At 52.3% G+C, this 137,222-nt stretch overlaps 8 protein-coding genes and 2 long non-coding RNA genes across 20 annotated transcripts in view; 4 read left to right on the plus strand and 6 right to left on the minus strand.

Annotated features, from left to right (window-relative positions):
* Positions 1–7,707: 7,707 nt before the first annotated feature.
* MAVS (mitochondrial antiviral signaling protein) lies at positions 7,708–20,416 on the minus strand. The gene is made up of 8 exons (XM_037051716.1): positions 20,329–20,416; positions 17,879–17,938; positions 17,262–17,492; positions 15,671–15,845; positions 14,279–14,448; positions 13,391–13,547; positions 10,999–11,507; positions 7,708–10,108 (listed from the first exon to the last, which is right to left on the minus strand). The coding sequence occupies exons 3-8, from the start codon at positions 17,376–17,378 to the stop codon at positions 9,650–9,652; spliced, it is 1,587 nt and encodes a 528-aa protein (XP_036907611.1). The 5' UTR covers positions 17,379–17,492; positions 17,879–17,938; positions 20,329–20,416; the 3' UTR covers positions 7,708–9,649.
* A 15,705-nt stretch (positions 20,417–36,121) lies between these two features.
* AP5S1 (adaptor related protein complex 5 subunit sigma 1) lies at positions 36,122–40,081 on the minus strand. Of its 2 annotated transcripts, XM_037051718.1 has the most exons (4): positions 39,852–40,081; positions 39,480–39,516; positions 38,563–38,754; positions 36,122–37,264 (listed from the first exon to the last, which is right to left on the minus strand). In XM_037051718.1, exons 3-4 carry the CDS (start codon positions 38,736–38,738, stop codon positions 36,838–36,840), a joined length of 603 nt encoding a protein of 200 aa, XP_036907613.1. In that variant the 5' UTR covers positions 38,739–38,754; positions 39,480–39,516; positions 39,852–40,081; the 3' UTR covers positions 36,122–36,837. The 2 variants fall into 2 exon arrangements, with proteins under 2 accessions (XP_036907613.1, XP_036907612.1); XM_037051717.1 differs by lacking the exon at positions 39,480–39,516 and having other exon boundaries at positions 39,852–40,075.
* A 7,771-nt stretch (positions 40,082–47,852) lies between these two features.
* On the minus strand, positions 47,853–57,402 carry CDC25B (cell division cycle 25B). 3 transcript variants are annotated; one of them, XM_037051720.1, is made up of 16 exons: positions 56,925–57,402; positions 55,949–56,058; positions 55,291–55,342; positions 53,417–53,458; positions 53,168–53,204; positions 52,799–52,921; positions 52,561–52,683; positions 52,241–52,372; positions 51,780–51,860; positions 51,488–51,664; positions 51,288–51,383; positions 50,698–50,760; positions 50,472–50,570; positions 50,148–50,281; positions 49,374–49,485; positions 47,853–49,219 (listed from the first exon to the last, which is right to left on the minus strand). In XM_037051720.1, the coding sequence occupies exons 1-16, from the start codon at positions 57,125–57,127 to the stop codon at positions 49,079–49,081; spliced, it is 1,725 nt and encodes a 574-aa protein (XP_036907615.1). In that variant the 5' UTR covers positions 57,128–57,402; the 3' UTR covers positions 47,853–49,078. The 3 variants fall into 3 exon arrangements, with proteins under 3 accessions (XP_036907615.1, XP_036907614.1, XP_036907616.1); XM_037051719.1 differs by having other exon boundaries at positions 52,784–52,921; positions 56,925–57,400; XM_037051721.1 differs by lacking the exon at positions 55,949–56,058 and having other exon boundaries at positions 52,784–52,921; positions 56,925–57,115.
* An 8,319-nt stretch (positions 57,403–65,721) lies between these two features.
* Positions 65,722–66,392, minus strand: LOC118990906 (uncharacterized). Its single transcript, XR_005067310.1, has 2 exons — positions 66,150–66,392; positions 65,722–65,810 (listed from the first exon to the last, which is right to left on the minus strand). It is a non-coding gene; the product is annotated as an uncharacterized LOC118990906 (long non-coding RNA).
* Positions 66,393–66,508: 116 nt separating this feature from the next.
* CENPB (centromere protein B) lies at positions 66,509–69,457 on the plus strand. 2 transcript variants are annotated; one of them, XM_037051723.1, is made up of 2 exons: positions 66,509–66,759; positions 66,836–69,457. In XM_037051723.1, exon 2 carries the CDS (start codon positions 67,158–67,160, stop codon positions 68,637–68,639), a length of 1,482 nt encoding a protein of 493 aa, XP_036907618.1. In that variant the 5' UTR covers positions 66,509–66,759; positions 66,836–67,157; the 3' UTR covers positions 68,640–69,457. The 2 variants fall into 2 exon arrangements, with proteins under 2 accessions (XP_036907618.1, XP_036907617.1); XM_037051722.1 differs by lacking the exon at positions 66,509–66,759 and having other exon boundaries at positions 66,773–69,457.
* A 1,388-nt stretch (positions 69,458–70,845) lies between these two features.
* On the plus strand, positions 70,846–79,552 carry SPEF1 (sperm flagellar and cilia associated 1). 3 transcript variants are annotated; one of them, XM_037051724.1, is made up of 8 exons: positions 70,846–72,571; positions 73,843–73,954; positions 74,516–74,672; positions 74,867–74,906; positions 75,042–75,102; positions 75,285–75,408; positions 75,498–75,604; positions 76,052–78,393. In XM_037051724.1, exons 1-8 carry the CDS (start codon positions 72,463–72,465, stop codon positions 76,140–76,142), a joined length of 801 nt encoding a protein of 266 aa, XP_036907619.1. In that variant the 5' UTR covers positions 70,846–72,462; the 3' UTR covers positions 76,143–78,393. The 3 variants fall into 3 exon arrangements, with proteins under 3 accessions (XP_036907619.1, XP_036907620.1, XP_036907621.1); XM_037051725.1 differs by lacking the exon at positions 76,052–78,393 and adding an exon at positions 79,297–79,552 and having other exon boundaries at positions 70,849–72,571; XM_037051726.1 differs by lacking the exon at positions 76,052–78,393 and adding an exon at positions 79,218–79,552 and having other exon boundaries at positions 71,745–72,571.
* Positions 79,553–84,842: 5,290 nt separating this feature from the next.
* LOC118990909 (uncharacterized) lies at positions 84,843–86,043 on the minus strand. Its single transcript, XR_005067311.1, has 2 exons — positions 85,919–86,043; positions 84,843–85,758 (listed from the first exon to the last, which is right to left on the minus strand). It is a non-coding gene; the product is annotated as an uncharacterized LOC118990909 (long non-coding RNA).
* On the plus strand, positions 85,524–98,690 carry ADISSP (adipose secreted signaling protein). Of its 3 annotated transcripts, none has more exons than XM_037051730.1 (6): positions 85,524–85,593; positions 92,936–93,052; positions 94,311–94,453; positions 96,663–96,801; positions 97,676–97,798; positions 98,036–98,690. In XM_037051730.1, exons 2-6 carry the CDS (start codon positions 93,034–93,036, stop codon positions 98,134–98,136), a joined length of 525 nt encoding a protein of 174 aa, XP_036907625.1. In that variant the 5' UTR covers positions 85,524–85,593; positions 92,936–93,033; the 3' UTR covers positions 98,137–98,690. The 3 variants fall into 3 exon arrangements, with proteins under 3 accessions (XP_036907625.1, XP_036907624.1, XP_036907626.1); XM_037051729.1 differs by lacking the exon at positions 85,524–85,593 and adding an exon at positions 86,199–86,347; XM_037051731.1 differs by lacking the exon at positions 85,524–85,593 and adding an exon at positions 86,410–86,430.
* A 307-nt stretch (positions 98,691–98,997) lies between these two features.
* Positions 98,998–116,860, minus strand: HSPA12B (heat shock protein family A (Hsp70) member 12B). Of its 2 annotated transcripts, none has more exons than XM_037051728.1 (13): positions 116,742–116,860; positions 111,794–111,853; positions 109,952–110,049; positions 108,822–108,946; positions 106,409–106,595; positions 105,959–106,063; positions 105,543–105,659; positions 103,468–103,642; positions 102,616–102,702; positions 102,065–102,169; positions 101,709–101,967; positions 101,073–101,176; positions 98,998–100,512 (listed from the first exon to the last, which is right to left on the minus strand). In XM_037051728.1, the coding sequence occupies exons 2-13, from the start codon at positions 111,834–111,836 to the stop codon at positions 99,857–99,859; spliced, it is 2,061 nt and encodes a 686-aa protein (XP_036907623.1). In that variant the 5' UTR covers positions 111,837–111,853; positions 116,742–116,860; the 3' UTR covers positions 98,998–99,856. The 2 variants fall into 2 exon arrangements, with proteins under 2 accessions (XP_036907623.1, XP_036907622.1); XM_037051727.1 differs by having other exon boundaries at positions 108,822–108,961.
* A 17,649-nt stretch (positions 116,861–134,509) lies between these two features.
* SIGLEC1 (sialic acid binding Ig like lectin 1) overlaps positions 134,510–137,222 on the plus strand; it is a 20,844-nt gene continuing 18,131 nt past the window's right edge. For both annotated transcript variants that reach the window (XM_037051732.1, XM_037051733.1), the window contains exon 1: positions 134,510–134,659. The gene's annotated coding sequence lies outside the window, so the exon portion shown is untranslated. The remainder of the gene's footprint in view (positions 134,660–137,222) is intronic.

Raw genomic sequence — 137,222 nt, forward strand, 5'->3', positions numbered from 1 at the left:
TGAAGTTGGCATCTCTGGGGTTGGGACCAAGGATCAGTAGCGTTTAAAGGTGATTCCAATGTGCAGTTAAGGTTGAGATCCAGTGTTCCAGGCTGGTCTGTCTTTAGCATAATTAGTAGTTTGTAAGCAAGGCAGAATTTCGGGCCCCACCCCACATCTACCTTTTCTGCATTTTTAGAAAGAGTGTTGGGTGACTCATATGTGTTACATTTTGGAAGCACTAGTGTCGAAGACAGGCTTTGGAGTCAGCTGAATCTTGGTTCTAATCCTGGCTGCACCAGCTAACTGATATGGCTAAGATACTTAAACTAGCTGAACTTCAATTGAATAAACTATGACAGGTTCACATAATGGAACACTATACAGCCATTAAAAGGAATTTGTAATGTCTTTAGACGCTATGGAGTGATTCCCACAGTATTTTAACTGAAAAAAAAAAGCAAAAGCATAGACATATGTTGTTTTAACAGAAAAAAATGTAATGGGCATTGGGGAAAAATTAAATAATATGTAGAAAGCAATTAGCATTGTTTCTATAAACAGTGAAGTGCTTAACAAATAGCAGCTATCGTGATGCCTCAGTTACTAGCGGGAAGCTCAGAGAAATGGTATGGATGCTGTGGCTGTTACGCCGTGGTTTCAGCAAGGCACCTAGAGAAATCTCATGCTACCAGGATACAAAAGAAAAATGTGGGCTTCTTAACCTTTTGTTATGAGAAGCTTCAAAAATGTACAAACATTGCCCTGGCTGGTGTCGCTCAGTGGATTGAGCACGGGCCTGTGAACCAGAAGATCACAGCCCTGATTCCCCATCAGGGCACATGCCTGGGTTGTGGGCCAGTTCCCAGCAGGGGCCAGTTCCCAGCAGGGGATGCACCAAAAGCAACCATACATTGATACTTCTCTCCTTCTTTCCTTCCCTTCCCTTCTAAAGATAAATAAATAAATTTTTTAAAAAATGTACAAACATTCAATGAACCCTCACATTCCGATAACCTTATTTCATAGTCTTCCTTGTTCCATCTCTACCCTCACCCCTTCCCATGCCTCACTGGGTTATTTTGAAGTAAGTTATTTTGAAGTAAGTTGCAGATAAATCACTCTTCATCAGAAATACGTAAATCCCAGACATCTCACTCTTCATCAGAAATACTTTAATACTGGGACGTAAATGGTAATGGGAAAAAATACAATAAAAAATGAACTATTGGAAAAAAGGAGGAAAAATAAATACTTTAATATGTACCTATAAAAGATGAGGATTCTTTTTGTAACTTCCCCAATCATTTTAACACCTAAAAATTAATAATTTCCTAATATCATTAAATATTAGCGTTTAAATTTCCCTGATGGTCAACCTTTTTTTACAATTGTTTTGTTCAAGCTAGTATCCAAACAACATCAACATTATTTTGATTGCTTCATCTCTTTTTTTAATTTTTAAAGATTTTATTTATTTATTTAAGAGAGATGAGGAAGGGAGGGAGAAAGAGAGGGAGAGAAACATCAGTGTGTGGTTGCCTCTAGAACACCCCATACTCGGGACCTGGCCCTCAACCCAGGCATGTGCCCTGACTGGGAATCAAACCAGCGATGCTTTGGTTCGCAGGCCTGTGCTCAATCCACTGAGCTACACCAGCCAGGGCAATTGCTTCATCTCTTAAATCTTCTTTAACTTATAGGCTTCCCCTTTACTTATTTTCCTTTGCAATATATTTATTGGATAAACCAGATTGTTTGCCCAGAAGAATTTTCCACATTCAGGATCTTGATGACTTTGTTCTTGTAGTTTAATGTGTTCTTCTGTCCTTTATATTTCTGTATACTGATAGATGTAGGTGCTTGATTAGATTTAGGTTTGCTTTCTTTAAAAGAATTTTTTATAGGTGATACTATTATTTCCATTCATCTCACCAGGAAAACAGGAAAATCCTACTTCATAACATTAACAACATATTTGCATTGTTATCTGTTTTTGAGATGTTAAGATTGGTCAGTTGGTCCAGGGATCCTGAAACTGATTCATCCTTAATAAAGTTCTCCATCAGCTTTTCACCTACCGGTTATAGCAGCTATTCATGATACTGACTAATGATTACATAATCAAAAATTGTGATATTCTAATTTTATTGTTTCTTCTGCACCCAATAAGTATAATTATCTAATTATGAAGAACCTTCCCTCATTGACTATTTATTTATCCTGAAGTACAGAAAGGCAGAATTGATTCTTTTTATTGACCAGTGTCAGAATGAAGTGGTTTCCTAGCAGCCTCTAGAAGCATCTAATGAATTACTTTCTTTTTAGTATTATTATGAACTTACACATTGTAGAAACATTTTTAAATGTTTTATTGATTATGCCATTACAGTTGTCCCATTCCCCCCCTTCACTCCCCTCCACCCTGCACACCCCCTCATACCCACCATTCCCCCCTTTAGTTCATGACCATGTGTCACAAGTTCTTTAGATTCTACATTTCCCATACTATTCTTGCCCTCCCCCTATCTATTTTCTACCTACTGTCTATGCTACTTATTCTCTCTACCTTCTCCCCCCTTTTCCTCCTCCCACTCCCCTGTTGCTAACCCTCCATGTGATCTCCATTTCTATGGTTCTGCTCCTGATCTAGCTGTCCACTTAGTTTGCTTTTGTTTTAGGTATGGTTGTTAATAACTGTGATTTTGCTGTCTTTTCACTGTTCCTATTTTTTATCTTCTTTTTCTTAGATAAACCCCTTTAACATTTCATATAATAAGGGCTTGGTGATGATGAACTCCTTGAACTTGATCTTATCTGAGAAGCACTTTATCTGTCCTTCCATTCTAAATGAAAGCTTTGCTGGATAGAGCAATCTTGGCTCTAGGTCTTTGGATTTCATGACTTGGAATACTTCTTTCCAGCCCCTTTTTGCCTGTAAGGTCTCTTTTTTGATGAATTTCAATCCACTTTTAAGTTCAAATTGTCCCACGTTTGGCCAATGGAAGCTCTCCAGATTGATCCCTTATTCATTTAAACATGACTCTAGTAGTCTTGAGTAGCCTGATTTTTTCCTTTGGTTTGACAAGTTTCCAACCTCAACACTGTAAATTTCCTGCCCAGATCTTGAATTAGCAATTTCTCCAAGGAGTTAATTGCTCCTTCTCAATGAGCAATGGTATTTCAAGGCCACTAGAAGTGCTCGCTGCTATTGTGTTGTTCATTGTTTCCAGGCTCTTGAGGTGAGTAGGACTACAAAATGCATTTTCAAAGAGGAAACTGGATCATGAATTTATTTTCTGTTTTTTTAAAACATTTTGTTAATTTTTAGAGAATGCAGAAGGGAAGAGAGAGAAACATCAATGTGTGGTCGCCTCTTGCGCGCGCGCCCCCTACTGGGGGACGACTAGGCTCGCAACCCAGGCATGTGCCTTGACTGGGAACCCAACCAGCAACCCTTTGGTTCACAGGCTGGTGCTCAATTCACTGAGCCACATCAGCCATCTGCTTGTAAGGTGACAGAGTTTTTACTTAATTTCTTGGTGTAACATTTCTCTTTTACCTGAAAATCCAAGTTCTTAACAACATTCACTACTTTTTTGCTTTATCATTAAATATATAGATAAATAATAGTTTCAGAATAAAAACTCCAATATTATTTTCAACAACATGATTACTAAATACTGTTTCAGATTCTTCGAGTGCCTCCCTGCCAAATGCACTTGATGGTAGCCGACTCCTGCAAGCTCTGAATGAATAGTCTATTTGTTCTCATTTGAATGATCTTGGTTTACTTCCATATCTCCAACAGGGAGTCTGGAAATAAACTGAGTATATGCATGAAACCAAAACCCAAATTGGGAGGTAGAGCCACCCCCCGACCCATGTCCCTTCCAGTTCTAGTGTCACTGGGTTGTGCCCCCACATCACTGGTTAATCTTTAAACTTCTACTTTCTTGTACTCTCTCCAACACATCCTGACAAAAGCAGGCTGAACTTGTGAAGAAGAGGTGGAAATTCCAGGGCTAGCTAAGCGTGCCACCAGGAAATCGGATAAAGAACCCAGGGACCACCACCAAGAAACCAGTTCGTGCCAGCAGAAAAATCCAAGAGAGCAGCTGAAACCCCTTTCCAAGTGACCTTTGATGAACTCTTTATTTTTTAAAAATATTTTATTTATTTATTTTTAGAGAGAGGGGAAGAAAGGGAGAAGGAGTGGGAGAGAAACATCAATGTGTGGTTGCCTCTCATGTGTTTTCTACTGGGGACCTGGCCTGCAACCCAGGCATGTGCCCTGACTGGGAATCGAACCAGCAACTCTTTGCTTCACAGGCCCGTGCTCAATCCACTGAGCTACACCAGCCAGGGCTGATGAACTCTTCAAATTAGCATACTGTAGATGCCCCTCAGGGGTGCAGATTTAACATTAAAATGATACAGGTGATGGCCAGGCATGGTCCAAGCTTGTTTGAGGACTGGCCAGGCTCCCTGGGAAGTTGAGGACCCTCCACCCTTCCTCAAAAATCCACTCTTGAACCTGCCTACTTCCCCCAAGACCCTTTATACTTTCCTAATTCCCCAGAATCGGGAAGGAGGAACCATTACAGCATTCAACTATCCTTCTCCATTTCTTGGCCAAGGAATAAAGTACCGAACACCGTCTCGTCCATTGATGTGAGCAACACTGGACAGAACCACCACAATTTGGGGTCCCTGACCTGCAAGGGTTGGAGATACTCTCTCTCCCAAACGTAACCATTCTGACTTTCAATGCCATGGACCCGTTTTGCTGCTTTCTGTACTTTTTTTTTTTTTTTGCTTTCTGTACTTTTAACATGAATGGAATCATACAGTGAGCGTATTTTTGTGTATGCTGACTTCTCTTGCTCAACATCCCGTGAGATGTGTCCCTATGGTTATGTGCAGCAGTGTTCATTCATGCTCATGGCTGTACCCCAGCATTCCATGGCGTGACTTTACCACCACTTACACATCCGTGCTACTGGGAATAGATATCTGAGTTGACGGCCGTTTGAACGGATCACGAACAGTGCCGTTAGAAACATCCTTGCACTATCTTGGTAGACGGGAACTCTTGTCGCTGCTGGGTACATACCCAAGGGCAGAACTGCTGAGTCATAGGTTATGCGTGTATTTAGCTTTAGTAGGACTGCCAGTTTTGCAAAAGGGTATATACCAACTCACATGCCCCCAAAAGTTCATGAGCATTCCAGTGGCTGCATATTTTCACCAACAGTTGATTCTGTCAGACACTTTTTTAAAAAATTTATTTATTGAGGGAGAGAGAAATATTGATTTGTTGTTCCACCCATCCATGCATGCATTCCCTGGTTGATTCCTGTATGTGCCCTGACCAAGGATCAAATCGGCTACCTCGGCGCATCAGGACGACCCTCCAACCAACTACCCAGCCAGGGCCTGTCAGACACTTTCATTTTAGCCTTTCTGGTAGGTGTCTTTGTAAATTTATATTTAATGTTTTTCCTATTCCCTATCAGCTCTAAGAGTTACTGTTTTCCAGGATTTCGGTATTACAACGATTAATGGTATCTAACTGATCAAAACAATACTTGTCTCCCCATCCCTCCTTACCCATGCTTCAGAACGCTCCCTTAGACCGCTCCTTATTGTACTGGAAATAACAGGTGGTGGAAGGGGACTCTTTGGGTGGGTCTTTGCTGTATTATTCTCTGTCTCCAAAGCCTTCCCCAGTACTCTGCACACAGTAGGTACAAAATAAATACTGTATAAATACATGAGCTGATGACATGAAAGCTTGTCTCCATACTTGGCCAGCCATCCCCAACCAGGGCAGGGTATGCAAGTGGGTGTCTTCCTCATTTCAGCTCTTAGACCCAGAGGAGGGAGATCCTGTAATAAGCAATGTCTACTACACCACATTGGCTCCTAGAGAACCAGCACGTCAGGCCTGTGCCCCCGCCCTGCCTCACATAGCCTCGGGCCATGGAGCCTGGACACACTCGATGATTATAGTCATCCCTAAGACTATATTATTTATTGCATGCCATTACACTATTATAGCAGGCAGTAGGTCTTGGCACACTGGGCAGAGATGTGTCAATGTGAAATCTCACTTTTTTAAAATAATATTTTATTTATTTTTAGGGAGAGGAAGGGAGAACGAGAGGTACAGAAACACCAATGTGAGAGAAAAGCATCATTTGATTGCCTCCTGCGTGTGCCCCAACTGGGACTGAACCCACAACCAAAGCATGTTCAGGGGACCTGGCCAGGAACCGGTGACCCTTTGCTTTGTGCGTTGATACTGACACTGGTAAGAGCTGAAATCTCACTTCAAATGGGGCCCTGAGCTGCAGACACCCAATCTGCAATGGGTCATGGGCATAGAGAACACACAGCTTTGGGGCTCAGAGTCCAGAGTTTTCGCTAGCGTTGTCCCCTCTGATCCTTCCTCCCTCCCAGTCTTGCAGACTAGCTGTAAATTGGGTCATAACGGTGCCCCCCTCATAGGTCATGGTGAGGGTTAAAGGAGCTAATGCATGTAAAGTGCTTAGCCCAGTGCCTGGCACACAGCAAAGTGTAGAGTCAGTGGTAGCTTATGTTCTATTTTTGTGCTTTGAAAGTTTTCCATAACAAAAAATGTTTCTTAAAAGAAGCTATGAATAACCCAAGGCCTGTAGGGTAAAAGGTAATTTCCTGATCTTTGACTGGGAATTCCCCCTAAATGCAGTTAAACCTGAGCACATCCAGAAGGGAAGCAGGGTGAGGGTGTGGCACTGGTCTGGATTTAGTAAGTGAACAAGCAGGACGCACAGGTGTTTTCCAGGGAGAGCAGCAGTGACAGCTCTTGAGCTTTGAGATAAAGGTCGTTTCAGCGGAAGGTGGACAGGCACTTACATGAAGGCACTTTGGCTGCTGGTGAGTCTGCCCCAAGCATGTAGCTTCGCATGGGGTCTCTGGCCCCAGCCCCACCTTTAGCGCAAGGTAAAGTGTGCTTTCCCAAGTCTCTGAGTACAGGGGCCCCGACTCCCCACTGGGGGTGGAGGATCTCCCTCCTTTCCTTGGGTCCTGGCCTCCATCATCCAAGACACAGCTGTGACTTCTGACGCCTCTTATCAACTGCCCCAAGCCCTCTTCTGACCACAGGCCTTGATACAGGGGCCAATTCCCAACCCGGCATTTCAGAGGCCCTTGGGTTAACAACAGCCAATACAGGGATGCTGTTCAGTGCAGGCCAAGGCAGGGCTTCTGGGCAGTGTAATCTGAAAAGTGCCTGAATGCTTCCCACACTGTCAGGGAGACACACGTCACCTTGGGCTGAAGGCTGGGCTGGGGCCAGTGGCCCAGTGCCATCTAACACACCGGTCATTGTGCTTGAAATGCCACCATTTAAACAGCATTCTTTGGGGTTACGCATTACTTTCTTGAGAAACTTTTTTTCCAAAGATGCCCTGGGAGGGGAGCGCATTCAAACGGGTACCTGGGCGCCGTGGCCAGGGGCACAGTTAGTTGGCGCATCATCCTGTGCTCCAAAAGGTTGCAGGTTAGGTTCCCAGTCCAGACACATAGCTGGGTTGTGGGTTCACTTCCCAGTCGGGGTGTGTGCAGGAGGCAGCTGATGAATATTGCCCTCGTATAGATGTTTCTCTCTCCCTCTTTCACTCTAACAGCAATGGGGAAAAAATGTCCTCAGGTGGAGATTAATTAAAAAAACAAAAAAGCCAGTACCTGTGCACGGATTGTTTACTGACTGACCTGGGTACCTGGGAGGGTGGGGGAAGCACAGAGGATAGGTTAAAAGTAAGGGTGACGGGGAGTTGTACAGGCAGCTTGGGTAGGGACCCCTCCTAGTTTCAGTGTGCAGATTAGTGGGTTCGGAGTGAGGGCTGAAAAGTTCAGAGGTAGAGGTAGAGGTCATTAAGGGTGGAGGTTGCTGGAGTCCCCTGGGGCAGTGCAAAGAAAGACCGCAGGCTGACAGCTTGAGGTGGGCCACAGTGACACCCCCTCCCCCACGTCTCCAGGGTGCTAGCCCCTGTCCCTTACAGAGCCCCAAAATGGAATCAGCTCCCGAGGTCCCTTGCCTGCCCCGTGTCCTGTGATGGCCACCTGAAAAGAACCCGCAAGGACACCTAATCCATCTGGCTGCTGGAGGGCATCTCAGCCCTCACCCTGCACGGCTGCCTCCGTGGACGTGCCTTTCTCCCCAGTCCCTAACAACCCTCCGGTACGGGGCAAATATAAAGGTTTGAGGGGCAGCAATGGGGTCTGAGTCTGCCTCTAAAGGTGCAGCCAAGAGCTCCAGCCCCTCCATCGTGAATAGTGATAGTAGCATGTTTCCCACCCTTAGTGAGTGCCAGGAGCCATCCTAAGATTTCTATACACTCATTTAGTCCTCACAACAACACTAAGAGAAATATATATATATATATATATATATAGGCCCAGTGTATATGTGTGTGTGTATATATATATATATATATATATATATACATATTTACTTATTTTTTACTATTCATCCCCCCTTCGCAGCTAAGAAAACAGACACACAGAGGTTAACACCTTGCCCAAGAGCACAGTGATGAGAGGCAGAGCGGGAGTCAGGCCTAGGCTACCCTATGCTGCAGCTGCACCCTTACCAACGGGCACTCTGCCTCTCCTGCCATCGTCTCTACTAGGGTGGGCAGGGGAGAGGTGGGAGAAGTATTTAGTGGCCACCTGCTCTGGGCCAGGCAGGCACCTGACACACACGTGTATGCTTACGTCTCATTAGAAACCAGTGAAGGATGAGTCACGATACAGTCCATGTGGGGAGACAAGACCAGAGAAGTCAGATCATCTGCCCAGGCCACACAGCCCAGAAAGGGGTGAAGCTGAAGTCCAAACTTTTGACCTGAGCTCTTTCCAGAAGGTCCCCTCCCGTCCCCAAAGGGCCCCTCCCCACTCTGCATGGGGATGGGGACCAAGAGGAAGGGAAAGAGAAGGGGAGGTGAGGAAGCTGGAAAGGGGCTTCAGAGGGTACCCTCAGGCCTAGCAGCTGTGTCAGGCTTCCCAGGGATCCACAGGGACCTCCAGACCTTTCCCCACCCTTGCCCAGCACGAGTGGAGGACCAGAAGCAGCTCTGGTGTTCTCTAGGATGCTCTCAAGGGCAACGGCCTCCGGCTGTGCTGCTGGGGGCCGGGAGTGAGGTCTTGTGGATCCCTTTTCCCAGACAGCTGCTGTCAGCAGCCAGGAACCAGGGCAGGACTGGGCTGGGGCTGGGGCTTGGGCTGGGTATTGCCAATCCCCTGCACTCTTCAGCGGCACCTCCCGATCGGTGGGCTTGGGCAAAGAGAAATGAGGCCTGGATGGAGGCACCTCCTCCAAAGGACAAGGGCGACAACCCAGATTGCCAGGTGGCAGGTCTGGAGAAATGGGGCAGCCCTGGGCCCAGGAAGCCAAGGACGGTAAGGGAGTTACAGGGCACACCAGCTGCGACAGAAATGTGGCCTCCCAGGACTCGGTTGGCAATGGCTCAGCCTCCACACAAGGCTGCAGCCCCGAGTCCCCTCTGACCCAGCCTCTGCCAGTCCCAAGAAAGGGACAAGGTGGATGGGACCAGCTCCGTGACTCAGGCCGAATGTACTGAGGGGAAGGGAGCAGACACACGGCAGGGAGAGCAGAGGGGCCTCACTGGAGCAGGCGCCGCCGGGACAGCACAGCCAGCAGTGCGGCCAGGAGTGCCCCAGCAGCAGCCGCCCCAAGCCACGGAGCCCATGGAGCCCATGGCACTGGTGTCCCCACAAGCTGGGACTCCTCCTCCTTCTCTGCCCTGTGCAGGGGGACAGCATGCAGCCCAGGGTTTCCCGCCATGAGGTCAACACTGGGACCCTCAGCCACGTGGATGCTCAGGCCATTCACGGAACTGTACTCGTTCTCCTCTGGGGCATTGTTAGGTTTTGGGCCCGAGGAGTCGGAGCTAATGGCTAGGTCCTCGGAGAAGCCGGAGAACGGCTGGTTGTCCTGGGAAGACAGCCTGCCTGGCTTGCTCAGCTCTGGCCCTGAGCCCCAGCTGTCAGAGCTTCTGTCTGCACATGATGAGTTGCCTCCAGGAGAAGCACCTGTGGGCACTGGAGACACTGGTGTCTCCTGGTTAAAAAAAAAAGAAAAAGGATAGAAGGGACTGGGGCTGACACGGGGACAAGCCAGGTTGTGCGGCCCCATTCCTAGGCCAAGGCATGAACTAGCATCCCAGCCTCACAATTCCCAGCCCACAGTGCCTAAGAAGCCACCTTTTCTTGGGGAGCCAACCCACTGACAGTGCAGGAAGGCAGGCAATACGAGGGGAACCCAGGCACTGCAACAGCATTGGTGGTGACCCCCAGGGCAGCTCAGTCCCTACTCACTGGCCTGCCTGTGAATTCAGCCCCACCCCTGGGGGCCACTGGTGGTGTGAGGCCTCATCCCGCATCAGCATTCTGCCCGGGCTTGAGGGCCATGGGGTAACCAGCCACAGTGTCAGAGGCCTGGCCATGCACCCAAGAGACTCCATGGGATTGGCTCCTCCAGGCAGACAGCAGAAATAGGCTGGTATGTGAAAGCTTGGAGAGGGGGGACAACTGTGGGAGGGCTGCTGGGTCAGAGCAGCTGCCCAGGTCGGATGGGCTGGGACTGCTGTCAGTGAAACCCAGGTCCTGGAGCTGTTGCGGCCAACAGGCCATCCCATCCTATCCGTCACTGCTTCCTCTTCTGCAGAATGGAATTACCAAGCTCACCAGAAGCTGTGAAATCTAAATGGACTAACGCACGTGACCAGTGGGGGTGGCCCACCATGCCTGACTCTCCGGAGGCACCCACACTAAGCGCCAATGATTATTACGACTCCAAAGGAGTAGTGTGGGGTCTGGATGAGGCTACTTCTCAGCAACCCCTATACCCTTAAAGGAGGCCCTGGATCGGCCTAGAATGGAGACAGGGCAGGGGCCAAGGACAGGGCTAGGGCAGGGGCCCAATCACTGCTAGGAGGGGCAAGGACTCACCTCTGCGGGTCTGTTGCTGCTCCTGATGGGGGGTGCTTTGTTGGCAGGCACCTTGCTGGGCACCAAACTCGTGGGCATCCTGTGGTCAGGCACCAAGCCAGCAGGCACCTTGGGTGGCACTGTGCCAGCACGTGTTGTGTTGATAGGCAATTTGGATGGTGGTAGACTGGTGGGCACGTTAGTCGGAGGCTTTGAGCAGGTGGGCAAGTTAGAAGGCACTGTGCTGGTAAATGCTGAGTGGGTGGGCACCTTGGAGGGTGCTATGCTGGTGGTCGTAGAGTTGGTGGGCACCCCTACCCCACTGGAGCAGATGGTAGTAGCCTCAGCCTGGCCACTGGTACCCCCTACAGAGGAGGAGGAGGTGGCAGTAGACAGAGCTGACACTGCAGGTCCAGGCAAGTGGCTTGCCCTGGGGGTGGAACGGGCCAGGGGCTGGAAGGACACAGTCGGAGATACAGGCCCATGAGGTGACGATGTGAGGCTGGAGACTGTGCCTGCAGGTGGCAAAACTAAAGGAGAAACATAAATCCACAGGAAGGCTGGAATCAGAGGTTTGGAGAAGGGCCCCTCTGCCCCAGCTCACACCATCTCTATGGCATCAAGGCCTCCCAGCCTCCTGCCCATGGAGGAGTCTCCACAGTCCCTTTGGTCACTGCTCCCAGGCCTAAAGGCCCAACAGCTGCAGGCACATTTTTGGTGTTGTCTGTCTACACACCTTGTCCTGTCCTCCTGAGTCTGTTGTCTCACAAGAGCGAACTGGTCTGTCTCTCCAACAGCCCCTAGGAGCTTGAATATCACTCATTATCTGCTCTGCTTTTTCTTCTCTTGCCCAGGAGACCCTCCCTCTTCTCCTGTGCCTGCCTTTTCCACCTTTTCCCTTAGCCCGGTGGAATCCTGGATACCCCTTCCACTGCCATCTCTCCTCCCCGCTCCACCCCCAGCAGGAGCAATCCTGGACCAGGGCAAAGGCCAGCAGGACGGCTCAAGTGGAAGAGCTCACACCAGTCATGCGGTCCCAGTGGCCCAACCAACCAACCCCTAGCGTGTACAACTCTCCTAGGGGAATACGGCACAAAGCCACCCCTGGGAGAAGGGCCTGCTCGGGGGGAAGCAGAAGGGAGCAGGAAGTGATGGTCCAGAAGGTCGTTAAATCAAGATTCCCGGTGGAACTCTGAGAATGCACATGCCAGGCCCCATGGCTGACAAAGGCCAGGCATCCTTCTGATGTTCCCGCCGCACCAAATATAACACCATGGAACCTTGTGGGACCTGTGTGCACATGACTGAAATTGAAGCACCCTTCACCTCTCAGGTACACAGCCCCTCTTCCTGCAAGGTATCCCATGGCGAGCTGACACTGCAAGATGTAAATGGGTGCTTGGGGCAGACTTTTCAGGTGACAGAGGTCTAGGCACTAAGATGGCTTTTCTGAGCCTTTAACCACTCATGTGTCTCATGGCTGCCCCAGTGCCACTGAGGGCTGGCCGGGCACCAGTGTCACATGGAACACAGTTTGGAAATAGAGGTGCAGAGAGATGCCAGCCTGGGGGTGGAAGGGGGAGGTCAGAGTGGACAGCTCTATATTCCTGAGGGGGAACACTGAGGTCTGGTGTGAGGATCCAGGCCCCTGGCTGATGAAGACCATACTTCCTCTGGGGACTGAGAAGTTATAATGACTTGCTGGGAGCTAGAGACCATCTTAGGGCAGGGCTGTGCCTGAGGGCTCACCTGCCAACAGCAGACCCAGCCCTATACTCTCCCCTCCATACTACCTTCCAGGTGCTGGCAGATCCCTACAGAGCCCCTTTGATAGAGAGCGGAAGTGCCCCTAATTCTCTTCTCCTACCTGTACCCACCACACCCTCTTCAATGTGACTTTGTCGGTCCTCTCATGGAAGGACGGAGTATTTCCCTGCTCCTTGACTTTGGGCTGGCCTGTGACTTGCTTTGGCCCACAGAAGGAGCCCAAAGGAACACTGTGCCAGTTTTGAGCCTGTGCCCCAGATGCCACCAAACGAGCTTGTTGCTGGAGGATGAGGGACTCATGGAAGAGAACCAAGGTGCCCCGGACAACAGCCAGAAGCAGAACTTATGTGTACACTAGTGTGTACACAAGAGAGAATTCAGCCAAGAACTGAACCAGCCCAAACTGCTGACCCACAGAGGCATGAACTAAATAAACAGGCATATTTTAAGCTATTACATTTGGGGGACTGTTTGTTATACAGCAAATGCTAACCAATACACCCTCTAAGGAACTGGGTTGCTCCCTGGGGTATACTCCCTTTATTCCCACCCTTGTCTCTGGTCCAAGGAAGCCAGAGGGACAACTCTAACCCTCACCCTCACTTAGAGGTCAGAAAGGCCCTCGAGTTACAGGTCCCACACATACCTTCTGTGTGGGTACTGCCCAGTTCTGAGTCCTGCTCCTGTGGCCCACTGGAGGGCTGAGGGCTGAGGGCTGCCATGTCAGAGGAAGGCTTCTGGGGGCCACTGGACCTCCCCAGGACAGCCCCAGGGCTGGGTGTCTGTGGGCCCTTCTTGGAACTCTGCAAGAGGGAAAATATGAATGAGGCAGTTGCTTTTCTAAGGAGCTGGTAAAGGACGGTTGATGCTCACAGGGCAGCTTCTGCAGACCTCAGCCCACGTCACGGGGCACAGGAAACACGGAAGCTGCTGTCTTGGCTTTGGTCCCTGCCAGGCCCTCGGTCTACAAGTGACTTTCAACCCACCCCATAACACACATGCACCATCCCCCAGGGAGTCCTTATCTGGCCCTGTAGAAAGGTCCCCCTCAGTAAGGCCCTCCTTGCATAGATCCCTTTCTTGGGCTTCACGTCCATGGTTTTGTGTCTCTTGGGCACCCATTGCCCATTCCTCATATCCCGATAGAATCAGTCATCTTTTTTCGAAAGTTCACTTTACTGGCAATAATTATAGCACCACCATCCACCCACTACCCCCATCACCTTCTGGCCCCTCACTCCCCCTCATCTGGTCAGCCGCTGGCCCCTCAACACCTCACAGGTACCACTGCAAAGACCTCAGCTTGGGACCTCACAGCTGGTTGATGAGAAGATTGGGGCCACAGAGTGAAGCCCTGGTCAGCAGTCTGGGAGCTGGTCTGGGGCATATCCCGACTAGGGGGGCCCTGGGTTCTGAACAGAGACTAGGCACCATCTGTGGGGTGCAGGAGAGGGCTCCTAGAAGGCGGGATGAGCGGAAGTAGGCAGATGGCAACACAAAAGCACAGGGCAGAAGGTAGATGGTGAGGACGCACCTCTCCCAGGGATGCTGGCGACTGGGTGTCCTGGACAGGCGTGGGGTAGCTTGACTCCTCGTCTCTGTAGCTGTCGTGGGAGGTGGAGGCCACAGCAGGCGTGGAGGGCCCTGGAGCCTCAGCAGAAGCTGACAGTGGCCCTGACAAGGCCGAGGGGCATCTCTGGTTTACTGGAGGACAAAGATATAGTGATGTCAGGGAGGAGTCAGGGGTGTTCCCAGGGACGGGAGAGGCCTGGTGCTCTTAGACTGACCCTCAGGGCCATGGCTGTTGGGACTCCCACAGCGCCAGGAGCTGCCCTGGCACAGAACCTACTCCTCGGAGGAGACAAGCTTCACTTAGCGGGAGGCGGACGAGGAGGGAGGCAGGGGCTGGGGAGGACAAGGAGAGAAAGGTGGAGCGAGACGGAAGGAGAGAATGCAGGGTGCCTCGCTGGTCTCTCACCGCCCAGACTGGCTCAGCAGTTACCGCTTCTCTGCCCCCAGGCATTCTGGGACCCAGTGCCTTTCTCCCCCCATCGTGGGTGTCTGTCACCACCCATGGACCCCTGACCTGATGCTGTCTCCTCCTCAGCAGTTTCCTCCTTAACTCCCACCACTCAGCCCTGGCCCCACCACAGCCGTTTGTATTTAGAGAATCACCATGAATCCATAAACGAACACACACGTTTGAAAGGAGAGGAGGGAGGGGAGGCCGGAAGGTACAGAAAAGCAACGGAAGACAAACAGGGATATTCTAAGGCTACAAATCCAGGCAGGGCTTCAGGAGTGGTCTCTAGTCTGAAACACAAACAGCGCGGGCTTGCCTTTTCTTCCTGTCTTGGTTCCTCAGACCCTGACCTCACAAAACCCCCCAGGGGCATTTGTGGCTGGGAGTGCCCAGCTGAGCTAAGGGGTAACTGGGGTGGGGAACCTTAGGAGGCTAAGGGAAGCCAACAGAAACCCACGAGGGAGAGAAAGGAGACTGCAAGGGGAAAGGAAGAGAGAGGAGGGCAGAGAAAGAAAGAAAACTGAGGGAGAGGAGACAGGAGGAAGTGAGAACAGGACTGAGAGGCAAATGTCACAGCCACAAAAAAACGAGAGGAGGCCCAATGTGCTGAGCACTGGGAGGGGCTTGGCCCCACCAAAGCACCAGGAAAGCCGACCTCCCCTGGCACCCACTGCAGCCCCATGAGGCAGACGATCCCATTAGCCCTGTTTTACTGAGGAGAAGACCACGGCTCAGGGAAATCAAGGGACTTGGCCAAAGGGACACAGCTAATAAGTAGCTAAGCTGGGATCTAAACCCAGGTGACGGAGGAAGGAAAGAGGTACAGGAGAGAGGGGACAGGGAGAGTGGAGGCTAGGGGAACAGACAGGAATTCCAAGAGAAAGCCCAGGGCAGGAGGCTTACAGGGCAGGTGACTCTGATAGACATGGGCCACTTCATCGGCGAGACTAGTCAGCTCACAGGCCCTCAGTGCCCGGATGAGGGACTCCACCCAGCCACTGCGCCGCTGCAGGCTGTTGAAGAGTTCCCAGATGGTGTTCCGGTTCCCCTTGAGATTGTAGTGGGCCCGCAGTAGATCCTGGAAGACATAGCCCACGGCCTTGCTCAAGCCAGGTGGCCCTGGCCCATTCCCCACCCCAGAGGGGACAGCGGCAGAGAGGGGGGCAGCCCTGTAAAACTGGGTCAGAACTCAGGACAAGGCTAGGGTTTGAGTTCCGGTTTAAAAGCAGCTACCAAGAAAGAGGCTCTTCCTGTGTCCTGGGCTCTCTAGCTCGGGGCTTTTCATGAATTATCTTATTTCATGAAAATGCAATTATTCCTACTCTGCTGATGAGGAAACAGAGACTTTGCACAGTAAGGCAGCAAAGTCCCTACAGCAATGGGGCAGGAATCTGCACCTGGCTGGTCTGATGGTCTGGTGCCGAAGCCTGGGGTTTGTTTATACAGCCTCCAAGGCACAAAGGTTTAGATTAGCCAAGGAGGAAAAGGTGTGTAGGAAACAACAGATGAAGAAGGACATAATGAAGAAGAGAGGAGGCCAAGGGTAAGAACTAGGGGAGATGAGGGACTGGGGAGACTCTGGGACAATGAAGCAGCTGCAGTTTTAAAATCCACCTGAATTCCCACATACAAACAAGCAACCAGACAGAAGGCACAAAAAACCCACAGAAAACAGTTACTGTTCAACAAGGCAACGAGTCCTGGCTGGTGTGGCTCAGTGCAGCGAGTGCCGGCCTGCAAACCGAAAGGTCACCGGTTCTACTCCCAATCAGGGCGCATGCTTGGGATGTGGGCCAGGTCCCCAGAAGGGGGTGTGAGAGAGGCGACCTATCAATGTATCTCTAGCACATCGAGGTTCCCCCCCTTTCTTTCTCCCTCCCTTCCCCTCTCTCTAAAAATAAATAAATAAAATCTTTAAACAACAAAGTAACAAAGTATCCCCACTAACCCCAATCAGCCACAAACTGGTGCTACCAGCACATGTGGGGCATCTGTGGGGGAAGAAGCAGAGAACAGGGGGGTTCAATCTAAGAACAGCGAAAGCTGGGACAGGTCCGGCCCACTTCACTAGGGGCCTCTAGATGGCTCTGAGGGGGGCTAGGGTGGTCTGGTACTTATAAACTCTCAAAGCCGAGACCTGGGCTTTGTACCAGAACAGGATCCCACGGGGAGAATGGACTCTAAACTGAGCCAGAACAAAGACGAGATAAAGAAAAAGCCGGTTTTGATAAAGTTGTTGAGGGGCCCGGAGCTCGAACATTTCAGGCAGCCAAGGGCCACGTTGGTGAGCACTACACCAAAACAACACCAGAGGGAGCTCAGGAGAGTGGGAAAAGCCAGCCTGAACCGCATTTCATTCTGAAAGTTAGAAAAGAGATAAGGACAAGAAGCGGGATGACAACAAGGAAGGAAGGAGTGGGCTCTGGCTTGGGTGAAATTCTGAAATCCATGGCCCTGGCCCCCTAGTCTGGCTGGCTGTCACACCCTGGCTCACCTGGTCACTTGCTGTGAGGCAAGACAAGTAAGGCAGAATCTCCAGAACATGAATGTGGTAAAAATTGTGGAAATGGTGGCGGATATACTCGTAAGTCTTGTCCTCGGCAACCGTCATCACTGTTCAGGTTCTGAAGCAACGGAGGGCTCTGACAGGTGGACAGTCTGCGTGGGCCCCTAGCCACTGACAGCCAGAGGGCTCCACCTAGAGGCGCTGTTCCTTTGCAGTACACTGGGAAAACAAGAAGGGGCAGCCAACAGGATGATCACGGGATCCATTCTGCTTGGAAGGTAAAGAAAATAAAGTACTAAGAAAATAAGGGGGTTGCTAGTTAGTGGAAGAGCAGAGAACTGCAGTCTTTGGAATCAGGCTCTTTCCAGGGCATTACTGCAGGTTCACCACTTAAAGCTTGCTACATACATGTGCTCAGGGTAGGAGGCTGAGCCCCTCTGCCCTGCACTCACTGTTGACCTGGGGCAAGTTACCAGTTTTATCCTCACCCCTGAAACTGCTCGGGGAGCTTGTTCCGAGAATACTGTTCTGACTTGTAAGCTTGAAATTTACCAGTGCCTCAAATACCAGCAATTCCTGTCAGTTGCTTATGTAGTAGCACTTACCACAATTTGTGATTACAGATGCGTCTGTTCGTTTCTTATTCGCTTCACCCCTGGGGAGAGCTGCAGGGAATGAGACAAGATCTCTGTCTTCATCCAATTTATATTCTATTTTGTGGGGTACATAGCAAATTAGTAAACACATACTTGAAGAAGAATCCTGGATAGTAATAAAGGTTACAAAGAAAATGAAGCAAGATAATGGGAAAGAGCCCGTGTAGAAGGGCACACCGCTTGAACTGGGGTAGTCAGAGAAGCCTTTCAGAATTGGCCCCATTTGAGCAGAGCCATTCTTGCCTGTGAGATTGGTGTTTTGGGCAGGGGGCACAGCAAGTAAGAAGCCCTAGGGTGGAAACAAGGTTGACATCTTTAATGAATAGAAAGCTGGTCCAGGTGGGCCAGGGTTAGAAAGCTAGGGGGAAAGGCAGAGATCAAGGTCAAGGAGGTTGGAAAGGACTCACATATTGGATTTTATTTGGAGGGAAACAGGGAGCTCTTGGAGGATTCTGAGCAGGAAAGGGAGAGGACTTATGTCAAAGACCTTTTTGGCCGTTGTTAGGACCTTGGATTGTGGAGGGGCCAGGATGGACGCAGGGAGACAAGTCAGGAGGCCACCACAGGTGACAAACACTTGACGGGTATGGCTGGAATGATAACCATGGAAGTGCAAGAGATGGTTGGATTCCTGGTGTTTTGTGGACTTGGGAGGTGAGGACAAGAGAAGAATCAAGGATGACTCCTTGGGTGCAGGGTGGATGGATGGTGCCATTTAGCCAGCCATGGAATTCAGGGGAAGGAGTAATGCCGGGAGACTCCGGAGCTCCATTCTGAACAAGTGAAGCTTGAGATGCTATTGGATGTCCAAATGGGCTTTCAGGGAGGGAAGGGGCAGAGAAGGCCTGGCTGGAGTGGAAACGTGGGTGGCAGGCCTGAGTGAGACCTCCAGGAGACAGCGCTTCAGAGCAGAGAGTGCCCCAAAGCTGCTGCACCCCCCAGTTCCTCATCACCTGGGAAACAGGGTGGCACAGTTGTGAGACTCACTTTGCCAACCAACCAAGTGCTACCTTCCTGGGGAGGCAAGTGCTCATGACAAAGGTCAAGAGGATCAGGGAGGTGCGGCAAGGGTCCTCAGAGGCTTCAGGAGATGAGCAAAGAACAACTCTGGCACCGAAGAGACCCCTTCCTCCTTCCCTCCCAGGACATCCAGGAAGATACCAGGTGAAAGGTAAAACATTCTTCTGCATCCCAGACTCAGCCCTTAAGACTCAGAGTTTGGGGGACAGGGCTTCATGATATGTATGATCCCACCAAAAAGAAAGGAAGCCCATCTATTTCACCTTTATTGAGGATCCACTATAGGCAGGCACACCGTAATTTCTTCCGTTTAATCGTTGCCACAATCCCATGAGAGCAGAAGTGATGCCCAAGTTGCACAGCCGACCGGTGGCCCTGACTGGGTTTCACCCTAGGACTGACTTCCTGCTGCGCTGCAGCTCACCATGGACTTTGTAGGGCACTGAGGCCCTGCAGCCAGCGAGACTCACACAGCCCAGTGCCTTCAAGCTCAGGGAGGGGCCAAGGTCACTGCTTGAGCTGGGGCTGCGGGGGAGGGGGGCGTTGTTGCTGCGTGTTGCTGAGTGAGGCTGTGCCTTGGAAGAGGCAACGTTTAGTTCCTTCTCTGGTGAGAAACGGCCGGCCGCCTTTCAGAAAGGGCCGAGAACTTCTCTAACCGTGCCCTCGATGGCATCAGGTCGCTGACTCCCCTCCCTGACGTTTTCGAGGCTGCACAACATCTGTACGGGGAACGTCGTTCTGGGTTGGTTTGTTTTCCTCCCAAAGTTCCCCTGGCCCCTCTTTACGATCTCGGAGGACCTGGGCGGCGGAGTGGGCTGGTTGCCCTGGTTGCTCCGAGCGCGTTGTGCTGAAGAGAGAAATATCCAACCGCACGGGAGAGGCCAGGCCAGGCCTTGCCGCCTCGGCTTGGATTCCCGGGTTTCTAGGCCGGGCCCAGGACTGCGGAGGGAGGGAGGCCGCTCCTCCGAGTGGCAGTCACCACCTAAAACTGTCAAGGCCTAGAGAAGGGCGGTACCCGCCGACTGCCAGGAGCTGCCGCTGCCGCTGCCGCCTGAGGTTGGTGCCCCTGAGTAGGCCGCGCCCCGGGGTCACGCAGGTCTCTGCCGCCGGAGCCGTCAACTCCGCCACGGCCCGAGCGGACGCCCCGGAACCCACCTCCGCACCCCCCCCCACCCCCCATGCTGGATGCGGTGCGTGGAGCCCTCGCTGCCCCGAGCCCCACGCGCCCTGTGTCCTCCCCCGCCCCTCGCGCGCCTCACGTCCCGTGCGCCCCGGCGACTCTGAGTCCCACTTGGCTCCTGCCTCCATAGGCCGCCTCCCCGAAAGGCGTCCATGCACCCTGGGTCCAAAGGACTGAGTGCGCGGGATTGTGATCTTACCTCGGGTAGCCACGACCCGGCGACCTGCGGACAGCCACCGCAGTCACCTACAACCCGGAACCCTCCCTGCGCGGAGGGAGGGGCAGGGGCCGGGCCGGGGCTACGGGGCCACTAGCCGGGTGGCAGGGGCGGGACTTCGCGGCTGGCGGGGCAGCAGGACCGCCGGGGTGGACGCTTGACCTGGGACTGAGGAACTGAGGAACTGGATCCGCTGAACCCTCGCTCCGGACAGACCTAAGTTCTTGCTGGGACCCGAAGGAGATTTTTTTTTTTCCTTGTTCCTTTCGAGCAACGTTCAGTGGAAGTCCTGGGTCTGGCTGGAAACCAAATGGGCGGCAGACCTCCAGGTCTGGTTCCCATGCTCCCTTCGCGAAGTGACCCCTCCTCTCGCACAGTAATTTAAGGGCGGGGCGGGAAATAGGCTTTCTGTCGTTCTTTCTCGGGAGCCCAGAACCTGGCACACAGTGTTCAATAAACCTCGGTGACTCTCAAAGTTTACATGGCGCAAGCGCCCAGCCAGCCAAGGGCGCAGGCTGGGCCAGAGGAAGCAGGATCTGGAAGCAGGGCATGAGCGCCGGGGTTGGCTCTCCTGCACCCTAAGTGCGGGCCTTGAGTGCTGTATGGGAAAGGTTTCCCCTCCCCCGCGGGTGCCTCCCCTCGGTGCTCGCCAGCCGCCTCGTCCTTCCTCTGACGGGGCAGAGGACATGTGCTGGGGCCGGAGCCAGCACTACTGAGTCCCTCTTGTGTTCCAGATACAGACTTAAAAGTCCCTATCTTTAGGGCCATTAAATCTCTCACAAGAACGAGATACAGGTTTATTTTTTTCTGACTTAAAGGTAGAGTTAAGGTTTTGGGAAAATGTCTGGCAGTTCTTCCCAAGGTTTGAACATACACCAACTCAGCAACCACTCCCAGGGATGCATGTAACGGGGTGCAGCCAAGAGGAGGGTCCCAAATAGGCATTTGCAATGGGGTCCAGAACTCAAGGTGTCCAGGAAATATTAGAAAAATATATATGAGCTGGGGGATGGGACAGATGGAGCAGGGCCATTGAGAGCTGTTTCCTACAGCAACAGCTTTGCAGCTAACCTCTGGCATGGCCACTTAACATATCTATAAGTGGTTTCATGGGTATGTTAAATAGCTGTGGCCTTGCTTTGAGCCAGGGGCATGGAAGTGACTTCCATCCAGAGTGTAACTGGGAGGCAGCTCGCCCTGGTTATAGCACCTACATGAGAGCTTAGAGAAGATTGGCTCCATGCCATGGGGCCACACCTGCCCAAACTCATTATGGCAGCCCAGAAAAGCTGGAAGGGTACAGGAATGCCGGCAGGTGTAACTGATTGTAGGAGGAGTCGGACATGGGGCTGCAGAGGAAGGTTGGCTCGGGGATTTAAACCCAGATGCGGCAGCCATGCGAGGGGAGAATCACGCAGCTTTGGCAGAGTCGGGACAGCAGCTTTGGCCAGAGTGAGGACCACGTGGCTGAGGAAGCAGGAGAAACTTTGCCTGGAAGAAAAGGGGTGAAAGGACTCTTGCTAGTGGGCCATGAGAAGGTGCCACATGGCTTTGGGTTAACTAGAGATCCTGGTGGTGACACAGCTGATGGTCCCGGGAGCCTGAAGAGCAGACTTCTACTTCTTTTCCTGAGATACAGCAGCCCGGATTAGGGCGAAGGGAGAAGGAAGGACTGTGTGTGTCTGTGGGTATCCTAAAGGACTGTAGTCTGTATAACTTTTAAATAAATCTGTCCTTTCCTTTTCACAAATCTCTGGCATTGAGAGACATCTTTCCTCTGGTGGCGGACATAGGGAACCTAGTGGGGGGGTCGTTTCGGTAATAGTATATTGTACATTTGCCTTGGGTCTCTTCTGTAACATGCATCCACCTAGAACGGCGATTGTCAGCCTTTTCATCTAATGGGACACATAAACTAATTATTAAAGTTCTGTAGCACACCAAAAGATACATATTTTTGGCTCATCTGACAAAAATAGGTGTAATTTTTTTTAATGATATTTATTTATTTACTTATTTTTAGAGAGCGGGAAAGGGGAGGAGAAAGACAGGGAGAGAAACTTCCAGGGGTTGCCTCTCCTGTGCAACCCAAGTCGGGACTGAGCCCTTCACCCGGGCATGTGCCCTGACGGGAATGAAACCCACAACCCTTTGCTTTGCTGAACAACGCCCAACCAACTGAGCCATACAGGCCAGGGCGATAATTTTGATTCAAAAGTAGGTATAATTTTGATTTATTCACACCACACAGCTATTGTTGTGTTGGCTGTTACCTTTTTTTTTTATTTGACAGTCTAAGAGAAAAGAGGTCAGTGCTGCTAACTAAAAAGTCAGGTATTGCATATTTGAAAAATCAGTGCAGCAGCCCTGGCTAGCGTAGCTCAGTGGATTGAGTGCCAGCCTGCAAACCAAAGTGTCGCTGGTTCAATTCCCAGTCAGGGCACATGCCTGGATTGTGGGCCAGGTCCCCAGTGGGAGGTGCACAAGGGGCAACCACACACTGATGTTTTTCTCGCTCCCTTCTCCTCTCTAAAATAAATAAAAATGTTTTTTAAAAAATCCTTCTTAAAATTCTTTTAAAAAAATTCTTGCAGCATACTGCTTGAAAATCACTGACCTAGCAACACGCATAATAGATAATGTTCATAGCAGCTTTATTCACAATAGGCAAATTCTAGAAACAACACAAAGGTCTATGAGATGGAGAATGGAGAGACAAACTGTGGTGTGCTCGTGTCATGGAATAGTTGACAACAGTGAAAAATAAACTCGATCCATACAACACGACTAACTCTCACAGGATGAATGGGCACCATGGCTAACCAAGTCAAGCACAGAGAGTAGACACATGCTGTCTGTTCCCAGCCACAAGGTAAGGCTCAAAAACAGACAAAACTCATCTACATAAATATAAATTAAATCACTTGTTACCTCTGGAGATGTTGAGGGATGGGTACAAGGGAGCCATCTGTGGGGATGGACATAATGTGTATATATTTTTTAAATCATTTTTTACTTTTTTTAAGAGACACCTTTTTTTTAAAGATTTTATTTATTTATCTTTAGAGAGGAAGGGAAGGAGAGAAGGAGAGAAATATCAATGTATAGTAGCCTCTCGTGAGTCCCCTGCTGGGAAGTGGCCTGCAACCCAGGCATGTGCCCTGACTGGGAATCGAACCGCGATTGTGTGGTTCTCAGGCCCGTGCTCAATCCACTGAGCTACACCAGCCAGGGCATAATGTGTATATTGATGTGAGTTTTGGGAACATTGGCTTGTGCCTATGTAAAAATGCATCAGCTGTACACTTCAGCTTGTTACACTTTATACTGCAACTTAAAAAACACAGCCCTGACTGATGTAACTCAGTGAACTGGGCATCCTCCTGTGAACCAAAAGCTGGCTGGTTCGATTCTGGGTCAGGGCACATGCCTGGGTTGTGGGCCAGGACCCAGTTGGGGTCGTGCAAGAGGCAACCAATCCGTGTTTCTCTCACACATCGATGTTTCTCTCCCTCTCTTTCTCCCTCCTTTCCCCTCTCTCTAAAAATAAATAAATACAATCTTTAAATAAAAAAAAGACACCTGAGGATTAAAAGGTTTGGCCAAGATCATGTGCAAATGCCTGAATACATACCCGTCTCCCAAGCCAGCACTGCCTCAACACTTTTCAGATGACTCTCTTTACTTGGTAACATTGTTGCTATTTCCCAACATTCAGCATCTACAAAATGTTAATATCACACCCACGTTCAACTCACTGTGATAAAGTCAGCTATGCCTTCTGTAGTTTAGCCAAGACAGGGTGAACGTGGAACAGTTAGAAAATTACTCCTGCCTGCTACCCACCCCAGGTCCAGTGACTTCATCTCTAATTCTTGCAGGAAGAGCATTGAGAATGTGGTGACTTGCTTTCAAATGCAGTTGTCACTCGTTTTGCCTGGCCCTCGCAGGGCATTAAATGTGTGTATTTAATATGTAATACTATACATAGTATAGTGAGATAGGATCTCAGTTCACTTGGGATACTGTAAAATACCACAGGCTGGGTGGCTTAAACAACAAGTTTATTTCTCAATTCTGGAGGCTGGGCAGTCTAAGATCAAGGGGCGGGCAGATTCGGGAGCTCTCTGGGGTCTTCTTTAAGACAGCACTGATTCCATTCCTGAAGCCTTCACCCTTAAGACCTAATTAAGCACCCCCCAAGAACCCCACCTGCAAATGTCATCACACTGGGGATCAGGTTTCCACGTATGAATGGGAGGCGCAGGCATAAGCATTCAGTCTCTGGCAGATCTCAACCACAAAGATGGCTATTGCTGAAACTGAAGAATAGAAAATGGCAAGTGTTTGGGCCAAACACAACCGGCTACTTGTGTTATCCTTTACTGCTGATTGCCTCCCACCCTATTTCCTAAGTAGAATTCACTGATTATTGTCCACTTATTAGTGGAAGGGTGAGTCCAGAGAGTGATCCGTACACCAGGCTGCTCCCCCAGTGATGGCCTCAGAGGGCCCCCCCCCCCCAGGCAAGCTCACCCCCAGACAGGTGGCCCGTGTCTGCCCGCCAGCACTGCAAGGCAGGCTGTGGCTGACAAGGCTCCCGTGTGATGACTCAGCAACCGCCAGCTCACATTTCCCCCACAGGGCAAAGTCAGGCCCAAAGATAGTGCCACAGAGCCCCAAAAGGGGACGTGTTCTCATGTCTGAGTCCCTTCAGGGAACTCTTCAAAAGTGGAAAACAAAATGTAATCCCTGCTTTTACCACCTTGTTTCAAGTATAAGTCTCTTAACTCTTTAAACTACTTTATATTTTCATACTGTCAGTTTATTACAAAAAAAATAACATATGCTCGATGACGCTGGGAGAAAATTAGTCTATGTCCATGTGTTCATATAAGGGGAAAGCAGATGTGTTTCATGAAAAAAATCAAAATCCAGACTCAATGTCACCACCCAGGAGAAAGTGCTCGTGATACCCTGGTGTTTTCTCTGCTAGTATTTTCTTTTTCTCTGGCTTCCTGCAGTCCCCCTTGCTTTGACCAGCCACACGAGATGGCTCAAGTCACAATCTAGGATCCGCTGGGGTCTTTGGAAGACCCTTTACCTCTCCAGGGTCTCAGGAGAACGAGGGGGCTTGGGCCACGTCGGCTCTAGGATCCGTCGCTGCTGCATCCAGCTTCTCCAGAGCTGTCCCACTCCTGTGGCCAGTGTGGCCTCCTAATCAGCCTCAGGACATTGTGTTGCTGGTCACCTGCCACTCAGGGGCTGCCATCCTGCTACTCATCCCTGAGAACACTGGTATAAGTTGCTTGCTGACAGACACGTACATGGGGCTTGGTGGGAAACAAAAGTGAGTGCATGCGCAGGACATGCCCTTGAACTTAAGACATCAGAGTTCCTAAAATTCACAGACCCCCTCCAGTGCAGACTTTTCCCAGCCACACCCTCCCAGGGCCCCAGCTTCCTACCACACTGCTGGTGCCTGGCTTGCTTTCAGCCCTTCCTGCTGTCTGTTGTCCTGGGCCCCTCCCCCAGGATCTGGAGGTCAGAGCACAACACCAAGACCACTGGAGGTAGTTTGTACATGAAAGGGTTTTGTTTTATTTTTATTTTTTCAAATTATAAAAGGAAGTCTATTTGGAAAGTTTTAGAGGTAGTAGAAGCAAGCCGGCTGGGCTGTGTAGGCTCAGGAAACCAGTTACAGAGGCAGAAGAAGCACCCTTGGAGCTTCGGAGACAGAAAGTCAAAGGCAACATGCCTGCCCTGGCCCGGTGGTTCAGCTGGTTGGAGCATCGTCCTGCATATCAAAAGGTTTAGGGTTTGATCCGTTGGAGTGCACACAGGAGGCGACCAGTGGATGTTTCTCTCACATCAATGTCTCTCTCTGTTCCTCCCTCCCATCAATTAAAAAATTCTCAGGTGAGGATTAAAAAAAAAAAAGGTGACCCGTCTGATGAGGAAGAAAAGGTGGAAGGGAAAAGGGAGAGGCATGAGAGGGAGAGCGAGAGGGATAGCATGACAGGGAAATAGATCAGTCTTCACTGTGCAATTGGACACTTATCCAAAGAAATACCTGTGTGACCAGCACCTACATCAAGATCTGGAATATTTCCATCTCCCCAGAAAGTTGCCCTGTAATCCTTGTTCATTGATCCCCGCCCCCAGTCATTACTCTGATTTCATCACCGTGGTTTGGTTTTGCCTGTTCTTGAATTTAATACGAATTAAATCAGATGATGCATACTGTTTTGTGTCTGGCATCTTTCCCTCACCATGCTTTTGACATCCATGTATGTCGTTGCAGGTACCAGGGATTCGTTCTTTCAATGTTGAGTAGTAGTCCATTATATGACTGTCCCACAATTTGCTTATTCGTTCTGTATTTTAATGAAAATATTTGGGCTTTTTCCAGGTTTGGGCTATTAGGAACGAGTGCTGCCGACATTCACATCTATGTCTTTGGTGGAGTTATGTTAAAAGAGCTGCACCATAGGGTGGGGCACGTTTGGCTTTGTTGGAAGCTTCCGAACGTTCCTGCTGAGCAGCGGCACCACTGCCCACCCCCACCAGCGGCGAATGGTCGGGTCCGGGCACCACGGTCCAGTTTTCTTCACCAACGCTTGACAGGGTCTGCATTTCCACAGGAAGAAGTTTTTTTACTGCTTACCAGAGGATGTTTGTTGATATGTTAGAGACAGAGGAAGCGGGTGAGAGAAGAGAGAGAGACATGTCCATAGATCGCCTCCCCTACATGTCCCAACCCGACACCTAGGTGCCCTGATGAGGATCCTACCCACAACCTGTTGGTGTACGGAATGATGCTCCAACCAACTGAGCATTCCTTCCTCCAACCAACCTGGCCTTCCTTCTCAGGAAGTTAATACAGAAAATTAGTTGGTTGTAAAACTGTGAGCGGGACTGGAGGAGCCGGAGTCAGCTGACTGCCAGCACAGTAGCTGAATTCAAGAGCATGTCACTATAACCATGGGCAGAAGTGAGGGGGCCACTGCTGCCCCCAGCTCCACTTGGCTCTGCCTCAGCGTCCGGCTGATAAGGAAATGCTGAGTCTGGCTGGGGATAATGGCTCCGGACCCTCACATCTTTTGTGTCCTTGCTCTCAGCAGAAGTGGCAGCAGGAAGACAGCCTCTACCTCCAAATCCCTGGTAGGACACTTAATTGTCAGACTTTATCTTATAGTCATAACTTGAGCTGCAAAGGAGTCTGGGAAACTTAGGGATTTTTTCTTTCCAGCCTGGACAAAATACAGGAAAGCGCCCCGTAGAGAGGTAGAGAGAGCCAGTTGTATCAGTTAGCTTTTGTTGAATAAGAAAACTACCCCCAAATGTAACAGCAGCAGCCATGTATTCAGCCCACAGTTCTGTGGGTTGGTGATTTGGGGCTGGGCTTAGCTAGAAGAGTGGAAATAGACCCCACCTCCTCCAGGAGGTGATGCAGAGCCATTTGGCAAGGCTGTGAACAACGGGCGATTGAAAAATCAGAGCGATCTGCACACTAGCCCACAGCACCCACGATACCTGCCCCTCCCCAAACCAGCCAGCAACTCCTAAGTGCCCTGATTCTTTTTTGTGCAAAGCAACAAGATTCCTCGTATCTTACCTTTTCTATCCCTTCGGTTTATCTTGTTTCCTGGGTTACTTTATTTTCCAAATGTGATTAATTTTTAATGTAAGTAAAAACACTTTTCTGAGAATGTGTTCTTGTTCTCGTCTTTGCTTTATGGATGTGATATCTGCCTGAATCTAATTACTAAGAATAGTAATTAGAGAGCCCTTTTACATTTGTTTCTATAATTCTCTTTGCCCCCTGCATGCTTTTCCTCGGAAACCATTTTTTGCTGTTTGCTTATTGAGTTTTTCTTTAGTGTGACAGGCTGTCCCCAGCTGTCTGGGGACCACTGTTCACATTAAAACTGAGACGATCAAAACACCAAGGACGTTGTGTGTACATCTACCAGCAAGCTTCCTTTTGGGGGGTCCAGGTGGGGACCCACTGTAGAAGACCCCCTACAGGCCAGAACACGAGGGTCTCTCACATGGGACTATTCTATTTCTTTAGAGCAAGGCACCTGCTGGGTTCAGACCGGTGACTCTTTAGGTCGTCCACCTGTCCACCTGTCCACCTGTCCACCTGTCCACCTGACAGGTCAAGTCCATGGGCCAGAACAATGTTTTTATAGGCATTTAGAGACACACAGGGTTACTAAGGTCACCCAAAAAATTAGTAAAGTAGTAAATAAATGTTTGTTTCAGTAAATGAAATACTTAAGTGCTGTCAGGCATAAATGACAATCTAAGGTCTCTACATCAACTCTATGGTGATGTGAAAATATCCAGCCCCGGCCAGGTCGCCCAGTTGGTTAGAATGTTGCCCCGATACACCAAGGCTGTGGGTTCAGTAGCCTGGCAGGGCACATACAAGAATCAACCAACAAATGTATAAATAGTGGAACGACAAATTGATCTCTCTCTCTTCCCCTCCTCTCTAAAATCAATAAATAAAACATTAGAAAGAAAATATCCGTAATTCCTTCTGATGACCAAGTCTCATATTCTGCTAATACCACTGTCATTTGTGGCTAACATTTAAAATAAAAGCAAATTTTAAAAGGCCCACTTTGGGGGAGTAGTGGATATGTATTAATTACGTTGTTCATGGTGATGCTTTCGTGGGTACGTACGTATATCCAATCTCATCAAACTGTACACTTGAACTATGCACGATTTCAGGGAAATAGAGTCTGACAATAGAACGACCCCCGCGCACCAAGCTACAGAGAGAAAACACTAGTATTAAAATTTCGACCAGATTACAAACATGTGGCCACCTCATTAGACACCCGGCATCTGGGCAGCATCTTCCCCTCCACGTCCAGTGAAGGAGAAGGTAGAACAGTGAAAACTTCTCTCAGCTTCGTGGGAGACAAATGAATTGTTTCCTGCCCACCTGACCAGAGGCTGGTGGGCCAGGGTCCAAGGCAAGAAGGCTGCACTGTGGAATTCGGAGACAGGGCTCACCTGATGTCTCACCACCCAGCTGGGCCAAGATGAGACTAAGGAGTCATCCTAACGTGACTGGAGAAGCAGCTACTTCATTAAAACAACAACAAAATCATTTTGTTTATCCCAACAGCAGCTCACTGCATGCCAACCGCACCTCATAAAACTGTAAACATTTTCCAAAAAAAATGGAATTGTTCATTTAAATAAATTATGATGAGAAAATACGCATTTTCTTTCCCATCTTTGTTGGCAGAATCCCTGAGTTTTCTCTACGGATCCCTTGTGGTCTGTGGCTCCAAGCTCCCATCACTGTCCCATCAATGCCCTAACAATAACAGTTTTTTCCTCATTCAGGAAAAGCATTTTTTTTCTTGGTGTAGGACATGTATTTATTTATTCCATGAAACACTCAGAGTGTAGGTCAGTGGGAAATGATTTTAATCAAAGAACTGTACATCTTCTTCCCACACATTTGGCTTTGTATTATTACACTGCAACCCACGTTGCTATAATATTACAAAATGTTTACAAGAAAATATTAAAAATAACTGAAACACAAAGTGCAAGACGGGGTGAAATAAACTGCCCCCCCCCAAATCTGTGCGATCACACATTGCCTTGAGTCATCCTACGTCTTCTGTCTCGTTGAGTCTGAAACGGTTGCTCAGCCCTTCATTGTCGCAAGTTTGCAGACAGGCCAGAGTTCCCCTCCGCTCGGGTCTGCCCGCGCTTTCTTCCTCTGGAAGTCATGCTAAGCAATGTCAATGGCCAGAAGTGACTGCGTGTCCTTCTGCACATCAGGACGCAGATGTGCAGATGAACAGAATGTTCACCTGTCTCATTACTGAGGATGCTCACTTTGATTACTTGGTAAAGGGAGAGCCCTCCAGGTTTCTCTGCAGATTTACTATTTCCCCATTTTTTCATTCAAAAGTAGTAATTCATGGAAAGGCACTTTGAGGCCATGTAAAAATCCTATTCTTTTTTTTTTTAAGATTTTATGTATCTTTAGAGGGGAAGGGAAGGAGAGAAATATCAATGTATGGTTGCTTTTCATGTGTCTCCTGCTGGGAACTGGCCTGCAACTCAGCTATGTGCCCTGACTGGGAATCGAACCGAGATCCTTTGCTTCACAGGCCCATGCTCAATCCATTGAGCTACACCAGCCAGGGCTAAAAATCCTATTCTTCATCAACCTTTCACCCACTGGTTTTAGCCCAATTATATCTGATCCTAGGTATTTATATTTTAGTCTTTACGCTGAATAGGATCTTGTCTTTCACTCTGTTTATTTTTGTTGACATAGGAAAGTACTGATTTTTGCTCATTACTTTTTTTTTAAGAGAGAGGGGAAAGGTGGGAGAAAAGAGAGACAAGAACCAATGATGTACAAGAAAACGTCATGTTGATGGGTTGCCTCTCACACATCTCCAGCTGGGGGCTGGTCCGTAAGCATGTGCCCTGACCAGGAATCAAATCAACAACCCATTGGTCTGCAGGCCAGCACTCAGTCCACTGAGCCACACCAGCCAGAGCGGCTCATCACTTTTATCAGCCACCTACCAGAGGGTGTCCCCAAGCCCAGGAAGGCTCCTCTCTTGGCCAGAACTTCCTGTTTTCATCGCATGGCTATTCCAGTATCAGATGAGCCAGAGATCTGCCACAGAGTTTGTTGCTTTTTTAAAAAGATTTTATGTATTTTTAGAGAGGGGGGAAGGGAGGAAAAAGGGGAGAGAAACATCGATGTGTAAGAGAAATGTCAATTGGTTCCCTCTCACGCATGCAGGCCCTCAACCCAGGCACGTGACCAGGAATCAAACCCGCGACTTTTTGCTCTGTGGGACAATACTCACCAACAGAGAGCCACGCCAGTCAGGGCTGTCACAGGGCTTTAATGTCATTTTGCTCCTGATCAAGTCTCACTCCCAAGCAACACCCAGACAGTAAAGGTTCTGCTCCCAGCTCTAGCTTAAGGTGGAATCTTGATTGGTTCCAAGACTTCTGGACCCTCAAGGCTGGTATAATGGAGGTGGATCTGGAAGGTGTCTGTCGTTCTGACCACTGCTAGGCTTTGTAAACTTAAGAGACTGTGTCAGAGAGGGGAAGAGTTCGGGTCACTTCACTTTGCTTTTCTAGGGGCAGAAATCACAGGCCTGCAGCAATACCCAATCTTAACTCCACCCTCTTTCAGAACACTGAGAGGAAGGATCACGTCTACGCATTGGTAGTGGTGTAAGAGGCAAGCCAGAGTAACTTATGAAGATGGGGGCTGTGGAACAGGAAACGTGCACGTGCGACATGACTGCTTCCACTGCTGTCGCGAGCAGTTTATCATTTGGGAAATGGACATGGGATCCTGGGCTACTGTCCTTAAGAGATAACAGACACAGTATATTGTTTCTGTTTGCTTCCTCAGAGAAAGAAAAAGTTGTTACATGGTGATGCTACAGAGTCCCTGGCCCCAACAGTCTCCTATAAACCAGCTAACACTCATGCATTCATTCATTCACTTATTCGATTTATACTGGGTACCTCCTATGCGCCCGGTGCTATGCCAGGCATTAACACCGAAGAGACACAATATAAACCCTCCTGGGGGTTATAACCTGATGGGAAAAGAAACATTAAATAACATACGTTATTTACATATTAACATATACGTTATTTGTATATTAACATATACATATGTTTAAATAAATATATGTAATGGAGAATGGGGTAGGTGGAGAAAGCTGTTAAAAAATTAGTACAGGCCCTGGCTGGTGTAGCTCAGTGGATTGAGTGCGGGCATGCAAACCAAAGGATTGCGGTTCGATTCCCAGTCAGGGCACATGCCTGGGCTGCAGGCCAGTTCCCAGCAGGGGATGCACAAAAAGCAACCATACATTGATATTTCTCTCCCTCTCTCCTTCCCTTCCCCTCTAAAGATAAATAAATAAAATTTTTAAAAAAATAGCCCTGGCTGGCGTAGCTCAGTGGATTGAGCGCAGGCCTACGAACCAGACAATCGCGGTTCGATTCCCAGTCAGGGCACATGCCTGGGTTGCAGGCTGGTTCCCTGCAGGCCAACTCCCAGCAGGGGATGCACAAAAGGCAACCATACATTGATGTTTCTCTCCCTCTCTCCTTCCCCTCTAAAAATAAATAAATAAATAAATAAAATCTTTATAAATAAATAAAATAAAAAAGTAAAAAATTAGCACAGGCCCTGGCAGGATAGCTCAGTTGGTGAGATCATCATCCTGATACCCCAAGGTTGCAGGTTTGACCTCCAGTCAGGGCACATGCAAAACGCAACCAACAAATGCATAAATAAGTAGAACAACAAATCAATGTTTCTTTCTCTCTCCCTTTCTCTCTAAAATCACTAAATAAAAAAAGCAAACAAAATTAGTAGAGCTATACCAGTCTCTTAAGGGGAATGTTATGATTCATCTCTGGAAGGAAATATCTTTTTATGGTCCAGCTTGCAAACATTAGTGGGGAAGGAAGTCTTGCCTGAGAATTTAATCATGTCCCGTAAGGGTTTGTGATTTCAAAACAGAGTGGAAAATGTGCTTTGAGTTGATGAAGATGGAGCCCCGGAACAGTCTTTTCTCTTTTTTTACACGGGCACAGCTAAGCTAATCAAAAGGTAGGCCTGATACCAAGTTCGGTGAAAGAGGAGCCCTAAACCTCTCGGTGTGAACAGGAAAGGAGGAACGGACAGGAACGATGAGGGCACTAAAGACCAGAGCGCAGGAGGGAACGGGAAAGTTACTGCTTGGGGGGCACAGAGTTTTTGTTTCGGATGATGAAAACAGATAAAATACCGTGAATGTACCTGGCGCTACAGAACTGTGCCCTTAATAACAGTCACAATGGTCAGTTTTATGCTGCATATATTTTATAATAGAAACCATTTTTCATAAAAATAAAGAAATGAGAAGGAAGGGAGCAGCAGCCTCAGGCGCAAGGCAGGCTCGATGAGGTGATCAAGCACGAGTGCTGGAGCGCTGGCCAGGCGGCTCGGGTGGTTGGCGCGTCACCCCGGACACCTGAAGTCTGCGGGTCTGATCCCCAGTCAGAACACACACCTAGGCTGCAGATTCGGTCCCCGGTTGGGGTGCACACGGGAAGCAACGGATTGATGTTTCCCCCGCTTTCCCCCCCGCTTTAAAATCAATAAATATATCCTTGGGTGGGGATTAAAATAAAAAGTTGTGGGGGAAACCTGGCCCAGAGGGGCTGGGGCGACCCTGGAAATGCACGGAAAGGGTGCTAGGCAAGCCGTGAGGGTCTCCGGAACAATGGAGCCAGGGGCCCTGTGGCCCCAGGGCAGGGTTTCAGTCTGCGCCATTCCCTGCACAGCAGTTCCCTTCATGGGAACCAAGGCCACCAGCCTGCTTAGCCCCAACTTCCCACAGCTTCCAGGGGAGCTGGTCTCACCCTCTTCCTCCAGGTCAATTTGAAAAATAGGCAGGAAGGTTTCAGACCAGCCAAGCGTGGGCCCTTCAACAGAGGCCACGAGGGCCTGTTCCTGTAACAGCACGGCCACTCCCCCAGGACCACCAGCATGGAATGAGGGGAGGGGCCCAGGAGAGCAGACTGTACAGGGTAGGGGTGTCCCTCTGGGAACCTGTGGGACATTCCAGTGGTGCGGTTTGCCACATACACATCCTTCAAGGTCAGAGAGTGATTTGTGGAGAAGGTGGACCATCCCAGTGGTGACAGTGGTGACGGGCACAGCATGCTTGGTGGCCTTGGCTGCGGACTTGAAAGGGCAAAACCCCAATCACAAGTGCTGCCTCCTCAGCGGGTGTGGGTGGGTCCTTCCCAGATGCCAAAGAGCAACTGATGCTCAGGGTGACGGAGCTGATGTGTGCACCCTGACAACCCAGGAAGAGGCTGAGAAAGTCACACTTCACAGGTACCAGGAAGATCGTGAACATAGATGTAAGCTAAGGTTTTCTTCCAATGGAATCATTTTAAGCCACCACTTAGGAGCTGCTGATTAAAGACTCTGTACCAGCAGTTTCATGCCCCGCCCACATCCCTTTGGGGCTGTCGACTGTTAGGGCAGGCGAAGCTCCACGCAGCCTGAGAGCTTTTCCTAGGGGCGCAAAGGCCCATGGAATTTCCCCTGGGACCGGCTCCATGGCCACTAACTGAAGGGAGTGGCAGACAAACACCAAGAGCCCCTTTCCCCTCAGGTGAGGTCTTTCCGAGGTAACTGTTGCACACAGGTCCCCAGAGGCACTAGCCTCCTTACCTGCCCCGGATACTGCACCTGTATGGGCTGCCTCCCCCTCCAGTGCTTCCTGGGATCACCTCCCACACGCACCTAACCCTTATCTCAGGCTGTTTCTCAGGGATCCACCAAACTATCACATTCTGGTAAAGGAATCAAGTGCTACCATTCAAAGGCAGCACATAAGGAGGCAGAGGTGATGTGGCAGACCTGTGCTAGAGACCTTGCAAGAAGCCTCTTGGGGGCATCCTTGACCATGATGGCTCAGACACCCACCCAGCTCAGGGCCACACGTAGAGGACTTACTCACAGTAGCTGATACGTATTAATCGAATTCACAGAAATGGAGGGTGAAATTGTCACCGAGTTGTGCCCCATTATTAATTTTTAAACTTCCATTAACTTTCTTGTATTCTCCCCAAGATCTCCTCTCACACAGCAGGTTGAACCCATCATGAGAAAAGAGACATTCCAAGGAGGCTAGCTCTGAGCCTAGAGCCAGGACCCAGACAAGGAACCCAAGGACCACAATTAAGGAACTGGTTTGCACCAGAAAGATCCAAGATGGTGTCTGAAACCCTTCCCCGAGTGACCTTTGACAAACTCTCCTTGAATAGCACACTAAAAACCATGCCCAAGGATGGAGACTTAACATTAAAAGGAGACATGTGGCCCCAGGCTGGTGTGGCTCAGAGGACTGAGCACCCGCCTGTGAACTAAAAGGTCGCAGGTTTGATTCCTGGTCAAGGCACATGCCTGAATTGCAGGCCAGGTCACCAGCTGGAAGCATGCAAGAGGCAACTGGTTGATGTTGCTCTCCCTCTTTCTCCCTCCCTTCCTCTCTCTAAAAAATAAATAGATCTAAAATGAGATATGCACCCCGACTGGTGTGGCTCAGTGATTGGGCATTGTTCTGCAAAGCAAAAAGTCACTGCACTGGTTCAATTCAAGGTTGGGGCACATGCCTGAATTGTGGCTTTGGTCCCTTCTAGGTGCACATGGGAAGCACCTGATCAATGTTTCTCTTCCCTTCTTTCTCTCTCCCTTCCCTTCTCTCTAGATATAAATAAATATTTAGCCCTGGCTGCAATGGGTCCGTGGTTGAGTGCTGGCCTGTGAATCAAAGGGTCTCCAGATGGATTCCCAGTCAGGGCACATGCCTGGGTTGTGGGGCAGGTCCCCAGTAGGGGGTGCTGGAGAGGCAACCACACATTGATGTTTCACTCCCTCTTTCTCCCTCCCCTCCCCTCTCCAAAAAAATAAGTAAATAAAATCTTTTAAAAAAAATGCTTAAAAAATAAAATGAGACATGCAATGTATGGCGAGGCATGTTTCAAGCATGTTTGGGGACTGTGCATGCTCCCTGGGGAATTTTGAACCCTCCACCCTCCCTTGGGAATCTCTGCCCCTGAGCCTGCCTAACTTCCCCCCAAACCCTTTAAGACTTTCCTATCTCCATGGAATTGAGGCGAAAAGGATCTTCTGAGCACAACTGGTCCTTCTCAATTCCTTCACCAAAGAATAAACTTTCTGATTTGCTTTATCAAACAGGTTTGTTTTATTGGTGCCAAGCAACACTGAACAGAGTAACAGTGACTTTGGGTCCCCAACCCATGGGGGTCAGTGACAACATCATAGTGGGTGCTTCTGATTCAAAGTGAGAACGACATCATCATCCAGGCCAAAGCTCTTACACCCACCTGACGGCACCTTCTCTCCCTGCAGACAGGGAAGCCCATGATTCTTTTGAGGCTGCCCGGTGGGCATGGGCTGGCCCGAAAAGACCTACCAAATTCCCTTGAACTGACATATTTGTGAACTGTGGTGGAGCTGAGTCTCAGACTCCTTTTGTCCTGTGATGACCTGTGTGTTTGGAAGAAAAAGGTGGGCCGAGTTCCAGGTCGCTGCTCTTCACCACCCTAGCACCAGGGAGCTGGTGGATGCCATGGGGCTGGCTGGTGGGAACGGGAGAAAGTGGGGTCAAGAACAAGTGGGGTGAGCTCACTGCAGCAGTCTGAATTAAGTCATGGGGCAGCTCCAGGCACAGAATGTTCTGTGATTCCTCCCCTCCACCTTCTGCCCTGCCACCTTGTCCTGTGCACTTGACCTGGGTACAGCAACACACCAGAGCTGGGAGCAGGCTAGGTAGAGAAGGTGGATGCTTAGTTTTACCCGGCTGTGTGTCTAAACATCTTTGCCCATTCTCCTTGCCCTCTTGGAAAGTCCCATTCGGTGAGAGGTCAGCGGGGACAGGCAGCACTGAATTCCTTCTCCAGACCCTGGACAAACTGGTCATTGAGGAAGAGCAGCTGCCCATGGGGCAGGAAGCGGGCCAGGATGCCCTCAATTCGGTCAGCCCGCAGCAGGAGATTGGAGCCAGGGACCAGGAGTCGGAGGTGGTCGAAGAGGAGGCGTGCCAGCAGCCGGAGTGTGCCCTCGGCCAGCAGCAGGTTCTCATGGGCATCCAGCACCAGTGCAAAGCCTAATGAGAGCACACCCAGCCACACCACTGTCCGAGGCTGCTGGAATGGGTCCCCTGCCTCCAGGCGGAAGGCCCCTTGTGGGGCCTCGTGCAGGGGCACTGGCTCATCTGAGGACTGCAGCTGCAGGTCCGTGGGGGGCCTGCCAGACGCCTGCTGCTGTAGCCGGCACATGGACTCCACCTGCCTGGGGAGAGTAGGTGGGTCAACAACTTCTGTCATCCTCATGGTCACCTCTAGAGCTGGGAGATGCCATTATCCCCGTAACTGAGATACAGAAACTGAGTCCCAGAAAGACTCAATGACCTGCCTGGGGCCCAGAGAAACAAGTCTAAGCTAGAACAGAAATTCAGGCTCCAGCCTCCAGGACCTGAATCATTTCAGTGTGGCCAAGGAAGGTTTTGAATGCAGCTCCTTGAGCTGGAAAAGGGTACCTGGGGGAAAAGATCCTGGCCCGTCTGCCTCACAGAGGCCTTCTCAACATAAAGAAAAGCAATCAGGGAGAAGTGGTGTTAAAGCCAGGTCTCCCCTGGGCCATCCACACTCTCCACCCTCATCCTATCCTGCAACCCTCTACAAATAAAAAAGAAAGGTCTTTCACGTGGCCACCCAGGCTTCTGAAAGCACTCTCTGAACCCTCCTGAACTGCCCTCCAATTTGGGCGGTACACAGATGGTATGAAAGGAATCTGTCTGGTTCCTTGGGTCACAGGAGTGTGCAGAGGCCCAGAGAAACAAGTGGATGGCAGAAGTCTAACAGAGGGCTGTCCCAGAGTGTCAACACCACCGCCCCCCCATCCAGAACACACAGGGACCAGGAGGTTCTGGCACCTGCTGACTCTGTCTAGGATGGGAAGGCCCAAGACCAGCCACCCCATCTGGAACAGTGTTTCCCAAACTGTACTCTGTGGATCCCAGGCTTTTAGAAGGCTCTGGACATAAAGAGGTCCCATGTAGCATATTCTCTCTAACTTACAGGTGGATAAAGTCTATAGGCACACTAAAGGCCGTGAGAAGTCCTACACTGCAAAGCATGTCTAATCTGTACTGGTGTTTGCCTGCCCACAGTCAAATCCAGCTCTATTGCTTTCCAGCCACATAACCTTGTACAGATAAAGTTCCTTAAACTCTCTGTACCTCACTTTACTCATCTGTAAGGTGGGGATAATAACTGTACCTACTGTAAAAGACCATTACAAGGATTAAATGAGTTCATATACATGAAAGGCTCAGAACATAAATGCTTGGCATACAGTTTAGGCTCAACAAATGCTAACTAAAACAGTAATTATAGTATTATTTTCTTTAACCCTTTTTCACATAACATTTGTGAACAACTGTGAAAGACTCTGGAAAATGCTACTCTAAAACTTCCTGACTCTTATTCCTCCTGTTTCTCTGTGCCCCCAAGAAATCCTATCTCAATCAGGCAGGTATTCAATGAAGGTATGGGATGGGGCTGGGCTGAGCTGAGCTGGGCAGTTACCTGGCGACCGCCAAAATCTGCTCCTTGCGAAGGAGCCTGTCCCTCTCAGCACCGTGTGGTCGTGGGTCATCCGGTGCATTTTCAGCACCAAAGACACAGGAGTAGAGTACCCGGCAAAGGCCTGTGTCCTCAGCCTGTGGGGCCCTCAAGGTGTGGATGAGGAAGGCGTAGACCATGGCTCCAGGGTGGTTGCTATAGGGAAGACACCTCAGTCAGATGAACGTGAAACCCCAACAAGGGAGGCAACCACAGAAAAGGGTCTGCCTGGCCTGGCGAGGTCTGCAAGTATGTTTGGCAGCTGCTATGGCTGGTCACTGGTCCTCCTCAGGCACCCAAGACACACGCCCAGCCTCTGAATAACAGTCTGGTCAGCACCAACTCTGCCCGTTAACAGTCTGGCAGTGAAGAAATATGACAACTGAAAATTCGGTTCTACAAAACAGCTGGCCAGGAACCTTGGGAAGTGTCAAAGTCATGACAGTAAAGGCAAGCTGGGGAGCTGCTCTACACTTAAGGAGACTGAAGAGACAAGACCAATGAAGGCAACATATGTTCCTGGATGGGATGCCGGGCCAAGAAAAACGACAGTTTCAATAAAGGACATCGTTAGGACAACTGGAAGCATTTAAATGTGGACTAAAAGTTACATCATGGTTCTGATCATTATTTCCTTATTTTGAGCATTGGGTAATGTCCTTATTTTTAGAAAATACACACTGACACCTCCAATCATAGAGGTAAAGGTGCATCGCAACTGCAACCAAGTTACCAAGGGGGATAAAATAGTTCTTTATTTTAAAAATTCTTCAAATTTCCTATAAATATGGGATTATTTCACAATAAAGAATAAATGATGATGATGGTGATGGTGGTGATGGTGGTGGTGGTAGTGTGGTCTGGGTGGCTCAGTAGCCAGCCAGCGTTCATAGGTAGAGGGTACACAATATGCAGAATCTGTAATTAAGGGTAAACAGATCGTTTAAATTGGTCAAACAGGAAGGTTCGCGAAGGCACTTTCAGAACCCGAGCCCGCTGACCTACACTAACCCTCTAGCCACAAGTTAAGAACGCGCCACAGCCTCCTCCAAAGAATCCCCGCTCCCCCTCCGCCCACAGAGAAATGGTAGCAGCAAAGACCCTTTACGTCACTGCCTCGCGCAACCCTGCAGCGCAGTGCATTTTGGGGACTGTAGTTCCTTGCTCTAGTCCGTTAGGCCTAACGGGGCATCCTGAACGGGGCATACTGCCCCTTCAGCCCCGGGCCGCTGTCTTCAAGGAGTCGCACTCACCCTTCCCTGTACTCCCGCAGACTTCTACTAAAACACGGCGTCGCCCGGCAGCTCGGAAAGCAATGGCGGCTGCGTAGCCTTTACGAGCCTACGCACGCGAGTCGCGGGCGCGAGCACGAGGTGACGCGCGCTGGGTGGGTGGGGTCCTCACGGCCAGTGCGTTGCTCCGCGAGCCAGGAGGGGGCGTTGCAAGCGTTCCCGCTTCTTGACACCAGACGCTGTTGACCTTCCTAATCCGACAAGAGACCCCGTTGCTCCGAGGTCCGGGCATTGCCTACGCCCGTCACTCCTGGACGGAGTCTGGACCAGACCCGCGACCGGCGACCGCGAGGGGGCGCAGCTACTCGTCTCGTGGACCTTTGGGAAGACTCTGGGTGGCCGCGTCGTCGCCAGAGGGCAGGTTCAGACTCCTGTGGTCCCCGCGGGACCTGAAAGTGCAGGGCGGACTTCTCAAACTGGCCTATAGTGTGGGAACCATTAGACACATTCCCGGAAATTTTGACTTTTAGGGGAAATATGCATATTTACGTGGTTTTGGAAGATGGGATTCTGGGTTGTGGGTTTCTGCAGCGGTTTAATGGTAGGGCTCCGTTTGAAGTGGAACGTTATCAAACTCTGGTCCCAACTCTGTTACCAGCTGCGTGTCCCTGGCAAGTCAGTCACTTCGTTGGGTTCCAGTGAAGCCCACAGGATTTAGTAGGCTGCCCAATTTTTCCTTTTCACACTCCCACTTCTAACAGGCTCCCTCCTTGTCATCAAAGGCATATTGAAGAGGCTTGTATCTCAAACCTAAAAGGTCCACAATCAGGTGCCAGCTTCCAGAGCCCCGCTGTGGGGTAAATGCCCCAACTGGGGCCTTGGCCCAGAGAGGTATTAGGGGCTGCACAAGGTCTGTCTTGAGACCCAGTGCTTGCCCTGGGTGGGTGTCCCCATTACCCGCAAACATACATGCTCCTTTAATTCTCGGTTTGTGAACTACGGGAGCCTCCCCAGATGTGTCCTAGTGTTCTGTTCCTCAGAATGCCCACACTGGCTGTTCCCTCGGCCTAGAAGGCTCTTTCCTCCCCCTTTTGACCTTCAAAATATGCTTAAAAACTTAGGGGAAACCAAACTGCCCATTAGCCTTCAGGGGTCCCCTTGGCACCCAGGGGCTGCCCACAGTAGTGATGTTTCTCATGGGGTCCAGCCTGGCTATGGCACCAGCTTCACTCTCCAAGGCCATCACAAGCCAGGCCTAGAGCCAACCTAAACACACTCCTTGATGACTGAAAAAATGAAAGACAGGGCAGGGAACCTGGCACCAGGCATGCACTTTAGACCCTTCTGGCAACAGGACCCAGACAGGAGGGTCACTGAAGGGAGGCTAAAGGAGGTGGCCAGGGGCTGCCCAGGGCATGTGGGCATTTTACTGGGTACAACACACAAATGTATTTGTAGGTAGAGAGGCAGGCCTGGAAAGTGTGGGGCCTCAGCCATAAAGCTGGGGGTGATGTTGGCTCAGTTCCTTGTCCCTGGTCCCTATCATTTTCAGCCAGGACTCATGTCTGTCAGCTGATTACAGCAGTGAGCTGGCAGAAGGCTCTGGTTGCTGGGGGCCACCTGGCATCTGGAACATAGTGTTCCGGCCTCTGTCCACTCCCCAGGCAGTGAGTCCAGTCCAAGTCCCAGGCCAATGGGGGACCAGCCTGTGTCAGGTATATGGAGGAAACAGCAGTGAGAAGCTGACCTGAACCACTATGCTGAGAGCAGTGGAGGACTCAGATGAGGGGGTGTCCAGTTAAGTGGGGCAGACTCAGGCACCATTCCTGGCTTTTTACAGCCCTCAGCTAGCTTATGCCCCTGAGAGCAAAAGCCAGGTGCTGAGGACAGTGAGGCAGAAAGAGCCTGGGTCCCTGAGACACCACAGAGCCTTGCTGAGAAGGAACACATGCTCTAATTTTGTTAAACTGCTTTGTGGGGTTTCTGTTACGTGCAGCCCAACTCCTTCCCAAGTGAGGCAGTGTGAAATGGCCAGGATGGAGCTTGGCGTGTAGTAGGCACTTGGTAAATCAATACACATTGGCAACTATTAATCCAGAGGCAGAACAGGAAAGCAGATGGAGTCTTCTGGTCTAGTGGCAACCTAGAGGCAGGGGATGTGCAGGCTGACCTTCCCTGTGCTTTCTGGGGTTATGAAACCTGCCCCAAAGACAAAATGGAACAGTCTGTGTGTGTTGGGGGCAATGTGTGTGCATGTTCATGTGTGCAAGGCTTTCACAGTGGTTACCCTAGAGATTGCGGTGGGGCCAGGCCCACGATTAATATGTACTGATGTGGGTTTGTGGGATATGGATAGGAGGGTATGTGTGTGCATGAAACAGAAAGACAGACAGACAAGAGAAAGAAGAAAAGTAAAAGTAAAACACAAAAAAAAATTAAAGGAGCTTAAAGGAAGAAGATACTGTAGATGGCTGGATTTGAGGCCTGGCCCACCTGCCCAGATGGGACAGTGTGGGAAGGCACACCTTCCCATCCTTTCCCATCCCTTCCCTCTGGCTCTGGGCACAGGTGGCCATAGCCTCACTCGCTAGGCCTGCTCTGCTCAGTGGTCTTCTGAGTTGGGCAGGTTGCCTACAGACCCTCATGTTGGCCCCTTCCCCGCTCCCCAAACCCTCCTCTGCTCTCTACCCAGGTCAGGGTAAGGCCTGTGCCACCATGGCAAGCAGCCTGGTGCGTGCCTCTTCCCATCCCCCTTGGTACCCACCACCACGATGCACTTGGTGACTCAATTTGGAAAGCAGATTCCATTCCCTGCCTACCCCAGCACAGCAGGGCCCTGGGTCACTGATGGGCAGCCTGGCTTAGGAAGTTCTGCTGCTTCTCCCAGACATCAGGACCAACCCCCAACCCCCAAATCTTGCTTAGACACCTTTGGAGACAGGGAGCTCACTCCCTCAGGGTAGCCACATTGTTTTTTCAACAGCTGGAAACACTTATTGATGATTTTCATAGACCCTGAGACTTCAGGCTACACCAGTAAGCTACCACTTAGTTCTGGACGTGGGGAGAGCAATTAGGTGGAATTTGCCAGCCTTAGGCAGTGGATTTTTTTTTTCAGTTGACTAGATATCTAGCCATTTCTTGAAGATTAGAGCAGGAAACTAGGAGATAGAAAGAAGACCTGGATTTCGAGAATACAAGCCAGCTGAGACTGAGTCGATATGGTTGCCCTAAGTAAAGGGGACCAAAGTCAGACAAGCCTTCTCCTCATTTCCCTCCAGCTCCCTGAGCCAGCTCAGAGATGACAATGCCCTGGATGGGCAGCCTCCCATGGGCCACCCAGATGGCTTCCTTCTCTGCGGCCACCCAAAGCCCTATCCAGAGCCTCCTGTTACTAGGACTAGTAGTCCGACATACACAGCTACATACATAGCTGCTGTATGTAGCCTCCTACATACAGCAGCTGAGTTTTTTTTTCCTATTACCCATCACCCAGGGGATTTTCCATGCATACTCCCAACCCAGGAAGCTCCTTCCCCCAGTACTCCCCTCAAGGAGCCCCAAGACCCATGGAAGCAGTCCTTGGCTGGGCCCCAGGAGGACTAGTCCATGTGTGATTCGCTCTTTCAAAGGGCCTTGCTTCCTGCAGGGCTGAGAGCCAGGAGGCCCCACGAGGCAGCTCAGGCCCTGACACGTGAGGCCCCTTCCCCTCCCGCGGCCCCAGGCCCTGCTGACTCAGAGCCTGGCAGCTGCTGTCATCACCCGCTCCTAGGGGTGTGCAAACCGTGCGGGCTGGGTTGGGCAGAGGCAACCCCAGCAGCACTGCCTGATGCCCACACAAACTCCCCCGGGGGGTTGGGCGAGGTTGCTTCTTACTTTCTGTCCCATAACCAACCGCCTTCTTGAAACAATAGACTGTGAATAACTTCGCATTAAACAACATTCTCTCCAGCCTGGCTTTCATGGCCGCGAAACAGCCACTTCTCCATCATTACACAACTTCCCTCTCCTGATTGTTTCCAGATCCCGAATGGCCATGGACCTCCCTTGTCAAAACACCCTTCAGCACCAACAGTTTATTGCCTCTGGAAAGTGCAGCGCCTGTGTGTTCAGTTCCAGGGATAAAGACTTTTTAGAAACTGTGAGTTTTCGAGATGGCCGTGAGCTGTCGTCAGTGGATGGATACACGCCAGTGACATACAGCCAGTTAACTCCAGAGTCACTTTAACTTTGAAAGAATCCGATGGGGAAAAATCCAGAGTAAGGCTAGTGTTTCACTGTCGGAGAGGCTGGGTCTGTGACACTCCAACCCCTCCCTGCTACTGCCGTGCCATAGCGGGTGGGTTCAGCCTCGACAATAAAGCTCTCAGCTCTATACAGCAGTTAAATTTTCTAGGTTAAGAGAAGGACATTAACATGCAGCAGCCCTAGCGGGGTAGCTTGGTTGGTTGGAGCATCATCCTGATAAGCCACGACTGTGGGTTTGATCCCTGGTCGGGGCACACACAAGAATCAAGCAATGAATGCATAAATAAGTGGAACAACAAATCAAGGTTTCTCTCTCTCTTTCTCCCCCTTCCTCTCTCTCTCTCCAAAATCAATAAATGAGAATATTTAAAAATTTACTAATGTTGATGAGAATATGAAGTAACAGAACCCTCGGACACAGCTGGTAGGAAGTAAGTTGGTATAACAACCCTAGAGAATGGTGTGGAAAATACCAAAACCATATGTACACACTATCACCCAACAATCCCACTCCTGGGTGTATGCTCAGTACCATTTGAAATAGTCCTAAATAATTCGTGGAGGGCAGAATGAAAATGTCCTGTATCTCCCTCATGGTGGAGGTTACACAACAATGCATATTTGTCAGAACTCATGCAACTGCACACTCAAGCGGGTGAATTTTACGGCATGTCAATTTTTTTATTTAAAACTCAGAAAAGTAGAATGAATAATTCGATGTAGGAGTATACAGGGTCTGGCACAAATAATCCCTTTTTTATCACAAAATCATAAGCATGTAATTCTGGAACATAATAACATTACACTCAAGCATATCATGTAACATTTTAGGTGAAGTGTCCAAGTTAAAACTATAAATTATTGCATCTATGTTACTACCCTACCAACCAACCACACTCAAGCTGGCGTTACTTCTGCTGGACCCTGTATTCGTATAATGGAATATTACACAGGAGTGAACAAGAATAAATTCCCACTAAAGGAAACATGGATAGATCCCCAAAATTATTATGCTGAGTGAAATAGTAAGACACAAAAGAGTAAGAATTGTACAAATTCGTGTTAACGAAGTTCTAGGATGGGTGGAATTAATCTACTGTGACAGTGGTCAGAATAGTGGTCACCTCAGTGTTCAGGTAAGAGGGAGAGACCGTGAAGAAACCTCCTGGTAGCCCTGGCTGGTGTGGCTCAGTGAATTGAGCGCCAGCCTACAAACCACAGGGTCACCGATTGGATTCCCAGTCAGGGCACATGCCTGGGTTGCGGGCCAGGTCCCTGGGGTGGGCATGTGAGAGGCAACCACACATTGATATTTCTCCCCCTCTCTTTCTCCCTTCCTTCTCCTCTGTCTAAAAATAAAATTTAAAAAAAGAAAAGAAAAGAAACTTCCTGGGATTGGAGATACTCCTGAACCTTGAGTTGTGTGGTGGTTCTTCAGGCCTCTGCTCTAGGTTTAAGATGTATGCCCTTGAAGGAATGTTGATTACTCATCTTAAAAAGAAAACATTATTTTTTAAACTTGTCATTGCAAGTTACCTGGGGAGCAATTCAGATGATGTCCAGACCCCATGCCTACCCCCTGACTGGGCCAGGCCTGGCACAGCCCAGATCCCCATCTGCTTCCACACGCGGCTCTTTAACCACGTGAGCTGGCCGCACATGGCTCCTTGCAAGCTGAAATTCCTGCCCCACCCTGTCCCAAGCAAAACAACCTTTAAAACTGGCTGGTAGCCCAGGATTTAAACCACTTCCTTGTCTGCTCCTCTTCCCTTTATGAACATCCAGAAAGTTACAGCTTCTTTTGCTGGCCGGTTGCGGAATTGGGCCATCTCAGCCTCATCCCCTGAACTTCCCAGAGTCAGAGGGTATCGTGGCCTGAGTCCACCCCCTCCCCAGGCTCAGGCCCACACCTTCCTCAGGGTAGATGCCGAACCAGGGCCTTCTCAGGGAAATTTGGTTTCCTGGTTTGACCAAAGTGCCCTCCCTGCCCTCCTCCTCTGTTTCCCCTGCAAAATGAGCTGAAAACTGACCCGGGGAGCTTAGGAGATAATGTACAAAAGCGCGTGGAGCAGACCAAGTGCCCCATGGCTGCAGCTATGACTCAAACGGTGGATTATGAGGCAGGCAGACATGGCTGTGCCTGTCAGAACCTGGCACGAGGCCTGGGCATTGTTATACACACAGCGCCCATTGCTCCCTTCTCCCCATGTGATCCGATCCAGACGGCAGGAGTGGGAAGAGGACACTCAGAGCAGGAGCCAGGCAGCTCAGCCCCACCCCCTTGGCTGCTCTGGGACCAAGGCAGGAAGTGAGGAGTGGGAGTCCTGGACAGCTGGAATGCCTGCTCCGCTTAAATCTGCTGTGTGACCTGGGGCAAGTGAGTGCCCTCTCTGAGCATACGGTCGCCTTCCTTTTCTGTGAAACCAGCAAGGCGGAGACCACCTGAGTGAGCACTCAGGGTGGGGCAGGCGCGTCTCAGCACGACAGTACCCAGAGCTCAGTCTTTCTCGGGCACCTAAACAGCTATTTCTCTTTCTGGGGCAAGCGCCCTCACCCAAATAAATGTTGGTCTCTGTGTCAACTTCCTGCTTGGGGATAGAGGGGATTCTGGAGTCTTCAGGGCCCCAACCTCCCTGAGTGGAGGCCCAGCCCCTCCCTAGGATCCCCCACCTATTGTGTCCTTGCAGGGGGCTCTGGACCAGGAATAAACACCAATCATTTAGGCATAACAAACGTGGGGGTCAAGCACTGGTCCTTTAGACTCAGCCTGGGAATCCGGAGTCCCTTCTTGTTGCTAGAAATAGCCTCCACCTTCCCATCTGCAAAACGGAGTGAATAATCTATTTCAAAAGGTAGATGGACTTCCACAGAGAGTGACATGTGCACACTCTGTATCAGGCAGCAAAGAAGTCCCTGCAATCACAAACAGCTCACATTGGGTGTGTGGGGTGTGTGTGTGTGTGTGTGTAACAGCAGTGGTATTCTGAGAGGATTTCCTGCGACACTGGATTTGGGCCTGGGACCAGTTCTCCCAGACTGGTCCTTTCCTATTCTCTGGTCTTGAGCACAGCATCTCCCAGGTGATGGAAGCTCTGCTGGGTCCTAGGGATCCTGAGAGGAAAGCCATTTCCCTGACCAGGGCAAAAAGGCTTCTGGGCCCTGGCTGGTGTAGCTCAGTGGATTGAGCGCAGGCCTGCGAACCACACGATCAAGGTTCGATCCCCAGTCAGGGCACATGGCTGGGTTGCAGGCTAGTTCCTGGGGCTGTGGGGGGGACTCACGCGAGGCAACCATGCATTGATGTTTCTATCCTTCCCTTCCCCTCTAAAGATAAATAAATTTTTAAAAAGGCTTCTGGGAGGAATGACAACTAAAATCGAACCTTACAGAAGGAATAACAGATAAGGGAGAGCAAATGCAAAGGCAAGGAGTTGTGAAGAGTAAGGTATGGAGCATTTGAGTCAGCCAGAGATGAGAAATGAGGCTGCAGAGGGGCCAGATTGTGCCAGCAGTGGGGAGCTATTGATAATTCTAGAGAGGAGTCGTAGAGTCACTCTTGCCTTCCTGGCTCAAAGTTTAGGAAGGATGGGCCCAGGAGTGCTTGAGCGGCCAGATGAAGGGAAGTGGGAGGCTGAATCCAAGTTCTTGGCAAGACTTGGGAAGACAGTGTGAGGCTGTCCAGGAGTCTTCCAGCCCCGATCTGCTGATCTGCCCTGCCCTATCCCCCCATCGGGGTCTGCGCGGTCTTGTCAAGAGCCTCACAGGACACAGTGCTGGTTGCTCCATTTGTTCAGTGCTTTATTGAGATGAGGCCCTAACAGATGACTCTTTCAGGCCTTCAAGCACAGCCCTCCCCACACCCCGAGGCTAAGAAGTCAGAGGTGGCTCTGTCCTTGGTTTAGCTGCTTCCATGACATCTCCTCTTCCGTATTTCCAAACTTTAAACTGTAAAGACTTTATACAGACAGACAGACACGCACACATATACTTCTATCACAGCATGTCATGCTCGCTGAACTGATTTCACTCAGCAGTTTGTAGGTGCAAGGCATGGTGTACCTACAGCATCCATCCATTCATCCATCCATCTGTCCATCCACAAGATAGCAGTTAATTCTGACAAGTCAGGCCCCAGGGTTCACAGCAGCTGGGGCTGGGATTCCAGTGAGGTTATGGATGCAGGCTTTAGCCCTCGCCCAGGGGCCCCCAAGTATAATAACACCCCTTTCTGAGGCAACAGAAGACAGACCAAGTGGCTAACTAAGGTATGAGTTCTAACCCCAACTGGACTGGGTAACTTCGGGTTGGGGCAGCCCTCCCTTCTTCTCTTAGGGTGACTGCCTGACCGCCTGTGAATGTCCTGAGGTGGGCCAAAGAAAATCAGACAGACAAATCAAGCACGCAGGTAACACTGAGACAGAAAGAGTAAGAGCTTATGTCTGTGCTGCAAGTGCACATAAGGCGGGACAGGAAAGAGGGAACAAGAAAGGGGGACACGCTGACACACTTAGGGGGGCTGTGGGGGCCAGGGCACAGTGCTGACTCCCAGTGCAGGGAGGAGTGCGGCTCTGGCCCATCTTGGGGGCCGGCTGTGGCTTTCCCCCAGCCTCATACATACAAACCAAGTCCCTAGGAAAATGGGGGCTCTTCTGGACACGGGAAGACAAAGGGTTAACCCCAACAAGGAAGAAGAAAGCAAACAGTTCCTGCTGGACACAAAATACTTCCTCTGAGTTGGACTTACTCCAATTTCACTAAGTCAACAGCCTGGGTTTTTCCAGGGGCTGGGGTGTTGGTAGGGGGGGTGGCAGCAGGATATGGAGGATGGCTGGAGTGAGACAAGGGGATTGGGGTTAGGGGCAGATGGACTGGACACCCTCACTGTCTTTCCCTGGACAGTACCCGGGGCCCCGGGCAGACCCGCAGGCCTACAGGCTCCTGGGCAGCTGGTGCCCAGGCCACCTGCGGCAATGAAGGTAGGCAAGTCCATGGTTGGCTTTTCACTGGTCCTGCAGGCGGCTGCAGAGCTCCCTCCGGCTCCGCTCCCCAGTCCAGCTGCGCGTCTTGAGGCGGAAAGTCTTCAGCTTGTCCTTGAAGGCCTCATGGTTCATGGGTCGATAGTCCTGAGGCTCACAGAAGGTCTAGGGCAGGATGGGAGGGGTCAATCAATATGGGGGAATGGATAACTTTGTGGGGGGCAGGCCTCCCTTCTTCTCTCAGGGTGATGCCTGGCCAAGCCCTTTCCTGGCAGTCCAACCCTCCCACGGAGGCAGTGGCCACCCCTGCCCGTGGTACCGGGTGCTGTGGGAAGAACTCCTTATAGCCGCCTTTGAGGATGTACATCTCAGGATAGTGGAGGCTGGGGTAGACATTGATGGCCCGATCTCGTTCCCTGATGAAGCGGCACCTGGGACCAACAGGGGTGTGAGGATCAGAGCTGGGCATGCAACAGGTGGGCATCGGGGAACCTGTTCCCTGCACGCACTCCTTTGAGGGCCTTGGAGGGCCACAGGGGGCCCAAGTGTGCAGGCACTTTCTGGTCAGTCTGGCTACTGGGCACAGAAGAGGCTGGGGAAATGGAAGGAAGGAGGAAAACCAAGGAGGCCTCTCTGTTTCTAGAAGGCAGTTGCAGAATCTCTCCCAGTAATATATGAGGGCTTGGACCTGGAAAGCAGAAGCAGAACAAGAGAGGGTGACAAAATTCAGATGTATTGAGGAGGTCTGGACAGACTTGGCGAGGGAAAGAGATGAGGAAAGGAAAGGACATTTGAACACTAGAAGGGTCATTGTCACTGAGGACTGGGACTGGACCCTTGGATTTTAAGAACGCTGCTGAGGGCTTGGAAGCAGATTTTGTGGGGGTGGTAGTAATGGGTGGGGGGTGAGGCCTGATGGAAAGGACAGTAAGGAGGAGACAGGAGGAGGGTGCTATGTCCAAGGAAGCAGGGGTGAGGTCTGCTCCGGGAGATCAGACTCCACAAGAGGCCCGGGCCAAGGAGGGCTGGGCTCAGGGCTCTCGGCCACAGGATGGATCCAGCACCCACAAGCTTGGGTGGAACTGGGACTTACATGCGGGGCCCGCGCTCAGATGAGAATTCACAGTGGAAAATGAGGATGATTCTCTTGTCCAGGCCACGGGCCATGATGGGGCTCTGCAGCAGGAAGAGCTCGGCGTCCTGTTCCAGGGGCAGGTTCACGGCAGTCTGCCAGAGTAGCCGGAGATCAGGCCACAGCCCTGGGCCTGGGTGGCTGACCCCTCCCCTAAGCAGTTCGCGTCTTTCGAATGCGTGACCCACCCTCTTGCTGGGCAGGACCCTTCCCCACAAGAGGGCGCCCCCACAGGGGAAGGATGGAACTGGCGGGTCTCTAGCCCCTCTCATCACCCTGTCTCACCTTGATGTGCCCGCCTTCATATTCATAGGGGTATCTGCAGTCCACAATCACAAACTTCTCCACGATATTGTTGAACCTGCCCATCAGCAGGGCCACCATCTGTAGGAGGCCACGGAATTAGGTCCCAGCAGGTCAGGCTGGCAGGCAGGGGCTGACCCCTACCCTTGCCCTACACTCGCTACCCAGTGCCTGCAGCCTATTCCCAGGAAGTCTAACATGCACATACCGTTTCCGGTGAGATGTACTTGAGGTCTTGGTGCTTTCCATCCACAGTCTGCAGAAGGAAGGCCTAAAGGGAAGTGGGGAGAGAGAGAGAGATTGAGAAAGAGAAGAGGAACAAAGTGAAATGGGCAAGATGCGGTACATGGGAAGGATGGAGTTTCTTTCCCCAGCCCAGCGGCCACACCTGATTTGACCTTCAAATTCAGCTTTGATTCCCATAGCAACCGAGAGGCACCTCTTGGGTCTGATACCCTGGGAAAAACCTTCCAAAGGGAAATGAAGGGGAGCAGAAGTGATGGACTCCTGCCCCCAGCCCCCAGCTCTGCCAATCCTGGGGATGAGGCTTGAGGAGGATCAAACTAGATGTTAGTTTGGAAACGTTTTCCCAAGGTGGAGACGCCACCTGATGCCCGGACATGTGCGAGAGAGTCAGAAGGCCAAGGAGAGCCAGAGAGATGAATCTAGGTGAGAGCAAAGGATACTGAAATGCAAGGGACAAAGCAAAGGGGCCTCTGCAGAGAGAGGGCAGCACGGAAGCAGCTGCCAGGCTCAGAGAACACAGTCAGTCAGGGTGAGGGTCTTTCCAGCTGGTACCTTGGAGTAATCCCCAATCAGTTCACGGTGGTCGCTGTCCAGAATGTTCTCAATCTGGTCATGACACAAGGACTTGGAGCGGAGGACACGGGCCTTCTGTGAGACAGATGGCAGCCAAGGTCAGGGGGGAAGCTGTCCCTCCATGCCCAGTCTGGCTGGTACCCCGCTTTGCCTGCACACTGGCTGAGAAGGGCACTCACAGGTTCCTCAGGCTCCTGCTGCTCCTCCAGAGGGGTCACACTTCTCCTCCGCTTGTTCTGGATGGGCAGGTCCCGGTCCTGGGGCCGCTCCAGCCTCTTGAGGATGGGCCGGATCACGCCGCAGGGCATGGACGGAGAGCGGAAGAGCCGCTGGCACTTGCTGTACATGATGAGGTCCTGGCAAGGGCGGTGGGTCGGGGATCAGAGTGCTCAGCTCCTGCTCCCCTGAAATCACACCTGGAGGGTAGGGCCCCACCCTCCAAGTTCTCAGGGGGCCACCCCAGAAGCTCACCTGTTCCTCTTCCTTTTCTGAGTTCTTGACCAGTGGGGCACTAATGAGGCTCTCCATGCCCGGGGGTACTGAGTCATCATCCTGAGGCCAAATCAACAAAGACATGGTGGCACCCACAGGCGCAAGCCAAACCCCTCAAGCCGAAGTCCTTCTCTGTTCTCCCAGCACCTCCGCACAGGGCAGCCCCCCAGAGCCAGGAGATGGCAGGGACCCCTCACTGCTGGGGCTTGCACAGAACCATGAGAAGCAGGAGCACCTTCCCTCTGCCCTGCGCATCCTCCCCTCACTGCAGCACCAGCCACCTGCTCTTCTCTGATTGGCCAGAGGTCAAGCTGTGACTCAGCTACCCCCACTTCTTCTTCTAACATTGGAGTAAGATCATAGTCTTGTTGCAGGACTCTCCTCTCTGGGAGGTCCCAGGGAGGGAGAAGTGGGGGGCCTGATGGAGCAAGGCTGCTTACCTTTAAGTCATTATCCAGGATGTCCACAAACCCATCGTCTTCGTCAGGAGCCCCTTTGGTCGGGGTCAGGGAGAAACGTTGGGCCAGGGGACTCAGCTCCTCTACCTCCATCTTCCGCTCAGGGGTGAGACACTTGTGTGGGGGGTGAACAGATGCGGACTACTCAAGGGTGGGGACCCGAAGCAGTCCCCACCCCTATCCTCCTGAGAAAAGGTTCCCCCACCTCGGGCTCTGAATCACCCTCCCATCCCTCAGCTGCCTTTGGGGGCACCCGCCCTGTGGGCATGCCTGCCCTGCAAGGATCGGCTCTCCTGATGTACCATCAGGTCAGGGGCTGAGCTTGGCCTCTGGGCGAAGGCTTCTCTGCGGCTGGCCCACTCAGCCAGAGCATGGGCATGGCTGGAATGTGTGGGCGTCTGTGGCATCTTGAAGACAAATCCATCCTGTGGGCAAGGTGGGGGCAGAGAGTGAGTGGGCGTTATCAAATGCCAGAGAACCACCCCAGCACCCCCCCCTTCTCTCCCTAAGTGTTTCCACTCTGGCCTGCTGGAAGCGCACATTCTCTTTGTCCTCCCCAGAGCTGTGGGCAGGCTGGCCACGCGCCTCGCTCTTCCTCCAGCTGCCAGGCGCTTGGGAGTTGGTGATGTTCCGCAGCACAGGGCTATGGCCCAGAAGCCTCACCTAGAGAGCCAGGGGGGCAGCAGGTACTGAAGGCTACCTTTCTCTGGCACCAGCCCAGGCCCTACCTTCTCCCATCCCTCCCCTGAGTCCCCCTGCTCGCCCATCCACCTCCCAAACCCCATCTCCCATAGCCAGGCATCTGACACCAAAGGTACCCTCTGGGAGTTGAGCCCCAGAGCCCTCCTGCTCTTCCCCAGTCCTGGCCAGTGTGCCTGAGCCTCCTGTCAGGCCTCAGGGGCCACTCACCGGCAGGGACTGGAAGCGTCGGAAGGTGAGCTGCTTGCTGCAGAAGGAAACGGGGACATGTCAGGGCTGCAGCGTCCAGGACTGTAATGAAGAGCATGCGGGATGCCCCTCCACCACAGCCCTGCGCACCTACCCCGACAGGAGGGCCCGGGAGAGCACCCACCCCATGCCAATGGCGGGGGTGGGGTGGGCAGAGGCAGCCTGTGGTGGATAGAACACCAGTTTGCAAGAGGAAGGCCAAGCACTTACTTTCGAATAAACCGGCTAGCTGCCTGGATGGCCTGTTCAAACCTAGGAGAAAGCAGAGTCAGTCTCACGCAGTCCACCTCCCACTACAGCCCACCACTTCCCCACCAGCATCAGGTCCCCAGCCCACAACACCTGGGGACAAGGGCTAAGGACAGTGGAGAGGGGAAGCAGGAAGAATGTCAGCCATCTGGGGACCCGAGTATTGGGGAGGAGGAAGATGAGAGGCTGCCTGGGACTTTAAAGGCTGCCCTGGATGGAAGAGGGCCCAGAGAATGGCAGTAAATGGGAGGCAGCTGGGGTAGGTCGAGGGTGACTGAGCGTTACCCAGACAACTGTTCACGCCAGCTTGCCCACAGGCCTTCCACCTGTATGCAAATTGCCTCATGGGGCCATTCGACCACCAGGAAAGGCATTCATCTATCCCTTGGTGACACGCCTTGGCCAACAATGTGGGTGTCTCCAAGGCCTGGATGCCAGCAATGCTGGGCTTCCCTCCCCTTGTGTGGGGCCATCCTGGCTCCCTCCAGGACGAGGCCTGGTTTAGTGTGCCCCTGAATCAGCCACCGTCTGCCATGCCAGACCTCCCAGCGACAAGTGTGTAGGGTCACATCCTCTTCTCCCTCTTATGGAATTTTCAGGGCCCAGCCTCTGTCCCACCCCCTCCTCTTGCCTTAGGAGAGGCCAGCAGGCAAGGGATTCCAACAGATGTTCCTTTTGAGGCTGGAGCACAAGCCTCTGTACATAGGCCCCGCCCCCCCAGCTATGTTACCAGAGACCACCTGCCACACAGGGCTTTGTGCATCTATGCGTACACACGCGCACGCACACACACACAAGCTTCTTTCTGAGAGGCTGTGTAACTGTCACAGCAGGTGTGGGGGGTGGGGGAGCACTGAGGAGTAAAATGTCAAGGGGTTGGCCCCAAGGTATATTTGTGGGGGTGGCTGTGCCCAGCCAACCTGGCATCAGGACTGATCAATATCATTGTCTTGGTTTCCACTCTGCACCTGGGCTTTGGGGGTAAAGTAGGCACAGCTCTGTGTTGCACCAAAACCTAACTTCGGTCCCTCCACCCAATTCTCTCCCCATTTCCTGTTTGTGAACAAACCCTGCAGCCCAGCCCAGTCTGATCAAAGGCAGTGGGAGGAAAGACAGCCACTGCCCTAACCCCAAAGCCACAGTGCCCCAGCCCAGGCTGGAGATGCCCAGCTGTTCTCACTAAGGCCTGGCAGCTGCCCTCCCTGCCCAGGCTCGAACAGCTGGATGGGAACAGCTGTTTTCTGGAAGGTACTTCTCCTGCTCTACAACCAAGGTGGTGGAATATGTCCTGAGCAGAGCCCACCAGACCCCTCTCCAGTCCTTCCCACAAAGGGGCTGGTCCAGGGTGGCCCAGAGGGTCAAGTGTCACTGAAGGCAGAGGTTGCTGATAGGACAGCTGAGGGCTACACCAGCCCGCAGCAACTGTTCTGTTTGGCCTACAGTGGTACGTACGAGTTTTGAATTAGGACCATATATTTAAAGTGTGATATTCCCCCCAAAAGACAAAATGTGTATAGGCAGAAAGGAAAACAGGACACATACCAGGCCCGTATTCTCATGAGGACTGGCTGGCATCAAGTATCTGCTGTTCCCAGAGGCCACTGTCCCGGCCACCCTGGCCCTGAGCCCACTCTCAACTGCTCCTGTGAGGGCAGACCCTCCTCCAAGGCAGGGAGCAGAATCCCAGAACTTAGGGCCAATTAATTCCCCCATATGGAGATCTGGAGGGGTCTGTGCACTCTCCCAGGCTTCCCCAGTGAGTTTATGCTACAGCTGGGATTCCCAAAGGCAGATGCCAACTCCTTAGTAATGGCGAATCCCTCTTCTCTACTCACGTCTGTTCTGCCATCTGAGGGTCCATGGGGCTGGGGGAGTCCATGCAGAGACCTAAGGGGACAGAGTGCTTTGGTTTAAAAGTAGTGCCGTTTTCTGCACTCTCCCCCCAACCATGTTTCAACTCTATTCAGAGAAGGGGGAGGGAACAGTTTCTATTTCAGATCTTGACACATTCGAAAATGAAGAAAAACCCTCCCTCCCGTGGACCCCAAGGGCTGACACGAACTCCCAAATGCTCAGAGCTCCACTTCCCATTTACTTTGGAAATGCCTCTACATGGTTTGTAAACCAAAACTTTGCTAAGCATTTTTCGTGAACTGGTTTAAGATAATTTGTTCTGGAAGAGATGACAGCTTTTTGAAGTGAAAATATTATAGCTGAGGATCAAGTGAGATAAAATAACCAGCTTTCAGCCCTAATGCCTCCCAGGCATGGCTGTGGTTCAGTAGGTTTGGTTTTAAATAGGTGAGACCTCATGCCTTTCATAGGGCCCCCGCCCAGCCACCAGCTCTGCCATCCTGGGCTGGACATGGTGAGCCCCGCCATAGGTGTACAGGGGGAGGCTTCTCGGGCCCCCAGGTTATTGGAAGGATGTTAGTCTGATTGGCAACTAAATGGGGAGGCTCAGGCTGCCCCCCAAACTCCCCTGGGCCTCACCTGCATCAGAAGATTCAGAGGACTCAGACGACAGGGAGGATGCAGACGATCGCCGCGGGGACAGGGATAGGCATGTGAGCAGGCTGCCTACCTGACTCTTGGGGCTCTCCCTGGGAAGGGAGCAGGGACCCGGGGAAGCAGAAAAGTAAATGTGGGGTTCAGGGCTGGCTGGCCCATGTTCCCACCAGCCACCCACTTCTGAAGGGCCCACGCAGCTTCTGACTGCCCCAAGGGAGGTGATGACATGGAAGCCCTCTTCTCAGGCCAAGGCAGGCTCCTTCTACAGAGGCCCTAAGTGTCTTCTCTTTGTTGATCGGTTTAAGAAAGCTCCTCCTGGGTACAAGGGGAGGTGAGCTCGAGAAAAAAGGAAGAAGCTGGGCTGGGGATCATCCTGGGGGATGGTGAGGCAGCTGAACAGCCCTGGAGGGCCTTTAGGCTCCTGCCCATCCACAAGCCTTTCTGGAGGAAGGGCCAAGGCTTAGGTTTCCGTTCCTGGGAGGACAACCCAGCCTGGACCCAGCAAGCTAGCTTAGGGAGTAGGACCAGCGTTTAACCCTTTAACCCCAGGAAAGAACTATGGGAAGAGGGAGCAGGGGCAAGGGACAGAACTGGACTGCTCTGCCACCCTCAAGTTCCCCCTCCAGGCTCACGATCCCCTGCCTGGGGCAAAATGGTGGCATTTGGACAAAAATTAGGGAGGCAGCGTGGTGGAGGCACACTGAGAAATGAGGAGGAGGAGATAAAAGAGGATCTTCAGAGTCTTGTGCTGGCCAAGAACAGGTCACCCGGAGAATGTGAGCAGCACAGTCCTGGCCTCACCGCCCTTGTCCCCGGTCCCCAAAGCAGGCTTTGCCTGGGATGCCTCCCCACTCCGCTTGTCGGATTCCGATCCCGTGTCGGGGTCCCCAGGCGGCCCAGGTCCAACACCCTAGTGCCGACCTCTGAACCCACACTCGGCCTCCTTGGCGTGCCCTACCTGCCGAGCCCAGCGAGGTCGTGCATGGTCTGGGTGAGGGTGGTGACAGGCGAGGAAGTGGCCGCGCGCTCCGGGGACCCCAGAAGGCCATGAGCTCCAAGCCGGAGGCCCGGAAGGTGGCTCGGACGCACCGCGCCGCCGCGCACGCTCGCCGGACTGAGAGCGGAGCTCTGTGCGGTGGCGTCCGGCTGGGTCAGCTCCATCGTGGCGGGGCGCGCAGAGGCTGGCCGCACGGCCGGGAACCGGGAGACCCACAGACACTGGGGCACAGCTATCCAGGACCAGGTGGGGAGCGGGCCGGGGTGGAAGTAGGGGGAAGGGAGGAAGAGCAACGGGGTCGGAGCGAGGGAGGAGAGGGAAGCGGGGAGGGTGGGGAGGGGGATGGAGGGACGTGGGGACCAGCCACTAGTACGGGAAGCCTCTAGCAACAGCTGCCACCTCTACCTCCTTATATATTCGAAAAATAACAGCGGCCGCGCCGCCGGACGCCACCAATGGAGGCTCGGGTTACAGGAGGGCGGGACCGAGGGCGGGGCCGGGCGGGTTTAGCCCCAGCGCCTTTCACCCCGGGGACCCCGCCCTCGGCTAGACCAACCCGCCCCTCCCATTTCCAGACTTTGGGTGAAGCCGGGAAATTGGGGTTTCTCCCACGCCCCACCTTCCGTGCCCCACCTTCCGTACCCCACCCCCACAAGCGAGGGAGCCGGATAATTCTGGTTCCCCAAATTCCGCTGCTCGGGGTGTGGTTTGGAGTTACACACCCGCAGGGGAGAGAGCCCCAGGGGAACCAACGACCCCTAGAGTGGTCTCAAGAGGGATCCCCGCGGTTTAACATCAATTACAAGGTAGGCACTGTGAGAAGCACCGCTCCAGGAGTTCGTCAAACTCAGTTGCTCTATGCGGTGCGTTCACCGCTTTACAGAAGGGGTCGTTGAGGCGTGGAGAACAAGTTCATTAACTCCTTCAGGGTTACACGGTTTGGCAAGTGGTGGAGCTGAGATTTTTCCCCAGGCCCCTCTGCTTGTGCAGCTTCCCTACCCCCGCGACAGGCGGCCCCAAAGCTAATTCCCACCAGGAGCCCCAGCGCAGGAAGGGGACTCGCTGTGGGGGCTAATGGGTAAGTGATGGGTGCTTCTGAGGACCCCAGGTTAGACGTGACACCAAGGGGTCCAGTTTTCCCCCAGCTACCCCAGAGGAGGCTCTATGCAGGGGCGTCAAACTCATTTTCATGGGGGGCCACATCAGCCTGGAGGTTGCCTTCAAAGGGCCCAATGTAATTTTAGGGCTATATAAATTTAACTACTCCTTAACAGTTAAGCGAGAGCTCCGAGCTGCCTCTGGTTAGAAACGAGATGCCGGCAGGGTAAAACGAGGTGGAGAGCTGGAGTCGAATCCCGACCTGGTGTTTGCCGCCTGTGCTCTAATGGTTGGCCTAGCCACGGAGCTTGGCGGTGAGAGCCGAGGAGGGTGTGGATGACCTCAAAACCCAGTTAGGGAAGTATTCCCTGCCCATTAACAGTTGGCTAATGTGGTGCCAATGGGCAGCGTATTGTTTAATTGGTGCTTCTCTGATGATCTCAAAGGCTGAATTTGTCACTAGATTAAACTGAACATCTTCTAATGATCTAATCACCTTCCAGCCAGCCCGCTTTCCTGGAAGGAGGCTTCTGGAAGGCTGTACCCCAAATCGCGTGAGCAGTAAGCAAGCAGCTTTTGCATCCTGTCTTTGCAGGGCAGAGGTGGTCTCTGGCTGAGAGGGGCACAGCTGGGGATGGCGGGAGCTGCAGCCTTGTGCCCCTTTCTGTGTAGCTGCAAAGATCGGATTATGTCGTCAAAAGGGAAGGCCTGACTGTGGGGGGTTGGGCTGGCCTGCGGACCGAGGTGTAGAGGGAGGGGATGGGAAGACCCCAGTCCCACCTCAGCGGGATGACCTGGGTGGGGATGGCGACTTTTCCTTTCTCAACATTTTGCCCAGGTGCTGTGCCAGGACCTATGCAGGAGGCCTAAAGTCTGAGGTCATGATCCAGCTCCAGACCTCCGAGATTCAAGGCTATGACTACTCTGTGGGGCTTCCCACCAAAAAGACCAGAAATAAACCACCTTGAGGTGGTTGCATTTTCAAAATCAGCTCAGCAGAGATTACCCCACAAATGCTTCTCTAGGGTGTGCAGAGGTGGTGGTGGTAGAGGGAAGAGGGCAGTGATATTCCAGTGCCCTGAAGTCCCACAGTCAGAAGGTCACCTCGGGCCAGTGAAGAGGAGCCAAGGCCACAGAGGGATCTTTCTAGCACATCCCACACAGCAGCTCTGTGTGTCTTCCTGAACCTCCTTTTGCCGGTTAGATCATAGATTATGTATTCACTTCAAAAAAAAAACCTAGTCAATAATAATAAGCTAAAAAAATTGCAAACATCATAGTTAAGAGAACTGATTCCTCCCATCCAATGACACTTCTGGGCAGATGGCTCCATCCATGGAAAGAAATGAGTGACCAGGCACCAACCGTGCACACGGGGTGCTGGGCTGGGTAAGGGGTCTGCTGGGACCCTGGAGCCTTGCCAGTGGGATGAAAAATTAACACGTTCTTATACAATCCTTCTGCTTCTCCAAGCCTGTTCCCAAACAGCATCTTTTTTGTGGGGGGGACTAATTTTTCCGCTATTATTTTGTCATGGACTGACATGTGCAGTGTTTTTAAAACATTGGTACATGGTACTGAAAACTCAGACAAAGGAGAAAATTCAAAGGGTCCACGAAGTTAGTGAAAATTCAACCTCCCACCTCACACAAACCTTCAGGACCCTTCCTCAGAGGCAGCCACTATTGTAAATATGAGCCTCCTGTGTAATTTAACTTTTTAGTAGCCACATTAAAAAAATAAAAAGAGCCCTGGCTGGTGTAGCTCAGTGGATTGAGCATGGGCCTGTGAACCAAAAGCTCATGGTTAGATTCCCAGTCAGGGCACATGCCTGGGTTGTAGGTCAGTTCCCAGCAGGGCACCCATCAGAAGCAACCATACATTGATATTTCTCTCCCTCTCTCCTTCCCTTCTAAAGATAAATAAATAAAATAAAATAAAAAGAAACATGAAAAAGCTTATATATGATTTTACTTAACCTAATGTATTAAAAGTATCATTTCAACATACTGTTACTAACATAAACATGATTAATAATACATATTTATATACTTTTTTCTGATACCAAGTCCATCGCACATTTTATATTTATAACACATCTCAACTTGGACGTGCCACATTTCAAGTGTGTGACAGCCCATCGGGGATCAGTGGCTACGAGAGTGAACAGGGCAGGTCTATACATTTACAAGCAGACGTGTGTCCCTATTCTTATACATGCACAAACAGTATATGAAACATTATTTTGTACCTTGCTTTCTTTCTCTATTTGACTCGAACATAGATCCATATCAGTACCATAATGGTACACATTTCCTGAATCTCCCAATGCTGAACACTTAGGTTATTAGCTTTTGCAATGATGCAGAAGGTGTGCATTGAATGAACTCCTAAAGGGCAGCTTACAGAAGGTATGGGCTTTATTCATTGAAGTCTCCTCTTCCCTTTTCTCAATCTCATTTTCTCAAGCTGATGGAGTTATTGAAGAGCAGGGACCATGTCATTTCCCTCTCTACCCTTGTCCCAGCGCTTCAGATGGGCTCAGCCACAGGTTGGCCTCTGACCCCAATATTCTACTTCTGGAGATTTCTCTTAAGGATATGATAAAAGTACAAACAGATGTATATTCACTGAGTCATTTTTTAAAAAATAAATTTTATTTATCTTTAGAGGGGAAGGGAAGGAGAGAAGGAGAGAAGTATGGTTGCCTCTTGTGAGTCCCCTACTGGGAACCGGCCCGCAACCCAGGCATGTGCCCTGATTGGGAATCGAACTGCGATCGTGCGGTTCGCAGGCCCGCGCTCAATCCACTGAGCTATGCCAGCCAGGGCTGAGTCATTTTTAATAGCAATAAAACATAGAGTGTAAGCTGGATGTCCTTCAACACAAGAACAGCCAATGAGGGTATAATACCTGTGTATAGCCTACAGCTTTTAAAGAGAACAGGTACTGGGGGGTACGGATGCCTGGCACCTGCCTGGGGCCCAATAAATAACTGTTGATTATTGAATGATTACGTAGTGGGCTCTTGGAAAATGGCCTTTTGAAGAAAGGGTTCCTAAAATAAAAGGAGTTTGAACAGATGTAGATATTGACATGAAAAGATATTTACATTATTGGCTACAAAATATTATGCTAAGGTGGCCCTAGTAAAAATAATGAAAGAGCCCTGGTTGGTGTGGCTCAGTGGACTGAGCACCGGCCTGCAAACCAAAGGGTCACTGGTTTGATTCCCAGGCAGGGCACATGCCTGGGTTGCAGGCCAGGTCCCCATTAGGGGGCGCGTGAGTGGCAACCAACCACATACAGCAGTTTCTTTCCCTCTCTTTCTCCCTTTCCTCCCCCCTCTCTAAAAATAAATAAAATATTTATTTAGATTTAAATACAAATTTAAAATGAAAGAAAGAAAACTCCCCTAATTTGGTGAAAAAAATAGATATGCAAGTCCAGGAAGCACAGAGTCCCAAACAAGATGGATGCAAAGAGGCCCACTCCAAAACACATCATAATTAGAAAGCCCAAGGTTAAAGATAAAGAAAGAATCTTAAAAGCAGCAAGAGGAAAGCAGTTACCTACAGATGAGTTCCCATAAGACTGTCAGCTGAATTCTCCGAAGAAACTTTCAGGCTAGTGGGGACTGGCAAGAAGTATTCGAAGTGATGAAAAGCAGGGACCTACAACCTAGATTCCTCTATCCAACAAAGCTGTCATTTACAATGGAAGGGCAGATAGAGAGCTTCCCAGACAAGAAAAAACTAAAGGAGTTCATCACCACCAAACCATCATTATATGAAATGTTAAAGGGACTTATTTAAGAGAAAGAAGATCTAAACTATGAACAATATAGTGGCAATAAATACATACTTATCAACAATTAAATCTAAAAAACAAACTAAACAAACAAGAAGATCAGAGACAAAATCATAGATATGGAGAGTGTTTTGATGACTGCCAGGTGGGAGGAGGGTGTGGGGGAATGAGTGAAGAGGTGAGGGAATTAAGAAGTACAAATAGGTAATTACAGAATAGCCACAGGGATGTAACATACAGTGTGGGAAATGGAGTAGCCAAAGAATTTATATGTTCATGACTCACGGACATGAACAATAGTGTGGGACTGCCTGAGGGAGTGGGGATTTCTGGGTGGAGAGGGGCAAGGAGAGTAAAACTGGAACAACTGTAATAGCATAATTAATAAAATACAATTAAAAAACAAAGCACAAATAAAAATACAAAAAAATAAGAAAACAAAATGCACAGAAAAGTATCATTTAAATTAAAAGTGATTAAATGTTTTTATCTTCAAAAATGTCTATTATTTTAAAATATTTTCCAAAGAATATGTATCATTTTTATTTATTTTACTTTTTAAAAGATTTTATTTGTGTATGTCTAGAGAGAGGAGAAAGGAGAGAAACATCCAACAGGTGAGAGATACATTGATCAGTTGCCTCTCACACCTGCTCGACTGGGGACCCCCAGCCCATAACCCAGGCATGTGCCCTGACTGGGAATGGAACTGGGGACCTTTTGGTTGGCAGGCCAGCCCTCAATCCACTGAGCCATACCAGCCAGGGCAAGAATGTGTATAATCTTTAGATTAAGTAAAAAAACACGATCTCAATCTGGCAGTTCCTCAAACAAATAAATACAGAGTTACCATAAGATCCAGCAATTCCACTCCTAGGCATAACCCAAGACAAACGAAAACGTATGTCCACACAAAAACTTGCAAATGTCTATAGCAGCATTATTCACGTTCCCAAAATGTGTAAGCAACTCAAATGTCTACCAACTGATAACGGTATAAACAAAATGTCATACCCATACAATAGAACAGTAGTCAGCCGTCAAAAATGAAGTGCTGATAGATGCTACATCATAGATGAATCTTGAAAACATGATGCGAAGTAAAAGAAGCCAGTCATAACAGACACACGATTCCATTCGTACGAAACATTCAGAAGAGGGAAATCTACCGACAGGAAGTAGATTAGTGATTTCTTATGCTGGAGAAGGGGTGGGGGACAGATAGGGAGATGGCAGCTAAAGGGTGTGGGATTTCTTTCTAAGGTGATAAAAATATTCTAAAATGGACTGTGGTAGTAGTTCTTATGTATCTGTGAATTGTATACCTTAATTGGGGGAATTGTATGGAACATGAAATGTATCTCAATAAAGATGTTAAAAATAAATCATATGCTATGAAGGATTAGGGGAGAATCGAGATATTTGTCTTGGGACTCTTGGCTGCAGGAACTTCAGAAGGGTCCTCAAACGGCTGGACAGCCTCCTTCCTGCAGCCGCAGCCGCCCCTCATCAGCAGGCCCACAGTGTCTTCTACTTCCAGGCCCAGCGTGGGTGCCAGACACAGAGACTGGTACAGCCACTTCTAGGACAGAAAAGAAGCCACACACACGTGCTAGCCGTTTCCAGACACCCGCTCTCACCCTGACTGTGGCAGTGCACAGGACCCATTTCTACTCCCTCTCATTTTATCCAACCCATCGGGAGCCCTGGGATCCCCCACCTCCCTCCATAGGCCCCATCTTTCCACTTCTCCACCTTAGGGAATTCCAGAGTCCACCTTCTCTTCTCCTGGACCAGGCTGTTCCAGGCTGCCTACCAGGCCTAATAATCATTCCACTTACCTAGTAGCTATTCTTTGTGCCCCGCAGCAAGCTTTCCTTTCATTTTAAAGGGTCTGTTGGCGATTGCTTGTTGAAGAAAACTTGGAAAAATCAGCAGAGTGGGTGGGGGGAGTCCACACACCGTCCAATGACTCAAAGACACATTTATTATAAACTAGAATGGGTGGGGGGACAGGAGGGACATGTCACATGGATGAAATACCTGAGATGTAGCAAGGTTTCCTGAAGATGTGTGGGGATGAGTCCTCGGCCAGGCGGCCCAACATCCAGGTACCTCTGCACAGGGCCCACACACTGATTATGGGCCAAGTGCTGATCTGGCCTGGACAGGAAAAGTCTCCCACATTTTCTTTTGGATCTTGTGATTAGATCTGGTGATTTATACCTCAGGGGTGCGAAAGGGCTTTCTAAGTAAGACACAAAACCCGGAAGCAATATAGGAAAAACCGACAGACCTGTCTACTTAAAGATTAAAACTCACATCTAAGATTCCCCAGGCTAAGTTAAAGAACAAATGGAGAATATACTTGCAATATACTTAACAAAAATTTTATGTTTGGAGGTGAAGAGCTCCTAAAAGCCAACAAAAAGACAAATATAAGGGACACGTGGGCAAAGGATAGACTAGAAAATCCACAGGATTCAAACAGCCAATACATACAGGAAAAGAGAAATGCGCACTAAACCAGCTGTGGGTTACACTTTCTTCCGTCGGCTTCCAGAACACCATACAGCCTTGGTTTTCCTTCTGCCATTTCAGCTGTTCCTCATGAGTCTCCCTTGTTAAAAAAATATTTATTAAAGTATAGTTCACATACAATATTATACTAGTTTCAGGTATACAATATAGTGATAGGACGTTTATATACCTTATGATGTAAACGCCAAACGGGTCTAGTAATCATCTGTCACCATACAAAGTTATCATATTATTGGCTATTATCCCTATAATGTACATTACATCCCTGCGACTTATTTATTTTATAACTGGAAGTTTGTACCTCTTATGACCCTTCACCCCTTTCACCGCCCCCCCCCCACTCTCCTCTGGTAACCATCCGTTTGTTCTCTGTATCTACGAATCTGTTTCTGTATTATTTTGTTTAGTCACTTGTTTTGTTTTTTAGATTCCACATATAATGAAATCATGTATAATGAATGAAATCATGTGGTATTTGTCGTTCTCTGACTTTTTTTCAAATATTTTATTTATTTATTTTTAAAGAGGGGAAGGGAGAGAAATATCAATGCGTGGTTGCCTCTTGAGCACCCCCTACTGGGGACCCTACTGGCCCACAACCCAGCCTGTGCCCTGAATGGGAGTCGAACTGGCCACCGGTTGGTTCACAGGCTGGTGCTCAATCTACTGAGCCACACCAGCCAGGGCTCTGATTTATTTCACTTGGCATAATACCCCCTACGTCCATCCATGTCACAAATAGCTAGCTTTTATTCTTTTTTATGTCTAAGCAATATTCCATTCTATACACATACCACATTTTTTCTGCATCTCACGAGTTTCTTGCTTGTCCTCGCTTGAGCCCATTACCTTGGAGAGCCCAGAGAATGATCCCTTGGTTCTCTTCCCTCCTTCATATACACAAACGCACTCACTTTAGCATCATCCACTTCCAGGTCTTCACTCAGCCTGTCCCCATGGCCGGTCACAGCCTTCCTCTCTCTGCCTACTCCTCATGTTACTCTAGGAGATTTTTAAAAATCACTCTAATACAGCCATGGCCTGTGTGGTTCATTTGGTTGGAGCATCTTCCAGTGCATCAAAGGGTTGCTGTTCAGTTGCTGTTTAGGGCAATGAAACAACCCAGAACCTGGGTTGTGGTTCTGGTCCTGGGGGGGGGGCACGTGTGCGGGAGCTGGCTGTTCTGTGTTTCTCAGATCAGTGTCTGTCTGTCTGTCTGTCTCTCTCTCTCTCTCAATGCAATGAAAAAATGTCCTCGTTTGAGGGGGAATTTTTTAAATAAAATTAAATCACTATAATACAGTCAATGTTTTAAGAATTTCATTTTTATGTGTTTGGTGCAGGAAGAAGAGGTTTCAGAAATTCTTGTGCATGCATGCCTATGTATATACTTTATTTCTGTAGGTACAAACACATACATTTATTACTATTCAAGTGACACACTGAGATGTAATCAGTGTTTATGAATTGTGGGATTATCATCAAATAGATTTTAAACTGATGTTGCTTATAAAAATAACCTAAATGCATAATAATAGGCTACATAAAGTTCATCCATTAAAAAGCATGCTGGCAATAACGACATGGCAAAATCCTTATCACCTGATGCCAGGTAAAACAGCAAGAGATGCCAAACATACGGTCTAAACAGTCTGAGGCCTGTTTTATGCAGTAAATTTTTAGAGAAAACTGTAGTGCCTAGAGAAAAGACTGGAAGGAAATCTATCAAAATGTTACCTGCGTGTCTCACCAGGTGTTTGGGGTGAAAGGTGATTTCTAGTTTCCTGTATTTTCCAGTTTCTGCCAAAAACGTGGGTTACGGAATTTTTACCTTAATAAAACACAAAACACAGTAGCTATTCTTTACTAGTAGTAAATCGCTGCCCACCCGACAAGGTGGCCAGGTACCACGCCCCCGCCCTTAGGTTACCGGAAGCCACAGCGCTGGGCGGTCCAGCAGGCCACAGCGCCCCCCCGCGGCCAGTCCCGGCGGCGGGGAGGGAGGTGGGCGCGGAGGGCCGGGAGGCGGTGTCGGGCGTCCCCGCGCTTCCCGCGAGATCCCGCTCCGCCCGCTCCGCCCCGCTCCGCCCCGCTCCGCCCCGCTCACGGCTCTCCCCGCTCCTAGCGCCGCGGCACTTTCTGCCTCCCGTGCCCGCGCCGCCCTCCGTCGCCCGCGCTCGCCGCCTGCTGCCCGGCGCCCGGCGCCGCGCCCGCCCGCGTCCCCGAAGGCGTCCCCGGCCCGGCCGGGTCGCTGCCCCGCCCGCTGCCCCACGAGCCGCTTTGTCTCGGGTGGGGCGCGCGGGAGAGGCCGCCAGGTGCCCCCCGCCGCGGGCCCGGGCCCCAAGAGGCGNCAGCGGCGGCCGGGGCGGCGGCGGTGGCGCCGGGCCCCGGGGCGGGGGGCGCGCCGGGATGGGCCCCAAGAGGCGGCAGCTGACGTTCCGGGAGAAGTCGCGGATCATCCAGGAGGTGGAGGAGAACCCTAACCTGCGCAAGGGCGAGATCGCGCGGCGCTTCAACATCCCGCCGTCCACGCTTAGCACAATCCTGAAGAACAAGCGCGCCATCCTGGCGTCGGAGCGCAAGTACGGTGTGGCCTCCACCTGCCGCAAGACCAACAAGCTGTCCCCCTACGACAAGCTCGAGGGGCTGCTCATCGCCTGGTTCCAACAGATCCGTGCCGCTGGCCTGCCAGTGAAGGGCATCATTCTCAAGGAGAAGGCTCTGCGGATAGCAGAGGAGCTGGGCATGGACGACTTCACTGCCTCCAACGGCTGGCTGGACCGCTTCCGCCGGCGCCACGGAGTAGTGTCCTGCAGTGGCGTGGCCCGCCCCCGCTCGCGCAGCACTGCTCCCCGGGCCCCAGCAGCGCCCTCCGGTCCACCTGCGGTGCCCTCGGAGGGCAGCGGCGGAGGTATGACGGGCTGGCGCGCTCGGGAAGAGCAGCCACCGTCGGTGGCCGAGGGCTACGCCTCCCAGGACGTGTTCAGCGCCACTGAGACCAGTCTATGGTACGACTTTCTGCCTGACCAGGGCGCGGGGCTGTGTGGCAGCGATGGACGGGCGCGCAGGGCCACCCAGCGCTTGAGTGTGTTGCTGTGCGCCAACGCCGACGGCAGCGAGAAGCTGCCCCCGCTGGTGGCGGGCAAGTCAGCCAAGCCCCGCGCAGGCCAAGCCGGCCTGCCTTGCGACTACACAGCCAACTCTAAGGGTGGTGTCACCACCCAGGCCCTGGCCAAATACCTGAAGGCCCTAGACACCCGCATGGCAGCAGAGTCTCGCCGAGTCCTGCTACTTGCCGGCCGCCTGGCTGCCCAGTCCCTGGATACCTCGGGCCTGCGTCATGTACAGCTGGCCTTCTTCCCTCCGGGCACTGTGCAGCCGCTGGAGCGGGGAGTGGTCCAACAGGTGAAGGGCCACTACCGCCAGGCTATGCTGCTCAAGGCTATGGCGGCGCTAGAGGGTCAAGATCGTTCTGCCCTGCAGCTGGGTCTTATGGAGGCTCTGCACTTTGTGGCTGCAGCATGGCAGGCGGTGGAGCCTTCAGACATAGCTGCCTGCTTTCGTGAGGCTGGCTTCGGGGGTGGCCCAAATGCTACCATCACCACTGCCCTCAAGAGCGAGGGGGAGGAGGAGGAGGAGGAGGAAGAAGAGGAGGAGGAAGAGGAAGAGGAGGGAGAAGGGGAGGAGGAGGAGGAAGAAGAAGGAGAGGAAGAGGAGGAAGGGGGGGAAGGAGAGGAGTTGGGAGAGGAAGAGGAGGTGGAAGAGGAGGGTGATGTTGATGACAGTGATGAAGAGGAGGAGGAAGAGGAGGAGGAGAGCTCCTCTGAGGGCTTGGAGGCAGAGGACTGGGCCCGGGGGGTAGTGGAGGCTGGCGGCAGCTTTGGAGGCTACGGTGCCCAGGAGGAGGCCCAGTGCCCCACCCTCCATTTCCTGGAAGGTGAGGAGGACTCTGAATCGGACAGTGAGGAAGAAGAGGATGATGACGATGATGATGATGACGACGACGATGATGATGAGGATGAGGAGGAGGATGGTGATGAGTTGCCTGTGCCCAGCTTCGGGGAGGCCATGGCTTACTTCGCTATGGTAAAGCGGTATCTGACCTCCTTCCCCATTGATGATCGTGTGCAGAGCCACATTCTGCACCTGGAACATGACCTGGTCCATGTGACCAGAAAGAACCATGCCAGGCAGGCAGGAGTTCGGGGTCTTGGACATCAAAGCTGAGCCACTGGGCCTAGCCATACCCTCGACCCAGATGTGGCAGCACCAGCCCAGGGCAAAGGACTCTTTGGGCAGCTGCTGTGGATGGAGCCAGAATGGGAAGCCCCAGATCCTTTAGTGGTGTTCACCAGGCCCTGTGAACGAGCCCAGTCACCTTGGCAGGGCCCAGGCTTAGGGTCAGCCTCACTGCCTGCTTATTGCCTCTTTCTCAGAGTCCTATTTCCTCCCCATTTGCCCCTGGGCTTGGGGGACCAGGTGGGGAGCTGTCCGGTGCTACCACACCATGCCATCAGTGGACTAGGCCACAGCAGCCTCCAGGGATGGGCCCTGGAAGCTCCCGGCCAGAGAGTGCCTCTCCCCTCTGCCGTCTATACCAGGTTTCGGTGGGGGGGACCCCAAAGCCATTCTGGGAAGGGCTTCATAGGAAGGTCCAGCCTAGGCCCCCGCAAGGCTGGCAGCCCCCCATCTCTGCCCCCAGACCACCTCCAGAAGCACAGTCTAACTCTGCAGGCTTTTGAGCCTGTCTGCCTGCTTTCCCAACCCTGACCCCTTTCTTTGGCCCAGCCCATGTTACTTTGGCCCTCGGTTTTCTTTCCAGATTGGAGGTTCCCAAGAGACCTCTAGGGGAGTGAAAATGGGTGTTTGTTTCCCTTGTGGGCATCTGCAGGCCCTGTGCCTCTCCTTCTCTGGCAGGGTCCTATCCTGGGCACGGGGCCTGGGGCTGGGCCCAGAGTCCAGCTGTTCAGCTGCTCCTTTCCCAGTTTGAATTCAATAAATCTGTCCACCCCCTCTTTTGTGAGGGTGAACATTTTAACAGCCAAGGGTGCATCCTTCATAGTCTGGGCTTGCGTCTGTTGGGGACATGTCCTTTCCCGGTGCCCTTTGGTCCTCGCTTTGGTGGGACATGAAAGCAAGTGTTGAGAGAGTGGCCACAGGCTAGGCTCTAACTAGGATAAGGGGCCACCTCCATGTCTAAATGCTCTCTAGACTTGGGAAGGTAGGTATCTTCAGTGTACCTGCCTGGGTATGGATGGGTTTGAGGAAGCCAGGCCTTGCACTGCTTTGGGGCTAGAGAGAAGCTTGGGGTCAGTTGACTGGGACAGTAGGGAGGGAGCCAACTTCTCTTGGGCTAAATTAAATTATAAGCATCTGGGAACTAGGCTTATCAAGGCTCATTAATGAAGGACCTTGCAGGAGTGAGGACCGAGAGGCAGAAAGAAAGGAATGTTAGGGCATCCCTTGGCTTACCCTTGGGGCTTTAAGAGGAAGTCCCTTAGGCCTTTCAGTGATTGGCATCTCCAAGCTAATGGCTATCAGTGGGGACAGTGGCAGGAGAAAGATGATATTACTGGGGAGAGATTGTACCTCCAAGAGGCTGAAGATGAATTAGCAACTCCACATGTAGTGACCTCCCAGTTCAAAGGTGAAGACAGGCCCCTCACTGATCCTACCTGCTTTCTCCTTTTCCACCAGCCCTAGCTTCCTGGTCCTCCAGCAGTGAGACCTTCAAGCCCCAGTGGTTCCAGCCAGGGGAGAGCCCCAAACCGGTTTTCCCACCTTGACTAGGGCTGGCACATCACCCAGGTGGTTCCCTCCTCCCCACCTCCTTCTACTTCCTCTCTCCACCCTGGAATGTTAAGGGGTGGGGGGTGGTATCCAGGTAATCTTTTGTCTCTTGCCTGCCCTGGGTGTGGTCCCTTTTAGAAAGGCAAGAGCAGCATGGATGAATTTTTTTAATTTAGTGATTTAATTTTCTAAAAGATTTTATTTATTGTTAGAGGGGAAGGGAGAGAAACACCAATGTGTGGTTGCCTCTCATGCGCCCCCAACTTGGGGCCTGGCCTGCAGCCCAGGCATGTGCCCTAGGCTGGGAACTGAACCAGTGAACCAGGCCAGCACTCAATCCACTGAGCCACACCAGCCAGGGCAGATTTTATTTTTACAAGTTTTATTTGTTTATTTTTAGAGAGGAAGGGAAGGAGAAAGAGAGGAAGAAACAGTGACTGCTTCTTGTCTGGGTCTGGGTCGGGGACTGAAACTGCAACCCAGGCATTTGCCCTGACCTGGAATTGAACCTGATGACCTTTTTGGTTTTCGGAATGATGCTCAACCAACTGAGCCATGCTGGTTAGGGCTAATTTAGTGGTTTTAGTGAGAGAAGGAGAGAGAGAAACATCTATTTGTTTTACCTACTTATGCATTCATTGGTTGATTCTGGGATGTGCCCTGACCAGGGATTGAACCTTTGACCTTGACCTATTGGGATGACTTTCTAACCAACTGCCTGGCCAGGGCCATTATATATGACTAAAACAAAGGATAAAGTCACCATCCCACCCTTGGCTTTCTGCATTTCTGGCACACCAGGATGCCTTCTAGGCCTTGAAGGCTTCAAGACTTATGTGACAACAAAGAGTAACAGGGTGTTTACCATCATCCTTACCATCACCCCCCCTCACCCCCATCTGTGCCCTGGAGAGGAGCCTGAAAGTCGTGAGGAAGCCCAGTCGTGAGGAAGCCCAGCCTACCTCCTGGCCTGCTCTGGAGCAAGGAGGTGGGAGCAGTAGTGTTCTGCCCAGGTGCCCCTCCCTGGTCAACCCAAGTCTTAAATAAGGCAAATCCCTTCCATTTGCTTCCTGCTTACAAGAACACCTTTTGCTGCAGCTGAGATCATCCTGTTATCCATGACACTGACAGGTGTTAAATAGGGCTTTCGCCATGTAGCAGGTACTGTGCTAAGCACTTGTGATGCTCATGAAACCCCTAAAAGTAAAACTATGAGGAAACAAGCACAGAGAGGTCCAGTAACGTGCCTGAAGCTACACCACTAGTGTGGAAGCAAGGGTTCTCCCCAGGATGACCCTTTGGGGAGTGGCCCTTTACTATGGAAGGACCCATCTTCCTAATCCTCCTAAATGTGGTCCTTGAAATGGAACTGGTTACCGAAATCAATTTCTAATCCTTGGAAAGTGTAGAAGAGCTTTTCGGAAGGAAATGAGGGGTGTGGGAGTGTACACAGGAGTTCTCAGGGGTCTTACTCCTATAAGCATCTCCTGTTCCAGCGGTACACACACACACGCACGCACGCACGTACGCACGCACGTACGTCTCCTGTAAATACTATTCTCCCCATTACCCAACTAGGACAGAGGTGAGAACTATCTGCACTTCACAAAGCGGGTAAGAAGGTTAACGAGTTAAAAGACCTGCCCAAGGCACTGGCCTTGAACTGGGGTATCCCTAGGAGCCTGGGTTACATATTAAATGTCCCCACATAACAATGCAGGGAAGGGGGGTGCGGTGACAGGCCTATGAGCTCAGAGCTCAATGGAGGGACCCAGCGAGGAGGCACTATCACACAGTCCAGACAGGAAGTAGCAGATGCCTTCATTTGGAACTGATCGCTAACGGGTCTAGATTGGGGATCCCGGGTCTAGGTTGGTTCAGGGGTTCTGGAGGTCCGATTGGCTTTGTCAGGACCCAGGGTGAGCCAGTGGCTGGTCAGCAGGGCGCGTGGGCCAAAAAGATTTCTTCCTGGGAGGCGGGGAAGACAAGGCCACTTATACCGCCTTTTCAAATCTGGGGCCTGAGAAGAGGTAACCGGGTAAACTACAACTCCCAGAAGCGTCTGCTCCCCGAAGACAAGGGCGGTTGTCATGGTTTCAGAAAACAATATGGCCGCTCCCAGCTGGGAGGGGAGTCTGGGTTAAAGACTCTGAGGTAAATCTGGGTACTGGCAGCGGCAAGGGAAGAGGCGCTTGAGCGCTCGTGAGTTTGAGGCAGGACGCTGTACGGCTGGAACGACTTGCCTTTGCTAAGGGCGCCAATGGCGGGCAGCGTGGACGAGGAGGCGCTGCACCAGCTGTACCTGTGGGTAGACAACATCCCTCTGTCCCGGCCAAAGCGAAATCTCTCCCGGGACTTCAGTGACGGAGGTGTGCGCCCGTGTGTGTCCCCACGTTCTGTCCTATATGTATGTGTGAAAGAGGGTCTTTGTGCAAACATGTCTTTATGCTTGTGTGCATGTGGGGTGTGTATGTTTGGGGGGATGTCTGTCTTCTAGGACTTCAGTTGTAGGAGGTGCCTGAGTGTGGGAGTCTGTGACTCTCTCCTGGGACTTAATGACTCAGATGTGTATCAATATGCATCTTTGCATCTCTCTGTGTGCACTCACATCGCTATATTCTGTATGTTTGTCTATAGGAGTTTGCATGTGTGTGAACTCGTGTATATTGACACATCCTGTCCCGTATATATGTAGGGGGGTCTTGTGTGAATACATGTTGCTTTGTGACTGCGCAGGGTCTGTATTTCTAAGACTGTCTCCTGAGATTTTAAGGTGTGACTATGTGCTTGTGTGTGTACGTTGGTGACTGTCTCTTGGAACTCCAGTCATGGAAGTATGTGTATGTGTTTGTCCATCTTTGTGTGTCTGTGTATGTAGTACATGTGCTATATATGTGCCTCTGTGTGTCTAGGCATGTGTGCCTGCAGCCTGCCCCAGGTACACATCTTTAGAGGGATCTTTTTTTTAAAAAAAATATTAATTTATTTTTAGAGAGGTGAAGGGAGGGAGAAAGAGAGAGAGAGAAACATCACGTGTGAGAGACAGGTCAATCTATTGCCTCTCGCCCACCCCCAGTGGGACACCTGGCCTGCAGCCCAGGCATGTGCCCTGACTGGGAACTGAACCTGCGACCCTTTCAGTTCACAGGCCCGTGCTCAATCCACTGGCTCCTAGCTGGAGCCACACCAGCCAGAGCTAGAGGGATCTTATTACATTGTCTGTTTGCGTGAGCCTATGACTTTCTCGTGGGACTTTGGTGTTGCCGTATGTGTATGTGCCCATATAAATGCCTAGGGTGGAGCCCCAGGATCTTGAAGGGCGCCCCTGGAGATTCATTCTCTATTAGAGCACCAGAGACCACAGTTTTCAAGTGCCCTGAGTTAATGGGGCAGGGGATGCAGCCCCTCTGGGGTATGCTGGAGGCTTGTCTCCGGCAGATCTCTGATCTCACTTCCTTGACTCTGCCTGCTCTGTTCTGTGCCACCCCTCCCTCCCTATCACCCTTTCTTTTTCCCACATTTCCACCTCTCTGCCACCCCTGGTTTTCCCATCCCACCCCTTTCTTCTCCCTTCCCCTTCCCCCTACCTCTCTTCCCATCCCCCCATCTTCCATGTCTCCTCCTACTTCCACTCCCTCAGTCCTGGTTGCAGAAGTCATCAAGTTTTACTTCCCCAAGATGGTGGAGATGCACAATTATGTCCCTGCCAATTCTCTCCAGCAGAAGCTCAGCAACTGGGGTCACCTGAACAGGTAGCAGAATATCTGGTTGCACTAACAGGGTCTCCAGCCCCTACCCTGGGCTCCCAGGAAGGGCTGCTTCAGCCCCTCCACCTCATACGGTCTCCAACAGCCCAGGCTGGGACTGTGCTGATAGCAGGGTGGGGAGGGGCAATGCAAGCAGAATTGTCTGGGTACAAAAATCAAGGGACTCTGTTCTTGTTTTGATTTTTTTTTCAGATTTTTAAAAATGTATTTACCTTTAGAGGGGAAGGGAAGGAGAGAAATATCAGTGTATGGTTACCTCTCATGAGTCCCCTGCTGGGAACTGGCCTGCAACCCAGGCGTGTGCAGGGAATTGAACCATGATCCTTTGGTTCACAGACCCACACTCAATCCACTAAGCTACACCAGCCAGTGCTCAAGGGACTCTTTTATTGGGGAGGTGACAAGATTGGGACAACCAAGAACAGGGCTCAGGTGTGGTACCCTTCTACTCCTTCAGGGCTGCACACTTAGTACAGCAACTGTTGCACCCCCTCCCCACTTCATTTCCTAAGGACCTAGTCTGCTATGCCCCTGTCTGCCCCCCAGGAAGGTGCTGAACAAGCTGAACTTCTCCGTACCAGAGGATGTGATGCGCAAGATCGCGCAGTGCACCCCAGGCGTGGTGGAGTTGGTGCTCATTCCGCTGAGACAGCGGCTGGAAGAGAGGCAGAGGCTCCGGAAGCAGGGCTCGGGCTCCTTACAGGTGCCACCCTACTCAGGCTTCTCCCACTGCTGTGGGGGAGCTGCCCCGGCTGCGGAAAGCCCCCACCTTGGTGACAAGTGTGGAAGAGGGTGCCTGTGTAAAGGGAGCCTGACCTGGGGGACAGTGGGAGGGACACAGGGCTATTTGGGGATGGGAGAGTGTGAACTCACAGTGGATCCCGGGGATTCTTTTAGGAGCTGGCTCCCCAGGATGGCACTGGCTACATGGATGTGGGTAAAGTGGCTTTTACTTTTGCTCCCTCCCAGGAGGAACTTTCATCCTGGGTTTCCTTCCTGTGCGGGGAGGTTGGAGGGGAAAATAGGAAGCAAGGACTCCAAAAGGGTTACTCCACCACTTACCTCTTCTCAGGTTTGCCTCAGAAGGCCCGAGGGGAAGGTGGCCCAGATCCCCAGGGAGGGGGGCAGCTCAGGTAAGGAAGCTGCCCCTTGCCAGACCAGGTGACATCCCTGCAGAGGGCTGGGATGCTCCTGGGAAGGTAGGGAAAGTAGGCCAGGGAGAAGGGAGGAGAGGTGGGTGGCCTGGCCAAGGGGCTCTGGGAGGGTGAGGGTGGGCCCAAAGTCCAGGCCTCTACTAAACTGCTTTCAACCCCAGGGCGGGGCGGCTGCCAGTGGCCCGGCCTCCAGGGTATAGCCAGGTGCTGCATGGCGACCCAAGCGTCGTCCTTCAGATTGCTGAAAAGGAGCAGGAGTTGCTGGCCTCACAGGAGACCGTGCAAGTGAGAGCACTGGGAAGGCATGGGGGCTGCAGAGGCGGGGACACAGGGCAGCAGGTCTCTGGGCTTGACCTCCGTGCTGTGTGGCCCAGGTCCTCCAGATGAAGGTGAGACGCTTGGAGCACCTGCTGCAGCTCAAGAACGTGCGCATCGATGACCTCTCCCGGCGGCTCCAGCAGGCAGAGCGTAAGCAGCAGCGGTGAGCGGCGGGGATGCCCCAGTGTCCCCCAGAGCCCTGACACCGGAGACCAACGCACCCACAGACCGACAAACGGGCAGGAGGGGCCAACAGCTCCAATGAGCCTCCTGGGGAGTAAGGCCGCCCCTCCCTTGGGGTGAGCGAGGGGAGGGGGCGATGCAACAGGGGCCCTCCCTGCCAAGCCCCGGACTAAGCCACTGGCTTCACTATATCTGGGTCAGGAGAATGCACTGCTTTCCAAAACCCAGAAGCCATGTGCGCACCCCAAAGCAGTGTCCGACACGGGACAGCAGCTTCACCTTGGAGCTCCCTGTGTTGGGCCTTCGGGGACGGTCCCCTGGCTCTGTCCACACCTTGAGAACCAGGTCCCCCCTCAGCTGTGAGGCCAGTGGTGTCTCTGTCCAGCCTAATTCCTTGTTCTCTGGGCTGTGGGGGAAGCTGCTCCAGGCAGCAGAGGGAATTCCTCGTCCCTCCTGGGCACTCACCTGGGACCCATCTTAAGGCTGGAGAAGCACAGCCACTAAAGAAGAAGAGGTGAAGAGTGGGCCCAGCCAGGTGTGGGGAAGACATTGGCTGTGCCTCTGCCCATCACCTTCCCCTCCCATGAAGTACGCTTAAGAGTACTTGGGGTATATGGGGCAGGGCTGCCCCCATTAAAGGTGTCGTCCTCTTTCTCCTGCACTTGCCTTCTCTCTCTGCCTGGATCATTGTGGGCGGCAAGGTCCTGCCCCCTTTTGCTGCCCTTCCCACCCCTTGAGTGAAATAGCCTTTTGGGCCTAGAGTGGGTCTTGCCCTGTGGGCAGCTGGGCCCTAGGTGGCCACTGCTTGGTAGGTTGATATCACAGAGATCAGGTCTTCTGCACTAGGACAATCCGGCTTCTAACCCTGGCCTTATTAGTCTAACCCTCAACCTGCCCCCTCCCCCACCACAGAGTCCTCCAAACCCAGACTCGATTTTCCCCAAATGTAGCCTCATACTCATGCTCGTCCTTCCTCATGGACTGACCCCTAAATATGTCCTCTGTATGACTCTCAGCCCTGATCAAGACACCATGGCCATGGGGTGACGCTGACTCTGATCAGTAACACTGAACATTTGTAAATCCTGAGCACCCTCCCTCAACGATTCAGTTCCTAGGCATAGACTCAGCATATGCCCAGGAGAAACTTAAACTCTGTGTTTTGTGACCTGGGATCCATGTGTAAAAATGTTCATAGTAACACATTTTGTAACAGCAAAAGAACAGAAAAGAACTTGTATTCGTTATCTATTACTGTGTAACAAACCACCGCACTTAATGGCTTAGAATAGCACTCATTTATTATCTCATATTTTCTGTGGCTCAAGAGTCCAGGCATGGCTTCACTGGGTCCTCTGATTCAGGGTTTCCCACAAAGCTGCAATCACATTGTTGGCCAGAGCTGTGGTCTCATCTGAAGGTTCTCCTGGGGAGGGGCTCACTTCCAAGTTCACTCAGTCGTTCACAGAGTTCAGTTTCTTGTGGACTGTTGGACCGAGGGCTTCAGTTTCTTGCTGGGTGTTGGCTGGTGGTGGCCCTCATTTCCTTGCCACCCAGCAAGGGAGGGAGTTAGGGTCTGCTAGCAAGATGGAAGTTATAGTTTATCTAATGCCCTTACAGGGGTGACATCCATCACAACCATCATATGCTATCATTTTGAAATAAGTCACTCAGTCCAGCCCACATCCAAGGAGAGAGGAACACATACATTTGAATATCAGGAGGCAGAGGGCATGGGGAGCCATTTTAGAATCTGGCTTCAAGGAGGAAAAAGCAAGGAAGGATACATTCTAGGGTGGTGGTTATTTCTGAGGGAAAGCGGAGGGCAGAAATGCAAGAAGCGCATATGTAGATATAAGTTATTTGTAATGTTTTACTTCTTGGGGCAAGTGAAGGGTTTATAGGTGTTCATAAGTGGGTTGTTTATGGACAAGTAGGGAGAGAGTGTCATGAACCAAAGGTTATGTGGAGTTTAATTCTGTTTGCCCGAGTTCCTAAAGTCATAAAATAAAAATGGATGACTACTCCTGACCTTGGTCTGTGCCCCTCCCTTGCACTCAGCCTGGTCTCAGGTTAACGCTGCTTCAGCCTGGCCTTCTGCCTTCCCCAGATGATCCATAGCCCCGCACACGTATGGCCCCCAGCTCCAGCCCTGTTCTCTCTCCGTAGTCTGCGTTGGGTCTCCAGAGTTCTGTCCTCCGAGCCTTTCATCCACGGACCACACCTGGGTGCTCCTGTGTGTGGCGCTGGAAGGAATGGTTTGCTAATGAAGGGGCCTGAGGGTCAAGATGTGGGGTAGGGCATGGTTCTGCCTGACAGCACAATGAGCCCAGAATGCAGGTTTGGCAATTGGGGTCACTCCTTTAAGAGTCTGCTGACCTCCTGCATAGCAGGGGCTGGGCCAGGTCCTGGAGGGTCTTTCTCCTTGGGTCCCCCCACCCTGTTCCTACTATCTACATACGCCTGTGTCTCAACCCACAATTATATCTCAAAACCCTACATATCAAATCCCAAAAGCAATAGAGAATTTTATTGAATGTTTCTTGGGAATAAATATGAAGGTGGATTATGTCACACATTATAAGTCTGTAATTCTTTAAACATCTCTCTTGTTCTCCAAACTTCCCTTCTCACAGCTACCACCGTATCTCTCCCACTCTGCTCCACACTCCCCTCTGCCCTGTCGGAGCCACACTAAATCGGATTTCTTTGGTTCACTTATCCATTAATTCCTCAAATGTTAATTGAGTGTCTACTATGGACCAAATACCAGGGACAAAAAGATGAGTATGAAACATGATTTGTGTCCCCCTGTTTTCACACTCCTAGAAGGGGAGAAGGCCTGTAAAAAGGTATTCAAATGTTTTAATATATTTTTTAAATTTTAAAGATTTTATGTATTTATTTTTAGAGACAGGGGGAGGGAGGGAGGAAGAGAGAGAGAGAAACATCAATGTGTGGTTGCCTCTTATGTGCCCCCTACTGGGGACCTGGCCCGCAACCCTGGCATGTGCCCTGACTGGGAATCGAACCAGCAACCCTTTGGTTTGCAGGCTGGCGCTCAATCCACTGAGCCACACCAGCCAGAGGTGTTACTTAATGTTTTGAATAGATAAAAGCACATCATTAAAAATACATACAAACAGTGAAATCCCCTCTTGGTCCTCTCACACCTCCAATAGGAAACTTTTTCTTTAGTTTTTGCATATTCTTCCAGGGTATCTTTATGTGAATACAAACAAATATGCACGTTTATTATTACCTTCACCCCACCATTTTTTTTAACATAAGGGGGACGCAGACTGCCCACTCTGTTCTGCATCTTGGTTCTCCACTCAGGGAGATCTTTTGTAGATATGTGATGATCATCGTTACGTGCTAACCTGACTGGGCCACAGGGTGCCAAGGTATTTGGCCAAGCATTCTGGGTATGGCTGTGAGCGTGTTTGGATGCGATTAACATTTACATGGGTAGACTGGAAGCAGATTGTTCTCCCTGACGTGGGTGGGCCTCTTCCAATCAGTTGAAGTCCTCAATAGAATAAAAAAGCTGTCTCTTCCCTGAGTAAGAGAAAATTCCTCCTGCCCGACAGCCTTTAAACCGGGACGTCGGCTTTTTTTTTTTCTGCCTTTGGACTCCAACTGAAACACGGATTCTTCCTGGGTCTTGAGCCTGCCAGCCTTTGGACTGGACCTTAACGACTGACTCTCCTGAGTCTCCAGCTGCTGACTCATCCTACCGATCTTGCAGCTTACCAGCCTCCATGATTGCATGTGCTAATTCCTCTCGGTCTCTCGTTGGTTCTGTTTTTCTGGAAAATCTTGACTAATGAAAGATTTTTCCGTATCAGTACATTGAAAATGTCCTCTGCTTTTAAAGCTCTATTGTTTGTGTCAAATAAAATTCTGTTGTCTGTACCAAACTTAATCAGTCCTCTATTTATGGACATCTGATTTCTTTAAAGAGATTTTATTTATTTTTAGAGAGAGGGGAAGAGAGGGAGAGAAACATCGATATGAGAGAGCGTGGGAGGCTCTGCCCGCAGGACCCCCCACCATCCTGCATGGTTGAGAATAAATCTACCGAGACACGATCTGCTTAGGGAGGAAAGGTGACCGATCTCTCAAAGGAGAAGGGCCAGGAGCCTGTTCCTTAATGGGCTTTTAATGGGTATATTTGCACAGGAATACAGGGCAGATATGTAAATCTCATCAATCATTGGCAGGCAGTAAGGATCAAACAATAGATAACATTCAAAGAAATATGAAGGCTTATTTAGAGTTGGGGTCAGATAGCTAAGAGGCTATAAAACTTTGGGGAAACAAACTCATTTCAGGCTTGGACCCTTATCATTTAAATGGAGGGTATTAGCAAAGTAGGTTTCACAGGATTTTATGTATTCTTTCTTAGGCCTGATCTCCCAGGGAGCCCACCCTTTCCAGTACAGGGCACCCACCTCTGGCATTGTTTCAGGCTTAAGTTGGGTATGGGATGTAAGGCAGCCAAGAGATTAGGAGACTTCTTGCAGACTGAAGACTCAGGCTATGTCAAAGCCGACAGGCAAGGGTCCATCACCCCCTTTCTCCATAGCACCCCAAGTCCTTCCCTGAGGGACCCCTCGTGACCATGCCTGTCTCAGGTCATCCCTCCCTTGAGGAATCTTACCCATCCTTGGCTAACTGGTCATATGCTGGGGGCCAGGCAAGGTGAAGTAAAGGGGGCAGAGGCAGCGCCCCTGCCAGGGAGATAAACTTTGTCTTCTTGGTGGCTTATGGTCCCCAGGTCTTTTTACTCAGCCTTAGCCACAGGGGATTACAGCTTCTGAAACCAGGCAGGGCGGTTCCCAACAAAAGAGAAACATTGATCAGTTGCCTCTTGCTTGTGCCCCAACCCGGAACGGAACCTGCAGCCCAGGCATGTGCCCTGACCTGGAACCAAACCAGCAACTTTTCACTTTACAGGATGATGCCCAACTGACTGAGCCACACCAGTCACGCCGAGTTGTTTGGAATCTTCTACTACTAATAATATAACAATGAATAACTTCATACATTCACAATTTAGTATTGTGTACAAGTATATCTTCATGATAAGTTCCAGAACTGGGGTTACTAGTGACAACATAAGAAACATTCAAACCCGTAGAGGATTTTTATGAATTTATTGGAGCCAAACCGAGGACAATCCCTGAGAAGCAAAACCTTAATGAGTTGAAAAAATGTTCTGGAAAATGGCAGTTTTGCACCTTATTCTATACCTTACAATCACGAAATCCATTGGTGATAGATTGGGGAGGCTGGAGGAAGCAAAGTGCGATGGGGGGTGGTTGGGGGGGTGGAATGGAGGGGTGGGAGTGGCGGGCTGTAAAACCTCTGGGATTGGATAAAATAAAATGACAGACACATACTTCTTTGACACAGGTAGGTGCAGGATAGTTAACAGTCCACAACGAACATGCTCGCAGGAACAATGAGGGGATCTGTGGTCTCCTCTGGTGTGGCGGTTGTGCCCAGAGGGTTCTGGAGGAAGGGAAGTTACCTTGACATTCCAAAGGTGTGTTATCTTAGATGCAAAAAGACAACACACAGGCTCACGTACCATAACCATCTCATTTTGTCTGCGAAGATTCTGGACTAGGACATGACTGCCCTCCATGACCTGCTTTTAGTTAGAAAGTTCTAATTTCAGACCATCCTAGGTGGCTACTTTAGGTGTCTGAGTAAGGCTGCCATGCAGGTCTCCCCTAAGTTTGTCAGGTTTAGTATGTGAAACCTTTTAGTCCACATGAGGTCAAAGAGCACATACATTTGCAGTCTTGACAGGTGTTGCGAACTTGTCCTCCATAAGGGCATGGCTGAGAGCAGAGGCTCAAGATTGGTGGTCCATTGCTCTGCTTTGGTTTGTGGAGTTGTGTTTTTGCAAAATTGCTAATTTTAATTTAAAAATTAGAGGAAGGGTTTATTTTTAGAGGAAGGGGAAGGGAAGGAAGAAGAGAAACATCCATGTGAGAGAGAACATTGATCGGTTGCCTCTCGCACACCCACACCTGGGGACCTGGCCTGCAACCTGGGCCTGTGCCCTGACCGCTAATCAAACCTATGAACTTTCATTTCGTGGGGCAACACCCAACCCACTGAGCCACACTGTTACCAAACAGGTCCAAAGGGGAGGGTATTTGGCCCACCCGGGGATGCCAAAAACTGCTACAAAACAACAGGGCCCCCCTGAGGATGGTATACTAATACCTACTGGGCTCGTCTGTCCGCTGCCAGAGGAAAGACATCTCTCCATGCCAGAGATTTGTGAAAGGAAAGGAAAGGTTTATTTAAAGCTATGCAGACTTAAAGTAGTGACCCAGTGTCCCCATTACTATATCAAAGTCCTTTAGGACACCCACAGACGCCCACAGCACTTCCGTCTCCCCCAGCCCTAATTCAGGGTACCGTAACTCAGGAAAAGCACACGTCTGTGATTCATGTTGCTGGCACCATCAGCTATGTCACCATCCGGGCAGGATCTATAACTACTCCAAAGCCATGTGGCACCTTCTCATGGCCTACTGGCAAAGAGTTCTTTCCCCCTTCTTCCAGGCAAGTCTCTCCTGCTTCCCAGGCCACATGGCCAAAGGGAGCACTCCCAAAGCTGCATGGGCCTCTTCTACCAAAGCTGCAGGGGTCTGCACTCTGGTCAAAATCTCATGGTTCTTTTCTTCATATGGCTGTGGAGAGGGTAGGGTCACCACTCTGGCAAAGCCGAGTGGAGGTTCTCTGCCAAAGCCGCATGGTGTTTCTCTCTCACATGGCTGCAGGAGTCCCCATTCTGGCTGAAAGCACGTGGTTCTCCTTCTCACATGGCCAAGAGGAGGTCCTCACTCTGTCAAAACCGTGTGGCTCTCCCTTCACTTGGGCAAGAGGGGGTCTACACTCCACCAAAACCGCATGGCTCTTTTTTCAATGGCTGCCGCACCTGCGTTTAAATCCCCCCGCCAGTCCTCCTTTGCAGCCCTATTTCCGACTCCTCCTACAATCGGTTACACCTGCCAGGACTCCCATAGCCTCTGACTTTTACTGGGCCGCTATAGTTTGTCTGGACAGGTGTGGCCCCATGGCGTGGAGCCAATCATCTCCAAGCTCTCACGCAGGCGCTGTAACTCAGGGGGACCAGCCCCCAGTTACATCCTGGGTAGCAGTCACTCTCTTCTCCGTGGCCCAAAGCATGGCCACAGCTATTTAACGTATCTATGAAACCAGTTAAAGGTTATAGATATGTTAAATGACCATTCCAGAGGTTAGCTGTTGCTATGAAAAACAGCTCTCATGGGCCCTGCTCCATTTGTCCCTTCCCTCAACTGCCACCTGCGGGCGGGGGTAAGAGGTGAGGACATCTTACATGTCTTTCTAATATTTCCTGGATACCTTGAGTTCCAGACCCCATTCCAAATCTCTTTTTGGGGGCCCCCCTCTTGGCTGCACCCTGTTACAATACCAACGAGGACTAATTGCTAATTTTTATATTGATGAGGATGTGAAACAGCTGAAACTCAGAGTCTGCTGATGGGATTGTGAGTACAATCATTTCAGAAAACTGGTAGTTTCATATAAAATTAAACATTCGCCTATCCTACTGTATCAGTTGAATTCAGAGACCCAGAAAGGACCTGTTACAGGGATTTGACTTTGGGTAACTGTGGAATACGCTCTGTAAAGCTGTTGCTTTGCATCTGATGCTGGAACTTCAAGTTCACAGGTCAGGCCGTTGGGAAGGGAAGATGGATATACGGTGGGGAAGAGGGAAAACGAGTTGGAATCCACGAACACAAGCTGGAACCCTAGAGGACAAACTGGAACTCATGTGAGTTCCCACTGACTGGGTCTAAACTTGGTGGTGTGGGTGCCGTGCTGGAGAAACTGGTGCTCTTCCCTGTCTGGTCCAGGAGTCAGAGAAGCTGAAGGAGGATCCAGGGCAAGGAGGAGCAGTTGCAGGCCTGTGTGCTCCCCCGTGTCAAAGAGGTGAGCCAGCAGATCAGCAACAAAGTGCTTGGGCCACAAAGTTCCTGCCTAGACCTTGCCAGTGGAAAAACTATAGCCACTGCTTTTCTTCTACCCTCCAAATGTTATGCAACAATGTCTGTTGTGGCCCACCCTAATTGGAAATATACATGAAGGAGAATTCTGGGAAATGTAGTCCACTGTAAGTTGGCACATTATAAAGCCACCACAGCTGTTTGAGCAATCCCATTCCTCAATACATACTCAGGAGAAATGCATCCATATGTTTACCAAGTTGTGTACTAGAATATACAACACGGTTTACAATAGTCTCCCCTTTTCCACGGGGGTTATGTCCTAAGATCCCCAGTGGACGCCTGAAACCTTGGATAGCGCCAAACCCTATACACACAGTTTTTTCCTACACATACATAGCTATGATAAAGTTTAATTTATAAATTGGGCAAGGTAACAGGTGCACAATAGCTAGTAATAAAATAGAACAATGATAATATACTGTAGTAAAAGTTGTGTGAATGTGGTCTGATAACCAATCTCACAACAGATGGCCACAATGTGGCTACTGGTACGTACAGCGTGAATTCATATAACAGGCAGGATGGAGCAGGACCGCACAAGGCTTCATCGTGCTACTCAGAATGGCTCGCCATTTAAAATTTATGAGTAGTTCATTTGTGGAATTTTCCATTTCATATTTTGGGACCGTGGTTGGTGGCAGATAACTGCAACCATGAACAGCAAAATCACAGATAAGGAAGGCAGTCCAGTTAGCAGTTAGTCTGTGTGTTTGAAAGAGCCAGGGGTGGTTTGGAGAAGTTGGGTAGAAAGACATAAAAAAGGCAGATGAATTTTGCCCATGAGAGGACCGTAGGAAGGACACTCCAGGTGGGAAGGTAGCATGAAATCAAATGTCCGCACAGACCCAGAAGGTAAAATTAACGTGAGAAAATAAGGCAGATTGATATGCCTGCCTTTGTGCCAAGCTGGAACGTGAGTTCATCTCCTTAGATTTTCTGATATTTCAAAAGAGAAGAGGAGGAAATGAAGAATTATAATTTTTAAAGGCCCATTTGATGGCTCTGCCCAGGTAGCTCAGTTGGTTAGAGCCTTAGGGCACTGTCCGGATATGCCCAGGTCGTGAGTTCCATCCCTGGCCAGGAATCAGATAATGCATAAAAAAAATGGAACAACAAAGCAATTTTTTGAAAAAAGGCCCATGTGGGCTAAACAAAATACAACTGCAGCCTGCTTTGGGCCCACTGTCTGCCAACTTTAGACCTTGTAGAACAAACACCAGAATACAATTAGGGAACTAATAGAGCACAGGGAACATGGGGTTGAGTGGTGAGAAAGCATCTGGCAGGAGCTGGTGGGCTGGGATCAGAATGTGGAAATCTCTCAGTGCTATTACTGAAGGATAGCCTCTCAAACGCCAGAGTGCGCACGAATCACCCGAAATACTGCTAAAAAGTTTGTTAGGCTCTTCTGGAAAGAGATGCTGAGCAAAGAGCGCTTTGTAGCAGGGGAAGATTCGATAGAAACAATAGCTCAGGAAGATTAGTTTGTCAACAGTGTGGCATCCAGCGGAAGGAGGGTAGGATCCTTGAGGGCTCCCCAAAGGCAGAAACCTCGGTCCTTCTGAAAAGTAGCTAGCCCTTAGCCGCTCAGGCCATTTCTACCCTAGTTATGTCGGAAGGGATTCTCTGGGGAGCTCCTTGTGGGCACTCCAGGGACTCTGTCCCGTCCAGAAAAAGGTGTGAGTCTGTGTTCACGGATTCGCGGGAAGAGCTGCAGCAAGAACCGCTTAGGATCCGAGGGCCACGCCTCTCTCTAATCAGGCTCTAAGCAGGCGCCCGCTTCCCACCCCGCAGCGCTGAGCTAGTCGCATCCTGCTGCCATGACGACCGCTTCCGTGGAGACCCGGCGCAGAGGCTGCGGTCCCCGCGGAAGCCTGCACAGGTTCTCCCAACCCCCACCCTGCGTGCCTTCTTTGTTTTGCTGCTTATTTAGGCAAGCAGGGTTCCCAGGACGAGTCTCAGGTCCGCGCCCGAGCGCTTCCTCCGAGGCAGGGCGGTGGGGTGTAAGAGGAAGAGGCCGAAACCCGGGGTTAGCAGAGAGCGATTCCTGGACAGGACCTAGAGACAGGCGAATCAATGGCGCAAGCAGGCTTCGAAGTTACTTTCGTGTGCCCCACCTCGCCCTGAACGCCACCTTACGGCCGCTCCCGGGGTCAGAGTCTAGAGGAGGTCCCTCCTAAGTTGAGGCCGAAGCGTGAGGTACAAACTCCACTGCTGAAGGTGGGGGCGCGGGTGGAGCCTACTCGAGGCGGATCTCCTTTCCTCTTTCCCTCCGGCCGGATACCGGCCCCAGAATACGTCTGGCGTCCTTGCTGCCTACATCGCGATAACTCCCCGATGTAAGTGAGGTCCTTGGTAAGCGAAATCTCTCACTGCGCAGCCGCAGGGCACCCGGAATGTGATACAGTGGCGCAAAACCCGTTGGCTGTTCTCTGGCGCCGGCTTATTGGTCCGAAGCATTCTCGCCCCACCCCCTTGGTCGGCCAATGGGCGGAGGCGGGGGCGTGCCCGTAAGGCGGGAGGCTGCTGCGCCGGGATCGCTCCTCGTGCTCAGCGTTGAGCCCCCTGCAGCCTCTGAGACCGCCAGCTCCCTAGCCGCGGGCGTCCAGACTCGATTCCGGGTTGCGTCCCGTAAGGTGAGACTGCGCCTTCTTCCACCACCTCCCAGGACCTCCCTGCTCACGGGGATCCCTTTCCGGCTGAGCCTCAGTACTAAGCAGTCGGTACATGAGACCCCATCCGGCAGGGCGTTGGGCCGGGGTGGGGGTGGGGGTGGAGCCGCTCCACTGTCAGAGCCGGGCTCGGGAGGGTTGTCTGGCATCTGAGCTGGGGAGATGGCCAACCCTGGGGATGCGAGTGACCATCACCCGGTGTAGCTGGGGTATTTTTCTTCGGGCGCTGTCCGGAGCAGGTGTAACACTGTGAGGGAGGGGGCGTAACAGGGTTAGCGCCATCAGTATCCCCCCCCCCCACCCCCCCAGCTATTGCCACCGCCTCGCTGTGTGACCTTGGACGGGTAGCCTTTCTTGAGCCTCGAATGCCTCGGCACCTTGAGGGAGGAGGGTAGTGATGTCGGGGAGTGCAGGCTTCGGAGACTGCGTCAACAGAGGGTAGGGTGGGGAGGGCACAGTATTATCTTTGAGAAACGGAGCGGAGCGGCCACCTCGCAACCCGGCAGGGGTATGATGGGGGGCGCGTCCTCCAGCCTCATCTATCCTCGGAGAGGATGAGAATGGGACAGGGATGGGGGCGCCACACCCACGGGGATGGAGGCGGGAAAGGATACAGGGTCCTCCACCCTGGACCCTAGTGCATCTGGGGACTTGGCCATCACCTCCCTGTTGTCGCGCTGCAGGAGGGATTCGATATAGGTTCTGGACCGATGTTCCTATTAGTGAGCAGGGGCCCTGCTGGACTGAGAAAGGAGGCATTGGGCTGCTTTTCCTCTTGAATCTTGGCACGAGGAAGTGGGAGTAGGGCCTGTCTCTACTGTTTCCTCCTCCTGCCCAGGGAATCGAAGCAAGTCAATTCAAGGGTCAGTTGACAACCTCGAATCCTGCCTGGCCTTTACTTGTTGGGTCCACCAGGCTGGGGCAGGCAGTCTGGAGGCTAGAGGGAATTTAAGCACCCCCTAGCTGAGGGTTTGGGGAGGGGTTCTGTGAAGAGGGGATAATGGGCAGAGGAGAGTGGCACTTCTGCGGACTGGAGAGTATGGTATGGTGGGGGTCCCTTTCCCTTTCACCACTGCTCCACCCATTTGTGAGAGAGACAGAGAGAATACCCGCACCTATCCTTACCCCTGTGGCCTGCTGGAGGGAGAAGGACACGGAGTCACATCCAGACTGAGTTGATGTGAAACTGCCACAGCCACACCCGACTTCCAGTCTTTCCTTTCCAGGCATTGGTGTAGGTTATGTGGGCCCCCGACTGTGCATTACGTCCGTTGTCAGGTTCTGGAGTGAGCAGGTCAGTGTGGCCTCAGTGGGCACTCTTTTCACAAGATTGAGCTTGAATGAAAAGCTGGACAGTGCCTCTGATGGACCAAGTGCTTAAGACAGGTCTGAGCCCTGGGTTGGGGGTGAGGGGTAGGTGGGAGGTTGTGGAGTTCCTGGCTCAGCAAGTCCCTGAACAGGTTGAGAGTGGGGATTTTGGAATGAATGGCAAGTGAGGCCCTGAGAGGTTAGCTTTTCCCAAGCTACAAAGCAGAGGGCAAGCTGTGGCTGACCCTGTCCTATGATACCTGAGACTAGGGGGCTGCTTCTGGGGCAGAGAGGTGGTATGGGGGTAGAGCTGTGGGGTGGAGGAAGGGCAAGAAGGTGGCAGGTTCTGGAGCTCCACCTGCCACATACAAACTGTCTTTGGCCCTTCCTCCAGTCTGGAGCCTTGGGCCCCAGGGTGGGACAGCCTCGAGTAGCAGCTAGCATCCTGTGGGGCAGGAGTGTAAGGGGCTGAGAACTCTGGGTTTCTGTATAACTGTCCTGCCTACTCACTTGTCATGCCCCTGAGTCTGCTCTTCATGCCAGAGGCTTCACTGGGTCTGGCTAAGCCCTGCCCGGTGTGGGGTGGGGGGGTAACCTTGAAGCAGCCATCCTCTCTAAAGCTGAGAGGGACCTGAGCTGACAGCACTCTATCCCCTAGAGAGAAATTTTCCCCAATTTCCCTGAGAGTAACTGAGAGCCAAAGAGGACCCCAAGCCCTCCCCATCCTGTGACTTGTCCATGGTATCACTCCTGACCTGTTGACAGCCTATGTAAGAGGGGGGTGTCAGGTTTTTTTTGGGGGGGGGCTGGGTTAGGGCCATTCCCCAGGATGTACATTCTTCACATCAGTCTTGTGAGTCCCTCTGGTGTGGGGGACAGCAGGCTCCCAGCAGTCTGTTCTGTCGGTCCTTAGGGACATGTCTGGCCTGGGAGTGGGGAAGGGAGAAGGCAGGAAGAGGTGGCAAAGGGGAGGGAGGCCCCTCAACCCTTGAGATGTATTCTGAGAAGCCTGAAGTCCCAGGGGATGGGGGGGAGGTGCCATTCCTGGCTGTTCAGTATTGCCTGAAGTGCCTCTCCGCCAGTGCTGCCCTGAAATTGCCCGTTGCTTCAGAAACCAGGCCTTTGGGGGTTTGCTTTTGCAAAGATGGGGGTGGAGTGGGGAGCGTTGTCAGTGCTGCAGACAGTGGCTGCACCGAACCCTCTGAGGAAGAGGCCACTGCTTTTTCCTGTGTCACAGATGAGGAAACTGAAGCACAGAGATGCAAAGTAACTTGGCCCATGGAGCCCAAATCTGGACCAGGAGTGCTCGGCTCTGGGAGGCTGTGAGGCTGGGGTCACTGACTCGGGGCTTGGCTGCCACAGGAAGGGGCCCAGAGGTTTCCCGGGGATGCAGCTGCAGGAGGACAGGGCTCAGGCCCCTCTCCTCCTGCTTCTGATGGGGAATTGTGCAGATAAGAGCCTGGCTTGCAGGGGACAGCGTCTGGCAGGACTCTGCTGTAAGAAAGGATGCTTTCTTTTTCTGGCCTCCTCTGGGCCCCTAAATTTACTTGCCTCCCCCTCTGCTTGTTCTGGCCTGAGCTCTGGTCAGCACATGAGTTGTAGGCCCCACCCTCTGGGCTTTCCATGTCAAGGATGGACTGGGCAGCGCCCCAGTTGATGGGGACAATGCTAGAAGAATGCCTAGGGGGAGGCTGCACTCTGAGGTGGGAGAGGGGTGTGCCCTTTCGGGCAGAGGTTGGCTAAGAGAGTGGGATGGGGCCTTCCTCTTCCTGAGAGCATTTGGTAAGAGTCTCTCCTCTAGCTGCCTAGAGGGCCCAGTCAAGGCCCAGACTTGGGCTCCCCTTAGGCCACTCATTTCACGGATACGAACACAGGTTTTCCCTGCTGGGTGCTGGGCTGTGTGTTGGACCACAGAGATTGGCAAAAACAGCCACTGCCCTTGTAAGATGGGGAACATGGATACCAAATGATACCAGAGGGAGAAAGGGGATCCTTTTAAAGACTTTTTTCAGGCCTCTTCTGGGATGGGCAGGAGTGGGTGGTGGTATGCTACCAAAGAGAGGTACTCTGGGGCTGAGATCCAGGCCAAGGGGACAGGATTGTTCCAGGCAGGCAACAGGCAGGGAAATAGGGAGGGGCCCTGCAAGTTCTAGGTCAGATTGTTTTGTGAGGAGTCCCCACGAGCCTTCGCTCACTGGCCACTGGTTAAGAATTTCCGTGTCCTGGCAGATGCGGGGATCTTGTAGGCACTGGGCAGTCGTTCCCTCGTGGCTGGAACAGCCTCTTCAAAAGGTAAGGAAGGTGGTCTGGTACCCTTGCAAATGGCCATTATCTCACATGCTCGTTGCTTCAGAGGGTGGGTGGGGTGGAGGAGGCTTCTCTCCAAGGGCCAAGATCCCTGGGGACAAGCTGAATAACCCAAGACTAAGGGGCTGCCCTTCTGAACCTGTCCCCAGAGCAGCCCTGGACAGAGAGGAGTGGGGGTGTAGTTCCCCTCCCTGTACCCTGGGCTGGGTGGCGCCTGGGAGCTAGCCTCCAAGCCGGTAGGGGTCGGGGTACGTGCTGGCCTGGAAGCTGTACCTGCCCTGGTGGCTCCTGCATTCCTGAGACCCAAGCTTTGACCCTCCTCCTACCAGGGGTTCCTGGCACCCCAGCTGATCACCGTGCGCTTGAGGCAAGTCGTGGGCCTGGGTGGGCTTCTCACACTGGGAAGTGGGGAGGGAGGTAAGTCTGGCTCCCAGGCAGCTCAACGTGTGAGAGACCTCCAGGTCATGCTCTTCATAGGCCCAGCCCCTGACTGCCTGCGAGGCTGCCACCCCCTGGTTTCGATTCCTCATTCCCTGGACTAGCTGAGGTCATTCGTGGGTCACTCATCTCTAAATCCTTTAGTGCGTATCTGAAAAAAAATAGGACATACTTCTCTGCAGAACACAATTTCATTATCTCGCCAAACAGGATCCGCTCTTATTTCTTAAGTCTGTCATCTAAGATGCAGGCCCATTCACATTTCCCGATTATCCCTCAACTACAATTTTTACAGGTAGTTAGAAACCCCTTACCCCGTTTATTTTTCTTCTTGCAGCTGGCGGAGTGGAAAAAAACAGGTCATTTGTCCCATGGAGTATCCTGCCTTCTTGGTCTCTGTGTGTTAATCTAGAACCGCGGTTGGCAAACTTTTTCTGTGAAGGGCCAGATAGTAAATATTTCAGACTTTGCCGGCCATGTGCGCTCTGTGGCAGCTACTCAAAGCAGTGCTGCTTCACCGAAAAAGCAGTTTTAGACAACACGTAACCCAACCAGCATGCTTGTGTTCCAGTCAAGCTACAAAAACCAGGCGGTGGCCTCACAGTCTGGTTTTTGTTTAAAGATTTTATTTATTTATCTTTAGAGAGAGGGGAAGGGAGGGAGAAAGAGAGGGAGAGCAACATCTATGTGTGGTCACCTCTCGCACCCCCCCCACAGGGGATCCCGCCTACAACCCAGGCATGTGCCCTGACTGGGAATCAAACCAGCGACCCTTTGGTTCACAGGCCTGTGCTCAGTCCACAGAGGCACACCAGCCAGGGCCCCACAGTCTGCCCATCTCCTATCTAAACTCCCCTTTTTTATTTTTCTTCTTCCACTTTAGGCAGAGAGGGCAAATCAGTTTAACTATCCTGCTTCTGGGTTTGTCTTTCTTTCTCGAGGAAGTAATGTATTTTATTTATATTTTTATCCTCACCAGAGGACATGAGTATTGATTTTAGAGAGGGGAAGGGGGCGGCGAGAAACATTCATACAAGAGAGAAACATGGAGGGAAACATCTATCAGTTGCCTCTGGTCATGTGCCCTGATGGGGAATCGAACCTGCAGCCTTTTGCTTTCCCGGACGAAGGTGCCACTGACTGAGCCTCACTGGCCAGGACGTGGAGTCATTTAATTTGTTCCACTAACCTCTGTTTTCACTAAGCCAGAAGTCGGTGCTAGGGGCTCGGTTGGGTCCAGCTTAGACATCTTGGGAGGTGCTGTGCGCCAGTCAGTGGCACTGTGCTTCGGTGCCACCTCCCATCAGGGGTATCAGTGCGTCAGGTTCCACTGTGAACGAGGGGCGATTGGTTGGTGCATGATGGGCTGGTGGCACATCTCTCCACTGCCGACTTGTGTCATTCCCCTTAAGAGCCCTCGGTCATCCGTGGTGCCATGTGGGCATCTGAGCATCCACTTCTATCAAGCTTTTGCCTCCCGGTTTAGCATCCACGGACTCACGGCTTCCGGCCTGAACTGGGAGCTGCAGAGTTACTTGGCATTTGGTCATGCCTTTGTTATTTAATGGTGAGAACTCTTCTGTAAAGAAGAGCTTTCTTGTAACCACTGGGGCAACTTCATTACAGAAAAGGCCAAGAGACAGACTGAAATGCTTCTCATTATTGCCAGTTTTCAGAGGGAAGATGTCAGGGCATTGCTGCCATCGGGGGTGACAAAGGAAGGCTTGGGTTTGTTTGTTTGTTTGTTTGTTTGGCTTTCTCTCTTTTTCCCCTAATCTCTGGATGCCCCCGTTTTGGGTATTTCATCTGTTTCCGTCAGTTGCACTCATTATTATTATTTTTGATGCTGAGATGGTCCCAGCTTAGTCCGTGGGGACCAGACGGCTCACACAGGCTGCCTGGGACACCTCCCGCTGCTGCCCCTGCCTTGGGGTTAGGGCAGCTGAGCTGGGGGGGCAGCCCCTCCGCAGGCATCCGTTCTGTATGTGGTCCTCACTGGTCACCAGCAGGGAAAGCTCCAAGGGCATGTGATCTTCTGTGGGCCCTTGGTTTTGCTCCCCTCCAAGCATACTGTTGACTCTGACCTGGACCCAGCTGTATTGGCTGTGTGACCTGAATAATGCGAGCTCTGGCTGCAAGAGGGTGTAGCTCTTGGGGTCACTGGCTCCCAGAAAGTGCCAAAGAAGTCCCCTCTTTTCTAGACTGCCTTTGCCATCAGCCTTAGGTGTCAGGCACATGAGTCCTGTGCTGGCACTTTGGCACCCAGAAGCTGCAGCACAACGCATGCTGGCTGGGCCCTGGGTCAACAGGGTGCCAGGCAGGGGGTGGACTTTTGGCGAATGGGGGATGTGGGTAGATGAGTGTGGGCCGTGCTAAAGGAAGCAGGCATCACTTGGGCCGCTAAGAGCAGCAGGGTTTTGGGTCCTCCCTAAAGAGAGGTCTCTGCTTTCAGGTCATGGGTGGCCCTGACCTGTGCCTTTCCCACTCCCCACCCTGCAGGCTCCTGCTGGTGTCCTTAGAGCATGGGAGGCTGCTGAGCTTGAGTGGCAGGGTCCAGTAGGAGCTGCACGTCTCAGCCCTTGGCAGGGAGGGCATCCATGGCTGCAGCCAACAAGGGTAAGTGCCCACCAGGCCTGGTGGGGTTTGCAGGGTCTTCTAGTGGGCCCTGGTTGGAGGGGTATTGTTGCGTGCGGGGCCTCCACTGGCTATGTGTCTGTGTGTCTGAATGTGGGTACAAATGACATCAGTAATTGCACCAGCGTTTGTGGCAGGTCCTGGGGCCCACCTAGCAGGGAATGTGGTGGCCTCTGCTGGTTCCTTGGTGTGCCGCTCTTTGGAGGTATGCCCTCTTGCCCCTGTGTTTCAGCCTCCCTGTTCCCCTGGGGGGGCTATGGAGGGCATGAGGGGCTTTGGGTGAGCACTGAGACTGGCGAGGTGAGTAGAGCCATAGAAAGGAATTTTGGTTCATTCGGAGTCCAGAAGGGCTCGTGGAGGGTTTCAGGCAAGGGAGTCATGGTGAGATTTGAGGGTTATGTCTGGGGTGTCTCAGCAGGGAACGTGGAAGTGCCAGCCTGGCTCTCATGGGCCTCCACTTGGTGTCTAAGAGCCCAGCCACAGCTGGTGTAGGCCCTCCCACAGGAAGGACTCCGAGCAGGGTTCCTGGGAGGTGTAGGGACTGTGGGGGCCCGAGAGGACTGGGGTCATGCTCTTGGTAAGCCAGATCTCCCCCAGGGGTGGGTCCTCGGCCCAGCTCTTGGTACTCTGTGTCAACGTCCTGGGTTCTTCTATCTTTCCTGCCTGTGATCGGTGATAAGTTCAGGGCAGCCACAGCCTCTCCTAGGTGAGCAGGCTCTGTGTGGGTCTTGCCCCTTTGTTTTCCCCCCACCCAGATAGGTTCCATAGAGACAGACAGTTCTGTCCTTGCCCCCTTACCCCTAGCAGGTTGGGGTCATCAGGAGAGACAGGTGGGACGCTGGGTACAAACATACCTAGAAGAGAAGGTCCCAGAGATGGGGAGCTTGGTGCTATGGAGGGGAGGCCTGAGCTGAGGTTGGCTTTGCCTGGGGCTGGGTGAGTCCAGAAGACGGTCTCTTCCTGTCTCTGGTGTCGGCCTTATTCCACGTGAGGGGTCACGCCGGCCAGTTCCCGACTCTCCCTGACACCTGTACTTAAGGTATGTTTCTGTGGGAGGACTGGGCCTCACACCTGGTGATCCCCAGTGTCCGGTTGGAGGTAGCCCAGCCCCGAAAGGAGTCTAGCCAGTGGGTGCTGGGTGATGTCACTTGCAAGGGGCGGGGATGCCACAAGGGGGAGTCATTTCCTGGAGGCAGGGGAAGCCTGCAGTCCCTGGAACCTTCTCCCACTCTCCTCATAGGCAGCAAGCCCAGAGTCCGGAGTATCCGCTTTGCGGCAGGCCACGATGCAGAAGGCTCCCAGAGCCACGTCCACTTTGATGAGAAGCTGCATGACTCGGTGGTCATGGTCTCCCAGGAGAGTGACAACAGCTTTCTGGTCAAGGTATGTGCCCGCCTGGCCTCCCAGGCCTGTCTGTTCCATTCCCTCTAAGCTGGCTCCTTAGGCCTCTCCTTCTCCTTCCCTGGGCCTTGGTTTCCCCATCTGTAAAGCAGGAAGTGAGATTGCAATGGGATGAATGCAGGTAGAATGTCACCTGGAATGAGGTGAGGGGAGCGGCGGAACTGGTGTTATCGTCAGCATCACCCCAACAATAGCGATGGAAGGTGGGTGTCCAGGCTGTGATGTCACAGGCCTGGGTTCAGGCCCAGGCCTGCTGGTCTGACTCTGTGACCTCGGGCAGGTCACCTCAGCTTCGTGTTCTTTGAAGTGAAGACAATTCATATCCCATAAAGTTGGTGTGAAAATAAAAGGGAAGAATGTATATATGTTATACAGGTAATTATGCTGATGACAAGATGTGACTTTATTTACCTTCTTTGCCAAACTCTGGCTCATTTTTACCCCCATACTTTTTGCTCAGTGGCACACACCCTTTTCTGTTGGTCATAGCCTCCGGTGTGGCTTCTCCAACTGCTAGGACACTGTCGGATCCCACACCCACTGGAAGGGACAAGGGAAAGTTTGGGGGGGGGGAGCAGGGAGTGAGGCCCTCGGGCTAGACAATAAACCAGGGCTCCAGAATTGAGCAGGGAGTGCCCAGGGGGTGCGGGGGGAGGGATCTTGTGTCTGGAGACCGACCGCCCTGAGGAAGGGCCCAGATTCATCCCTACTTCTGCCCAATCCTTGCTCTTTCTTCTAGAGCTGACAACCTCCCCAAGGGAATAAACAGAATGAAACAAAACTTAAAAAAATAACTCCCTGTTCCCCACTCCCCATTGCAAAATCCATTCACGTCTCAGAGAGAAAAACTCTAAGGAAATTTAAAAGTGCCCACAGTTATGGAACCCACAACAACAATGGTTAATATTTTGATGTGTCATTTTAGCCTTTTTTATAGCTTTGTTTCCAAAAACAAAAAGCTGAGGATCACAGTGTAACACTTTTTTGCTTACACCTCTGTTACGAGCCATCTCCTGCCTCTGTCAGTAAATAATTTTCCACAAGATTTTACAACTGCTTGGTATTCCATTATATGTGTCATCGCTGATTTAGCTGGTTCCCTGTTCCTGGTGTTACTGCTGTTTCTATTTTTCACTGTTATAAATGGGGCAGTGATGAGTATTTTTTGCACATCTCTGCGTGTTTCCACTGGAAACTTCTGCAAGTGGCGCAGCTGCATCACAGGTCACCACTGGCAGGTCTAGGAGAAAGCTCTCTTGGGAAGCATACCCACCACCTGCAGAGTGGGGGAGCCACAGGGCCTGGGCTTTATCATGCAGTGACTTCAACCCCGTCCCGTTGAAAGGCTGAATGTTCCATACAGCCAGTCCCAACTGGCTCCTAGGGACAGGGCCGTCCGGCCCGAGCAACCACGTGCAGGAGAGGAAACGTACGTGTGAGCCATGGGTACGGCATGTACCCCTGTGTCCCCTGGACTGGCACTCTGGTCAGCCTACCTGCTCAGTAGCCACCCCAGCTTGTGACCCTTCACGTGACTGGCATTTTCAAGGATGGCATCTGTCCCAGAGGGCATTGGTTGCCAAGCACCGTATACAACAGAAGTTGCTTGGACCCCGTGTCGGGGCTGTTGGACACACTGAACCTTGGGGCGGGCAGGCGGGTGTCCATGCTCAGATGCCAGGCCTGTGGGCCAGCTTTGGACTGACACGGTTGGCCTAGTGTCATTGTTTCTAATTCTATCCTTCATCCTGTGCAGTCCGTGTTGTCCTGTGTCACCACATGAGTGACCAGAGAACCAGTGCCCCGGCCCCGGACTGTGGACTCCGGGCAGGTGGACGGGCCCCTTCTTGGCAGTGGCTGGGAGCTTGCCATGTGCCACCCATGGCAAGACTGACCTAGGGGCCTCCACCGACTTATTTCCTGGCTTCCATTTATTGTTTATAAAACGGGCCACCGAGGAGCTGCAGGGCCCATGAGACAGGGGCCGAGGAGTGTGTGGCCCAGCTGTGGGGTGAGGTCCCCGGGAAAGGCCTGGAGTCACTGGGCTGGGGGCAGTAGCGGGGTACCAGCCCCCCAGGAATCCCAAGGAAACAGGTGCAGAAGCCCACAGGACCACAGATGGCATGGTCTGGGTGGGCCCTGGGGGAGTTGTCAGTGAAGGTGCTTCCTTCCTCCACCCCTCCTGCTGCAGGTTGGCTTCCTGAAGATCCTGCACAGGTATGAGATTACCTTCACTTTGCCCTCGGTGCAACGGCTGAGCAAGGACATCCGAGAGGCACCCGTCCCCAGCCTGCACCTCAAGCTCCTCAGCATCATGCCTGTCCCGGAAGGTGCGTCCTCGGCACGGGGTGCTGGAGGCTGGCCCCCCTCCAGCAGGGCCTGGGCACGCGTGGGAGCGAGAACAGGGGGTGCTCCTTTCCCTCCATCTAGTGTGGACAGGCAGCAGCCGGGGACACGACACCTCTCCACAGGCTTGCAGTGGGGCAGCTTGCAGGTCCCGTGCCCCAGGCCTCAGCCCCCAGACAGAAGTCCACGGGCCCACGCTGCCTGACAGTTTACTCAGGGGCATGGCGGGAGCCACTGAGGAACTGGCTCTGGACCCCCAGCCCTCCTTCCTCATTCCTCATGTCCCTCAAGGAAGAACCTGCTGGAGCCTCAGGAACTCTGCTTGGCTCCCTCCTAGCACCCACCTGGGCTTTGGGCTGGGGGCTGCTTCTCCCTACCTCGCCAGCTTCAACCCCTGCCCCCTCCATAGGCCGGGTGATCAGTTTCACTGTGTGCTGAAGTCCCAGCTTCAGTTACATGTCCCCCCACCTCCTCATGACCTTGCCCTTAAGTGGACTGAGCAAACCCCTCAGGCCTTTTCCTCTTGCCACCTGATCTCAAGTCCTGGCCTGCCCACCCCACTTCTCATCACTCCCTCTCCTTCCTGCCATTTCGGGGAATCAGCAGGCCCTCCTCCTGGAAGCCTAAGTTTGATCTTTGGAGCCTTAATAGGTGGCTCACGGGCCCAAGGCTGGTGGCGCTCATTGAAGAATGGGAAATTTCGGAGTCCTGTGCCCCTGCCTTGGGGACATGGGTCCTGGACCGCCCTTGCTCCTTTGGAGAAGGTGGCCAGTCTCAGTGGTGGTGGTGGGGCCAGTGAGTGCTGGGGGTTCGGGGGACAGGGGCGGGGGGCCATGGAGGTGCTGATTGCTCGGACAGGTTACAGCATCAAGTGCGAGTACACGGCGCACAAGGAGGGCGTCCTCAGGGAGGAGATGCTGCTCTCCTGCGAAGGTGGCGCGGGCACCTGTGTGCGAGTGGTGGTGCAGGCACGCGTCATGGGTGAGAGTGCAAGGCGTGCATCTGGCTGGGGGGGGAGCCCCATTTTCGCCAAAAGGGGATTCTGCCTTCCTCCAGTGTGAAAAAGGGGCCCCTACCCTGTCTGGGGTTCCCTACCTCTTTGGTGGGTGTCTTTCTCCCCGCCCCCTAGTAGAGCCCTGAGAGAGGGTGGAGGGGTCTCCTTGGAGTGGGTGGCGCCGGCGCACAGCCTGGCATCCTGACTTGCGATCTGCCTTGCAGACCGGCACCATGGCACACCCATGCTGCTGGACGGTGTCAAGTGTGTGGGCGCTGAGCTAGAATACGACTCGGAGCACAGCGACTGGCACGGCTTCGACTGAGGCCCATGCCCCGGCCCACCTCGGGGCCCCTCAGCCTTAATCTCCACCTCTTCTCCCCAAATGCTGCATGATGGTGTGGCTTCCTCATGCCTCCCCAGGGTGGGCGTGGGAGGGGGGGTCCTGGGGCCTCACCCACGCCTCGCCTGTGTCTTCATTGTTATCACCTTCCTGCCCCTCCTGCATTCTCCTCTTCCTGCTTCTTCCTCTCCATGTGCCTCAGTCTCCTGCAGGAAGAAATGGGGTGAGCCCCCAAGGAGCTATCTGAGGAGGGGCGGGGGAGGGGAGGACCTAGGGTGGGTAGACCCACCCTGCACTGCAAGCCATAGGAGCTCCAGCCAGGGCCTGGGAGAGGAGGGAACTGGCGCTCTGATGTCATGGTCCCATTGCTGCTGTTGCTGTCTCGTCTAAGCCACCTCGTGCCCCCTCCCTCTTTCCCACTGCTGTCCATGGCGCATTGGAGGGGGGTACAGTTCCCAGCCCCTACCCCCCAGGTGTGTGTGATTTGGTTTTTAAACAACTGGTTGGGATAAAACTTAAATAAAACTTTCAGTGAATACCAGAGGCCAGTGGATTTTTGTTCTCCAGGTCCCTGAGAACACCTGGTCCTTCGAGGACAGGCCAAGGAATGATTCTGGCTAAGCTTCTTCCAGGAAAGAAAGGCACCGTGCAGTATTAGAGCACCCCAAAGTTATCTACAGGTGATGGCGTTTGGGGCCTGGGAATAGTTGCGGAAGCAGTTTGGATGGGGAGGGGCCTTCTGCCCAGGCCAGAGAGCTGTCTTAGGGACTGCAGTTCTACTCGGGAAGCTTGACAGGGAGAAAGCAGCACCCCCTTCTGGCCAACTCTCTGCCCCATGCACAGCTGAAGGCTTTCTCCCTTCTTCCTGGAACCCAGGCTCCCTCTACTGTACCACTGGGGTCCCCTCTTGTGAGGTATCAGCATAAATGCTTTATTGTCACCTTGGGCAGGTAGGGCTGTTGCATGCTGGGCATAATGGCACACTGAGTTGACTGGCAGAGCGGAGATCAGTCCTTATGTGTTCCCTCTGTCCTCCTAATGCACTGCCCCCCCTTGTGGATGGGATAAGATTCAAGTGGGTCATTCACAGGCTGCCCTGGGGCCTTCCCAGGATGAGTCATCTCTCCTGAAGCAAAGCCCGCCCCCAGCAGGCTGCCCCCACATTCCCTCATAATCACCTTGTAGCCTCCTCCTTCTCTAATATTAGCCTGCTACTGCCCTTTCTCCACTTAACACTCGTCCTTGAGTCTCCACACCACACCCTGGAAGGGCCTACTACCCTGTCCCTCTTGTTAGCTTCGTCATTTTTCTGTGGCACAGGGCTATTCTTCCCAGCCGCCTGTGTGGGCCGAGTCCATTCATCAGTGCCCTTGGCGCTTCAGGCCCAGCAAACCCCCCTCCTCCTGTAGCAGCCTTGTTTTGGCTCATCCTCCCAACTGCATCCACCCCCCATCCCCACATTCAGTTCAGGCCAGGGCCAGTCTTCTGGTACATTCTGCCTTAGGAGTCACATGTTGCCTGTGGGAGTGCTGAACAAGTCTCCTTGACCTCAGTCCTTGGCAGAGCCCTTCAGCCTTCCAGTCAGCGGGCCACGGCCCACTCCCAAAGCCAAGGCCTCTGGATGTGTCTCCACCCACCCTCCAGCGACCTCAGCTGCCCCGGCAGGAGGGCGGGGCCAGGCAGAGCCCGCCTGGCACCTCCTTCAATTGGAAAGAAAGTCGATGGTGGCTCGCACTGAGCGATTGGTACTGACGTCGACGGCGGTAACCTTAATCTCCGTGTCGCCAAACTGCATGGCGGCACGGATCTCGCGGCGGCCCGGGGGTGTGCCGGCCAAGCCACGGTCGGTGGGCGTGGGTTCGAGCTCCAGGCTGAGTGCGCCACACTTGCGCACCCCCGGGTCAGTGATGAAGCGCGCATCCTCGGCGGCGCAGCAGTACAGGTTGATGAGCACGCGCCGCTGGCCGGGGCGTGCGGGGCAGTAGCTGCGGCGTACCTCTTCGCCCAGGGCCACCGACTGCTCCGCCGCTACGAAGCGCTCAAAAACATCGGTGCACCAGCGGCGGCCGTCCCGGACCAGCAGCTTGTCCGGAGGGTGCCGCCCGTCCACAAAGCGGTTGAGCACACCCACGCCGTAGGTGAGAGGCGAGCGGCGCACCCGCACCACGCCCGGCGTCTGCCCGAACAGCACGGCACCCTTGAGGATGGTGAGGCCCACGTCGTGCGGGACCACCACTCGCAGGCCGCGGGGACCCAGGGCGGTCTGCACCGCGTGCTGCAGCACAGCCGACTCGGCAAAGCCACCCACCAGGAACAGCAGCTTCACACCGTGCACCTCCGGCCGTGCCAGCAGCGCCTCTGCGGGGTGGGATGGAAAGGTGGGATAAGAATGAGGGTAGGGGAGGAGAGGGACGCATAAGCTGCTGAGGCCACGGGCACCTCCCCTCCACCTGCCTGGCGATTAGAAATTAGCCATTTCAGCTATAAAACGGTTCCCTGCTTTTGATGAAAGAAAACACTGAGTGCATTCACTGAATGCCCCCAGTGGCCCCTGCAATACACCCTTCCCCCTACATGGGGGACCTGAGAGGATATGCCTACTGCTTGCAAGACATTGAGCTCGCTCTCTAGATAACTTCAGCTTATTTCATTCCCTGTGATAACAGTTTGGGGAACCCAGTCCTATCATCCTACTATAAATTGGAAACAAGCACCAGAGATCATTTAACTTGGCAAGACCATTCATCCCTCCTATCTCTTAATCCCCAGCGCACTGACCCCTCCAGGCATCCCAAACGATTCTGGGCCTCATTCCAGTGTGTGGATGTGTGGAGGTTTCCAGGCACTAACAGATGCAGTTATTCCTGCAACTGGGAGTGTATGTGGGGGTACTTGGAAGACCAAGCTCAGCAGCTCACCTATGTGCTGGATGATCCCGCTGACCGTGGGCTGAAAGAGCTCGTTCATGGCCTCACAAGACATCCTGAGCATCCCCTGTGAGGACCACTTCACGAAGTTCACGCTGCAGGTGAAGGGGGCACAGGCCTACGTGTCATTGTCCTGGGTCCCACTGCGGCTCCAGGCCCATGTGCCTGGGCACGGGCTGCACGTTGTGCGTTAATCCAGCCCCACTGTCTCAGGGACTTTAGTCAGGGCCTGCTTCTGTTCTAGGCATGAAGTTCCAGGAGAGGGGCCTCCCCTTGCCTCCTGTCCTGGCACGATGTGTGTGTGTGTGTGTGTGTGTGTGTGCACACGTGTGGCTGGGGGGCAGGGAGGAGATAGACGTTCGCCCTTTCCCTGGGTCCATGATTCTCTTGGCGCAGTTGGGGCTGTGAATTCCAGCTGGGCTATTCATTCATGCCCCACCCCCTGCCACCGGGTTGGCCACAGGTGTGCAAGTGGTGCATCAGGCTGACTCCCACTGACATCAGCCCCAAACTCCTGCTGCCAGACCAGGCACTGAGACAGCTATACCCCCTGCAGCCCACACCCTCCCTCATAGGGGCCTTCCTCATCTGCACACCCTGCCTGAGCCTGTGGTCCTCCCGGCCCACCTGCTCCTGCGCAGGGCTGTCTCCACGTTGTGGCCTCGCTGCTTGCGGTAGAAGTCGATGAAGGAAAAGGGCAGTGAGATGTTGAGCGCCCCCGTGCGGTGAGGGCCTGCCGTGCGTTTGCGGGCCTCGAAGGCGATGGTCAGATCCACCCAGGCTGCTGGCCGTTGCCTTTTGAAGGTGGCAATGAAGTCCTCGCCGAAGATACGACCTAGCAGCTGCTCGAAGGCCAGGTCCACGCCCACTGCGCCGTAGGGACCACCTTGGGTGGGGCAGGAAGTAAAAAGGAAGTCAGTGTAGACCCCACCAGCAGGGGGCTTTGGTGGGCTGGGGATCAAGGGCACTGCCTGCCCACTCACCCGACGCCTTGTAGAGTTCCTTGAGGGTGCCATGGGGCTGCTCCAGCTGGTGCACGGTCAGGTCCACCGTGCCTCCCCCACAGTCTGCTACCACGTAGCGATCTCCTGCAGCAGTGAGCAGGGGCACACCCTTGGGGCCTGCCGTGCATCCTCAGCCCTGCTCCCCCTCCCTACCAGCCTCCACCCCTGCCCCTGGTCATGAGTCTTGCTTGGGGTGGCACTGTGGAGGTATGAGAAGCTTTAGGTATTTGAACCTAAGGCCACCGGGTAGGGGTACAAGATGTGTGTTGGGGAATGGTCCAGGGCTCTGAAACCCCTTCCACGGAGCACCCCTGTGGGAAGAGAGTGACTTAGGGGTGTCAGAGGCTGTGAGTGGGGTGGGGGTGCACCGGACTCTGAGGGGCATGCCAGGTTAGGTATAGCAGACGGAGGAGGGAGGAATAGGATTTCTAGGGGCTGGAGGCAACCCGGTGAATGTTTCCTTCCTGCTATCAGTATGTGGTTTCCCATAGGGCCCAAGACACATCCCACCAGTCTCCCCATCTCCCCACCTGCTTGCATCTCTGCCCACAGCTCTCCGACCCCTGACTCCACCAGGAACGTGCGGCTGTGACGGGACCTTCGCAGCTGCTCACGGGCTGGGGGTCAAAGGACAGCAGGACGGCAAGGTTAGAAGGAGGTGCCTCAGCTACCACTCAGTTCTCATCCTGACGATGCCCTTCATGAGCACCTGAAGCATCCAGTGCTCCTGAACTCCTGCTCCACTCCTAAATGGGAGAGGGCAGCGCTGACCCCCCTAAGGATTTGGAGAAAGCTGAAGGGGTGATCCCATGCTCCATAACCAACAGCTGAGGGGAAGTATTTCTGGCTGCAGGACCAGGGCTCAGGCTGTGGCGAAATCAGGGTCAGGAGGGTTTAGAAGAGCTGTGTTTGTGTGCAGGTAGGTCTTGGGGGACCTGGGGAGCTCAGGACTTGGGACCTCTCCTTGTCATGGTAAACAGGGTTGACTATAGCTGTCTCAGTGCCTGGTCCTGACAGGAGCTTGGGGCTGATGTTGGGGGTGGAGGAGAACAGCTGATGTGCCAGGAAGGGAGGGAAGGAGACAATGGCTGCTTAGGGGAAAACTCCTGCAGACCTCCCCTTTGGCTCAGAGTGGGGGCTGACTTCCTCCTTTGTCCAGTGCCCATGGACCCCACCAGACTCCCAGATTCAGGGCTAGGGTGAGTCCTACCCTCCTCAGACAAGTGTTCGCCTAGAGCAAGGTGAAGCCTCTGCCCTCAGCTGGGGCTTCTCCAGGTATGGGGGCCTCTCCTTCATGCAGGACATGACGAGCTTCTGGTCTCAGGGACCCTCTGATCCCTCGGGGGTGACTGTCTCCAAGCCCACAGCTGCAGGTGGCTCACCCTGTCGGAAGCTGGAGTCGATGGAGCGGCGCTCGCCCAGGCGCCCGCTGCCTGGGGCCCGGCTGCTCAGGTCCAGGAGCTGGTGCAGACGCAGCTTGCGGCAGTAGACGGAGGCAGCCTCAGGCTCCAGGGCAATGAGCAGCTGCTCTGCGTTCTCTCTCAACACCAGACCAGCCTGGGGATAGGTAGTGGGCAGGGCCAGGAGCACCATGGGCTGTCACACCTAAGATGGCACCTGGGGCAGGCGACGAGGGCCTGTGGGGCTCCCACCTCCTCCATCGCACCCCACTCATGCTAGGCTTCTCTGGCCTCTCCATTCTGCACAAATTGGGAGCTGCCTCGTACTCACCAAGCTGGGCAGGGGCACGGCCATGGCCAAGAACACCATGGGGTTCCCCAGCAGGAAGAGACCCTAGAGTGAAAACCTGGACTGCCTGGGATCTGTGCTTCTGACCTGCCCAAGGTGGCCTGGGCTGCAACAAGGTCCCCTTCACGGGAGCAGGATGGACTGGCCAGCTGGGCCCGGGTGAGGGATCAGTGGAGACTCTCCACAGTGTGTGTATGGGGCAGGGGTGAGTACTGGGCAGAGCCGCACTCAAAGGAGGTGAGGGCCCTTTAGCCCACTGAATTCCCCTCCTCGGCCGGACCATGTCAGGCAGTGGCCACAGGCCTCCCTGCTCCCAGGAGAACTCGATTCCTGGGGAATCTAATGTAGGAGGAAGGAAACTCTTAACAGTGACATTTCAGGCACCAAGACAGGTCAGTTTGGGGGAGAACACTTGGGAGCTGTTACTTCCTGCATCAGGATGGGGGAATCCCTGTGGAAAGCCCTTTATGGTTTTGTGGGATTCCCTGGATTCTGACTGGGTGGGGGAGGGGATGGGTAGGTACTGATACTTCCTGCCCAGGGCCAGCCCTTCCTGAGCTGGCAGCCGGGAACAGTGCAGGAGGAAACAGAGCGGGTAAACTGGCAGGAGGAGGGGCACTGCGGTTGGAGGGGCGTTTGTGCTGGCTGGGCAGGGCCTTGCTGCCATGCTGGTCTTTGCAGGGGTATGTCCCCTGGGCTCAGGGTTGGCTCTTTTCAGGGACAAGCGTAGGCACCAGGGGCATGCCTGACCCCTGGATATGTGCGTGTAGGTTGGTGGCCCTGGTATCTTCCAAGGGGCCTACAGGCAGGTCTGAATCCCTTTTGTAGGTCCAGGGGTGTCCCAAGGGCCCAGGATCAGGACCAAGCAATGAGTCTTGCTCTGGAAGGCTCTGTTCCCTTCCCCCCCATCTCTAGAGAGAGGGGGTTCCTGAGCTGCACCCATCCTTTCTCCAGGCCTCTGGTTATCTCTCATGGTAGGAAACCAGCGAACATTGGCCCAGATCACCTCTCTTCAGTTTCATAGTCCTATTTCCCGGGCTTAAGAACTCACAGTGGTTGGGGCCGTGGTGGTAGCGGCGGTGGTCCTGAGCACACTGATGCCGGCTCAGCGGGTGTTCGCTGTGCCCTGCCCAGCTGTGGGAGTGTTGGCTGCTGTGGGCTCACAGCTGCCCTCTGCTCTGGAGAGCTGCCCTCAGCTGAACGGGGACCACCTCAATTGGGGAGGATTCCCCCTGTGCCCCAGGAACTAATGACACACCGATATGGCCGCACAAAAAACCAGCCCACTCACCTCACCATGGCCAACCTCGGGCTACGGTTCTCCCTCCCGAGCTCTCCATGGGATCGGGCTGAGGCCAGACTCCAGCTGAGGCCACATCCTGTCCCCCTCACCCTGTTTCTCCCGAGAGCCCTTCTTCAATAGACCCATGCACACGAATCCCCATCTGAGGCTCTCTCTGCTTTCAGGAAAGCTGACTTAAGACACTGACTAGGCTGGCCAGGGCCGTGCCTCTTGTCCCTCAGCCCTCTTCCTGCAACCCGCCCCGCCCCCAGTGGCAACAACCCTCCAAAACGCCCAGCAGGGAAAGGCTGGAGGCCTTTACACAATCAGTCTGTGGGCCCAGGAGTGGGGTGAATGAAGGTGTGTATGGGGCCCTCCCGGGGGCCCCGCGGAGCAACATCCACTGTACCACCTGCATGGCCTCACCAGGTAGGCAGCCTCCCGCATGAACTGCTTGGCCGGCTGTTTCCAGATTGCAGGCACCGTCAACACCCAGCGCACAGTGTCCTTCTCCAGCAGCGAGGGGCACTGCTCTCTCAGCTCCTGGAGCAGGAGAGGGCAGTGAGAGCAATAGCCTGGCTTGGTCTTCAGCCCTCAATGGGAGCTGGAAGAACTAGTCAAGCCTCAGGAAGGACTTCCCAGCGAAGCTGGAAAAAGCTAACACTACTCCCTCCATCAACGCCTGTATGCCTGATATAGGCTGTCCAAGACAGGAAGTCAGGAGACTGGAGAACACGACCTCTGACAGTGGCTACCCATCAGTTGAGCAGGGGATGGGTCTAAGGAGAAAAGAGGGGCTTGGGGGTCCCTTGACTGCAGTGGGCAGTGATGGAGCCCCGCACCTGAAGGGCGTGCTCCTTGAAGAAGCGCAGGGCATGGGCGAACACCTCCAGGGCAGGCATTTTCTTTCCATTTACCGCCTCCAGCTGCGTCTTCAAGGTGAGATCCTGGTAGGGACACAGGGCAACTCTGTAGGAGGCTACAGTTCTGCCCCCGTTTCCTGACAACCTCTCTCTTAAAACCACCCCATTCCCTGGTGCTTCCCTCATTGGGCATCCTCCCAATTTGGCTCTAATCCCACATTGGTTCCGTCCTTCTCTTTAGCCCCGCCCCTCCCATAAGGCTATCCTCTGCCCCGCCCCATCCCTTATTTCCAAGCCCCGCCCCCTTAGCCACCACACCCTCCCCCTCTCCTCCTTTTAGCTTTGCACACCCTCCATTAGGCCCACCCCTTTTCTTCTATGCCCCCGCTTCCCAGTCTGGAGCAGGTCCTGAGCCAGAATGTGACTCACAGTGGTGCTGTGGATCTTCATCTTGAACTTCTCGAAGTAGAGCCAGTCCCGTGCCTCCTCAGGGTCTAGATCGTGGTAGTAATCACGGGCAGTGTAGCCAAAGCTGTGAAAGGCACCCTCCGGGGTCAGCAGCAGGCAGGTGGGTGTCTTCTGGTGCGCCACACCTGGGTCCCCGCCCTCCCATTTCCTGCGGAGACACAGGTCTATCAGTGGGGTCAGCAGCAACCCTCTCTTTGCGCAGTTGGATGACGGCTCTGCGATGATGTGTGACCTTGGCAGGCCACTTAGCTTCCCCCAGTCTCGGTCTTCCATCCTGTGAAATGGGAATAATAATAGTACCTGTCTCTTAGGGTGCTTGTGAAGATGAGGATGGTGCTCGGCATCCAGTTAAACCTCCTTGAATGCTGCTCTTACAGAACCCTGCCTATCCGTGGGGCTATGGGATCCACCCAACACTCTCAGTTCCCGCTCTCGAGAGGTTTACCATTTGACCTTGCCTCCCTGCAACTCTTCACACGGAGCAGCAAGCCTTCATCCATCCATCTGCCTGGGTCTGGCTTCCTGGTGTGTCTCTCCAGCAGCCTAGTGGAGGCCTTCTCCCAGCCAGCTGTTTTGCCCCACTCAAGGCCATCTTCCACAGCCAAGTTCCATCAAGGCATGCATGACATTCCTACCTGACCCACCTCAGCAGCTGTATCCCAATTCACTGCACCCCTGTCAGACCCCCAAAAACCTGAATGAAATTCCAAACCTTCCTGCCTGCAGGTGCATCTGGACCTCGACCCAGAATTCCCTGCCCAGTTCCCTGGCCTAGTAAATCCTTCCCCCTTCTTCTGCCTTCCCTGGTGCTCTGACCCGTCTAGGCCAGCTCACTACTGTGGCCCTTTGGGGAAGGAGCTGGGAATCCAGGCAGAAGGAACAGTGTGTGGAAAGGCTTCGTGGGGTGAGAGAACAGGAGAACTCGCTGTAGGTTAGCGCAGTGTGCAGCAGGAGAAACACAGGGGTGCTAGGAAGAACATCAAATGCCAAGTCAGAAGTCTATCTTGGTGGGGTTTAGGTTGGGGAGTGAAATGGCATGACCATAATTGCCTTTAGAAAGGTCACTGGTCCCCATGTAGCAACAGACTGGAGAGGAGGGAGGACAGAGAAGGAAAACTGTCCAAGTGAGACAGGATGGTGGCCGTGCGTAGAAGTGGATGGGTACTCCGGGGACATTAGGGACACAGAAATGATGGGACGTGGTGGCTGGTAGGGGTTGACAGGGCCTGGTTAGAGGCCAGAATGTCCCCCAGTGACTTCCTATGATTGTCCCCTGCACAGGACAGAGACAGTGTCCTCGCCTCCTGCATGGGGCCCAGCATGCCCTTGGCTGCTGTGTGCTGACCCCTGCAGGGCTGTAAATGCTCAGGGCCCCTGGCTTCATGCGGATGCGGAGGGAGCAGAGGAAGGGGGCCGACAATCCAGGCTCATGAAGGTCAGGTCCCTGTATCTTTGGGGCAATGACCTTTCTGTCTGTCTCTCCATCCACCCTTCCATCCAGCCTCTGGGGCCCCAGGGGAGCTCCCTGATCCCCCATTCCAGTCTGGGCTGGGAGCTTTGGGGTCTTCTATAGCTCCACCTATTGGCTGCAGCCCCCATAACACACATTCAAAGGATCCGAGTGGGCAGGTCTGGAGGGAGTGTTCAAAGAAATGTGTGTTTGAACAGCACTCGACATCAGAATAGACTTTTCGAACACCTCTTTCAAAATGACCATGTGACTTGAGTCAGCCCGGTTAACCCTCTGATCCTACACATCCTTGGTTTTCATTTGCAGTATTGGACCTGGGAATCTGCCCCACAGAAATCCCAGCACAAGCTTTCCAGGAAGGAGATTCACTGCAGCACTGTTTGTAACAGTGAGGAATCAGAGAGCCCCCCAAACTGCCAGTACAAGGGTGGGTACATTTCAACACAGTTGCACTACGAAGCGTGTGGCAACTTTAAAGAAAGCGGTAGCTCTGCATATGGACGTGAAACGTCCAGAACACAGTGCTGAAAGTTTAAAATAAGGCAAATTGTATAATAACCCGTCTTTATTTAAAAATACACACATATACATATATATGCATTGTACACAAGCCCAGATATCTGTGCATTTTACCCTATGTTTGTTACCGCTCAAGGAATTGTTTTCAGGTCAAAAACAGAGCCCAACATTTGCTGCCGAAGGTAGGAAGCTGCTCCAGTAGAGGCTGAGGGCCCAGGCCTGGGGCCGCCCTCCACCCCCGTGCCCCAGAGGGAGCCTAGATTTGGAGTGGGGGCAGCTCGGAGGGTGCCCCATGTCTCCTCAGTGGCAGTACTTCTGGGACCAGGTCCATCCCAAGGTGTGAGGTCGCCCCCCACCCCCATCTCCGAGCCCAGTGGCCCTCACCTCATCATGTGGATGGCCTCAGGGTCACTGGCAAAGCTGAAAGCATAGCCACTGGATGTGGTACCAAAGTCGATGGCCACCACCACAGAGAAGGAGGCCTGCTGGGGGGCTCGGGCCTCCGGCTTCTGCAAGTGCAAGACCTAGAGTCAAGGACAGCCCAAGGGCCAGGCTGACTGTCTGTGGGAGCCCCACCCTCCCCTGGCTATGATCTAGACCAGCCCTGGTTCACCCCGCCAGCCCACCCGCCTGGGCTCCCCTCCCTTTTCAGGCTCCAGGCTGACCTCTGGAGATGCCAACTGCCTCTTAGGAGCCCTGTGCAGCTTTTGGCTCAAGCCCCTGCTTCCCTGCTGCTGGTTCTCTGCCCAACTTCTGTCGTACTGCCTTAGCCCCGCCCCCACCTCACACCCTTTCATGGGCCCGGGCCCAGCTGGGAGCAATTATGCTCCTCCTGACAGCTTCACAGCACAGGGACCAGTGTGTATTTGACCCTCTTGCTCTTTGTGGCCACAGCGACACAACCAGGCTGTCTCTCAGAGTAGAGAGACTGTGCACGTGCCCAGAGTGGTCCCTGCCTTCCCCTAGGCCAGGCCGGGGCTCCCTGAGAACAAAGGGGTCCCCAGGCTGGATAACTAGGGTGAGGCCATCTGGGGTGAGATGACCCAGGGAGCTTGGGGAGGGCTATGTCCTGGGTACTTCAAGCGAGTAATTTCTAAACTATCTTCTTAGCAACGTGTCTCCTGTTCCCAGATATAACCTGTATTCAGGTGGGGCTATGGTCAACAGGAGGGGGGGCAGCTCTGGGGGGCGCCCAGTGCAGACCTTGAAAAACTACATGCTCAGAGACACACCGCCCTGGGAGGCTGGCTGCCACGGCCTCTGGATGTCATCCTGGAGGGGGAGGTCGGGGTGGTAGCATGTGGGGCTCACCTCAGTAGAACTGTTACCCTATGGTCCAAGGTCACTTAAGACTGACTCTTCTGCAGAGAGCATGACTCGAGTGGGCTGGGGCAGGAGGCCCAGTGGCCCCCCAGGCCCAGGCAGGGCTGTGCCAGACACCAGCCCTGGAGCACCAGCGCGTGGCCCCATACCCCTTAGGACACCCACTGCCCAGATCCCCAGTCCAGGCTTACTGGAGACTGAGAAGGTGTGAGGGGGGCAATGCCACAGCTTTCCTGGGTCCTTGGGGAGCCGGGTGGGGTAGGAACTGGGGACCGCTCTGGGCTGGAGCCTGCAAAGAGAGGGCAAGTCATTCTGTCACAGTCAGGGTAGGGGGCTGGTGGCTGGGCCTCGGGTCTGGGAGGTTCTCCCATCAGCCCTTGCTGGGTCAAGGTGAGGGGTACCCTGCTGAGGAAGGGGGACTGGGTGGGAGGGGAGCAAGGATGATTCTGAGGCAGGAGCAAACTGAGGGCTTGTTATCAGTTCGAGGCAACCATCCCTGGAGGATGACCCATGGCTCACTTGGGGACTCCTCATCTCCCGCAGCACCCCTCAGACACAGTGGGGACAGGGAGAGACGGAGAGGCACTGCGGGGGTTGTGGGAGACTGAGTTTGAAGGTAGAAGGGCGGGGGAGATGGGGTGGCTGGAGAAACCAGAAAGGTGGGGGAACTTCAAACCTAACTGCTCAGGGTTCCAGTCAGAACCTGAGGGAGCAGGCCTCTCTCCTCACCCCCAGCGGCCAAGGACAGGCTGGCCCCACTGGCTGCCTGGTGAGAATGAAGGTGGGGCAGCACCTCCTCCAGCCCTGAGGGGTGTCCACAGAAGTAGGAAGTGGATCCCAGGTTGTCCCTGCCCCTCACACTTACACCCGAAGCCAGCATTAGGGGCAGGAGGCCCCCCAGCCCCGCGACCCCCTCAAGGGCCAGGGCTGAGCTGGGCCTTTGCTGGGAGGGAGCAGCACAGCCCCCATCAGGCAGTGCAAAGCCTAGACCGGAGACTCAGGCAGCTCAGGGGTCTGCCTGGCTAGACATCCCCCAGGCGTGGGCAGTGGCCTGTCACCACCACACCGGGCTTTGCTAAGGGGCCCTGGGAGGAGGACTGGGGCTGCCCTGAGATTCTTGGATGGGGATAGAGAGATGGGTAGGGTCTGGCAATGAAGACCCAGGGACAAAGCAAACTGGTCTGTCTGGCTTCGGGCCGACCCAGGCTCGAGTCCTGTGCTCCCTCAGCGGCTGCCCTGGAGTGTGGCCCTGACGGCTCCCAGTCTTTCCTGGTGTAGGGAAAGCCTGAGAACATATGCGAGGGGCTGATAATGTGGGGGACTCTACAAAGTGCCTGGACAGAGCTGGAGTCTGCCTTGGAGTGCTGGAGAGGGCAGGGACATGGTGGTCACACCCTCACGGTTCCCTTTGGGTGGCCAGCATGGGCTTAGGCCCTGCCACCAGCTCCAGCTCGAGGGGCCAAGTCGCTGTGTTGCTTGAGCCTGGGAAGGGAGGCAGGAAGGAAGGCCCAGCCCACCAGGTCTTTGTGAGTGGACTTCCTGAGGAGTGTCCCTCCTGCCTCCTGGCTTCCCACGCCTGCAGAGAGGCCACAGGCAGATGCACACACTCACAGAGAATTCTGTGGACACAGATCTGCTTGCTGACATGTGCACTCTCACTCAAGGCCCCGAGCACAGCAATCTGCCCACAGACAGACAGACACACACACACACACTCACACCGGGTCCTGTGCACACAGACCCTGGACAAAACATGCATATGCGTGCAGTCCTTTGCACACAGAACTTCTCTGCACACTCACACACTAACAGATGTTCAAGGGGTCCCACAGATATGTCCTGTGTGCATGCTTGTGTGAAGCATGCACAAATGCACACACACTTACAGATGCAGTCCTGTGTGTGCAACCCTCCCTGCACACACACATGCATTCAAGAACTTCTGGGACAGGCACCCCTGTACAGACTGGGGTGCATCTCAGTGCTGGGGCAAGTGGAGTGGTGGGTGGGGGCAGAGGTGAGGGGGTTCTTACCGATGTACAGCCCCTGCAGGCCCAGGTCTGGGACGGCCAGCATCTTTGCAGGCCCGGTGGCTGTGAACAGGAACAGACATGCAGAATGGCATTTATTTGTTCTGTTGCTCTCTCGTTGAATGTTTTATTTCTTTACTTTAGGAGTCCTTTGAAGCAAGTCCCAGACTTCCTGCTGCTTCACCTGTAAATTCTCCGGTACGTCTCTCCAACAGACAGAGACTTCCAAATGCATTGGCCAGTACGCCAATCGCCGTGTGTTGACAAAATTAACGACAATTCCCTAATCTCATCAAATGACCTGTCCCATAGACCCAGCTTCTCTCAAAAAGGTCTTTTTGACAGGTGCCTTTCACAGGAATCAGGATGCTCCTGAATGTTTTGGGGGCCCACCCTGCGCCAAGTGCTGGGGGGCATCCGAGGCCCAGAGAGACACTGTCTCTTCCAGCCCAGCCGGGAGGAAACTGGTTATAATCAGATAATCACCCAAGCGAATCTGTGGTTACAAAGGATGCTGTCAAGGTCACAGCTGGAAACAACTGAGGCAGAAAGGGGAGCATGGTGAGGCTGGGGAAAGGGGCTGGGCCGGCCTGACCCTGCAGGCAGGGCCCCCTTGGCCCCTATTTTAGATTTGGTTTGACACGAAGGGCAACAGCAAACCTTGGAAGGTCTGAAGTGGCAGAGCGGAGGTGGGAACATGACTAGATGTGCGTTTTTTAAAGTCCCTCTCGCTGTGTGGGGAGTGTGGATGGCAGTGCACGAAATGGAAGCAGGAGCCCACTCAGGGCTCCAGGCGACCGATGACGGTTATGGCTGTGTGTCTGGAGACAGAAGTGGAGACGCTTGAGTTAGAGGTTGAAGCCAACAGGGCTGACAGAGGATGGCTGGATTGGATATGAGGGATTAGGAAGAAGGAGCTGTCAGGGATGACACTCTGGCTCAATCTGGGAGGTGGGTGATGAGATGGAGAACGTTGGAGAAGCGAAGGGGGAGAGGGGCCGTGTGCTGGGTGCAGTTCCGAAACTCCTGGGGGCACAGTACGGACCAAGTAGCCGGAGGATACAGGATCTAGAGGTCAGGGAGGAGCTGAGGTGGAGACGCGCATTTGGGGGTCATTGGCAGACAGCAGAGTCCGGGGAGGAAAGGGAAGGGAACCCTCACGTAAAGGCTGACTTGAGGAAGGCGGGTGGGCTGAGGAGACCAAGACGCCTGCAGTGGTTTCATGATAATCGTGGTTGTTCCATGAGACTGGCAACACCTGTTTGAATGGCCCGGGGCCGCATTTCTGTGGAATCATGGCAATGCGGTGGGAGTCAGGTAAGGAGCGAGCAAGGGTAAGAGAAGGGAGTTGCCACCCCCAGGAAGGGGGCTGAGATCACCAGCTGATGTATGGGCAGTACCTGGGGAGCAAAAAGAAAGCCAGAGCCCACTCCCCCTCTGTGTAGCCAACGGCCCAATAGGGAAGTTTTGCTAATAGAACACGGACAGACACGGAGCTGGGCGCTGTCACCTGCGCCCCACCCCCCACTTATACATCCACCCTTGCTCAGAAACAGTTCACACACACTCAGTCCCGTCCCACACAGACACGTCCAAGGTACCGCCACATGGCCAGCACCACGGACACAGACACGCTCAAGCCTGCCAGCATTGGGGGTGCACGCTTGGATGCCCAAGAATCAGAGTCGGGGGAAAGAAAGATAGGGGCTGGTCATGGGCACGCGCAGAGCAGCTGGGTGATGCCAAGAAAAGGGAAAGCTCGTAGACAGGGTGGGCACAGGCTTTGAGAGCCAGGCACAGGAGCCCGGTTCAGGGTGATGGAGTGGTGTGTTGGAGCCGGTTGCCACCAACTAACTGGTAGAAGCTGATTCTGTACATCCCTTTCCAATTCCTCATTCATGGACATCACATTGGTAGCTTGAAATCAGCCATGTTGGGAACATTTACACCATAGAAATGGGCAGCCCTGGCTGGTGTGGCTCCGTGGATTGAGCACCGGCCTGCGAACCAAAGGGTCACTGGTTCAATTCCCAGTCAGGGCACATGCCGGGTTGCTGGCCAAGTCAGGTCTCCAGTAGGGGGCGCCATGAGAGGCAACCACACATTGATGTTTCTCTCCCTCTTTCTGCCTCCCTTCCCCTCTATCTAAAATAAATACATAAAATTAAATAAAAAGAAATGGGCAAACACTACAAATCAGGTTTTTCTCCCTTTTGCAGAGTTGACTGTAAAACATTTACCAGCATACACTGAATCCAGGCCACAAGGGAGAAGCTGGTGGCCTTATTTGTACATTGTTTTGATTCTTGAGCAAAAACTTGTTGGGCATTTTGCCCTGGCTGGTGTGGCTCAGTGGATTGAGTGCCAGCCTGGGAACCAAAGGGTCACTGGTTCAATTCCCAGTCAGGGCACATGCCTGGGTTGTGGGCCAGGTTCCCAATGGGTGGCACGTGAGAGGCAACCACACATTGATGTTTCTCTCCCTCTCTTTCCCCCTCCCCCTCTGTCAAAAAATAAAATAAATAAATTTTTAAATGAAAACAACCTATTGAGCATTTCTCTGTGCCAGGTTCTGAGCTAAGTGATGGGGAAATACTTCGTGTGATGAATGAGTAGATTTTCTGGACCAAAGCTGTTGTAGCTGGAGGAGAAACAGCCTACAACTACCAGGAAAGAAGAGGCGGGGGGCCGTCACTCTCAGCCGGATTCCATGTCTTAATTGGGTGCCTGTAATCTCCCCAGCTGTCTGAAGCTGGTCCCGTTACCCCTCATCTCCGGGTGTGTGATTCACTGGGTGCCCTACACTGGGGTCTCAGGGCTGGCAAAGGCCTATTTGGGCACCTGGTTGGGGTGTATGCCATGCCTCTCTGAGCCCCAGCGCCTTTCCTGACAAGTGGGTCACGCAGGGGGCTCGTGGGGATCAAGTCCAGGTAAACAGGGTGACTGACCAAAGGCAGGGAGTCGGACAGATGGGAGTAATAATGGTCTTTCCCTTCAGGATTGCGGATTCTGAATTTTCTGTCAGAAGATGTTGGTCTTGTTGAGAGTTTTATTACAGTCATTCGCATTCTCTAGGGAGACAGGGGAGACCAGAATCGGTTGGTGTTAGAGAAGGAGGATCTTGCTGATTCCCTCGAGAGGTGGGGGCAGAAGGGTTGGCAGCCCGTCCATCTTCAGGACACCTTCCCCCCATGCACATGCGCCCAGAAACGGTTTAAGCAGAATAGGGCTCGGGGGGACCTCAGCTCCCAAAAGCCATGTCTGGGCAGAGTCCGCAGCTGGAAATAGAGTGAGGTAGACCCTACCCCAGGGGCTCACTAATTTCAGCCTGGTGATGCTTAGGGTTGGAGAAAAATTGGGTGGGGCAGTTTGATTTACACAGAAAGTGACTTCATTTCCTGGCTACAAGCACAGGTTAAACTCTGACCCCAGCCTGACCCCTGCCCTACCCACAGACACAAATCCTTAACTCTGCCCATGCACTGGCCCATCCTTGCCCATGGGCAGATGACCCCTACTCCTCGACCTCATATCGACCTCTGATCTTCAGCTTCACCTTGACTCCTGGCACTGACTTCTACCCAACAGGTACAGTCTATCAGTTATTGGGTGTGGCTAAGTGGGGACTCAAAACTGGAGACTCCCATCCTAGAGTGTCCCCCAGAATCACAAAGCCTAGGATGTCTTGCCTGATGGAGAGAATTCTCTAAGGATCTATTCCTGGGATGGCGTGTCAAGGCTGGGTACGTATGCCCCCCAGAGCGCTGGGCGCATGCGGTGTTGCTGGATTTCAGGGCTCCACACATGCCTGTCCTCGGCTTGTGAGATCTTCCTCCCAGTCATTGGCAGGAAGATCTTTACAGCTGCCCTCTCTCCCCTATAGATTTCCAGCCTCTCCCACCCACTGCTCAGCCTCCAGCCAGCCCTCGAAAGGAACAGGAATCTGTCTGCAGGCAAAGAGAGGCCACAGGCATTTCTCTCAAGACAGAGGTTGGGTCAACCAGGGCCCAAGGGGCAGATCAGAAACCCCAAAGCCTGCTATGATCTGTCTCTGGAGAGGAGCCCTCCAGAAGGGAGACCAGTGGGGGCTGCCTCCTGCGCTGCGGCAGGGGTGACAGGAATGGCCCCCTGAGGCCCCTCCCGTCCTCAGCTTTTCTTTCCATACATCCTGCTCCACCCCCATGGGTCCTCATCATGGGAGCAGCCAGTTCACAAACAACCTCTGTCCCACAGAGCCCAGGCCCTGAAGCCCCTCCCACCGCCCCCCCATCAGTGCCCCATCACCTCCCTCGCCTTCTGGGGCTCCAGAGCTGCCTTTGCGCTCACAGGGAGTCGGTATTTAAGAGCTCACTCCCTCTCAGTCTCTCCCCCACACAAGCCTGCTACACAGACAGGCTCCCGGGTCCTGCAGGGAGCCCCGACCCCAGCCCACCTGGACCCGGAAGCCAGCCTCACAGAGAGAAACCAGAGGTCCCGGTCAGAAGGCCAGCCCCGGGTCTGGTACTGTGGCACCCTGGCCATCCAGCCGCTCTGGAACTTCTGGGACCACAGGCCCTGGGCCCCCCAATCCAAGATGTTCTCCCACACACACACACACACGCACACGCACACATGCACACACAATCCCAGGTATCTACCTTAAGTCTAGGGACGTGCCTTCCACAAGGCCCCCTGGAGCCCCACACCAGCTCCCACCCCCATCCCACAACACTGGAGTCTCTCCAGTCCCTCACTGTCTGCAGAGTGTGTGGGGGGTCCCAAAGTCTGGATGGGAGCCCACAGTCACAGCCCGGCTCCAACGAGGAGCTTGCGAATCTGTCCCCAACCCAGACCCCCAATTTCAGGAGGTTTGTGGTGGGGTCTCAGCCAACAGCCCAGAATGGGATGGATGGTTAACCTCTGTGCTTTTCTCCTCTCTGGGAGCCCCGCAGCCTCTCGCCCCAGAACTCACCTCCGCCTTCCCGACAGCGCAGTCTCTGTCCTGCTGCCTGGATCGCGGCCCCGCAGCCTGTGGCAGCGCCCTGGGCGGCGGCCGCAGCCCTCGACGTGCGCCGGGCCCCGCGCCGCCCACCCCGCCCGCCGCCCCCTCCCCCAGGCCGGATGGCCGCTTGGGCTCCGCTGCCGGGTGGGCCCCGCGCTCTCAGCCCAGATGTGCGAGGCCGGGGCGGGGCCTGCCTGCGCAGGGCCTCCGCCGAGGGGCCCAGCCTAGCCCGGCGTCCAGGGCCCCTCCCTGAGCCTCCCCTTCGCCTGGCGGCCCGGCACCGGAGCAGCCCGGGGGGTGGGGTCGGGGAGGAGGAAGCAGAGGAGGAGGAATTCCATACCCCTCGTTGGCCTCCTGCGGCTCAGCTGCGGAGGGGCTCCCCTGCCTTCCCCAACAGGCCCACCTCGGGGCTCTGCTGACGCCAACCCCTCTGGGAGGGCCCTTATACTGCGGAGGGAAAGCCCTCCCCAGAGCTCTCACCGTCCCCTGTCCCAGACCCCTCCAGTCCCTGGACCCAGACCACCCACCCTGCGATCCCTAGCCTGGGCTTTAAGGGTCAGAGACAGGAGGCTGAATTAAGGGTGAAGGCCCTTGGATCTGAGGCCAGATCTGTCCTTGCTGGAGTCTGGGGCGGGGGTGGGGGGACACTCACAGGCAGGGGCCCCACTCCCGCCAGGAGCTCACTCAGAACTCATGGCACCTGCACCAGCAGCACCCAGCTCTTTTCCTCCCAGGGCTCACAGCCTTCCTCCTGACCTAGCACAGGCCCTCTTGGGGATGCTGGGCCGTAGCCTCCAAGAAGGGGGTTTGCAGGGTGGAGACCCCCTTTGGCTAGGCTCCTATAAGGCACCTGACTGACCTTGCCCCCCCCCACCTCCTTGTTCTGGTAGTCCCTAGCAGGCTCCTTTCCCTCCACCAAATGTACCCCCAGAGAGAGAGGCTCAGGCTGGACACCAGTGGAGGCCAAGGACGGCTTCTCAGCCCCAGCTGTCCGTGCTCAGGTGCCTGTTTTCCCATCCGCTCCCCCGATGCCTCGGAGGGCAAGGCCTGCACAGCTCTTTGGGTTCCACGGCTGCCTCCCACCCCTAACCTTTTGCAGGGGCCGTTTCCCTTCCCGGGAGTGCTTTCCCTCCTCCTCTCTGCTCACCCAAACGGCTCCCCAGCTAACGTCTCACTTGTCCTAGGCGTGTTGTCCTTATTGGCAGGACCACTGCCCCGGAGCCACCAGTGAGGAGGTTGTCGGTGGAAGTGTACTGCATTCATTTTTTAAAAGATTTTATTTATTTATTTTCAGGGAGGGGGAGAAAGAGAGGAAGAGAAACATTGATATGAGAGAGAAACATCAATTGTCGCCTCCCACATGTGCCCCTACTGGGGACCAAACCCGCAACCCAGGCATGTGCCCTGACTGGGAATCGAACTGGCAATCCTTTGCTTTGTGAGACAACACCCAACCAACTGAACCACATCAGTCGGGGCCTGCACCAGACAATTTTGGATGTTGTTACCTGCCCAGTAGGCCAGCAAACATATCCAGGCAGCAGCCTTCACTGACGGCTCAGCGAGTGTCTGTAGGAGTGTGTGTATCTGTTGCTGAGTCAGTGTTTATATGTGTGTGGGTGTGTTTGTGTGTCTGCAACTATGTGTATCTGTGTGTCTGGTTTTGTGTGTCTCTTGGGGTGTCTGTGTGACTGTGTGTATTTAATGCCTGTCACTGTATCTTGTGTCTTTGTGCGTGAGCGTCCCTCTGTCTGTGAGTGCGCAGCAGGTGCAGGATGGGGGCTGGCAGTCCTCCCATTCATTTCAGGGGTGGGCGAAGCCTGGGAGGGTTGCAGTGTGGCTGCCTGGGAGTGTGTGGGGGAGGGGCAAAGGGCCGCCCCCTCCGGCCCCTCCAGCACACCTGCCTTCTGCCCTCCTGACCCTTTGTTCCACCTGGGCCAGCACTCAGTCCTGACCTGCTCAGAGACAACATCCCCCTGTCTGTTGGGCCCTGGGAGAGAAACTGGCCCCTTGGGTCTTGTCGTGGGTGCTGTGTCTTCTCGGAGAGCCCCCAGCCCTGGTCACCACCAGGTGGGGCTTTTAGGAAGACTGTCCTCTGCAGGTGCCCGCTGCCTGGCCTGGTGGCAGTCTTAGAGCAGAGGCTGCCGTTTCTCTTTAGGACATTCATCCCCCCACCTAAGCTTATGTGTGCTGACGGGCCACGGAGAAAACTTCATGCCTCAGCCTTGCTGCTCGGGACGCGCACGTGTGGGCACACCATAAATCTGTGTGCATGGGGGAGGGGTGCCCCCACGGCCTACGCCGGGAGGCAGAGGCTTTTTTCACCAGCAGACTGTGTCTCATGTGTGCTGGTGCCTAGTTGGGCACCTTACTCTGCTACTTCCGCTTCCCCAATGCCCTGGGGTGGTGGGGAGCATCCTCATTCTGTAAAGGAGAAAGCTGAGACTGAGAGAGAACAGAGCACAGACCCAGCGGGCTGTCCCACTCTTGCCTGTGCCGCCTGTAGTGGCAGGCTGATGAAGAGGGGGGCCGTACCTGGGAGCCCAGAGGCAGAAACCCTGCAGGGCGGCCCAGCACTGCCTGTCTCTTCCTGGGGGCGGGAGGTGGGGGCTCCTGGGACAGAAGCCTCTAGAGCATTCCTCTACTAGATTCCTGAGGTGTGAGCTTCCTTCCAGGAACTACTCCACCTGCCTCCGCCTCAGTGGACTTCCTCCTCTGGGTGGCTCACAGCCTCCATCTGCATGATTTCCCTCACTGGGGATGAGAATGTGGGAGGCCCAGCCTATGGCCAGGAGTTCAAGGCTCGGGCTCAGAGGCGCCCTACCTCCACTGTTGCAAGGGCAGCTGGTCCCTACCTCCTCCTTCGTATTAAAGAAGGCCCTGGGGTCCCGTATTCCTGCTGAGCCTCCCTCATACCCTGCCCCACACCCCACCCCATACAACACCCAAAGCACCAGAACTGCCCTTTTCCCTCGGAACTCTGCACGGACACTGCCCCACTGTGGCCCCTTCTCCAGGGGGATGTTATCAGAGTCCTCGGAAGGGACATAGGGAACACTTCCTAGAGGAGGTGACCCTGAGCTGAGCCTTGAAGGAGGCCTGAGAGAGTTATCCTCGAGCAGAAGCAGGAAGAGCATTCCAGGAGGAGGAAAGAGTGTGGGCGGGGCACGGCTGGTGGACTGAACAGGAGGCCGGGTGGAGTGGACAGGTTGGCTACTAGCTGGATGAGGGGCTGGGTGTGTTTGTCCCTGGTGCTTTCATGTATAGGCCTATCTTTCTTTTTTTAAAATATTTTATTTATTCATTTTTAGAGAGATGGGAAAGGAGGGAGAAAGTGAGGGAGAGAAACACTGATGTGTAAGAGAGACATTAATCGGTTGCTTCTTGCACACCTCCAACCAGGAACCTGGCCCACAACCCAGGCATGTGTCCTGACCGGGCATCAAACCAGCGACCTTTTGGTTTGCAGGCGATGGCCAGCCCACTGAGCCACACCAGTCAGGACTAGCCTATCTCTGTCTCCCACCTCAGCAGGCGCCCTGGCCCTCTGCTCAGGAAACTGCAACTTCACTTGCCCCACGTGGGTGCCTTCTGGTTGGGGTCTTTGGTCTGTATTCCAGGCCACTAGGAGTTCAGCTTCCTCGCGCAACTTTCTGCTCACTCCTTCGCTTAGCTCTGGTGACACCTCTCCTTGCCAGCCCCTGCCCCACGGAACTGCCCGTGTGCTGGGGGCTGGGGGCACAGAGACTCTGAGGGAGATGCAAGAGTCGGTGGCGGATGGCTGATTCCGTTCCGGTCGTGTTAAATTGGAGGAGATTGTGGGGCTGCTGTCTAGACAGCGCTGGCTGTTTCCTCCCCCCATATCTCTTCTCTTTTTCTTAATAATGCAGTCTTCTCTTTTGAGCCATGCTCACGGCCACCCAGCACACAGAATAGGTTTCCCAGCCCTCTTGCCACGAGGCGTGGCCCTGTGACTAAGTTCTGGCTACCAAGATATGTTATGTGGCATCTCCCAGCCTGAATCACGGCCGTGGTTGCCCATTGTTTCCTGTTCCTCATCCTGCTTTTCTCCAGCCTGCCGCATGGAATGCGGATGGGGGTCACTGGGACTCTGACCACCTTGTTGGACTCTGAGGTGGAGGGACACGCCCTGGCGATAACATAACAGTGACCTGCAAGGAGGCTGGCATGGAGTACTGTCTCCGTGCCAGCCCAGGGCTGCACACTGCTAGACTTTGAAATGCAAAAGAAAGAAACGCTTTTGTTTAGGGTACAGTCTTTTCGGTCTCTGTTACTCCTAGCAGGACGTAATCCTACCTGATTCGACCCCAAGGAGAAATGTGGATGAGGCTGTGGGTATACAGATCTGGAGCTCAGAGCGGAGTTCGGAGCTGCGGGCAGAAACTTGGCAGCTCTCCTTATGGAGACGGTAATCGAAGCCACGAGAGTGATGAGATCACCCGGGCAGAGTGTGCACCGTGAGAGGCAAGGGAAGAGGGCTGCCAGCCCACCCCTTGCCCGTGATACACAATTCGAGCTCTGCCTCTCGGTTTCATCCACCCCTTCCAACTTCAGGAGAGTTCTGTCTCCCCAGAGGCTGCTTGGCCTTAACGGTACACAATCAGGATGGAGGGTGAAGACAAAAGGTATAGTGACTAGGGTTGGGGGAAATTGTTTTGAGGGTTTTTAATGTTATTTACTTTTAGAGAGGAGAAGGGAGGCAGAAAGAGAAGGAGAGAAACATCGTTAGGCTGCTTCTTGCACACCCCCAACCAGGGACCTGGTCTGCAACTCAGTCATGTGCCCAGTGACCTTTTGGTTCTCAAGCTGATGCTCAATCCACTGAGCCACACCAGCCTGGGCTGTTTGAAGGAATTTTTAAAGACAGAATTGTAGGAGCAACCATGGTGTGTGGCAATGTGGATCAGAGAAGAAAAGGAGGTTTTATAAGATGTGGCAAGTACCCCTTTTATGATACTCGAGAGCACACGTGGAACTTGAAATGTGCAGAAATCAGGTTTTGGTCGCTAGACTGGACCTCTTCTGTCATCACACCACCTGAGACTGGTCCACTTGGACGATGGCTTTAGAAATATTACACGAGTAACCAAACTCCCTGAGAGCAGCAGACGGAAGGGAGAAGCTATGTCAAGGACACAGGGCTTGTACAGTGCAGAACCTGGGGCCGGAGGCGTGCATCTGGGCTTCCCGAGGCCTGGAGCAAGGAGCTGGGGATATTCCAGCGGCCAGGGAGCTGTTGCCGGGCACACTGTCCCCTGGGCTGCTGTCCTTCCCCTGTTGCCTCATGGACTCTCCTCTCCACTGCTCTGCTCTACTCTTCTCTTGCTGCAGATTGCTCTTTAAAAAAAATTAATACACTTTATTTTTAAAACAGTTTTAGATTTACAAAAATATTGAGCAGAGAGTACAGAACATTTCCATCTGTCTTCTCCCTCACACACAGTTTCCTAATTATTAACATCTTGGATTAGTGTGGCGTATTTGCTACAATTCATGAACGAATTAATGATACAGTATTAGCTGAAGTTCACAATTTACATTAAGGTTCACTCTGTGTGTTGCACATCTGTGGGTTTTGACAAATGCATACCACACGTTCACATTGTCACACAGAGCAGTTTCACTGCCCTAAAAGTCCTCTGTGCTCCACCTGTCCTCATCCCTCCCCTCTCCAATTTTCTGGCGACCAGTGATCTTTGTACTCTCTCTGAAGTTTTGCCTTTTCCAGCATGTCAAAGAGTAGGAATCATACAGTCTGTAGCCTTTTCAGATTGGCTTCTTTCACTCAGTGACCTGCATCTAAGCTTCCTCCATGTCTTTTCACGGATTGAGAGCTCATTTCTTTTTTATTGCTGAATTATATTCCATTGTATATATGTAACACTATGTATCCATCCACCTACTGAAGAACATCTTGCTTGCTTCTGGTTTGGGGCCGTTATAAATAAATCTTCTATAAACACTTGTGTACAGCGTTTTGTGTAGACATAGTTTTCAACTTGATTGGGTAAATACCTAGAAGCCTGGTCACTGGATTGTATGGTAAAACCGCCAAACTATCTTCCACAGCGATCACACCGTTTTGCGTTACCACCAGCGAAGAATGAGAGGCCACACCCTCACCGGGATTGGCTGCCATCAGTGTCCTGGATTTTGGCCAGTCTCATAGGTGTGTGGCTCACTGTTATTGGTAACAGTGGTACCTCACTGTTATTGTAACTTGCAGTTCCCTAATGGCACGTGATGTGGGGCATCTTGCTTTTTAAAAAAGATTTTATTTATTTATTTTTAGAGAGGGGAAGGGAGGGAGAAAGAGAGGGGGAGAAACATTGATATGTGAGAGACACATCAATTAGTTGCTTCTCACATGCCCCCAACTGGGAACCTGGCCCACAGCCCAGGCATGTGCCCTGACTAGGAGTCAAACCAGGGACTTTTTGGTTTGCAGGCCTGCGCTCAATCCACTGAGCCGCACCAGCCAAGACTGAAGCATCTTTTCATATGCTTATTTGCACCTGTATATCTTCTTTGGTGAGTTACCTGTTCATACCTCTTGCCCTTTAAAAAAAAACATTTATTTATTTATTTATTTATTTTAGGGAGAGAGAGAAAAACATCAGTTTGTTGTTCCACTTACTTATGCATTCCTTGGTCGATTCTTGCGTGTGTCCTGACTAGGGATCGAACCTGCAACCTTGATGTATCTGGACAATACCAACCAACCAAGCTAGTCAGCCGGGGCTTGCCCATTTTTAATGGGGTTGTTTAATTTCTTATTGATGAATTTCAAGAGTTCTTTGTATATTTTGGATACAAGTCCTTTATCAGATACGTGTTTTGCAAATATTATTCCCAGTCCATGGTTTTCTTTCTCATAAAAGATTGCCTTTTGTTTATCGATTTTCTCCTCCAGGCATGCGATCCCTCCACAGCTCCTGAGTTTATTTGCCCTTCATTCCAGTTACGAGCAGAGGCCAAATCGTGTCTCGCAGCTCCAGTTCCAGATTTTTGGAACAGACTCTTATTTGACCAGTTTGATGAAGTGAGAAATTAATTACATCTGGGTGGGGTGGCGGCATGAAGATAGCTAGCAGGGAGGCTGGGAAATGTGCATGTTTTCCCAGCCTCTTCAATCTAAACAGGAAAACAAACTAGAAAGAGGTGGGAAGGGAGTGTCAACCTTCCGTCCACACACAGGAGGTGGAGCTGGGAGTGGGTGGGGGGGGGGGCTTCTGATGCGGTGTAATACGTGTCAGCGGAGAAATTCAACCAGCGAATGGGACAAAACAAGCAAACAAACAGCAAAACTTCCTATACCCTGTTCCACTCCTCGGAACCTGTTCCTTTTTTAGCTACTTGGGAGTTTTAGCGTCAGGATAGTTAAGTCACATTCTTTATCTCTGTTTCTCCATTTAGTCACTCAGGAGAGCATCTAACGAGAGGTCATCATTGAAGCGAGAATTTGAACCACACTATCTCCCAGGTTCCCCCGTGGCCACTCGTATTTAAAACTTTGTTTCTCGTCCATCCACCTCAGACAGTGTTTCTTGAGTCCCAACACTGCATAAAAACAGTCAGCCCCTCCACGCCGCCTGTCACCGTCCTTCCCCACCTCCTTCTAATTCCTGTCCATTTTATCTTTGTGTTCCCATGGTCAAATTTTGTAACACATTGTGTTCTGTAATTATAATTACATCTGCCATTCTTTAGCTTCGGTTTCATTCTGAGAGCTAAGAACTAGCCAGTCTTAGGATTATATAACCACCACTTACTGCAGAACCAAGTCATGAGATGGGTCCATCGCCTCCTCTACCCTCTGCTCCTCGAAGGGGGTGCTTGCTGTCTGAAATGTTAAGGTCAAGCACAGCTGCTTTTCTTACACTCCACCAATTGCCCCAAATCGTGCCTCACACGTGTTTGCTTCCCACTTATTCGTAGAATAGATTTTGTTGTTTCTGGTTTTCTAATTACCTTTCTTTTTCCTTTTTGAGAGAAGAAACAGATGTCATCTCCATTATGTGACCACAAAGTCCACTTGCCGTGCGCACTTCCCTGTGCCTGGGTCCTTTGTACATGGAGTGAGATGCGGTCGCTGTTGGTGTGTTTACCCAGCATTGTTTTGGTGAATTGCTGTTCCCTTAGTCCAACTGTGTGACCTGGGTTTTTTCAATTGCAGTGCCTTTGGGGAGGGCTTGTACCCAAGGTCTGGCAGTTCTTCTTGATGGTGACTCATCTGAGGTATGGGCACACAACTGAGGTGTGGAAAACGGAGTCTTTCTATAGGGTTTTATCAGTGGATAGTGAGGGAGAAAGAGAGAAGCACTCACCTCTTTAGCTTCAGGTAAGGCTTGATCCAGGGACTCCAATGATGTCACCAAGGACCCAGGGCCATTATATGTTTTTCCTCTGCCCTGGTGTTGTCTTTATCCCTGGCTATTCATAGTGGACTTCCAGCAGCAACAAACTCTTCTTATGTAGCAAGTGGGGAGGGGCGGTGGTAGTTGTCAGTCCTACCCAATCCACAGGGTTTGCAAATACAGCAGGGGAATCAGAGGTTTTTTTAAAAAACATTTATTTATTTATTTTCAGAGAGAGGGGAAGGGAAGGAGAGAGGGAGAGAAAAATCAATGTGTGGTTGCCTCTCACATGTCCCCTGCTGGGAACTGGCCTGTAACCTAGGCATGTGCCCTGACTGGGAATCGAACCGCAATCCTTTGCTTCACAGGCCCACGCTCAATCCACTGAGCTACACCAGCCAGGGCCAGAGGGGTTTTTTAATACCCCCAAAAGAGTGGAATTCATTTTGGATATCCAAACCACAAATGGTCGTGCTCTTTTCTATTGAATTTAGTTTTATTTCAGTGATTCTATTTTAAAGTTCCATGGGTTCCTTCGTGCTTTATTTTCATAGCTGCCTCTTTTTTGTTTTTATGAATGTGATAGTATTAGAATCCATTTATAAGTTCTCTTCTGTTCTTTTCATGATCCATTTCTTCTGGGATCAGTTGGCTCATCTTTTGTTTAGCTTACTAAAGAGGGAGTACAGCTGAGTAGTTCAGAGTATAATGCAGGAGACAGCCTGCCTGAGTTCAAGTTCCATCTCTCTGCCCCTCACTAGCTGTGCAGACCTTGGCCAAGATATGTTTACCTTGCTCTGCCATGGTTTCCTGAAGAGGACGTTACAATAGCACCTAGCTCAGAGGGCCATTAAATGAGTTAAACACCTTTAGGCCCACAGTAAGAACTCAATAGCTTTTTGCTATTATTTTCTTCATTCTACTTTTCTTCCTTTTTTTTTCCCAGCTGTCTGGTAATACCTGCTGACCAATTCACCTCTATGAACAAAGGGCAAAGCTGGCTGGTATTGGCACTGATGTAGGGTATTTCCTGTGCCCTGGATCCTTAGCAGTGGGGGTGGAGAGGTACTTATGCCTACTGTCCCCCTTAGAGAGCCCACTCTCGCTCTCCTTACCTGCTCTGGCCTCTGGGCCAGCTTCTCTCAGGCATGCTTCGGCTCTGGTTTCCTCCCGTTTGTCCCTCACTGCAATCAGCCTTTTTTTTCTCTTCTAGATGTCAATCAAAATCTGTGGCCAGTTGATGCCCCGCCCCCAGCCATCCTGTCGTCAGCCCTCCTGTGGGTTTATTTCTGTTTTTATTTTTCTTTCTGTGCTTTTGGTGGCATTTGAAGGGCTAGGGGTGGAAGAGACATGCCCTCAGCCCACCATCTAGAACTGGAAGTCAGTACGTGGCTGAAACGTGTCTAACTCCACCCCACTCTGCTCAGGTGGGGTCCCTCGGGGCTGCAATGTTCACACTGGACACGCAGTCCCCTCACGGGAAGGAGGAAGGGCAGACCCACAACTTGGGCCTTTTAATTTGCTTGTGAGGCCTCAGTGGGCCTGTTGGCCTCCAAGCCAGTCTCTCAGTGGGTCATCCCACAGACCTGGTGGTTGGTTCTGGGAGAAGGGTGGCCCTTCAGGTTCCCTAAGAACCCCTGAGTCGTCAAACTCAGAGAACAGACGTGAGTGAGTACAAGGGGTGTAAGCGGGGGAGGGGAGCCGGAGGGGCAGACCGCAGGATGTGTGGAGTGGCTGAATGAGTGGAAAATGTGTGTAGCTATGGGAGTAGAGGGCCCGTTGAGTGGAAGAGGGAGGGCATGGCCTTCAGTGCCTCTCGCTATGTGCTCACAGAGCTCATCTTATATTCCAACCCTATGGGGAGCACTTCACATGAGCTGTCTGGAGGACTTCAGGTTCAGAGTGGTTGAATGACTTCCCCGTGGTCACACAGGTGTGAGCGCCTGCATTTGAACTCAGCTCTATGCAAGGCCCTTAACCACTGCAGTGTACCACTCCCACCTGCCGCCACAAGACCACAGCACAGTCCAGAAGATCTCCCTCAGGCTGCTATGCATTGAACTGTCCACAACTCAGATGTTGCAATTGGGTCTGAAGACAAAGGCAAGGAAGCTGGGGACTCTGGCGCCCTCTGGGGGAGACAGCAGGCTCTGCAGAGATGGGAAAAGGGCCCAAGGCTGGGATCCAAAAAATGAATGGTAGAATTAGGGCCCTGATTGCACCATAGAAAGGCAGGGCTTTATCCCCCCCTCTATCTCTTAGTAATTAGCCCCCAATACTTACCTGAGCACCTCATCTGTTAGAATAAAGACATAAGGCCATGTTACTAACTTTGGCTTGTGAGATACAAGCCAAAATAAAACCTGTAATTTAAGGAATTACCCTTAAAAATAGGGGTTTGTAGGACTTCCAGCCAAGATAGAAGCATAGGCAGATACACTCATAACCAAAAGAAGGACAACAACCAATTTAAAAACAAAAACTAACCAGAACTGCCAGAAAATCAAACTGTGTGGAAGTCTGATAACCAAGGAGTTAAAGAAGAGACATTCATCCAGACTAGTAGGAGGGGTGGAGACAGGGAGCTGGGGGGAGAGGGCTTTCAGTCAGGTGGCAGCTGGTGGTGCGGGTGGTCCCACATGTGCGTGTGGATAAACCAGGAGAAACAACTGGGGAGTGAGACAGACTGTGCAACCCAGGGCTCCAGTGCAGGGAAATAAACCCTCCAAAACTCTGGCTGAAAAAAACCTATGGGGGTTGCAGTGGTGGGAGAAACTTTCAGCCTCACAGGAGAGTTTCTGGGACAGACCCACAGGGTCCTAGAATGTACGCAAACCCTCCCACCTGCGAATCAGCACCAGACGGGCCCACTTTGCTTGTGGGTAGCAGGGGAAGTGACTGAAAGCCAGCAGAGAGCTGGGCAAGCAGTACTGTTCCCTCTCAGACCCCTCCCCCACATATAGCACCACAACACAGTGACATGAGTTGCCCCGCCCTGGCGACTACCTAAGGCTCTGCCCCTGACAACTTAACAGGAGGGCAGAGAATATATATATATATATATATATATATATAGTCCAAATGAAAGAAGAGATCAAAATTCCAAAAATAGAACTAAGTGATGAAGAGATAGCCAACCTATCAGATGCACAGCTCAAAACAGTGGTAATCAAGATGCTCACAGAAATGATTGAGTATGGTCACCACAAGATAGAGAAAAAAGTGAAGGCTGTGCGAAGTGAAATAAAGGAAACTGTACAGGGAACCAACAGTGAAGGGAAGGAAACCGGGACTCAAATCAACAGTTTGGACCAGAAGGAAGGAATAAACATTCCGCCAAAACAGAATGAAGAAATGAGAATTCAAAAAAATGAGGAGAGGCTTAGGAACCTCCAGGACAATTTTAAATATTCCAACATTCAAGTCACAGGGGTGCCAGAGAAGAGGAAGAGCAAGAAATTGAAAACTTATTTCAAAATAATAATGAAGGAGAACTTCCCCAATCTGGTGAAGGAAATAGACTTCCAGGAAGTCCAGGAAGCTCAGAGTGCCAAAGAAGTTGGACCCCAGGAAACACACGCCAAGGCACATCATAATCATGTTAGCCAAAATTAAAAATAAGGAGAGAATCTTAAAAACAGCAAGAGAAAAGGAGACAGTTACCTACAAAGGAGTTCCCATAAGGCTATCATCTGATTTCTCAAAAGAAATCTTGCAGGCAAGAAAGGGCTGGAAAGAAGTATTTAAAGTCATGAAAGGCAAGGACCTACATCCAAGATAACTCTATCCAGCAAGGATAACATTTAAAATGGGAGGGCAGATAAAGTGCTTCCCAGATAAGGTCAAGTTAAAGAAGTTCATCATCACCAAAGCCCTTATTATATGAAATGTTAAAGGGACTTACCTAAGAAAAAGATCAAAACTATGAACAGTAAAATGATAACAAACTCACAACTATCAACAACGAATCTAAAAAACAAAAACAAAAAGAAACTAAGCAAATGACTAGAACAAGAACAGAACCATAGAAATGGAGATCACTTAGAGAGTTATATCAGTGGGGAGGGGTGGGAGAGAATGGGGGAAAAGCTACAGGGAATAAGAAGCATTAATGTACAGAATACACAGGGGAAGGTTAAGAATAGTATGGGAAATGGAGAGGCCAAAGAGTTTATATGTATGACCCATGAACATGAACTAAGGGGTGGGGGAGTGGTGATGGGAGGGGGGTGCAGCACAGAGGGGAATAAAGGGGAGAAAATGGGACAACTATAATAGCAAAATCAATAAAATATATTTAGAAAAAAGATAGGAGTTTGACCCTGACTGGTGTGGCTCAGTTAGCTGGGCATCATTCTGCAAAGCAAAAGATCACCCATTCAATTCCTGGTCAGAGCACATGCCTAGGTTGTGGACCTGGTCCCCAGTCAGGGTGAATGCGAGAGGTAATCGATTGTTGTTTTTCTCTTACATCAATGTTTCTCTTTCTCTCTAAAAATAAATAAATAAAACCTTTTAAAGAAAGGACACGGGTTTATTCTTTCCTCCATTCTACTTCCTGGAATGCAGATGTAATGGCTAGAAGTCAGCAGCCATCCTGGACTATGAATGGAAGTAACTCACTGAAGATGGCCGAGCAGAAAATTAAGACTTGGTCTGGTTTCATGTTTACTGTGCCATTGCCGTATCAGCTTTAGAAGTCAACGTTTACTTGAGGGAGAGAAAGATACACTTCTATTTTATTTTAACCAGTGTTACTTGGAGTTCCTGTACTTGAGCCAGTTTTTTTTTCATTTCAGAAAATTATGCTTGTCTATTTCAGAACAAAAGTAAAAGAACATCATCAAAATTTTACTCAGAGTAGCACCATTAAGCCATGAAGTGAGTTCATTGATCAGCCAGCTTTAATTTCATACTCAAGATTTCACATGTCAAACATCGCCACTAAAAAAAAAAATTGTTTGACATCTTTGCTTATGCTCTTTCTCAATTCTGAAAAGTNAGTGGTGATGGGAGGGGGTGCAGCGCAGAGGGGAATAAAGGGGAGAAAAATGGGACAACTATAATAGCAAAATTAATAAAATATATTTAGAAAAAAGATAGGAGTTTGACCCTGACTGGTGTGGCTCAGTTAGCTGGGCATCATTCTGCAAAGCAAAAGATCACCCGTTCAATTCCTGGTCAGAGCACATGCCTAGGTTGTGGACCTGCTCCCCAGTCAGGGTGAATGCGAGAGGTAATCGATTGTTGTTTTTCTCTTACATCAATGTTTCTCTTTCTCTCTAAAAATAAATAAATGAAACCTTTTAAAGAAAGGACACGGGTTTATTCTTTCCTCCATTCTACTTCCTGGAATGCAGATGTAATGGCTGGAAGTCAGCAGCCATCATGGACTATGAATGGAAGTAGCTCACTGAAGATGGCCAAGCAGAAAATTAAGAACTGGTCTGGTTTCATGTTCACTGTGCCATTGCTGTATCAGCTTTAGAAGTCAACGTTTACTTGAGGGAGAGAAAGATACACTTCTATTTTATTTTAACCAGTGTTACTTGGAGTTCCTGTACTTGAGCCAGTTTTTTTTTCATTTCAGAAAATTATGCTTGTCTATTTCAGAACAAAAGTAAAAGAACATCATCAAAATTTTACTCAGAGTAGCACCATTAAGCCATGAAGTGAGTTCATTGATCAGCCAGCTTTAATTTCATACTCAAGATTTCACATGTCAAACATCGCCACTAAAAAAAAAAATTGTTTGACATCTTTGCTTATGCTCTTTCTCAATTCTGAAAAGTTCTGCTCTTTTAGGATCTGCCATTGTTAGGGCAGACTTTGATCTGATATATTTAATTACAATGAGATGGAACATCGGGACACGAAAGTCCAAGATTTGTTAAAGAGTTTCTCCTTCACCTTTATTCCTTCTATCTACGCCCTCCAAATAATATGGGTATGGATGTAGTTATGCACACTACTTGAGCCACCTGCCTCGAGGTTGAAAATGTCAGTCGTCTAAAGAGTCAAGGGCATTAGTTTCACATAATAAAAGATGTCCAAGCTACAGTGCCTATCATTTAGGGCCAGAATTATTGGGGGAATGGAGTGAGTGGAATGACCTTTGTCTTTTTCTTTATTTTAAAAAAATTTTAAAATACTTTATTTATTTATCTTTAGAGAGGAAGGGAAGGATAGAGGGAGAGAACTATCAATGTACGGTTGCCCCTCGTGCGTCCCTTGCGGGGAACTGGCCCGCAACCCAGGCATGTGCCCTGAAATCGAAACCGCGGGAAATCGAACTGTGATTGTGTGGTTTGCAGGCCTGCGCTCAATCCACTGAGCCACACCAGCCAGGGCTTCTTTTCTTTTTTTTAAAGAGACATTTTAGGTTCACAGCAACGTGAGGGGAAGGTACAGAAACTTCCCGAATGCCCTCTTCCCCCACATATGCGTAGGCCCCGCAGCCCTCAGTTATCGACATCTCTCACAAAATTGTTACAACTGACGAACCTGTACTGACACAGCATCATCACCCAAGTCCCATAGCTCATGTTACAGTTCGTGTAGTTTTGCACATTTTATGGATTTGGACGGATGTATAATGACATGTATCCCTCATTATAATATCATACACAGTATTTTCGCTGCCCTAAAAAGTCCTCCACGCTTTCCCGTTCATCCCCCTGCTCCCCGACCCCTGGCAACCACTGACGCTCTCACCGTCTCCGTGGTTTGCCTTTTGCAGAGTGTCATGTTGCTGGAATGGTGCCGTATGCGGCCTCTCAGGATTGCCTTTTTTCACTTAGTAGTATGCGTTTAAAGTTTCGTCATGTCTTTTCATGGCTTGATACGCAGCTAATTTCTTTGAATAATATTCCATTGTTTGGTGCATATGACCGTTTATTTATCCATTCACCTACCGAAGGGCAATTTTTGTTAATTCTAAGTTTTGGCAATTATGAGTAAAATTACTATAAACGTCCATGTACAAGCTTCTGTGTGAACATAACTTTTCAACTTGACTGGATAGCTACCTAGCAGCCCTGGCTGGTGTGGTTCAGTGGATTAAGCATGGGCCTGTGAACCAAAGGGTCACCGGTTTGATTCCCAGTCAAGGCACATGCCTGGGTTGCGGACTGTGGCCCCTGTGCGGAGCACGTGGAAGGCAACCACATACTGATATTTATCTCCCTCTCGTTCTCCGTGCCTTCCCCTCTCTCTAAAAATAAAGAAATAAGTTCTTTAAACAGTACCAAGCAGCACAATTGTTGGATTGTATGGTGAGAGTACCACTCATTTTGCAAGAAACTGCCAAACCGTCTCCCGAAGTGGCCGCACAATTCCGATTCCCGCAGGCAGTGAGGGAGAATTCCTGTTGCTCCACGTCCTCCCAGCAATCAGCGCTGCCAGCGCTCTGGATTTCGGCCTTTCCAACGGGGGTGCAGTGGTGTCTCGGGGTTGTTTAAACGCGCACTTCCGTAATGACATCTGGTGGGGAGCGTCTTTTCATCCGTTTATCCGCCATGTGTACATCTCTTCGGTGAGGTCTCATTCATCTTTTTGCAGCCAGGGTGTTATGCCTTGGGTAGAACTCCTAACACCTCCCCGCCTCGATTCCCACGTCTGCAGTGAGGATAACAACCCCCACCTCACCGAGTGTTTGTGAAAGGTAAAAGTGCGGGTAGTGACCTGACTGAACGCACAGCCTAAGAATTTTTATTGTTAAATTTATTTTGGCAGCTGTAGACCCGAAGAAACACCAAAAGATAATGTTCCCCGAGTAGGCAAAGCAGACGAGTCTTAGTTCTCCGCAGCCCAAGGAGAACCGAGCAGGTTCTTGTATACGTTTGCTGCCGCAGCCTACACGCAGCACAGTTCTCTGCGGTGGCCAACGGTGAACACGTGTCTGCGGGTGGGCGCGGGTCTGGCTGGGCTCCCTGGGCTTTGTTCCAGGCTGCGGGTGGGCTCAGGCCAGTTCCCCATGTCAGTCCTCCTTCTCGGACCAGCGGGTCAGCTGGAGTATGTCCTTTGCGTGGCAATGGCAAAGACGCAAGAGGGCAAGGCCAACTGTGCAAGTATATTTCACAACTTCGTTTATGTTGTGTCCACTCACATCCACTGACCACGTAAGTTTGGGCTAAGACCAAATCAATGAGTAGTGACTTCGCTTTGCCCACTACGAAGCCACAGGGTGGATATATATGTAGTCCACAGGAGACGAAAGAACCGGGGCCCATACTCTGCCCAGGCCTGGCGCTGCTGGGTCTCTGGACTAATAAGCTTTGTGTTGGGGTTGGTGGAGGAAGCAATGGGACGAACCCATTATGTCTGGGTCAAAAGAAGAAATGACCTAAGTTTAGGAGTGATATAGGGGCTACAAAGAAGACAGAGCGATAGAGGCCTAAGCTCTCTGGGGCCTGAGAACTTCCAGAGAGAATGTCAGGAGACGTCTGTTTGGGCCGCTGTGGCCTGGGATCCTGGGTCTGTCTGATTCCGGGTTGCCCACCTTTTTGGGTCTGCATATGGGGTTTGCCCACAGGACAGAGAGGGGCTGATGTGCCGTGGCTGGGCCCCCTGCTGCTGCTAATAGGCAGGGGCTGAGCTGAAGTCAATTTGGGTTGCAAGACAGAGAAATGTGTTGTCACTTGCATTCAGGACTGTTTGGAGCAATTAACATCTGTCTCGTATATCAGGCGCTTGGCACATAGTAGGCCCGCAATAAAATGGCACATAGTTGGCCCTCAATAAAAGTACAATAGCAACTCGGCTATGCTGAGGTCTTTCCTTTTCCGCCTCAGTGGGGGTAGGGGGCTTGTTGAAGTCACGTGTAGGGGGCATGGGGGTGTAGGACAGTGTGGAAGGGAAGAGGAACCAGGGAGACCCGTCCAGCCTGAGGGGTGCCATGGATGTCAGAGCCCCTGTGTCCCCTACTAGGGCCTGCTCCTTGGGGCATGGGGTTCTTCTCAAAGTATCCAGGTGACACTGGGGTACTTGGAGGGGCCCAAAGGGCTCAGAATGAAAACCTTGGTCTGGATGCCCTGCAAAGCTCGTCTCCCCCAGGCTGGGTTTGTCTCCTTCTCTTCTCAGGAGGCACAGTGTGCAGAAAGCCCTCTTCCACTCTCAGACTCCCTAAAAAGTCCAAGCGGCCCCCAAGAGGGGGGTCAATAGAACCTTCCACTTCACACTTTGCCTGAAACGAGGCTCCAGCGTGACCCCAGATCCCACTTTTGCTTGCTCAAGTCCCCTGAGTGCCCGGCCTCCCCGGGGACCGTCCCCTGCTAGTGAGGTGTTTCCTGTGCTGGTATTGCATAAGGCCTGCAGCTGCCTCCCTGGCCAGCCTCTGGGCTGGTCGTAGGGCTGAGGTTTTGGGAAAAGCAGAAGCAGCCCCTGAGGCTGGATCTCCTCTCTCAGGGTGACAAGCCCTGGAGAACCAGCAGCACCACGAGCTCCTGGACTTCCTTCCTGTTCTGCTCACCTGCAGTTCACCAGCCTGGCAGCCACCTCCCTGTGGAGCAGGTATGCCCACCCCTGGCCCTGCTGGGCAAGTGGAGGGTTGGGAGCGGGGCTGGGCTGAGCTGACTGGTGGGGCATCTGGGTGTGGGAGCTGGACGCCAGATCAACCGAAGCCCAAGACACTAATCAAAGCTGCACTCATATCCTAAACCCCTTCATGGCTCCAAATTGCCCCAGCCCACATCTTAATCCCAGTTCCACTCCTAACCACCATCCTGCCCCGCCCTGGTGCCCGTTCCAATCTGACCTCACCCTTAGTCCTGTCTCATCACCGACCATTCTACTAATCATCATCTCCATGTAGCCATGGCCTTGGCCTTTACCTCATCCCAACCCCATCACTCTCACCTCCATGTCAAATCGCAGCCTAACCTTGACCTTCACCCTTGCCCAGCTGCAGCCCGACCTTCTTCTTCCCCTCACTCTGCCCAGTCCCCCTCCTCGCCACCATCCGAGTGCAGGACCCCAGCACCGATCAGCAAAGCTTGGGAACGGTGCTCCGGCTGAGGGCACGGATGGCCAGAATAAAATGGGAAATTTCTGCCGCCACTTGCAAAGCCGGGAGACCTCACTTATGGATTATATGACTTTCAGAATGAAATTTTGGGGGCTTTCCACAGTTACAATGCTCCCCTGGAATTGCCAGCTGTGCCCTGATTTTCTCACAGCAGGCAGAGCACTCCAGCTGCCGCATCACCCCAGTTCCCTCCTTCTCCAGCCTGAGAGGGAAGTTGGGGAGAAGCCCTGTGTTGGGAAACAGAAACTGAATCCCGCCTCGCTGCCTGCAGTGAAGTTGCTCTGACCTTTCTCCCCCAGGCTGGGTTTGGCCGGTGGCATCAGAGGTCAGGGTCTCAGAGCCCCAGTCCGCCCTCCCCAGCCATCCTGGCACACTTGGTCTCACACAGACTTGACCCACTCACTTGTGGTCACACCTGCAGCAAACCTGGGAACCCACCACAGGCCAGGACACCCCATCCCAACCATGATGCAACCTGTACCATTTCTAGGTAGAAGTGGGGATTTAAAACTGTCTTCAGAGAGCCCAAGACTTGAGGCTGCAAGGATGCACCTTGGGAGCTTCCCGAGGTCTGGGGAATAGTGCTCCCCAAACAGTCCTTGCCCAAGGGTCAGGTTGTTTTAGGGCTGCCTGTTCACTGTCCATCCATATGCCCACTCCCTTCCCCAGGACCCACAATCACACCTCAACCACCAGGGGGCGCTGTTGTACACTGGGACATGACTTAACCTGAGCCTTCAACACTCGACTTTCAGAGACAGGGGTCGTCTTTCTTGCCCTTTCTTTTTCTTGGACAGTTCCCTGGGTGGAGGCTGGTCTTTAGGGTGGAACAGGCTGCGCTGTTAAGCTGGACTCTGGTGGAACTGACCCCTCGAGTATTGAGGATGAGCTAAGAGTTGTGACACCTGCGTGATGTAATTTGGGGTAGTTCTCTCACACATGCCACAAATCCCTGTTCCATTCTGGGATCAGTATGTCTAAAATTCCACCATTAGGTTCAGCACTGCCCTCTCCAGGTCCAAAAACGGGAACAGCAGGGGGAGCTGGGGATCTCAGCGAGACAGGCGCCTCTTGTCTTGCTGATGTCCCAGATGCAGCGAATCTGACCCTGATACCCAGTGTGGCTGTAGGCTCTGGGGCCATATCTGCCCCCAGCCATGCACAGTAGGGCTACCTTTCGGGCCAGCATCCATGTCACGGGACCCAGCCTGAGCCAGCAAGCACCTTTCCTAAGGCCGAAGATCAGGTGTGGAGGGTGAGGGTAGAGCAGGCCTAGGGTCACCCAGAGAACTGGGGATGAGCCACTGGGTCTCAGAAAATGACCGGACCTGTCTCCTAGAGCAGCCAAGAGCAGGGGCCGAGTCTACTGGGGGCAGTGCTCTTCTGGACCTCCCCTCGCCCTTGCTTTGATATGCTGCTCCCTGCAAGCCATCTCTCTCCTCTCACGCATGGCTAATTTCTGTTTTGTCATCTTGACAGGCAGTTCCATCTCCATGCAGGCCATGGGCGTCTGCTCAGCCCTCCCCAGGTGTGGCCCCTGGTAGCCGCCAGAATCAGCTGGGCTGATGGGCTGGGGGCTGGGAGTGGTCATGAGTTTCCTGTCCCTACTCCCAGCCTCCCCAGGCCCTTCCTCCCCTCTGTAGAGTCAGCATTTAGGACTAGGGAGGACTGCAAAGTCGGCAACACGGGTTTTTGTATGTGAGCGTGGTGAAATGGACTGTTTTAACCATTTTTTCCAATCCTTATCCAAGGATATGTTCATTGTTTTGAGAGAGAGAGGGAGAGAGAGAGAGAAACATTGATCGGTTGCCTCCCGTCCACACCCTGACAGGGGATCGAATCCGCACAGGATGACACTCCAACCAGCAGAGGCACCCAGCCAGGGCTGCGTCTCACTTTCGGAAGAGCCGCCAAACGTTTCCCACAGGAGCTGCGCTACTTCACACCCCCACCAGCAGCGCACGCACCGAGCTCCCTAATTCCTCCATGTCCTCTCCAACATTTGTTATTTTGGGGTTTGGTTTGTTAAGTCATTCGAAAGTGTGTGAA

Source organism: Sturnira hondurensis, unplaced genomic scaffold (assembly GCF_014824575.4).
Source record: "Sturnira hondurensis isolate 20B ecotype Veracruz unplaced genomic scaffold, ASM1482457v3 Scaffold0007401, whole genome shotgun sequence".
Classification (NCBI taxonomy): Eukaryota; Metazoa; Chordata; class Mammalia; order Chiroptera; family Phyllostomidae; genus Sturnira; species Sturnira hondurensis.

Excerpts from the sequence above, each read along its gene's own strand:
- MAVS (XM_037051716.1), bottom strand. The coding sequence starts at position 17,378 with ATGACGGTTGCCGAGGACAAGACTTACGAGTATATCCGCCACCATTTC. Across the intron at positions 15,846-17,261 it reads GCCTCACAGCAAGTGACCAG|GATCTACTGCGGGCCCACTA; the intron begins GTGAGCCAGGGT and ends TATGTCTTCCAG. Across the intron at positions 10,109-10,998 it reads GCAGCAACAGACCCGCAGAG|GAGACACCAGTGTCTCCAGT; the intron begins GTGAGTCCTTGC and ends TTTTTTAACCAG.
- AP5S1 (XM_037051718.1), bottom strand. The coding sequence starts at position 38,738 with ATGGTCTACGCCTTCCTCATCCACACCTTGAGGGCCCCACAGGCTGAG. Across the intron at positions 37,265-38,562 it reads CAGATTTTGGCGGTCGCCAG|GCAGGTGGAGTCCATGTGCC; the intron begins GTAACTGCCCAG and ends TACTCTCCCCAG.
- CDC25B (XM_037051719.1), bottom strand. The coding sequence starts at position 57,127 with ATGGAGCTGACCCAGCCGGACGCCACCGCACAGAGCTCCGCTCTCAGT. Across the intron at positions 53,459-55,290 it reads CCTCAGATGGCAGAACAGAC|GTTTGAACAGGCCATCCAGG; the intron begins GTGAGTAGAGAA and ends GCTTTCTCCTAG. Across the intron at positions 51,665-51,779 it reads CAGAAAAGGAAGAGGAACAG|GACCTCATCATGTACAGCAA; the intron begins GTGAGCTTCTGG and ends CGCCCTTGCCAG.
- CENPB (XM_037051722.1), top strand. The coding sequence starts at position 66,822 with ATGGGCCCCAAGAGGCGGCAGCTGACGTTCCGGGAGAAGTCGCGGATC.
- SPEF1 (XM_037051724.1), top strand. The coding sequence starts at position 72,463 with ATGGCGGGCAGCGTGGACGAGGAGGCGCTGCACCAGCTGTACCTGTGG. Across the intron at positions 74,907-75,041 it reads CACTGGCTACATGGATGTGG|GTTTGCCTCAGAAGGCCCGA; the intron begins GTAAAGTGGCTT and ends ACCTCTTCTCAG. Across the intron at positions 75,103-75,284 it reads CAGGGAGGGGGGCAGCTCAG|GGCGGGGCGGCTGCCAGTGG; the intron begins GTAAGGAAGCTG and ends TTTCAACCCCAG.
- ADISSP (XM_037051730.1), top strand. Across the intron at positions 94,454-96,662 it reads ACAACAGCTTTCTGGTCAAG|GTTGGCTTCCTGAAGATCCT; the intron begins GTATGTGCCCGC and ends CTCCTGCTGCAG. Across the intron at positions 96,802-97,675 it reads CATCATGCCTGTCCCGGAAG|GTTACAGCATCAAGTGCGAG; the intron begins GTGCGTCCTCGG and ends TTGCTCGGACAG.
- HSPA12B (XM_037051727.1), bottom strand. The coding sequence starts at position 111,836 with ATGCTGGCCGTCCCAGACCTGGGCCTGCAGGGGCTGTACATCG. Across the intron at positions 108,962-109,951 it reads TCACACCTTCTCAGTCTCCA|GTCTTGCACTTGCAGAAGCC; the intron begins GTAAGCCTGGAC and ends CCTTGACTCTAG. Across the intron at positions 103,643-105,542 it reads TGCGGGAGGCTGCCTACCTG|GCTGGTCTGGTGTTGAGAGA; the intron begins GTGAGGCCATGC and ends ACCTATCCCCAG.